General features: G+C 35.1%; 5 protein-coding genes, 1 long non-coding RNA gene and 2 pseudogenes across 7 annotated transcripts; 4 read left to right on the forward strand and 4 right to left on the reverse strand.

Annotated features, from left to right (window-relative positions):
- Positions 1-465: 465 nt before the first annotated feature.
- On the reverse strand, positions 466-15,022 carry LOC120206456 (homeobox protein knotted-1-like 6). Of its 2 annotated transcripts, none has more exons than XM_039206102.1 (5): positions 14,603-15,022; positions 14,030-14,149; positions 13,800-13,926; positions 862-1,091; positions 466-775 (listed from the first exon to the last, which is right to left on the reverse strand). In XM_039206102.1, exons 1-5 carry the CDS (start codon positions 14,894-14,896, stop codon positions 617-619), a joined length of 930 nt encoding a protein of 309 aa, XP_039062033.1. In that variant the 5' UTR covers positions 14,897-15,022; the 3' UTR covers positions 466-616. The 2 variants fall into 2 exon arrangements, with proteins under 2 accessions (XP_039062033.1, XP_039062032.1); XM_039206101.1 differs by having other exon boundaries at positions 468-775; positions 13,791-13,926; positions 14,603-15,020.
- An 11,082-nt stretch (positions 15,023-26,104) lies between these two features.
- On the forward strand, positions 26,105-49,144 carry LOC120206459. The gene is made up of 3 exons (XR_005524115.1): positions 26,105-26,115; positions 30,271-30,282; positions 48,926-49,144. It is a non-coding gene; the product is annotated as an uncharacterized LOC120206459 (long non-coding RNA).
- Positions 49,145-76,046: 26,902 nt separating this feature from the next.
- LOC120206464 lies at positions 76,047-80,488 on the reverse strand. The gene is made up of 7 exons (XM_039206108.1): positions 80,379-80,488; positions 77,032-77,386; positions 76,913-76,946; positions 76,654-76,833; positions 76,488-76,577; positions 76,332-76,400; positions 76,047-76,100 (listed from the first exon to the last, which is right to left on the reverse strand). The coding sequence occupies exons 2-7, from the start codon at positions 77,355-77,357 to the stop codon at positions 76,047-76,049; spliced, it is 753 nt and encodes a 250-aa protein (XP_039062039.1). The 5' UTR covers positions 77,358-77,386; positions 80,379-80,488.
- Positions 80,489-82,824: 2,336 nt separating this feature from the next.
- LOC120206489 (CRS2-associated factor 2, chloroplastic-like) lies at positions 82,825-87,142 on the reverse strand. The gene is made up of 6 exons (XM_039206126.1): positions 86,386-87,142; positions 86,167-86,294; positions 85,263-85,488; positions 85,047-85,174; positions 84,237-84,381; positions 82,825-83,444 (listed from the first exon to the last, which is right to left on the reverse strand). Exons 1-6 carry the CDS (start codon positions 87,029-87,031, stop codon positions 82,993-82,995), a joined length of 1,725 nt encoding a protein of 574 aa, XP_039062057.1. The 5' UTR covers positions 87,032-87,142; the 3' UTR covers positions 82,825-82,992.
- An 869-nt stretch (positions 87,143-88,011) lies between these two features.
- LOC120206465 lies at positions 88,012-90,037 on the forward strand (annotated as a pseudogene).
- A 267-nt stretch (positions 90,038-90,304) lies between these two features.
- LOC120206490 lies at positions 90,305-97,456 on the reverse strand (annotated as a pseudogene).
- Positions 97,457-104,544: 7,088 nt separating this feature from the next.
- Positions 104,545-105,120, forward strand: LOC120206466. The gene has a single exon (XM_039206110.1). The coding sequence runs from the start codon at positions 104,545-104,547 to the stop codon at positions 105,118-105,120; it is 576 nt and encodes a 191-aa protein (XP_039062041.1).
- Positions 105,121-121,227: 16,107 nt separating this feature from the next.
- LOC120206457 lies at positions 121,228-122,069 on the forward strand. Its single transcript, XM_039206103.1, has one exon. It carries the CDS (start codon positions 121,234-121,236, stop codon positions 122,044-122,046), a length of 813 nt encoding a protein of 270 aa, XP_039062034.1. The 5' UTR covers positions 121,228-121,233; the 3' UTR covers positions 122,047-122,069.
- The last annotated feature ends 12,713 nt before the right edge of the window (positions 122,070-134,782 follow it).

Raw genomic sequence — 134,782 nt, forward strand, 5'->3', positions numbered from 1 at the left:
ACGTAAAATCAATAAAAACCATTAATCAATGACTTAGCAATTAGCAACAACCCCAAAATTAAGGATGAAACAAGAAGGCAAGGAAGAGAATCACCCCTGAAATTTTAAAATTATAATATATTTTAAATTTTTTTATATTTTTTATTAAAAATTTATTTTCACTCACCAAGATTTTTATAAGTTTAATTTCACCCCCTAAAATTTTAAAAGTTAAATTTTACCCCCAACATAGAATCATGAGTCCATCCTGCCCAAAACTAAATATACGTAAATTGACCAAAAACATTAATATATGGCATTGCTTAGTTGTAGTAAAGATCTATCTCCTCAAGTTTGATATCAAGTTATCCCATATAAATTTCTTTAACCCTTAATTTTCGACTTCTGGATCGACTATGAGAGAACTTTGAACATAGTGTCTTCTTTAAACTTAACAAAAAGGAATAGAGATAATACAAATATTCAAAGTATTTTGAATTGCATGCGATGGAGAACGTGAAATTCTGAGTGAACATGGCATTGAAGGCGCATACGAAACAAAGCTGATCAACTTAAAACCATAATTAACTAACGATGTGGGATATACATTTGACTCGACACCGCCGGTCGCCTGACCTCAATCGTCGGTAAATAATTGTGCCGACAGGTTATCCATAACCGTGAATTGCATGCTCTCCGATGGTTTCCAGTGCCGCTTTCTTTGATTTATAAACCAGTTGTTTATTTGTTTCTGGTCTAGTCCCGTCGATTCAGCCAATGCTATCTTATCGGCTTCCTGCAGCCAAAATATGAAACATCTTCATATATTAGAAATACCGTATGTACTCGAATAGAGCACGAGGGAGTTTGGGATGAAATTACCGTTGGATATGGCCATTTGTAGTGAACATTCCACCATTCAAGCAGCATTTGTCGAGCCTCTCTTGGTAGTGTCCCTTTCTTCTTCTTCTTGGAGAACTCCAACTTCAAGCTACTTATATGACTGCCAAATCTCCGAAGCAGCCTATCTTTCAGACCCCATTCTTCGCTTCTTGCCTGCCCTTCTACCTCACCCACACCAACATCTTCATCCGATGATACTCCACCTTCATCTGCCAATCACAGGATAACACAAAAAAGTTCAATCGTTTTGCTTCATCAATCAAGATTTAAGAATAAACATTAACAAATCCAAGTGCCAAAACATACGTGTGCGTAAACGTATGGAAAGATTACATTGCCACGATAATATTTTCATTACAAGCCTAGGAATAGGTTTCCATGGCTCGAGGAACACAATCATACAAGCTGAATAAATGAAAGCTCGGAGAGTGCTATATGATCTTGTAGTTCTATTTTATGCTGTAAAATGCATTTTATGCACTTTAAGATTGAAGCAGATATATAATCTATTTAATTGAAAATGAAGCTATAGAAATTTAACCGACCCTTATTCTCATATGTAATGGAATACGGGGAAAGTAAGATAGTAGGCTGCCCCCATATATGAAATGCTCTCCGTGGGACTCGATCACATGACCTCAAGGTTAAGAACCTTGTGCTATACCAACAAAGCTATAACAACTGGCTTATTAAACTATATGGCTGAAAGTTATACAACTTGATGTTAACAAAACTCAAATTGACTCCAAAAAAATCAATTTTTTTTTTCAATTCTACTTGAGACTAAAATAATTCAACACGACTCATGATTTCACAAACTCGAGTAAAAAAAATTTGAAGTAAAATTTAAAGTATAATAAGACTTAAATAACTTAAAACTTTTAATAATTAATAAATTAATTTTTAAGCTCGAGCTAACTACCTCACCTATGCATAATAGTATATCATATATAAAAAATATAAATCACATATAGTTATAGAAAACAATTTAAACTAAAATCAATTAATACAATGACATTATATATATATTTACAATTTAAATTCAAACAAATCAACTCAACTTAATTTTCTTTTTTTTATTAATACTCTTCTTTTAAATAAAATTAAAGTTATATCACTCTAACTCAACGAAGTTTTTTATCTCAACTTGATGAAACACTCACCCCTACCGCTTACCGACGATTTTCTCCAAAAATCACCTTTTCGTTATATATTTACCTGTCAGACACGCTTTCATATATATTTCTCGATCTAAAACCCTTTGTAGAAAGGTGCGACCCATGCATCACGCCTTACGCTGATGTGGTGCCACGTGGGGTAAGGCACGGTGCATGGGTCGCGCCTTACTATCGTCTGACACACGCGATAGATAGGCGCGGTGCAAGGGTCGCGCCTTGTATAAATTATATCCGTATTTCTCGGCTTTTAAACTTTTCTCTCGACAATAAATATGCTCTCAACCCATAAACATTCACAACAATCCTCTCAACCCGAAAAATCATACAACAAACCTTTTAACCCGTAAATATCACACGACAATCCTTTTATCTTTTATTCAAAAGTTCGTTCAATCTTTCGTTGTAAGGTAATTTTTTTAATATATAATATTATTTATAATTATATATGATTATTTAAAAAAAATATTGTACTAATTATTTTCAATTAATTTTTTGTAGTTGTAAAATTAAAAAGCGAGAACATACGTCAAAATATTTTTGTCGATACGGTAATAATATAAAATTATATTATTTAAATTATTTACGTTTATGTGTAAAAAATTTATTGTGTTATATTCTAATTCATATATTATTTATTTAATAAGCTTGTTTCAGAGGGTTTATTTTCAGATATAAGATTATCTCCCCTTCAAACTCTAAAAATGACGCTAATTTCAACTATTTTTTATTATGATGGATAAATTCAAAAAGATTAAACTGGCGTTTTCGTATCAAATCATTATGTTAAAATATCCTTCAAGAGAAACATAACTCTTGAGGAGCTGATAACGAAGATTTCAAAGAATGTTCATGTTGGAAGTACTAGAAGAATGTCGTCGCTTCAGTACAGATTTCCAAAATCATTGTTTCTGTAAACTTATACAACGTTCGAACTATCGAACAATGATGATATTGAAATAATTGTTGATTCTCAAAATCATTATTCAGACATCGATATGGAGATATATGCAAAGTTTGTTGAAGTGTGTATTGTTCGAGGTCTGTCATTAAGCTCCCACTATGGGCTGGTTGAACAAGCTGACAGCCCAACTACAGTAATGTGTAATGATTTTAATGTCATAATAGGAAATTGCACCATAGTGTCATCTCATCAACTTTAATGGGGAGGCATTCATCATTAACTCCTTACGATCTGTACCGAGATAGGTCCACAAACAATATGTATGACAACATCGCGTCCAGTTCAAGGGGAAGTCATTCATCTACCAATTTCTTTAACCTAAATATGGAGATGCCCTCGACGCAACAATCTGTGCATTTTTCATTTGACAAGATGGCTTCAAGTTCCGGGAAGAGGCATTCTACTGCGAGCTTTTTCGATCTCAATGTCGAGATGCCTTCTAGTTCAAAGGGAATGTATGCAAGTAGTAAGTTCTTCGACTTAAATATGGAGAGCATGGAGGAACACTCATCTCCACCAGAAGAACCGCTTCGTGAGCCAAGTGCGGATGATGTTGAGACTATACAATTCATTCACCCAGAATCACCGCAGTTCAACTCCGATGATGATGATGTAGATGAAGTTCCCACAAATATGACACAAACTGAATATCCAACATAAATGTATAAAGCTGATTATAGTGCAATGCACGGGCCAGAATTTACGGATATGCCTAATCTCGGTGACTATGATTTAACTCATCATTAATTAATTGTGAGTTATATTTAGGTATAGAGTTTTCAAGCAAAGAAGAAACGATGATGACTATAAAATTTACAATATATGTAATTCTGTTCAGTCCAGAGTCGACCGCTCTACACCAGAAAAGTATGTTTGCCACTGTGTCTGACGTGAAAATGGATGAAAATAGATGGTTCGCGTATCGAAGAGGAATAGGAAAAACAATATATGAGAACTAATGGTATACAACGGTCATCACACATTTTGTACTGGAGGATCAATCAATATCATCTCAACTTGGACTCTGAAGTGATGTGTCAAGTCATCATGTCCATAGTAAAAACAAGCTCCCATATAGCTATTGTTGTGTTAATTTCAACTATATAATCGCAGTACGGGTATTCCGTCTCATACAAAAAAAACATGGAATGCAAGACAGAATGCGATTAAAAAATTTCACGGCGAATGAGATGCATCTTACAACAAACTTCCAAGTTAGTTTAAGATGGTGCGGAGGTTGAATCCTAGGACAATTGTGGATTTCAAAACTTGCAATACATACCATAATGATCGAGTTCTTCGCGATCGATGCAAATTCTACCAAGTTTTTGGACTTCCCCACACCGTATTAATGCTGTGAAATACTGCAAGCCTGTAGTCCAGATTGACTAGACTTTCTTGTATGAAAAATACAATACAAGCAAATTTTATTATTGACAATTGTCCAATATGGTAATCAAAATATTCTTCCAATTGCTTTTGCCCTTGTTAAATGAGAAGATACAGATTCTTGGGTTTTTTTCCTCCGAAAATTACGTTTACATATTATCACGAGGGAAAAAATCTGTCATTTCAGATCGCGAAGTTGGGATAAAAGCAATAATGGAATCTTTGGGTTCAATATGGCAACCATTCTTTGTCCAACATATGTAATGTATCCGACGCAGTGCTGTGAACTACCATGGAATGTTCAAGAAGAATTATGAACGCCAATTACTTGTGCGCATGAGTGCATCAAATGTATGTAACAAGTTTTTTTAGAACACATGAATTGTTTCGTGTCACAAAGATGCCGCGACCTTTTCAAGGGATTAAAGTTAACTTGTTAAGTGTAAATTTACGGGACAGATAGTGCGCCTGTGGGTTTTTTCAAGCTCTGAAGTATCCATGCTCTTATGTGATAACAGCTTGCTCGCATACTCGTCAAGACTATAACTGTTTTGTGAATCTCGTATACCTACTATCAGAAGTGTTTAAGATATACGAATTTGAGTTCTCCCCATAGGTAATGACAAAGACACTAATGAGGTTCAAAATTGGGTTCCGATTGTACCAAATTTCGACTTTATTGAGGGACTGTGGTAGGCCAAAATCGACTCGAATTCATTGTGATATGGATATTCGAGAAACATCTAGACAAGACAGAAGATGTTGCATTTTATAAACCCAAGACAAACTAGAAAATCATGTCACTTCTTTTTTCATCAAGTAACCATTGATGAGGATTTGATGTAGTTGTTTATCAAATAATAGTTCTTGTAATTTAATTTACATTTACTTAAAATTAATGTCATTTTATAACCATTGATACCCTCTGATACGCACGTTGAGAACATCAGCTATTTCCCAAAATACCCTAACAAGAAGCATAATCAATGGGTATTTAGGCATGGAACAAAAGTAAGCGGACCCATTAATTAAAATGAAGTAAAATAACGTGATTGATCCGCGCAAAGTGAAAATAGGTGGACATGAAGAAGATAAAAGAAAAATATTCAGCTTAGAGATGTTTATCGGATTTCAAACTCCACTCTTCGCCGAAATTTGGGATTCCATTTCTAGTCCGATCCTTAGATAAATGTGAATTAAATTATAAGAACTATTATTTGATAAACAACTACATCAGTTCCTCATCAATGATTACTCGATGACAAAAGAAGTGTACATGTTTTTCTAGTGTGTCATTGATTTCTACAATGTCCACATCTTTTATTTTGCCTAGATGTTTCTCGAATATTTATATCACAATAAATTCCAGTGAATTTTAACCGACCACATTCCCTCAATAAAGTCGGATATAGTACAATCGAAACCTAATTTTGAACCTCATTAGGGTTTTTATCATTAACTATGAGAGAAACTCAAATTCGTATACCTTAAACACTTCTGATAATATGTATACGGGATCCATAAAACGATTATAATCGTTACGGATATGCGAACAAGTTACTATCAAATGGGAGTATAGATACTTCAGAGCTTGAAAAAACTCACAATCGTATCATCTGTCTCGTAGATTTACTCTTAACGAGTTAACTTCAATCCCTTGATGAGATCGCGATATCTCTGTGACACGAAATAATTCTTGCGTTCTAGAGAAGCTTGTTACAGACATTCTATTTGATGCATCAATTTTTTTTGTAAATCTGTAACTAATCTAGGGTGATACACATGACTCCCTTATATCCATGTTGAGTTCGTCCCCCGAGCTTCGCAAATAGCCCCCAAACGAAAATATGTCATTTTTACCAAAATCACTACAGGTAAGTGGCGTACCCCCTTTAAGGTCGAATTGATTCCCTCAGCCAAGTTAGTTGTGATATGTCCATATTGATATTCATCATCATATGCATTTGTCCATATTTCTTTATTGATGAGACTAATGTAATTGTATCATTCCTCGTTCTTCGCCCGCAAATCTTGAAGCATATATTCAAATGTTTGATGTAATAGTTCGTAACCTGAACATAAAATGTATAACTTACTAACTTTGTTTCTTTAAAAAATGAAAATGATCGAAAGGAAAAAAAAAACTATAGCAGTTTCACTTACCCATACGCACAAGTAATTGGCGCTCATCATTTTTCTTGAACCTTCAATGATAGTTCGCAGTAATGTGTCGGATATAGTACCTATGTTGGACAAATAGTGGTTGCCACATTAGACCCAAAGACTCCATTGTTGCTTTGATCCTAGCTTCGCGATCTGAAATAACACATTTTTTCCCTCTTGATAACATTTGAATGTAATTTTCGAAAGAAAAAACCCAAGAATTTGTATCTTCTCATTCAACAAGAGCAAAAACAACTGGAAGATTATTTCGATTATTATCTTAGACAACTGTCAATAGTAAAACTTACTTATATTTTTCATATAAGAAAATCTCGTCGATCTGGACTACATGCTTGTAATATTTCACAGAATTGCTGCACTGTGGGTAAGTCTAAAAAACCCGGTAGAATTGACATCGATCGCGAAGAACTCGATCATTATGTATGCATGAGAAGTTTCGAAATTCACAATTGTCCTAAGATTCAACCTCCGCACTACTTTAAACTAACTTGGAAGTTCGTTGTAAAATGCAACCTATTCACCGTGAAGTTTTTTAATTGCATTTTTTCCATGCTTTTTTGTATGAAACAAAATACCCGTACTGCGATTATATAGCTGAAATCAACACATCAATAATTATATGGAAACTTGCTTTTACCATGAGCATGATGGCGTGACAGATCACTTCAGAGTCCAAGTTAAGATGATTTTGGTTGATTTCTCCAACACAAAATGTATGAGGATCGTTGTATACTGTTAGTTCTCATCTATTGTTTTTCCTCTTACTATTCGATACGCAAACCATCCAATTACATCCGTTTTCATGTCAGACACAGTGACAAATATACTTTTCTGGCGTAGAGCGGTTGACTCTAGACTGAACAGAATTACGGATATTATAATTTTTAATACCCGTCATCGTTTCTTCTTTACTTGAAAACTCCATGCCTAAATATAACTCACAACGAGATTAGACATATCCACAAATTCCAGCCCGTACATTACACCATAGTCAGTTTCATCATACATGTGTGATGGTGGTCCTTCTCGTAAAGATGAGGGTTCTTCCATACTCTCTACATTTAGGTCGAAAAATCTACTACTTGCATGTCTCTCCCTTGAACTAAAAGGCATCTTGATATTGAGATCGAAAAAACTCGCAGTAGAATGTCTCCCCTGAAGATTGAAGTCATCGTGTCAAATGGAAACTACACAGATTATTGCGTTGATGGCATCTCAATATTTAGGTCAAAGAAATTGACAGATAAATGTCTCCCCTTGAATTGGACGCGATGTTGCCATACAGATTGTTTGTAGACCCACCTCGGTACAGATCGTAAAAAATTACTGATGAATATTTCTCAATTGAAGTTGATTGAATGGTACCATGTTGCGGATTTTCTATTATGACATTAAAATCATTACATATTACTGTAGTTATGTTGTCAACTTGATCAGCTTATTCAGTCAACCCATATTGGGAGTTTAATGGTAGACCCCGAACAACACATACTTCAACAAACTTTGCATACATCTCCGTATCGACGTCTGAATAATGATTTTGAGAATCAACCATCATTTCAACATCATCATTGTTCGATAATTTTAACGTTGTATAAGTTAACGGAAACAATGATATTGTAAATCTGAATTAAAGAGACAACATTCTTCTAGTACTTCTAACATAAATCTTCCTTTAAATCTTCGTCATCAGCTCTTCAAAAGCTATGTTTCTCTTGAATGATATTTTAACATAATAATTTGATACGAAAACACCAATTTCATCTTTTCTAATTTCTCCATCATAATAAATAATGATTGAAATTCGTGTCATTTTTAGAGTTTGAAAGGAAGACAATCTTATATCTACAAAAAAATATGAAACAAGCCTAATTAAATAAATAATATATAAATTAAAATCAACAATAAAATTTTTACACATAAATGTACTGTATCGACAAAAATATTTTGACGTATGCTCTTACTTTCCAATTTTCCAACCACAAAAATTAATTGAAAATAATTAATACAATATTTTTTTTTCAAATAACCGTATATAATTATAAAAAGTATTATATATTGAAAAAATTACCTTAAAACGAAAGATCGAACGAACTTTTAAATAAAAGATAAGAAGATTGTCGGGTGATATTTACAGGTTGAAAGGTTTGTTGTGTGATTTTTTGGGTTTAGAGAATTGTTGTGAATGTTTACGGGTTGAGAGTGTATTTATAACCGAGAAATACGAATATAATTATATAAGGTAATGACGCCACATCAACGAAAGACGCAGTGCATGGGTTGCGCCTTACACCACGTGACGCCACATCAACATAAGACGTAGTGCATGGGTTACGTCTTTCTACAAAAGGTGTTAGATAAGAAAATATAACTTAAAAGATGTCTAACAAATAAATATATAACAAAAAATTGATTTTTTTTTTGAGAAAATCGCCACGCTTTCCAGCTATCAGGTGCCTAAAATTTGTTATTAAAGTATAATAAAGCAATAGATTTTCAATAAAAAATTGTGATGATCTTGTAGTTAAAGGAACTGAGAGAGCAGACTGAGAGCACTGCAAAAATTACAGACATTGCACAGTGAAAAACATGGAGACCCAAAACGCAAAGACGTGACGATTTGGGGAAAAGTACAAAAGAGATGACTGTGTGGTTATGTCCATTGTCAGTCACACTGGGAGTGGACATGACAGTACGGCCATCAAATCACATAATACATTTCCCAGAAAAGTCAAGGAGATAGAATGGAAACAATGGAAACCCATTGTTTTTCAGAAGCCTAAAACACCCCCTCCCCCGGAAAGCACTGCCCTCCAGTTATTAATGCCCACCAGATCCTCCCACTACTGACTCTAAATCGGGTATGGAGGGTCTTTACTTTTCCAATTTTTTCTCATCATTTTTTTAAAAGAAGACATTTTTAACACATTTTCATTTAATGAATTATTTGAGTGTTTAAGCATAAGCATGGAAGCGGTGTGGGTATGGAAAATGCCTAAACAAAAGGAAAGAATTGGGGGCCTAAAGGTGGAGCCCAGGTATCTGAGACATCATGCACACACGTGTGTTGCACGTTAATGAATGCAGAGAAAGAGTCACCAGGGAGGAAACAACAATATCCATTGGATATGACATGCACCAAACCAGAGCCAACAGAGTGGAAGATAAGGAAAAGAAAGCATTAGTCAATTAAATGAATCATTTTTTTCAATGAAAAAGTCTGATGCGTTCTCAGCAAAATTTACGGGAGTCATGTGAAAACTCCGACCACTTGAATCAAATCAGAGGCTTTTTCCCATAACAAAAAATTGTTCTTTTGAGGGACAACTATACCTTAATGGCCATTGGACGTTCAACACTTGAAGCATGGACGATGATACTTTTTGTAACTATCAACCATGTGTTTTGCTAATCTCAACTTATTATTCCTAGAATAAACAATAAATATATATTTATATCAACTCATCCCTCTAACTAAACATATTTTGTGCGCATAAGTCACTAGATATAATCATGGAACGTGAAGAACAAAATGATCAAAAGCAAGCAAAAATAGCTTACCGAGTCATGTGAACTTCAAAACTGAAAAAGAAAAAAAAACTAAAAAGGATTATATTGCAAAAAAGATGTTAGCTTGATCGAAGTACAAACCTAGTTGATAACGATATTGACAATAAAAATAATGCAATGGCAGAAATATTAACACAAACACCTAAAAAAAGGCTTATATTGCAAAAATAGATGTTAGGTTGATCAACACAATAGAAGAAAGATTTTCATGATAGTCTTCCTTTCCTTTTCAACTCTACTTTTCTTTGGATTATTACCACAGCAGAACGCTTAAAATTGTTATGTATGTCTAATCAGAAAGATGTTTAAAGTCTGAACCACAAGAACTTCACAAGATGTACAGCAAGAAAATATTCCACAAGGAAAAGGAACCAAAAAAAAGCTAAATCTACCATGTTGGATTATTGCAGCAATATATATATATATATATGTGTGCTAATGTTAATTTGGAAGAGTATTCTGTTAATTTGGAAAAAATTCAACAGCTGACCTTATGTGGAAGTTTTTTTTTAATTAAATAAAGGACAAAGTGGAAGATGATTCTATAAATAAGGGAAGATGTTACAAACAACATAGAATTTCAAATTGGCAGATAACATATCATACAGCAAGAGAACAGCCATGGCAGGTATTCATTTAAACACAAACCAAGCATGTGAATTTATACGAATAAAATCTTCATATCGATCATTATTGAAGACAACATTACAGTGGTTACATGTTTAACGAATTTTAGTTCTTCATATTTTTTTCTCTTTTTCGACCAGAGGATGGGTAAGTTAATACAGTTCTGGCATAAAGTAGCGTGCACAACCGACCAAAGCCAAAGAAAAATAAAAGCAAATGAAGTGATTAAAGATAATGATGATAGCATCATCAAAAAGGTAAATTGTACTTTGAAACAATTAACAATTATAGTTACATCAACAGCTTTTTTCATGATGGATTCCTAAGATTTCTAACCCCAACTCAATAAAGAAAGAATTTATTAAAGCAAAAGCAGTATCAATAACTTAGATCTTGCTCAAGTCTATCCAGTTTACAGCCATAATGACAAAAAAGCAACCTCAATTGGCAGTAAAATAATAGACATGGAAGAAACAAAAGGTGGTTGCAAGTCATAAACCTCAGTTCTAGTCCTTTATGGAAAGTCACCGTGATCTACATTCACATGATCTCAGAAAATTCTTGTGCAAATCAATGTTTGACAATGACAATTTGCAAGCATGAAAAAGATTAACTACATTAACTCAAATTTTCAGAGCTCAGCTATCCAAAACATCTTTCAAGAAGATATAGATGTTGAAAATATATATATTACATTAGCAACATATCAGTGAGGCTCAAAGTAGAAAATTCTTAAAATTCTAAACTTCCCACCATTCATAGGCATGACAACTAATGCTCTATTGGAACTTGGTACGCATTCAAAAGACCAGACCGCACATCATTACAGACCATTATCATTCCACTAAAATAAGGCAAAACATCTTATTTTAAAGAGGTGGATCGAAAGCATGCAAGACACGGAATATGAATAATAAGATTTACTCAATGTCATTGCATGTCTACACGTGTGGAACACAAATATGATATTCAAGGCACAAATAATGACCTTTGTACCCTCGAAACTATGTTATAAGATGAAGAACATGCAATCAGATAACTATGTTGTTAAACTACTAACCCACTGCTGCATCACAAACCTTTCTTGATTTAGTGTACAAAATTTTAACTTGCACTTTATTGCTTTTAATCGGTATTTCTTCTTCTTTATCCTTCTTAAATTCAGGTGTAAATACGAACCTTTTAATCCAAAAAATAATTAGATTATTTCCCAAAACCCAACAATCTATAATCAATCCTACCATAAAATCACGATTAACAATACCATAGCACTTTATACATTAATGCACGTCTATGTTACGCCAACTCCTAAAACACTTCTCAGAAACTTGACTGGCCACACAGGTACGCCAATAGGATCTTAAAAGAAAACGTATAATTTGTCAATAAACATGGCTTACTCGTATTTTTCATTCTATCATCAATCCCAGCAACAACGATGCCGCATCTGAAGCTGATCTTATATTAACAAAAATTAACAAGAGAATAGAAAACTCAATAGTCAACATATTCCAATAGAATATATATATATATATATATATATATATATGGATCTAACAGCTTCTTTATTCCAGGCATGATGGGTTTGATTGACTTGCATGTAACCTTATATAATGAAAAAGATTGTGTTGATAAGGTATAGCATGCACCAGGACCACAGTACGGTATAAGATTACAAAACACAATAGAATGCATTAACTAAGTCATCCTCAAAATCAATTCTTGTGCTTATACAGATTAGCTTTTTTATAAATTAGGGAAATAAGAGTAGTAGCACATTTTTAAATATGAACTTTTGGTGAACTAGATTGCTATTATCACATTTCAAGAAGGCTAGCTCATTAGTGGTGAATCTTGTGGACTCAAGTTCTCAACCAAACCAGACATGCATTTTCAAAAGGAAAATGTTATGGTAATTAGTAGGCAACTGGAGGGATACACTCATTGGACCAAATCCTCATGGTACATCAGAGTATCAGACCAAAACAGATTACTTTGAGAACCAAAAAAAAAGGTTAATCCTGACAATATACTTCCTAACTGGAGAGAAAGAAAAAGAAACTCTTTAGTCCAAACGTTCAATCAACTAAAACGAAGGGCTTTTGTTCTCTATACGTAGGTATTTCCATTATCTAAGGAATTGCATAAAAAAAATAACAGTTGAGAAGATATCATCATGTTCGAACTATCAAGCAAAGCAAATACTATTACGCATGGCACCACTGGACCCTGAAACGTCATTTCAAAATCTCTCAAAAACAAAAAAAGGAGTTTACATTTCAGGCTTCATTTCTCTATGACACGGCAAAAAGGAAGAAACAAGACAAAAATAAAAGATTATCAGCAGGCAAATGCAACCCCCATCCCGGATCATACATAATTACATATTATTATTCGTTTAAGACAATGCAGATAAAAATGGAAGAAAACATGAAGTCATCACTACAACAACATTAGTGGAAAACATAAAAATTCAGATTATAAACACAAGGGGAAGGTTTGGAAAGGAATGGCGGAGAGTAAAACAAGGACACGGGTCAATTTCATCTCTAGGGTTTTCCTTTGTTTGTTAGTGGTTAGAATTATTATTTGACATACTCGAAACTTTGGATTTATTCTACCGAGTTATTGTTTGTGGCCTCCATTAGTGGGTTCTTTTTCAGAAAAGGATAGCTGAGATCTATGATTTATGACTAGGAAAGGAATGGTTATTGCTCATGTTATCATATGCACCGGAAGCCTACAACACTACCGAGTTTCGCCTGCTATAGTTGCAGAGATGATTTCGTTGGGAAATTCATAAAGATTGAGTTTTTAGCTTGTTTAGGCGTTTGGGGGGTGAAAATTTTAAGTGGAGCAGATATTGCTGGTATGTAAAGACTGAGGACACAGATTTTGGAAAGAGCACAGAAACCAAGAACCCAGAAAAAAAAATAAACAAAGAATATAAAGGAATTTATATATATATATATATATTTCAGACAGAGAGGTGGGATGACCAGAAGGACCTCTAATGGAAGCACCGGTGCAGAGATTTCGAAACTGTATTTCAATCTTGTTTATAAAGGTGGTTGCTTCATCAAATGGCCTCGAGAGATCAGATTTGAATTTCAGTAACATATCGCAGTAAGTTTCCTGGAGAAAAACACAGAGAAAGAAAATACATCTATCAATTCATTACATATATAATGAAAATAGACAGAATAAAAAGAGAGCAAAAGAGAAAAAAAGATAAGACCATGAACTCGTCGAGCTCAGGATCGGCTTCCAAGCAGGTTGGGCCGACATCCCGCCTGTTAACGTCGTTCTCCCTCAGAATTTCATCTAGTATACTCGATATTTCCGGTGGCGCCCCGACCTAGAGTACAAAAACGCAAACAATTAAACTTACTTCTCATGAAAATTCCAACAAACACTTTAAAAGTGTTTTCCTGAAATCCATCACATATTTCCCATAAAATCATGGGAATTGATGTAGGAAGAAAAAGGGTTTGGATCCTGGAAACGAAAGGGTATACGAAGTATAGTAAAATAAAAAGCTTCAAGTTCCCAAACCAGTAATATTTCGAGCTAAAATGCTTTTGCGTCAACCTTTGAGAAAACCAAAGTAAACCCTCATTTATGGCGGAAAATTGAAACTCAACTAACAAAAGCAAATGTAGCGAAAGCTTTCTCCTTTATTTATTTTTTATTTTTTTATGAAACTTATGCTGAAGTGTTCTTGCACATATCACCTACACAGTTATATAACATCATAAATAGAAAAGACAAAAGGGGTTTGAATTGGGTGTGTTTAAATATTTCTTTTCACCTTCTGGCAATCAATATAAGCTTGAAGCAAGCGCGGGAAGGAAGGGTGGGAAGCGATTTTGGCTTTAACGACGCATGATATGTCCTCTTCTAGTCGAATTTCAGGGGTGATGGAAGCACCTTCCGATATGGCAGAGGCGGCGAAGATTAACTCGTCAGATCCAAACATCGGAACCCGACCCAACGAGCAAAGCCAAGCATGGTCATCTGATGGGAGGATCGTGTTTTCCGGTGACATCAACGCCTTGTCACCGTACTCTCCCGCGGTGGCGTTGAAACCGTACATTCCATCCATCAAAGCAAGACTCCTTCAACTTAATAAAACCGAGAAAATAAATTGAGGAATAAAGAGAAAGAAAGAAGCTTGGGAATATTAATTATTAATGGGATAAGATAAGTAAACAGGTCTCTCTTTTTTAAGTGGGTTTTTTCAAAGTAAACAGGTGTTTGTATAACAAAGAAGAAATAACATGAATTTCTGGGATTTTGCAACAACAATAATTATATAAAATGAAAGATCAGATTTGCTGGAATTAGAATGGCAGGGACGAACTGGCAGTGTTGTTGGAGATTGTATACTTTTAAACAAGAATCAAAAGAAAGCTCGTCTTTCATTTTTTTTCTTGTTTTATTTTTTATAAAATGAGTTTATATTTTTCTTATTTTTTACAATAACATAATTCTTAAACTAATAGTAGATCATTGTTTTTCTTCTCTTCCTTATAATCTAATTGTATTATTTTTTGATTAATTATTTTTATACGAACATAACATATCATTTTATTTGTTCTATAACATATTTTTATTTATTTTTATAATATATATTTTAATTTTAATTTGACATCATATTTCTAAATCCAGATAATATTCAATTATCATGTTGATTTATTATTATTTTAAATCATCGTATTAAATATTGATAGGCTTTTATAATTATTGAAAATAAATCGTGATTGAATTATAATAATATAAATTTGTCAATGAGATATCACTTTTATATGTATTTTATATTAGTCTTGTAGGTGTTTATCATTCACTACTTATATTTATAATTTGTTTGAGTTATTTCGCTGAGTTTTTAACTCTTAATTTTTTAAATGACTAGTTTGTGTACTTCATTAGGGTTGTTCATAGACTATTAACTGTACCGTTTAGCCTAAACGGTCAGTTAATCGTTATAACGATTACGAAATTTTTCTATTAGTAATCTAACTATTAAGAAATTATTAACTATTATTAACGATTTTATTATAGGTTAACATACGATTAACCTACAGTTAACCTATTACAATTATTTTTAAAAAGTAACACAACATGAAAGTTTTAAAGTTTTATAATTCATACTACAAAAAAAGTGTAGCATTTAATACATAATTTACACCAATGTAAGTGAATAAAATAAAAAAGTGCAACATTTAACACATACTTGCACCGATGTAAATGAATAAAATAAAAAAAAGTGTAACACTTAACACATACTTACATCGATGTAAGTATATATTGTCACAACCGCATTTCGGTTGGGCCCCAGGATTGGGCTTCGACTTGAAAAATGTAGATTGGGAGTCGCCACCGATCATTTATTTAAAAATAAATAGGTTGATCGGATACCCTTGAATCGCCCTTTCGGTACTAAGTAATTTTCCGTTGTCTTAATTAAGAAAATTGTAATTTTAAATTAAAAGGTAAAATTTGATAATAAATTACTTACCTCTGATTAATTGACGAAAATACCCTTAAAAAGTCATAAGATGTCAGAGGAAAAAAAATGAATAAATGAAAAAATGAAGAATAAAAATAAGTAAAAATAAATAAATGGAAAAATAAATAAATAAATAAATAAATATTAATATATATATATATATATAAATGAGTAAAATAGAAAAATAATAATCATAACAATAATAATAGTAATATGAAAATATAATATAATATAAAAAAAACCAAAAATAAAAATAAATAAATATATAAACCAAATATAAAAGTATACATATAATGATAATTGGCTTATAAATAAACTATTTAAAACATACATATATATGTATAATGATAAAGTAAAAAAAACTAAATAAAGATAATTACAATATATATATATATATAGTAATAATATGCTTATAAATAAAATATTTAAAAAAAAGTATATATATATAAAATAATAATAAATATAGTATTAAAAAATAACCAAATAAATATAAATAAATAAAAAATCAATTGAAAATCATTTAAAAGAACATACGTATATATATTTATATAATGACAATAATGTAAATAATAAATAAATAAAAATATCTATACAATAAATAAAAGGACTAATATAAAGAAAAAATAAAGATTCGGCCAAATTTGAAAGACGATTAACGTTGATATTACGCATTAGGGGGATAAAAAATGAACACGCCTCGAGGTAGATCTAGGTTCGAAACTTCGAAACCCCACCCATTTTTTGTCATCGGCGCAACCCACGTTTTGGGTTATTCGAACCAAATCTCAAAAAAAAATAACGTGCACATGCGAGAAATGAACGAATAAAAAAAATGCTACCTTTTATTTCCTTTTCGAATCATTTACAATAGCTTTGCCTTTGTATTTTCCGTGTTTTCCTCTGTATTTTGTCTGTAAATCGTCTACTACAATAGTGAGTTACAATGACTATTTATAGTGCTTATGGATCCTATCTTTAGGAGTTTAAATCATAGTAGAACTCTATCCTATTTTAAGGAGTTTGAATCCTAGCAAAATTCTATCATATTTTTAGGAGTTTGAATCCTAGTATGACGAAAAGGTGTGTTGACATATACATCTCATTATCTTGGTACCTAACAATAAACACATATTTCTTTATTTTCAAAGAAATTAAAAATTAAAATATATATATATATATTAAGTTATTTTTATACAAATTTTATTAAAAATATATAAACTATAAATAATAGAAAATTATATTAATTTATTTGTGTAAAAATATAATAAATTAAAAGCATAATTATAAATTTAATTTGTTAATGATTAACCGTTTGTCAAAATTCGTAATTGTAATCTTAACTGTTAACCATCATTTTTAGCGGTTCGATTAATCGAAATCGTTTAAAAATTCGGTTAACCGAAACTATTTAATGGTTAAGTTAATTAACATGTTAAATATAGGTAAAATTAGCCCCATTGGCCAAGCAGATAAATTAATTGACCCAATAGTCCATCCCCAAAATTATTTTGAGATCTACGACAAATGTTATTTATGAATAGTTTATAATTATGTATGAACTAAAGTGGAAGTTGAAAACAAGGATGTTTAAAATTCACAAACAAACATAAAAAAATACAATCCAAAAACATGAAATGAAAGATAAAAAATAGAGAAGTATATAAACGTAGTTAAAAAATGTACAACCAAAGACATGAACTAAACACAATTATGAAGATTTTATTGTATAGGTCGATATTTAGGAAGATGTGAACAATGCTTACTGTTGTGACCTTCATCTTTACAATGGACACAAAGCTTCGGTAGACCTTGTTCTCTTTAAGGATAATCCATATCAGTATGAATTCGACTAGATTCAAGTCGACCCTTCAACTTCTTACGCAATTCTAAATTTGGTAACCATTATTCAGAACTAGTTGGTTAAGCCAACAAACATCATTTGAGAGATAGTTAAACTCAAAGTTGTATATGTTACGTTAAAATCAAAATTGTATATGTTACTCATAGTGTGCATGATATAACAGTCATCAATATAAGAGTATGAGTCAACATTAGCATGCATACATGCAATGACAACGTGAGGACGTGAGAATCTAAAAGCTTGAAATCAATCGCAATCACACCATCTTCTGTTTAGATTACCAGTGTATGTGACAAAATTGTCACCCTCATATGGTCAAACAAGTGCTTGGAAAATGAAATTAGAATCAAGTTTGGTAAAAATATGAACAAACATTGATGTTGCATGGTTTTGACTTTTGTTCATTACATTTTCCAAATATGGAGCCCACTTTCTCTAATCATTGATTGAACGATCGTGGTATCTATTTGTGCATTTTTGTCTGCCCAAACCTGAAGTAAGTATCCCTAACAATACTTGCTAGATCTCCGACTCATAGTGTTACGATACACCACGTTTCCACTCCTTCAAAAAACAATACCAATAGTAATTGTTAGATCTCCGACTCATAATACAGAATCCAGTTACACTATAAACATCAATTAAGCTATAAACATTAGTAAAAAATTGATAAATAAATTCTCTTAATTTAAACTGGAATAATAGCAAAATTACCCCAATATTTGCACAAATGGTTAGGGGTGAGTGTTTGATCGAGTTGAGTCGAGTAAAAAAATTTTGAGTTATTCGAGTCAACGAGTCATATTTTTATAACTCGGAGTTGACATGGAATTTTTTCGAGTCGATTTTTCGAGTTTCTGTTTAAATTTGATTGTAAATATTTATAATATTATTTTATTTCAATTTATGTGACTTTCTATAACCATATATACAATACAAATATGTTTCTTCATATTTTTTCCATATGTGATATACATATATCATACAAAGTCCAATGACTCGACTCAAACTTGAAAATAAATCCACTAATTATTAAAAATTTTGAGTTATTCGAGTTATTTGAGTTGTATTTTACAACTCGATTTGAACTTGAATTTTTTTAGTCAAGTCGAGTTTATGAAATTTCAACTCGAAGTCAATTCAAGTCGAATCTAGTAGAAAAATTTGATTTTTCAAGTCGTGTCGAGTTTTGATCACCCCTATAAATGGTCATTTTGTCCTATCATTTTTTGGAGCATTTAGCCCCTTAATGTTTTATTTTAGAACTAAATGGCCTCTAGTTTGATGAAAATCATTAGTTGACGAACAATCAATGTTTCCTATTGATGTGATAGGTCCACATGTGATGTCACGTCAACAAAAATATTTTAAAAGTAAACTATAATTGTGATTAATTACATATACACTCATAAAAATAATTTAAAAATATTTTTTTTGACATTACATCATATGTGAACTTGTCATATCAATAGGAATCATTGATCGTTAGTTAACTAACGATTTCTATCTAACCAATGGGCATTTTGCTACAAAATAAAACATTAGGGGCTAAAATGATTTTAAAAAGGATATGGGGGCAAAGTGACAATTTATGCAAACATTAGGAGGTTATTTTTTATGCCATTTAAATTTTATTAAGATTTTTTTTTAATTTTTTTACCACATGCCTACTAGTGATATCGATCCTCGTCCATACATTAATTTTTGTTGCACCTGTGACGCCAGACAGAATAGTGATTATCCTACAAGCGCTCCAACAGATGATTCACAAGAGAAAATTCGCCCAAAAAAATCAAGAGAAAAAAGTCTCTAGGGTTTAATAAAATATTATCAAATAAAACAATGCCAAAATCAGTACACAAGCCGGACTGTTATAGCTAAAAATCGTCTTTATTCGAATTTTGCCAAAAATAGCAAAATCCCGAAAATCACTCTAAATTGAAATTCGAAATAAAATAAGCAATCTTCAAAAAAATCCGGCCTAAATCGGATTTAAATTGACTTCCTAATTGACAATCGAAATATTACCATAAATAGTAAAAAAATATCTAATTCTAGTGATTCAGAGAGGAAAACGGCATAATTTGAGGTTGAAAAAAAGGCCGCATGGAGCGTATCTCAATATAGAGAACGTGCGTGTCGAAAAGAGCTTTCCGGATTTGGGTCTTATGCGCGATTCTGACACCTGTAGCCAAAGTTATGGCCAAAAGACTGAAACATACTCAAAACGACCCCAATGAGGAACATGTCACAATCAATTCCCGCCTTTGCGCTGATCTGCCAATTCATGGTATCTCAGCGCCATCAAGGTGCAATCTGATAGCTCAGTATCATCTGTCTCGGATCCCCCTGCATCAGTCATCCTGGGTTGGAAAGAACTCGTCCTCGAGTTCAGAGTAGTGTCATCAGAATCCACAAAACAATGACTCAGGTGCTTCACATTAAAGACATCACAAGTCTTCAAGTGGCTGGGAAGGCGCAACCTGTAACCATTATCATTGATCTTCTGCACGACCTCACAAGGTCCAATCTTCCGATCCTTAAGCGTATTATACTCACCAACAGGAAAACGATCACGAGTTAATACAGCCCAAACAAAATCACCAACATCAAAAAGTACCTGACGACGATGATTGTCGACCCGAGTCTTGTACTTGGTATTGCTCTCATGAATGGTTTGTTTCACCTGCTCATGGATACCCCGAAGATACTTTGCCATCTCATCTGCTTTAGGACTGAAACGACCTATACGTGGAATAGGGGCTAAGTCCAACACCCCGGATGGGTTCTAACCATAGACAATCCCACTGCTTCGGCTTCGTTCCTGCCAAACACCTCAAGAGGTTTCCCAAACTTAGGTTCACCACCTCGGTCTGGTCATCCGTCTGGGGGTGGTAGGCGCTACTGAAATTCAACTTCGTTCCAGTTTCCCCCACAGGCTCTTCCAGAAATGACTGATGAACTTAGTATCACGATCTGAAATGATGGATCGAGGAACACCATATAAACGCACAATCTCCTTAAAATAGAGATGGGCAATCCGGTCAGCATCCATAGTCTTTCTACAAGCTACAAAATGAGCCATCTTGGAAAACCTATCAACCACAACAAAGATAGAATCTGAGGCCCTTTGGGTGCGGGGTAAGCCTAGTACAAAATCCATGCTGACATCGAACCAAGGAGCTTCAGGAACAGGTAAGGGAGTGTACAAGCCTGCATTGGTGATAACTCCCTTAGATCGCTGGCACACATAACAACGGTCCAAATAATGGGCCACATCACTAGTCAACTTGGGCCAATAAAAGTCAGAAGAGATAAGGGCCAAGGTCTTATCTCGGCCAAAGTGTCCCTCATTATGGAGTTCACTTATAATTTGATGCCTCAATGAACAATCTGGAATGCACAACTGTAATCCACGAAACAGATACCCATTATGCAAAACAAAATCATGACGGTGACCCTCAGTTACCTCTTGAAATATCATTCTAAAGGAAGGATCATCTGCATACATATCTGTGAACGTCTCAAAGCCTGCAACTTTAGTACTCATGGTGGTGAGAAGTAAGGTACGACGGCTCAGGGCATCTGCGACGTGGTTCAAACTCCCTGCTTGGTGCCTCAGCGTAAAAGTGAATTCTTGCAAGTATGCCACCCACTTGGCATGACGTCTACTCAGCTTGTGTTGTCCATTAATGTACTTCAAGGCCTCATGATCGGTAAACAGAATAAACTCCTTCTGTACTAGGTAGTGACGCCAATGCTTCAGGGACTGAACTATGGCATAGAACTCCAGATCATAAGTGGAATAATTTTTCTTTGATCCCGATAGTTTTTCACTGAAAAATGCAACCGGACGACCTGCCTGACTCAGAACACCACCAATGGCAGATGCATCACAATTTACCTCGAACACTTTGTCAAAATCTGGAAGTGCCAAAACTGGAGCCTCGGTCATCTTCTTCTTGACCAGTTGAAAACTGGCCTCTGCCTCCTCAGACCACTGGAAATCATGCCCCTTGAGGTACTCTGTGATAGGGGCGATCAGAGTACTGAAATTTCTAATGAATCAGCGGTAAAAAGACGCCAAGCCATGGAAACTTCGGATGTCATGTAAGGTCTTTGGTCTGGGCCACTCCAAGACTGCATCTACCTTTGACTGATATGCATGAACACCATCAGTAGACACAACAAAACCAAGAAAAGTCACAGAAGTAGTGAAGAAAGAACACTTCTTTTGATTGACAAACAAGCACTCTGTTTTCAGCATCTCAAAAACAGCACGGAGGTGATCGAAGTGTGAAGTCCATGTCGGACTATAAACGAGGATATCATCGAAGTAAACTACAATGAATTTCCCCATAAAAGGACGCAAGACCTGATGCATAAATCTCATGAACGTACTGGGCGCATTAGATAGCCCGAAAGGCATGACCATCCACTCATACAACCCTTGTAGCATTTTAAACGCCGTCTTCCACTCATCTCCAGGTCTTATTCTGATTTGGTGGTAACCACTCTTAAGGTCAATTTTTGAGAAGACCTTAGAACCAGATAGTTGATCCAACATATCATCTAGACGGGGAATTGGAAACCGGTACTTAACTGTAATTCTGTTGATCGCTCGGCTGTCAACACACATACGCCAAGAACCATCTTTCTTTGGCACTAGCATAGCAGGGACTGCACATGGGCTCATACTCTCTCGGATATAGCCCCTCTACAACAACTCTTCTACCTGTCGCTGCAACCCTTCAGCCTCTTTGGGACTGAGGCGATATGCTGGTCGATTTGGCAAACTTGACCCAGGAACAAGATCAATTTGATGCTGAATATCCCTCATAGGTGGTAGCCCAGGAGGAAGATCCTCTGGCATCAAGTTAGAGAATTCTGCTAGTAGCCGCTACACTTCTACTGGTAAATATGCATCCACGTCTACTGCATTGTTCTCGCAAGGTAGTAAGGCATAGACCACGTCGCCATGCTCAATCTCATCTAAAAACCTGGACATAGAAAGCAGAATAGTATTATGGGTTATTGGGGTAGGAGTGAGTCATTCCCGCCGGGGTGCCAACACAATCTTTTTTCCCTTGATGCTAAGGGAATATGTATTCTTCCGTCCATCATGAATGACAATGCGATCATACTGCCAGGGTCGACCCAACAATATATGGCACGCATCCATAGACACAACATCACACCAGGCATTATCAAAATATTTTCTACCAATTGAAAAAGACACGAGGCATCGCCTATCAATTTTTACCTCACTGCCTTTATTTAGCCATGACAGCTTGTATGGCTTAGGATGACGGTCCGTCTTCAACTGCAATTTCTGGACAACCTCCTCGGACACTACATTCTCACAACTGCCGCTGTCAATGATCATTTTGCAGACTTTATCTGCAATTGTGCAGGTCGTGTGGAAAATATTGGTTCTCAACCAATCGTCCCCTGAATCGCCCTTGGGAGTAAGTAGACTCTTGCGAATGACCAGAGTCTCATGACCATCTCCATACATCACATCATCAGTCTCATCATCGTCATACACAGGTTCGCCAATCTCCTCAGTCTCGTCTTTCGCGTTTTCCTAAATCAACAAATTTTTACCCTTTTGACTAGCAGGCTTCCTGCAATCAGTCGCCCTATGCCCTTGTTCACCACAACGAAAACATCTAATAATAGGGTTAGAATTACCCTGCGGTGGCTATTGAGCAGAACGAGAATCTTGAGGACGAACTGGTCGACTTTTGTGATTGTTCCTGATCACTGGTCTCCTGTTTTGCTGTTTTTCAACAGCAAGTGCACGCTGGTAAGCTTACGAAACACTCCACACTGAATGAAGGCTGAGGGCATCTTGTAAGGGTTGGCGTAAACCCCCCAAATATCGCGCCACCATTTGCTCCTCCGTCTCAGATAAATTGTTCCGGGCGACCAATTGGTAAAACTCCTCCGTGTAATCATCGACTGATCGTGCGCCCTGCCTCAACGCATGAAGTCGCTGAAACAATGTTTGCGTGTAGCCGAAGGGAAGGAAGTGACCCTTCATCTTCTTCTTCATCTTCTCTCAATCAATGATCTTGGCCTTGCCCTGTCTTTCTCGTGAATGTCGCAACTGTTCCCACCACGCAGATGCTCTGCCCTTGAGTTTGATGGCGATCAGTTTCACTTTCACACGATCAGGGACTTCCTTATATTCAAAACTACGCTCTACTTCATTAATCCAATCCACGAATCCCTCGGCCTGTAACGTACCAGAAAACTCAGGGAGATCGACCTGAAAACTGAGGTCTCCATGACGCTCTTCCCGACCACGGTGTTCCCGGAATAGAGCACGATTGTTATATGGGTTTTTGAAAGCGGAATTGGTATCGTGATCAGAGGCCTCACGATCCTCGAAATCCTGCGCCGCCAGGCGCTGGGTTAATTCTGTGACTTACTTCTGTAAATCCGTAATCATCACATCCTGAACGTTGCGATCACGGCGTTGGGCTTCCTCATTCGGAACCTGCTCACGACGACCACGACCTCCAGCCATTGAAACTGGTGAAATTTCCCAGGAAGATGTTGAAGCTCTGATACCAACTGACGCCAGACAGAATAGCGATTATCCTACAAGCGCTCCAACAGATGATTCACAAGAGAAAATTCGCCCAAAAAAATCCAGAGAAAAAAAGTCTCTAGGGTTTAATAAAATATTATCAAATCAAACAATGCCAAAATCAGTCCACAAGCCGGACTGTTATAGCTAAAAATCGTCTTTATTCGAATTTTGCCAAAAATAGCAAAATCCCGAAAATCACTCTAAATTGAAATTCGAAATAAAATAAGCAATCTCCAAAAAAATCCGGCCTAAATCGGATTTAAATTGACTTCCTAATTGACAATCGAAATATTACCATAAATAGTAAAAAATATCTAATTCTAGTGATTTGGAGGGGAAAACGGCAGAATTTGAGGTTGAAAAAAGGCCACATGGAGCAACTCCATATGGAGAGCGTGCGCGTCGAAAAGAGCTTTCCGGATTGGGGTCTTATGTGCGATTCTGACACCTGTAGCCAAAGTTATGGCCAAAAGACTGAAACATACTCAAAACGACCCCAATGAGGAACATGTCACAATCAATTCCCGCATTTGCGCTGATCTGCCAATTCATGGTATCTCAGCGCCATCAAGGTGCAATCTGACAGCTCAGCATCATCTGTCTCGGATCCCCCTGCATCAACCTGTCAACTTTGACTCGATAATTCTATATTGTCATCTAAACAATATAATAAATACCAATTTAAAATATTTAATAAAACACAAAATTTTACTAAATATAAATTTTAAAAATTACCTTACAACGAGATGAAACTTAATCAGAGCTGTTGTAATTGACATCAAAAATGAAAATCGGCACCATGCCTAAGATTGTAGTAAGACTATATAATCCGCTATATCTACCTTTTGACCCTTGTCATGATTGTATCCTTGCAAAGTTCTTGATATAAAAACACCAAAATCACTGAACCTAACTATATTTACGAAGCTCAATCAAATTATCCAATATCGAAAGATATTGTCTGTGTACCAAATTATTGAATTTATTCTATAATAATATCATTCCAATCAATTGGAGAAGATATGATCGGACTACAAATCTGTCATCATCCTTGATAGAGTGTTCATCCATTTTGAATTCACTCTCCAACCAAGTCATCCGTATTCGCAACCCTTCTACAACATCTGGTGATGGCCTCTTTCCTATACTTGCTCGTAAATCGTATCTAGATCGTAATTGTTGTGTCTTACTAATGTCGCACCATTTATCAGAATACCTAGTTAGTAAGCCACATCTTCCAAAGTAATTATCACTTCACAACTCAGAAAATGAAATGTATGAGTTTCGGGCCTCCAATGTTCAATCAGAGTCGAAATCAGTGCAAGATTCACCTTAAAACCACGAAGAAATGTGGTAGGATGCAACCCAGATTGTTGTAGATATATAATAGTCCGCTCATGTGTATCATCAGTTTTCATTCCTCACAAGCGAATGCCCCATTGTTCTGCCTACAATATAAATTTCAAACAATTAATTAAATTTTCAAAATAACAAAATTAATATTATAATTTGAACTTTTAAAAATATAAGAAAAAATTTTACACAGTGAGTTCAAGCGAGAAAATATGGACATCATCAAGACGTATCATTTATTCTCGAATAGACATTTTAAGAGAAATTCTTCAAAAAAACAAATATTTTTATTCTTAACAAATCACAATACAAACCTTAAATCAACGACTATAAATGGTTAGTATATTCTTAAATCTCATAAAACTCATCACGTTGACATGACGAGTTTTAAAGCGATTGTTACTTCTGCATGTTGCTTAATGGCTATAAACGGCTAGTGAATTTTTAAATCAAATAGAGCTCATCATGCCTACGTGATGAGTTCCAGTTTTTTAAAAAAATTATAATTAAAAAATAATATTTAAAATGATAAACAATATTATTTTAATGGAATCTGTACATGAACATGATAAGTTTCAAGAAATATATTAAAATATTAGACCCCACGGGATCCACAGACCTGAGTCCATTAAATATAATTTTTGGGCAAACTCATCAAGTCGATTACAGATTTTTTTTAACACCCTAACTTTGATGATCTTAGTAATGTTCGACTTTCATGATTAATTTCTTCTTACTTTTATAAATGATTTTTATAATTTTAATATATTTTTATTTTAATAAAACTAACCATAATCAAAAAGAAAATAAAGTTATTGTCGTGCATTTTATAGGAGATGAAATTATATTGCATGCCATACATGAAGAATATTTATTTTCAAGGGTAAATTGGATACTACTAAATTTTAAGTGTTGTATCGTTTATCCCACTGAACTTTTAATTTTGACAGTTATAATACTGAACTTTGATTTTCGTTTTAATTATACTATTAAATCGTTAACGATACGATGACGTGGTTGATGACTGCCTAAGTGACTTGTAACAACTTGAAAAATTGGATTTTTTTTAATTTAATTGTGTAAATTGGTAAAAATTTGAGGACTAAATTGAAAGTTTTTAAAATTTGTAATATGTTTTAGAGTTGAAAAAAATTCAGGGACTAAACCCTGAATTAACCCAAAAAATATCGACAGGCTTTCTCTTTAAAGGAAATGAATTGGTTTCTTCGTGAAAACACAGAAACCAATTCATAAAATCCCCTCCCATACGCCCAACTTCCAAGCTCGATTCCGACGCCGTCCGACTTCCGATCGTCGTTTTGAAAATACCATCGTGTTTGTTATCGAGTGAGGAACAATTCCCTTAAATTAATTGAAGCGAAACGCTGCCAAACGCCGGGAATTTCCAGTCAAAGTCTCGACGTTTTTTTAGCTCAATTGCCGAGAAAATCTTAAATTCATCGCCGATTGTTGCTCCGTTTACGACACCTCCCGCACCATCGTGTTCCTTGTGTCGTTCCGAATCCGCCGGTGCTATCCTCAGTCTCTGTCGACGGCAGCGCGTGGGGAGGTGAAGCGGTCAAAGTTTTTCGATTTGATGAAATCAAGCTCTCCGCCGTTCAAAATTTTGAATCGATCTTTGTAAGTATCTCGAAATCACTCAAAATAATTTTTAGAAAATTTTCCGTGAATTTTACGCAGCTAGAAGACACCTCACTGCGCGTTGGGAAGGTTGAAATGGCTGATTTAACCGGTTTTTAACCGGTTTGACCGGTTCCGACCCGACCCGTTGACCGTTCATCGATAACCGTTGATCGGGTGACATTTTGAGAATTAATTCGAAATAGGTGCTATTTTGGGAATTAATTCGAAAATGGTGCTATTTTGGGAATTAATTCGAAAATGGTGCTATTTTGGGAATTAATTCGAAATGGGTGCTATTTTGGGAATTTAATTCAAAAATGTACTATATTGGGAATTTAATTCAAAAATGTGTTATTTTAGGAATTTAATTCAAAAAAGGTGTTATTTTAGTAATTATTTTAAAAAGTGCGCAAAATAGTTGACAATTTGTTGACCTCCTTTGACCAGAATTTTGACCAACTTTGACCGGCCATTAAACAACCGTTAATCTTTTCCGAGAATACATATCCTGACATTTTTCGACATTCCGAATTTGTTTTTGGGGTCGGTTTCACAAAATTCAAACCCGAAAGTCTCTGAATCGTCAGTCAAACCCGTTGACTTTGATTTTGACCAAGAATTCAAATTTTCGGAAAGCCATACTTTATATTTTTCGACGTCTTGAATCTGATTCCGAAGTCCGTTTTGCCAAATTCTGACCCAAAATTCCCGAATCGAGCTTGTAAACCCAAAAGGCTTAATATTTTAATATTTTGATTATTTAATTGAGATTTGGTTAAGGAATTGATTCAATAAAAATATTTTATGAAGGTACTCGTGTTTCACCTGAGCAAGGATCAATTAGGTCCGGTGTTGTCCGTTCGTTAGATCAGCCTGAACCGCGTACTACGAGAATTACCCGTAGGTTTCTGTATATTATTTAAATAATATTTAGATTATTTATATTAGGTTTCCAATATGGATTTTTCCAATTCGTAAGATCTAGCGCTGCAGGAGAGCGTGATCGACAAAACCAGTAATAAGCTTCCCTATTTGATTTCTCAGACTGTTACAGGTGTGTTTCATGACAGTGTTATTTTACTGTTTTAAAAATATTGTTTGAATTGTTTTAGATTGGTGATAATTCATAATAATGTTATGACATGATACATGATACGTGATTCCTAAATATTGATTTCATGATATTTGATTTCTGTATTTCGGTATATGTTTTTTTAAACATGAATTATTCACCAATTTTACTTGAATACATACTTGTTTATTACTGACATTGGGGGGAAAATTGTTGGAGGAAGAATACTTGCAGGCTCCTCGGCTTTGTGCTCAGGGCCTTACTGGACGTGACGGGGTGTATGGTTCTGGGGAACCTACACATTTTGTTCGTGACGGATGGGGGTAGTGTTTATATTTTAAATAAAATAAACATGTTTGATGAAATGATTTTACTGAAATATTTTATTAAAATGTTTTTATACACTGTTTGAAGCACACTGGGCTTTTTAGCTCATTTTATAGTTTTTACCATTTTTCAGATAATAGCAGACCTTAAGCTATCAGATTTGGCATCAGGGGAGATCAACTACTTATTTTGTACGAACATATATCTTTACATGCTTTCCTTTGTATATGGTGACATGTATTTGCTATCGTTTTGGATATATTTGTATTATTAATATTTTGTTTTGTATTATATCTAATGTATTATAAGTTGTTTAAAAATAAATACCTCCGAATGGGATATGTGACCACTTAGGTTTGGGTTTAACTTACAGACGGGGTCTGGGGGGTTACATGACTGATGGCTGCCGAAGTGACTGATGGCTGTCGATGTAGACACCTCACCAAAAAGACATTATTTTTGATACGACTAGAAACGATTTAATGACCCAATGATATAATTAAAATGAATATCAAAATCCAGTGTTATCATTGACAAAACTGAAAGTACAATGTATAATTGATACAACGCCAAAAGTTAGAACTAAATTTAGAATTTATAAAAAATAATAATAATAATTTTATTATGTAATTGATTAATTTCAGTATATCATAATAAAATTTTGTTTATAGAATGATCTCTATTTCATTCATAATATTATAATTTAATATTAGATATTGTTTAACATATTTTAGTACAACTAATCGATTCAGATTAATATTAAGACCAATAAAGACTCTTCACGTCGAAATAAGTTAATCAAGGTTTATTGACAACAATTAAAATTATATATATAAATTTGAAATATTTTTAGTTCAATAAAAACAAAAATTTAAATTTTAAAAATGAAAATGAAATGATTTTCACCCTATTCAAAAAAATACACATTTAAATAAGTTCAAATAAATGTTTAAAAAAACTTTAAAATATAATAAAATGACGTGTGCTGACTTCATAATCATACTTATAAAATAAAAAAATTGAATTACATCATTTAGATTTATATTGAATCCCTAAATGACTCTTACCGTGTTTATTTAATTAATGTAATTAAAGAACCTCAGCCGGAGAATGGGATTTCTGTCTCCCCCACAAAGAAACAAAATGAGGGACCGAAGTGAAGATTAGGAGCATACTTTTGTTTGGCAACTAAGATTTGGGACATAACAAATCCTTGTGTGTTAACCTTGAAGCAATAGCAATATAAAAAAAAAATGAATGGACAATGTAGTCTAGTGTCAATGCTATGTATATAATTGATAACTACAATAAAGTTATCATTGAAATTAAAACAAAAAGCTGGTAATTTTACTTGTAACCCTCTCAGATTGATGCAGGTAACTCAATCCGATATGGAGTGTTACATTAGGGCCACCGGAGTGACCCACTGTAAAAATCTTTGAAAATTTAAAACTTTTATTAAAACATGTAACTCATAAAATGATTTATCAGTATGCAAAGATAAAACAAATTTTCAAACTCATATATATAAAACAAAATACAATTTCATGCCCCCTAATCACATGTACCATACTCTGCAAGTAACGTCGGAAGAACTCCCTTACTGATGTCGATAGATGCACTGGTACGATTCTTTTAACCTGAAAAGGTGAGTAACAGAGTGAACTTTGGAAAGCTCAATAATACAGAACTACCAGATGATGCTGAAGAATGTGCATATACAAATAGACATATATTTCCTTATTGATTCAGACATCTACAGATTTTTAGGATAAGCTGAGGTCCCACTGATATCTCATGTAGTAACAGACAATAAGATTTCAGTTCAGAGAAATATTTCGGATAATTGAGTTTAGGATATCAGAATAGGTTATCTAGTGTATTCCCGCAAAACCAATGAAAAGATACATATATTTTATTTTAAAACAGTAGAAGTTTAAAATATATTTTTATTCAAAAACCATATTAATCCCTCCAACTGAACACTCCATAATGTGTATGTTTCCCAGAACCATACACCCACCTACACACCAAGTAAGGACTTACCCTGAGCACAAAGCAGATGAACCTGCAGTAACGGTAACTTCCTCCAATAACACCCTCACATAAAACATTTATAAAAAACTATAGTAATTCCTCCAACCGAACACTCCATAATGTGTAGGTTCCCCAAAACCATACACCCACATGCACACCTAGTAAATTCCATAAACCAGGAACAATTCATATTTTCCAGTGAAAACAGGAAACCCGATAACACATTTCAGGTAACCATAATTCATAAACCAGTAAATTCTATGATTTCATAAATAATGAACAATTCATATTTTTCGATTAAAACCGTAATCGAATATCACATACCATGTTTCCATGATTTATAAACTAGTAAATCAATACTTTCGTTAAAACTCATTTCAAACATATAAAACCGTCATGTAGTACATGTGGAACACACTAGAGGATCAAAGTATTTATCAGATATTATTCAGAGATATTGGATAATCTTATTGGGCAGAGAAACATAGATCTTCAGTATACTGATAGAATATCGGAAGTTAGAATCACTATCGAAAGAGTTCATTAACTGGCAGATTCATTAGTTATTTAGAATGTGATTTGAACTAATAAGGAAGAAATGAAGGTTCAGAATATTTACAATCTGTGTCGATCTATCGGATTATCGAAATAACTCAAGCTGAATAACTCCCAGAACTAATGCATGTTGACTGGTCCATTCGTTGCCCTTCCATGTATTCACTCTTTAATACCAACAATTCTTGTACATAAATCATCTTCTGAGTCATCGCTGAATGGATCTTAAAAAGACGAACAAATATTCTAATGATCTTTATTTCATTTCCATGTTTCAACTATATCAGGAAATTCTGACGTACTTGATTTATGGTTCATAACCCATAAGGATGATACATCATGTAAGTTCAACTGAGTTTCCAGACTTATCCCAATCACTTACTTAATCCTCAATCATTGAGGTTACTTAGTTCATTTAGTAGTCAAGTCTATCTCGGTTATTCCAGAGTTTTTCAAAGTAATTTGGACGTTTCTGAATTTCGGATACATATTGTACTTCCATTTAGTTCAATTTGGTATTTGTGGTTGATTTGTCTAACGAATATCCATTTCTTAGTAGCAAATGCGCTCTAGAGTTGAGCTAAACTGAGTACTTCCAGAATTATCATCGATCCAAACTTGAGGAGACGAACAAGGATTCAAGTGGTATTTATAATATTCAGGAACTGACTTAGCATTAGCGTTGGTCAACTCACTTAAGCTGAGTTCCATAACTTTTAAGGGTAGTACAACACACATGTTTATTTAGATTCCTTAATTAATCCAAGACATTTACTTAGTCTAGTCCATAAGTGTATTTTGGTCATTTTGGTGCTTAATGTTAATTCCGTCATTTTAGAGTTTGAATATATCCAATAATTTCTGGGATTGGTGATATTATTGATTCATTTCCATTCCAGGGGTATTTTGGTCATTTTACAAATCCAAGGTTTTTCAATAATTTCCTTCCGTCCAATCTTATTATTTAATTCAAACTTATCATCTATTTTAGTCATTTCGAACAATTCTGATAAAAGAGTACCCTCAAAAAATTATTCTTCAGGTATTTACTCATAACTCGGAGATTTCCAGGTCAAGTGTCTTCTCAGATGTTACTAATGAATTATCAGGAATTTTCTATACACAAGTAGGATCTCAACAATTAAATCAGTAATTTATCAGTTTAAGTACAAATTCTCAGGTTATTTTCTCATTCAGAGTCAACTCGAACTATTTTTACCTCTCAATGGCATTTTTGTAATTCCATAATTTCACCTAACTGAAATATTCTCATCCAAGTACCTTTGGCATTTAACCTTTAAATGATATAAATTATAATTTACATATCCAGTACTGATTCATTTGTCACTTAATCCAGAACTTATAATTTAATTCCAATTGTCCTCAAATTTCTTATATTAGTCATCTGAGCCATATTCAGTTACCGAATTTTTACTGTATTCGGATCGAGTGTAGAAAATAATTAGCTACACAGATGAGACCAAACATTATCTTATTCATGCATTTACCAATATCAACATGTTCCATAAAGCATAAAGAGGTAGTAATGTATTACCTTGATTTTTGTGTCATACTGATCGACCATTTAAACTCCATTCGAACGCCCTCAATCTTGAAATCAATGTCCAATAATTTCTCAGATACATAACAACATAAATTTCATTAGAAACGGAGCTTAATTGCGAAAAATGGATCGAATCAGTTGGTAAATCAGTGAAAAATAGTTTACCGAGTTCGAATTTGGCAAAACGGACTTCGGAATCGGACTCATGACGTCGAAAAACATTAAAATTTGACTTTTCGAAAATTTTGACTTTTTGGCCAAATTCAAAGTCAACGGTCAACGAGTTAACTTGGTCAAAGTCAATGGTCAACGGGTTGACTCGGTCAAAGTTAATGAGTTTACCCAATGAGGCGACTCAGTCGAGTTAACTCAACGCGGGTTGACTCAGTCGGGTCAAGCGGGTCGGGCAGGCCCATTCCAAGCAGTCTACCAGGCAGTGGACTTTTCCCACTCTCAGGGGTGGTGCGTGGGGGCTCGTGCAGGGCCGTATAGGGTTGGAAAATTTTCACAAAAAATTCTAAAATTATTTTAAGGGATTTTGAGACACTTACCAAGCTCGGTTCACAATTTTGAATAGCGAAGAGCTCGATTTTAAAAAGTCGTAAACTAACTTCCTCACACCTCACACGCTGGCGACGACAGAGACAAGAAGGACATTGATGGACTCGGAACGATTCAAGGAACACGATGGTGCAGGAGGTGTCGAAAACGGAGCAACGATCATCGACGATTTTCACGGTGGTGGAGTTTAAAAACTTCGAAACTTTGAGTTGAATTTTACATCGAACGACGACGATTCACGACGAGAAGTTTGAGGGGTTTTGTTTACTGGTCGACAACGAACACGATGGTGGTTTCAGATCGACGAATGGTGGCCAGACGGTGGAGAAATTGGAGCTCAAAGGAGTTCACGTAGGAGAGGAAATGAGAAAGAGTTTAAAAGTCAATACATAAGAAAAATAGGTAAATTTATGATTGGATCCCTGAATTTCCTATACTTCCTAAAATGGTCTGTCAGCTTTGCGATTTTATATTTTAATATTTATTTTCTTTCAAAATACCATTTAAATTTAATATTTTATGATTTCTAAAATTTAACCCCTAAATTGGAGTGTGACGTTACCGCCACAAAGTAGGATACAAGGATGTCCTAACTTTTAAATTTTATATAATGTATTACTCGAATTTTTTTATTAAATTAAAGATTAAAATTTGTTGGTAAAGAAATTAATATATATATATATATATTCGGATGTAAATATGCAAATGTGATTTTATTTTTGGAGCAAAAGAGCGACCAACCAATATTATTAAAACAACTACATAAAGGAAAAGAACAAAAGCTGTTCAAGTGGAACGCGCCATTGCACAGAAACCAAAACTGAAATTAAAGATGCAATAAATAAATTAGAAAACAAAAGAAAACGAACGACCTAAACTAAGAAAACAAGCAGACGGCTAGTTCTTCACACTCGTTGCTATCGTTGCTAGAGAAGAGAAAAAGAGAGCACAAAGCAAGGAAAAAACAGAGGTAGAATCGATCATCACCACCACCCGCTCTCACGGGAAATGAAGCTAAGGGGGTCAATCCATCATCTATCTCCGGATGCCTTCATCTCCACCTGGTAAGGAGCCTCATCCACCCAAAATCTGTCATCCTCATCGAGATCTGAAGCCGCCAAGTGCGCAACCTCGTTTCCCTATCCTGGAGTGAACCGAATTGTACATGCATGGAAATTTTCAGCTCTCCTTTGAGCGTCCCAGATCAGTGCACTAAATTCTGATAAATCTTGAATCAAGGAGGAAAACTTCTCCATCACACTACTCGCGTTGCTTTTGTCGTGACCGGTTTTCGTTTGGGTACGAAATATTTATTTGGCTGGAAAAGTGATGTGAATAAATAATTTTTAAAATAATTTGGGAGTCGCCATCGACTCTTTGAATCAGGTAGGTCGAATACATAAAAATTATATTTTAAAAGAGTTTTTAAGAAAACATCAGTTAAAAGATGAATTGATCTGCGTTTATAACCAAAAATTCGTTCTTTTTAATAATAAAAATGGATTCGTAGTCGGTTACGTTTAGGGAAGGATTAGCACCCCTACAACGTCTAAAATTGGTACTTTTTAATTATATATTGTCTCTATTATTAGAAATTTAAGAATTCAAATATATATTTATAATCCTATTTAATTTAAATTTATTACTATAATTTTAAGTAAATTTATTAATTTATATAAATAAGATATTTATTTATTTAGAAATATCAGAAAAGAGCTTCTAGGTGTTTTAAGACAGCTATTTCCTTTAATATTAAAAAATAAATAAATATTAAAACATTTATCTAAAAAAATAGATTAATATATACAATTTATAAAAGTAAAATATTTATTTATTTAAAAATATCAGAAAACAGACATCTAGTTGCTTTAAGACTGTCCCTTTCTTTGATATTAAAAAATAAATAAATATTATTATAAAATTTTTATAAAATTAATCAAATAATATATATTAATATGATTAAAATAATAATAATAATTATTAATTTAAATATATAACAATAAAATAAAATTGCAATGTAATAAAATTAAAATTATATGATCAAAATATAAAGTATTGAAAATAAAAGATCAAATTCGAAATATTAAGAAATCTATATCCTAATATTTTAATTTAACCTTAATTATTTATTTAGGGCTAAAATAAAATTTATAAAACTATGAGGGACTAAATGCGATATTTATCCTAAATATATTATTTAATATAAAGGACTAAAATAAATAAAATTAAAATTAAAGAACCGAATTATAAAGATCTAAAATTGGGTTCAGTGACTAAAATATAAAGTTATAAAATTATAATGGTTACGGAAAGGGTTTTACCCTTATCAAATTACACACAGGTCCTCCCTTAAACGACGCCGTTTAAAAGAGGGTATAAATACCCTATGATGGCTGGCCTGAAGGGCCAGCATCTCATTTATCTCTTTTCTCTTCTCTCTCTAACTGAGAGAGAAATTTTCTCTCGCTTCTCTCTAGGTTTCCCTCACCGGAGGGAAACCAGACATCGGCCGGCAGGCACACGCCGCCGCCAACCCCGCCGCCGGCCACCGTCGTCGGTGGTCGGAAATTATGAAATTTTCCCAAACGATAGATCGGGACGATCTAAACCCAAACCTAACCTTTGCTTAGCCTAAAAATCCATGGATTTTCGCAGATCTTAAAGAAATACCTTCGGTATTTCTGTTTTTATGGTGGTTCGTGAAGGTGCGTGGAGTCTCCGGTGGTTCTGCTTCCTCGGTAAGGGTTTCTCCTATCTTTTCTCTCAATTTTTGGTCTCAATTGCTGTTGATGTGTTTGTTGCTGTTGTGTGTTCGTCTCTCCCGTTTCTTGTTCGTATCTCCCTCTGGTCCCCCCTTTTTTTTGCAGGTTTGGAGGTGGCTTTTATAGCCACCACAATGTCCTTCCTCGGACCGGATAATAGAGGGTAAAGTTTGGTGAGTCACCGAACTTCCAGTGGTGACACACCTCTAGAGCAGCGACGTGTATGACCTCGGAATGCTTCTGGAGCATTCTGGTGAGGTGGTGTCAAGCCAGCAAGGCGTCGACAGCTGCTGGTTGGGTCACCTGGCATTGAAGGTGTCGGCTGGCTGACGAACGGCGGCCATGTGGCCCTAGGGTATCATAACCCTAGGGTTTCTGCTGGGACCATCTAAAACGTTGGATCAATGCTAGATCCAACGGTGGAGAAGCAAAGCGGCGGCAACACTAGGACAGAAAACCCTAATTGGGTTTTAGGGTTTTTGATGGGTTTGGGCCAGTTTGGGTCATCTGGATCCATTTGTAATTGGGCTCCGGTTTATGTAATTTGGGTCTGTAATATAATAAAATTAATAACAAATAATAATAATAATAAATAATAATAATAAATAATAAAAAACCAAATGTAAAAAAAATTAGTGTCTTCAGCTGCCCCTCTTTGCTCATCCTTGTGTTAACAAGAATAGAGCAAAGACGAAAAGACAATAAGTTTTTTTTTCATTTGACTTTATTTGGAAATGTTGAACAAGTTTTTCTTTGGGATTAGTTCTTCTCATTATGAACTTTTCCACTGGGGATGACAATTTATCTCATTCTGTGATGTAATCTAGCAAAAAGTTGAACAAGCTCTTCTCATTATGAACTTCTTCTTCTTCAGATGAGTTCTTCTTATTATGAACTCCTTCTGGAAATGCTGATGATGATATATCTCCTTCTGTGATAGAGTTATGCAAAAGGTTGAACAAGCTCTTCTCATTATGAACTTCTTCTTCTTCTTCTTCAGATAAGTTCTTCTCATTATGAACTTTCTCTGGAAAAGTTGATCCATCGAGTGATGAATTCAAACAAAAAGTTAAACAAATTCTTCTCATTATGAATTTCTTCTTCTTCAGATGACAAGTTCTTCTCATTATGAACTCTACCTGGCAATGTTGATCCATCAAATGATGAATTTAAACAAAAGGTTGAACAAGCTCTTCTCATTATGAACTTCTTCTTCCTTCTTCAGATAAGTTCTTCTCATTATGAACTTTCTCTGGAAAAGCTGATCCATCGAGTGATGGATTTGAGCAAAAGGTTGAACAAGCTCTTTTCATTATGAACTTCTTCTTCTTTCTTCAGATGAGTTCTTCTCATTATGAACTTTCTCTGGAAATGATTATCCATAGAATGATGAATTCAAACAAAAAAGTTGAACAAGTTCTTCTCATTATGAACTTCTTCTTCTTCTTCAGATAAGTTCTTCTCATTATGAACTTGACCTGGCAATGCTGATCCATCGGGTGATGAATTAAAGTAAAAGGTTGAACAAGTTCTTCTTATTATGAACTTCTTCTTCCTTCTTCAGATGAGTTCTTCTCATTATGAACTTGACCTGGCAATGCTGATCCATCGGGTGATGAATTAAAGTAAAAGGTTGAACAAGTTCTTCTTATTATAAACTTCTTCTTCCTTCTTCAGATGAGTTCTTCTCATTATGAACTATACCTGGTAATGCTGATGACCCGAAGGTTTTGAAAACATCAAAAAGCTCCTGAAGGCTTTTTGGAAACATCATGCACTATAGGACTTACAGATGACCCTAAGGCTTTGAAAACATCAAAAATCTCCCGAAGGCTTTTTGGAAACATCATGCACTGCAGGACTTACAGATGTGGGAAATAGTTTACTAAGTAAAAAAACTAAGGAAATCGTTTTCTTACTTTTCAATAATTTCATTTTAAAAAAGATTGAATGAGAAACTATGGAAATCGTTTTCTCATATTGTTTTTTTGAAATAACATGTTGATTGGGTAACATGCCCAAATCTCAAGATAATGCTCATTTTTGTAGATTGCGTCCATCTCTTCTTCAGATGTTTGCATGATTCCTGTATTCGAGGTTTTGATTTCTACATTCTTCTTAAAAGGTATTTCTTACCATGAATCTTCTTGTTCTTCCGAAGATCTGTAAAACTTCATGTTTGAATGCACTCAGATGTATCAATGTAATGCATTGTCTATTGTGCAAATGATGTCTTATAAATGCATGAATATTGATGCAATCTTCATTTGACTTCAAAGTGGTGAACTTTGTCTTCCTTCACTTCATCATTTATTGCCAGGGTTACCTCTGGATATCAGTGTAGAAACTTATGCTATCAAGCTTGCATTTCTGCAGAATCATCTGATCAACTTGTATCTTGGTGCCTTCTTTGCTTCATTTAAATCTCAGAAGAAATGTTTCATTTGTGGAACTCTTGCTGTAATCAGAACTATGAGTTTGATGCCCTATTTTGTCTTGGATAAAACCAACTTTCTTTGTCGGGACTTGTGTAGAAATTCAATAAAGCTTTCATCTTTGAAAAGAGAATCTATCATCTTTTAAAAAGAGAATATATCATCTTTGAAGAGAAAATCTATCATCTTTGAAGAATGTAGATATAGATATGTCTGACTCAGTAGGGATTAATTAGGAGAGTAGAGTCTGTTCTAATTTGACTCTTTGAAACACATTACAAGGAAGATTTATCCCAATTCCTTTCATGTATCCATATATAATCAGATCTTGAATAAGGCAACTTGGACCATATCATGTCGAGATGTTTAACAACAACCTGTCGTTCAACCTTAATAGGCGCCACTAGTTTCTTGTTTAAAATTTCAGTTCTCCTTCTGTGGAAAGAAATCTTCATCATATTTCATTTCTAATCTTAGGGTTCAAGAAGACAAACTTCATCTTGTATCAATAAAGGAAAACCATATGATAACAACATTGGTTTAATACCATAATCACGGGTTCATAACATTTGACAACACATTCTTCATCTCCTGTGGCTTCTGCTCGAATTGCTGGTCAATGAAGCTCTTTGCATGGTGTTCAAAGTTTTTGTATGATGTCACAAGACCACTTGAGAACAAAACTCAATGGGAATATAAGTGAAATACTGGTATGACCAAAAAAAGTTGGTCAAATTCACAAAATGTGCTGGTGTCGAATTGAATAGGAGACACTAATTGCTCTTGATATCATCTCAGGAAAGGGCAAGTGTGATACTGATCACGTTTTCTTCTGTAATGAGCATTGTAGAAAGTAGAAACACTTCAGCTATAAGATCCATGTACAGAAAGATATCGGTGGAATTCTTGACGCTGGGGATGAAACGCACATGATAAACCAAATAGATGGAAACTCAGTTCCGTCTAGCTGGCAATGATAACCCCAGTAACATCGGGAAAGAGCAATATATATGAGCTTCTCTCTTCAATGTCATCAAGTAAACAAAACTGATGTGAAAAACAGCTTCGTAACCTCAACAGTATGGTTGAAACTAACTGACAGGAATCTCAAAGAAATATTTTCAATTATCACCGACACACAAAAGGCCAAATTTAGAGTTCGAGGTCTCGAGGAACTGAACCCTAGATCGAGTAGTTTGCCTGGGGACCATTTTTGTATTCATGCAACTGATGTAGCTTAACAAAGACCACACTATCATGTGACACATGGTTAAGAAGATTTGGTATCTGAAACCATACTTGCTGAGTAGATATTTGTTCAACAACATGATCATAATGTAACTGCCTGATGAACGAAGCAATTATGTATAGTCAGCTCGACTGTCACTGTTTCATCATTTTCATTCTTCATATCTTTATGTCTCATTGGAAATATTTGTTCGAGTCAATGATCTTGACACAGGATAATATGGGCTTTCAACATGCCCCAGTATTTGCTAATACAAATATTCAAAAATGCATCAACAAATCCTAATTCTGATTAAAATGAGCTTTCAGTCTGCCCTATCATTTGCTTCTTGCTGATCTGAGCCTTCAAAATGCCCCAACATTTGCTGATACAGATGTTAAAAGTGTGTTCACATTATTTCTTGTTGAGATGAGCCTCCAAGAATGCCCAAATATTCATATTGCTGTGAGCCTTCAAAATTCCTCAATATTCTATTTCTGGTTGAAATGGGCCCTCAAGATATCCCTTTAGATCTATCTGAATTGGGCTTTCGATATGCCTCAATTTTCTATTTCTGGTTTAAATGGGCCCTCAAGATGTCCCTCTAGATATGTCTGATTCACTCTCAATGTTTGTTTGACTGAAATGTCATGATCCCCACAAGGTCCAATTTTGACAATGAACTGTTGTAGGTACTTGTAGCTTTATTCGTGCCCCAAATTTGTTTATTTTGAATACTCTCATTCTGGTGTCACTAAACAATAGTATTGTCAAGTAATTAGAGAAATTCTCTTCATGTTGTCACAAACTTAAGAAGTACTCAATCATTATGACAGAAATGTCTGAGATATGTGTATTCTGAATGAGGTGACCATTTTCTGTATCTTGCAGGATTTAGTCAGACAGAGCAGTAAAAATAGCTTGGTAATCCATTCCAGGCTGACACAGTGGCTTATCATCTTTCAATGAAGGCCATCTCTGAAATATACTTTTCCGTATGAGAGAAACCAATTTATGCAAACAGTAATCTGATGCACTGGCAAGACTACATATACAATGCTCTTGAAAAATCCACACCCATGCAACATGTTGATTCTGATAACAACTCATCTGATTATGAAGCGATCTTTCAGGATGATTTCACAGATATTGATAGTTCTTCTGATACCGAGAAAATCATGAATTCTGATTCTGATGAGGAGAATAAACTGTTATACTTGACAAAAACAAGATATTCAGAGGTTGAGGCTTCAATAGCCATGGAGAGATGTGGTCTGGATTCATCAATTGTAGAGTTGACAGATTTTATATGTGCTGATCAAATGGCTAAGGTTGCTGACACACTTCTTCCGGTAGAAGATAGAAAGCCATTATGCAATGATCCCAATTACAGGAAAAGGTGAAACTCGGGCAATGATTTGTGGAAAAGGAAGAAGCAGAGGAAGCTTGAAAAGAAGCTTCTTAATGAAGACGATCGTGCAGTTCATCTTTTAATTCCAATAATTAGTTATGGGGTTTCTACCGAACCAGATCAGATAACTCAAAGAACACTTCCAGAAGATGCTATTGGGTCTCCTTATTTCTACTATGAGCAAATTCATCTTTCAAATCTAATGATTGGTTTTGGGGTTCATACCAAATCAGATCAGATAACTCAAAGAACACTTCCAGAAGATGCTATTGGGTCTCCTTATTTCTACTACGAGAACGTGGCACTTGCTCCAGATAATGTTTGGACTGGAATATCAAAGTACTTATTCGATGTAGAGCCAGAATTTGTAGATTCGAAGCATTTTCATGCTGCTACACTGAAAAGGGGCTATATTCATAATCTGCCAATTGAGAACATATTTCCTCTTATCTTGTTTTCTCCACGCACTATACATGATATTTTTCCATTGACAAAGAAATGATGGCCTTCCTGGGATCCAAGAACAAAGTTGAACTGTTTACAAACATGTACAAGAAGTGACAAATTGACAGAAAGGATCTGTAAGGCTCTTGAAGCTTATGACGATGAGCCACCTTCGAGTATCCAGAAGTATGTTCTTGATGAGTGTTGAAAATGGAATCTGGTATGGGTTGGAAGGAATAAAATTGTTCCACTTGAACCTAATGAGGTGGAAATGCTTCGAGGTTTCCCTAAAAACCATACACGAGGAGCTGCTAGAGACACGTTTTCCGGTGGTATCCATGTCCTGTTTTTTTTTTCTAGGATCAGTGATGTAGGGGTTACCTTCTACTGTCTTGGCATATCTTTGAAAACTGATGTGCAAGAACTGAATGATGATCGGTTGGAGCAATTGATGAGTAGATTTGTAGAATTCGACCTTGTTGTCGGTGGCATCCAGCATAACAACCTTACTGGAAGAAATAAACATCATCGTGATGGGCTTGAAGATTTTTGTTGGTGCATTTACTTGCAATGACTGCTACAACGACTGTCTCTTTTGCTACTCCAAGATATATCATACTTTTACTGAACCATGGAAAAGTTTAATTGACGGTAAAACTGATTATCTTCAACTTTTGGAATCTTGTTACCAATGTTACCCTATATAAAAGACCTATAAGGGTAGATTCTGTTCCAATGTCTTATTATGTGCCATAAGTCCTCAAATTCAAATTCAGCAATCTTCTGAAGGACATAATGGATATCATCTTGTCAAAGAAAATGATCGGCATAGAAGAAGTAGCAATGATGTATCAAGACTTGAGCTAACATCACGGTATAACCAGAGTGTAGGTAGTGACTTGTTCATGGCTCTATGATATAATCTTCTAGAGAACACGAATTGATGGTTGGGGAAAATAATCTATCTGGTGATGCTTATCGCCCTCAGCATGAGATAAACGATAATCTTTCTTGATGAATTGCTAATGATGTCATAGGAGAGTGTCACAAGTTCAATTCTTCAGACTTTCTGGCTTCTTGGACCACTTGCCTTCAAAAATGTGAAGTGCTTCATTATTCTGGCCTCATTTTTCTACAATAGAGGTAGATTAGGCAACAACTTGCTTCAAGGACCTTCTCCATTTGAGACTGTCCTGTTTGAAAATGTTTTTCCTCCTTTCTTTATTGAAGAATGAAAGAATTTTGTAGAATGTTGCCTATCATAGGTTCACAATAAAATCAAATCATAAGCATGAATTCAAAGAATATCAAAAGAATCAACAACTCTGTAATGCTTGAGAATTATAATTATTTGACAAGTATCAAGATTTGGTTTGGTTTCAGGATGGCCTTCCTATTTTCTATGGTTACATCTATTTAAGATGTCACTCATCTCTCGCTCTTTGTGAACTTTTTCACATGTCTCACTTTGAGGACTTGGTATTTTAACCGGATGCGTACAAAATGACGCAACTAGGACTTCCATTTCAATTCTCTATAATCTTTCATTTAGACTCATCTAATCAAAGTAGTACAAAAATATCAGTCTAAAAATGAAATTTCTGAGTGCTTGTGTGAAGTTGACTATAACATGTGTTTCGTAACTCCCTTAGTCTATTTGTTAAGACATTTGCCATTTTGGCTAGCTGAATTCAGCTTTATTGTATATAATAATATAATCACCTTTATCAGGTTAACTGAAACTTATCCATAAAGCCAGAGCTATTAACCAATTGCTCTAGAGGGACAGTTTTATTGCATATAATAGTATAATAGGCTAGCTGAATATTATCCATAAAGCCAGGGCGATTAACCAATTGTTCTAGAGGGACAACTCAAGCTTTATTGTATCACATGGGTATCCAATTCCAATTTCTTAAGCTTGTTAAGAAGAACCTGTTATAGTCTAGGTATTTTGGTGGAATTCAGAAAATCTCTTTGTTAGAGTTCAATTCTCAAGCAACTGATTTAAACTAGATTTACCTATTTGTAAAAATTATGTTCATCATCGAATGTCATCAATAGAAAAATACTCTAGTCAGTTTTGTAATGTAATATACCAATGATGCCCATGTTGTACGCTCATATATATAAATACCAAGCCTTTTTGTAATTCCTTTCAATAGGAGTAGGCTATCTCATATTTGTAATAGGATAGTGTTTGGGTGTATTTCTTCTGAGGTAAGGTCAATGGTCCTTGTTTTTCTGGTTTTCAATCCTGATATTCTGTCAAAGATTATAACTCTAATCATGAAGAACTTTTTAATCCAGTTGATATTCAAAAAACTGCAAGATTGCAAAATTGACTCAATGCTCATAACCTTAATAAGCAACACAAATTTATTTATTGCACAAAAGGCGGAGAAAGGAACAAAAAACAAGTTCAAACAAGATGCTGAAAATAGAAAAGTACTACAGTGGTATATAACACTTCCACTTGTTTATGCATCATGCCTCATTATTCCTATAATGTTGGGTATGTAATAGGATCAGGGTTCTTTTTTTCATTCGCCCCCCATTTCTTGATCATTTCTTGTGTCAAAACCCCTTTGTCAACAAGCATCTCAATTTCTTTTAGCAGTGGCCTACAATTGCCTGTAGAATGCCCCTTTACCCCCAGGTGAAAATTACAAACACTATCTTGATCATAGCTATGAGCAGAAGGGTTTGATGTCACTTTAGTTGGTCTTGGTGTGTTGTATTGACCTTTAACCAAATGAGGATACAAGTCTGAAATGGAAGTTTGGAACACTTCCAAAGTTTTTCTTGATCGTATGACTTTCTTTGGTCGATCCGAACAGTTACTCGCTCTTTTTCTTTTGTAATTGCGAGGACTCTGGATGCGACATTCATTCACATGATCAGCTTTTGCTTTTTGATCCATTGGGCTCCTGGATGTGACTTTTGAGTTTTCTTCATTGATTACATTCTCAATTAAATCTCCACTTGTCACAAGATTCTCGAATTCCTTTGTCGGATTTGCCTGCATTAACTCGAAGAAAGGCGATGGAAGGGAATCACAAAACATACGTGATATTTCTTCTTCTAATATGGGAGGTTGAACTTGTGCTGCCAATCCTCTCCATCTTAAGGCATATTCTTGAAATCTTTCATTAGTTTCCTTCTTTACTCTTCGAAGATCCATACGTGTTAGAGTTAAGCCTTTAACATACCGATATTGTCCCAAAAATGCATCAGCTAGATCAACCCATCTCTTGATCTGTTCTTGTGTCAACTGATTATACCAGACTATTGTTAGGCCAACAAGACTATCATGGAAAGAGTGAATTAACAGATCATCAGAACTTAAATATCCTTCCATTTTTCTGCAAAACATTCTCAAATGGATTAAGGGACAACTGGTGCCATCATATTTCTCAAAATTAGGCATTTTGAATTCATGGGGAATAACCAAATATGGAACCAAACTGAGCTCTCTTGCTTCTAGTTCTTTGTGGGAAGTATCAACACATTTCATATTTTTGATTGCTTCATCCATCCTCTTGAATATTTCCTCATATTGTGAATAATGAACGAGGCTATTATTTGGGTTCAATTGGGATACCCCAGGGTATGTTATCTTTCTTGACTCTTCATTCTGATAGCATGGTTACTCTTTAGCAATTATCACTTCTTTATCAGATGCCATTCCCTGAATAATTTGATTTGATCCATCTGGTACTGAATCTGATGCTTCTTTCCTGGTATCCTGAGGTAACCCTGTCAATGGTTCTAGTCACTGATCTTGTAGTCCCTCATAAGATTGCTCCATTGTTTTCATGATGATGGTAAAATAATATGAATGAATGATCTTGGTTTTACTGTTACAAAACCTTTCATGAATTATTTATATGTTTTTATAATTAATGTATTTAACAATACTTAAAATAACAAATGTAAATATGAAAATGCAATAAATGCAAAAATAAGAATGCAAACTGTGTAATACAAAGATCTAAAAAGTAAGAATACAAAATGGAAATGCACAGATACAAAAATGTAAATGCATGTATGAAAAGGTGTTACTCAAGAGTGATCATCTTAGAACATATTTCATTGAACACAAAAGTTTCGGTACATCAAACAAAACTTTACATGTAGGGGATAGCTTTCACTCCTAACTTCTCTATTTCCCTTAAAAGCCAAACTAACTTCCACTCATGCTCTGGTGTGGAGTTCTCAATCTGCTTTAATTCTCTTGCGAAGCCAGCTATGTCCACCAGCTTATGAGCCATATTGTTTGCTTGAACAACAACATCCTTCATGACAGTGTCTTTTTCCTTCATCTTCTGTGTCAATTCCCGGAGTTGTAGGCAATGTTGCTCATTTTCCCTTGTAATGGAATCTTTATGGTTACAGAGTTCTCGTACAAGATATCTATAATCATCTAAACATTTTTTTTAATGTCTTGTTATTGTCTATATTGGCTTTTAATTCAGTATCAATCTCATGCTGATGGATCTGATATGATGTTTCCCTATTGGTCATAGCACTATTCAACCTTTGATTGTTGACTTGATATTTTCTCAATTCCATGACAGTTGTATTGAGTCTTTCTTCTGCAACTTGTAAATCATGAGAAAACTTCTTGGCTCGTCCTTTATTTATATTGCAATTCTTTTTCAGTTTGGTGACCCCTGTTATCCACTCTTCTGGGGTGTTTCCTATGCCAGCATTTTGAAAGGCTTGACTGACCTTCTGGAAATCTTCATGTATTGTTTCCATTTTGGTGCTCAATTTATCATTTTCAATCTTCAAATGACATATTTGAGCTTCAAACCTCAGCAAATCTTCTTCTCTCTGGGCGCCCCTACTGATACTCTTACATTTGAAGACTTTTGGTATTAATCTAGCAGGACCTTCGGTTACCAAACTAGGTCGATCATTTACCATAAATTGTAAGGTTCCATGATCCAAAAGACTTTGGACTCGACGTTTGAAGGCAAGACAATTCTCGATGGTATGTCCTTGAGCTTCGGCATGATATTCACAATGAATGTTGATGTCATACCAATTTAGATACGGAGGTTGGAATGGTTTTATGTAATATGGAGCCACTTCTCGTGCTTCAAGTAACTTTTCATACAACTCTTTATATGATATAGGTATAGCATCAACATGAGAACCGCCTTTTGTCTTGGATTGAACCTGAGTTTTAGATGCCAGGAGCAGACTAAACTTCGATGATTTCAAGTTACATGATTTTTTCTCTTCTCTGGGAGCTTTTACAGTTGTCATCATTTCTTTGGTATCTCCAGATGACTTGTGAATACGAATGATGACTGTCTGTAATTTCTCAAGTTGGTTAAGATCCGAAGTCCCTTGCGTGTCTGACATTGCAGGGTTAAGTTCATTGAGCTCTCTCTCTTTCTGTGCAAGAATCTCTTCTCTTTTGGCCAAAACAGATATTCTATCCATCATCTTGGACATATGCTCTCTTATTTCTCGTATCTCCTCTTGCTCCTTAATGGACACATGATCTCTAGGTGCATATCACTCTTCTATCCTCGGGGTTCCCTCGGGATACGATTCCTTGGCCGCGTCATATTTTGTTTGATCATAAAACTTTTTGTCCATTTACGATTTCTTTCCAATTTGATGAACAATCTTTTAAGTCAACACCTTTTGATTATTCCATGATCGTGCAATGCAAACAAAAGAAATCAATATAAACAAGTTTAGAGCAATTTAACATGTATGAAAAAATAAGAAAAATAGAATAGTTAGTACCAACTAATGGGAAAAAATCTATCAAGGTATAAATCTTAACCTCATGCTTTCTAGTTCCATGCTTTGTTTGGAAAATTTAACCTAACCGCATGATTTCTAGTTCACATGTATTTATTCATAGAGGAAAATAATAATTTAAAAGCTAAAGCTTATTTCTCCTTTGTGTACACTTACAGACAGAGGTTCAGTATTGTCTTAGATCAGGAGAATTTCTAGAATTCATTATATGCAGGGTTTTGATTCTAAGAGTAAAGGTACTCGAACTTTCCTTGTTGATGCCCCCTTGGGCTGTCAAACCCTCAATCCTAGTCCATTACAGACTTAAGTGGATCGAGTTCAATTCGAGGGGATACATTTCCCTATGCCTGGCACGGAGAATAAATTCTCACAATGACATAGAGCATATGAACCCCGAAAGTTACTTGCTAGGTCTGACACGGAGAATAAATTCTCACGAAGACGTCGCTTTCACTCCCACTTAAAAGGGACAAGCTTGATTAGAAAGCTTATGTTATGCAATGCAAGTGTTGTGTGTGAGGAGAAATGTTCAAACCTCTAACAGAAAAATAAATAACAAAATAAAATACTTGCAAATAAAATGAAATATTAATAATATATATAAATACTATGAAAATAATATGTATATATATAAAAAAGAATTATAAATTAAATATAAGAATTTTTAATTTATGATTAATAGAGACAATTTATAATTGATTTTAAAAGCTTGAAAGTCCCCAGCGGAGTCGCCAAGCTGTCGTAACCAGTTTTCGTCCGGGCACAAAATATTTATTTGGCGGGAAAAGTGATGTGAATAAATGGTTTTTAAAATAATTTGGGAGTCGCCATCGGCCCTTTGAGTCAGGTAGGTCGAATACCTAAAAATTATCTTTTAAAAGAGTTTTTAAGAAAACATTAGTTAAAAGATGAATTGATCTGCGTTTATAACCAAAAGTTCATTCTTTTTAATAATAAAAATGGATTCGTGGTAAATAAAGTGATTTCTAGAAATCGAAAAGAATTTTCAGAAATTCACTTGCAATGTAATAAGAGTTGAGTTTTTCATTACAAAAAAAATTCTTTCATACCAACAATTATATATTATGGCGGACTCTAATCTAAATAGGGTTCTTCGGCGAAAAAGGGTCAGAATGAGGAAATGGGATGATCCAGATTTATCATGGCTATCCAAGAATTTCCATCTTTGAATTAAGGGTTACGTTTAGGGAAGGATTAACACCCCTACAACGCCCAAAATTGGTACTTTTTAATTATATATTGTCTCTATTATTAGAAATTTAAGAATTCAAAGATATATTTATAATCCTATTTAATTTAAATTTATTACTATAATTTTAAGTAAATTTATTAATTTATATAAATAAGATATTTATTTATTTAGAAATATCAGAAAAGAGCTTCTAGGTGCTTTAAGACAACTCTTTCATTTGATATTAAAAAATAAATATTAAAACATTTATCTAAAAATAATTAAAAAAAATAGATTAATATATACAATTTATAAAAGTAAAATATTTATTTATTTAAAAATATCAGAAAACAGACATCTAGTTGCTTTAAGACTGCCCCTTTCTTTGATATTAAAAAATAAATAAATATTATTATAAAATATTTATAAAATTAATCAAATAATATATATTAATATGATTAAAATAATAATAATAATTATTAATTTAAATATATAACAATAAAATAAAATTGCAATGTAATAAAATTAAAATTATATGATCAAAATATAAAGTATTGAAAATAAAAGATCAAATTCGAAATATTAAGAAATCTATATCCTAATATTTTAATTTAACCTTAATTATTTATCCAGGGCTAAAATAAAATTTATAAAACTATGAGGGACTAAATGCGATATTTATCCTAAATATATTATTTAATATAAAGGACTAAAATAAATAAAATTAAAATTAAAGAACCGAATTATAAAGATCTAAAATTGGGTTCAGTGACTAAAATATAAAGTTATAAAATTATAATGGCTGCGGAAAGGGTTTTACCCTTATCAAATTACACACAGGTCCTCCCTTAAACGATGTCGTTTAAGAGAGGGTATAATACCCTATGATGTCTGGCCCGAAGGGCCAGCATCTCATTTCTCTCTTTTCTCTTCTCTATCTAACTGAGAGAGAAATTTTCTCTCGCTTCTCTCTAGGTTTCCCTCACCGGAGGGAAACCAGACATCGGTCGGCAGGCACACGCCGCCGCCAACCCCACCGTCGCCGGTGGTCGAAAATTATGAAATTTTCCCAAACGATAGATCGAGACGATCTAAACCCAAACCTAACCTTTGTTTAGCCTAAAAATCCATGGATTTTCGCAGATCTTAAAGAAATACCTTCGGTATTTCTGTTTTTATGGTGGTTCGTGAAGGTGCGTGGAGTCTCCGGTAGTTTTGCTTCCTCGGTAAGGGTTTCTCCTCTCTTTTCTCTCGATTTTTGGTCTCAGTTGCTGTTGATGTGTTTGTTGCTGTTGTGTGTTCGTCTCTCCCGTTTCTTGTTCGTATCTCCCTCTGGTCCCCCCTTTTTTTGCAGGTTTGGCGGTGGCTTTTATAGCCACCACAATGTCCTTCCTCGGATCGGATAATAGAGGGTAAAGTTTGGTGAGTCACCGAACTTCCAGTGGTGACTCACCTCTAGAGCAGCGACGTGTATGACCTCGGAATGCTTCTGGAGCATTCTGGTGAGGTGGTGTCAAGGCAGCAAGGCGTCGGCAGCTGCTGGTTGGGTCACCTGGCATTGAAGGTGTCGGTTGGCTGACGAACGGCGACCATGTGGCCCTAGGGTATCATAACCCTAGGGTTTCTGCTGGGACAATCTGAAACGTTGGATCAATGCTAGATCCAACGGTGGAGAAGCAAAGCGGCGGCATCACTAGGACAGAAAACCCTAATTGAGTTTTAGGGTTTTTGATGGGTTTGGGCCAATTTGGGTCATCTGGATCCATTTGTAATTGGACTCCGGTTTATGTAATTTGGGCCTGTAATATAATAAAATTAATAATATTAATAATAATAATAATAATAAATAATAGAAAACCAAATGTAAAAAAAATTAGTGTCTTCACCTTCGATGATAACATCTCTTCGAGATCAAGGGTTTGTGAAGATCAATTTTAATAGCCATACGAGCAAACCTTCCTCGGCGACCACTATCGGTTTGGTAGTCGATGCGAATAACTGGACCAATGCACTCGCCAATTTCCTGAATAATACTCCGTTTGTAAAGTGTCACCGGCAATCCTGGAAGACGGATCCAAGCAATAACTTTACGTGGGTATGGCTGGGAGGTCGAGAATTCAGTCGACCACGGTTCATTGGTGAGATAGTGCCCGTAGATTAGCCATGGCCCTTCAAATATAACCTTCAAAAAGTCTGATCGTGTCCGAAAAGAAACCAAAAAGTAATCGTTTTCAATATCCATCAACCGGAAAGGTTGGGTCGGTTTCCACAAGTCATACAACTTGCTTTTTAGAGTGTTATACCCGATGTGCTTGCCCAGCAATTTGACCACCATAGCATCAGTTTTTTTTTTTCATTAGAGCATCGGTTTTTTTTTATATAGACCATCATAACATCAGTTTTTTATTTTAAAGAATACGACGAATACTACAGTAGAATTAAAATTCATCGTTTTAAGGTGACGAATTCTAATAATTTTTTTATCGAAACTCATCACCTACAGCTCCATTTATGCGTTAGATCTTTATTATTAGAAATTTTAAGAGGTGATTATAAGTTTTATCAAAGATAACATTTATGCTAATTATAAGTTTTCTTATTTCGGGACACCATAATTATATTCCTCAACACTAGTTTTATATCTAAGAAAAACAAACTTAATGGATCTCAACTCTTATTTACTATTATTAATATAAGCATAGGCCAAACAACCATAAATCTTCAAATCAAAATACCTATCAAGTTCATCGGATCAAACCTTTTACAGTCTTTTTTTCAATATCAGAAGAAGATCAGCTGATCATTAAACATGTTGTAGAAACTATTTCAACCCACAACGACTTCGGTAATTTGGTATTAGATAACATGCATCGAACATTTTCAACCCGACCCGAGAATCCAAACCTTAAATACTCATTCCCAATAGTGTTTTCAATACTATGTGGAATTGAGCATTACCAACACTTTTCGATTATAGCCTTTCAATCTTTAAACATTGGCAACACTTCATTTTTCTGCTTTAAGAAAAGTCGAAACTTTTTTGAAGATATCATTCATGATCGTCAACATGCAATAAGTGTCTTCTCTAAAAGATATTCTAGGCGGTCTCCAAATATTAGAGTGTATATAACTCGATGATCCCTTGGTATTATGTATCCCTTTATTGAATTTAACTCTAACTGTTTCTCAAATAACTGTAATTAAGTTTGATAGATATGTTTATTTAGTAAGAGTTCTTATTGAATAAGGAATATTGTGATCAAGTATTTGATTTTATGAATAGAGAGTATGTGTTACTCTTTAGAATTATGAGAGAGAATTACTTTGAAGTGATAATCCTTTTGTAGTCATTGGCACTTTTAGGGTTTACGTTGCATAGATAATTTTGCGATGATATTGTGAGAGATACACCAAATTTTGGTATAAATACTATTTTTTGAGATATATGAAATATAATGTATCTGTATTCTCCATGATATCTATATTTATAGTGAATTATTGTTCTTATCATATGTAGAGGTAGACAAGATCGAACTACTTTAAATTTCACTTCTTATGCACGTAATCTTTTATACGTTGATATCGTTTTATTATTTTTCTACTTATAAATTTCTAACACTATTTTTAGATTTTTTTAAATTACCGTTAAGAAAAATGAAAAGAAATATTCAATTAATAATTTAATTAACGACAAATAATAATTAAATAATTAAAATACTTTTTAAACAAGTTTAGCAATTACTTTATAATTTTTTTAAAAATAAGATTAATACAAAAGAAGCTTATAGCTCAATGACTAAACATGTAATTCACGTCATAAATTAATATAACTCATAATATTTGGATTACATAGTTTGGAAAGAAAGATCTATATTAGTTTTTATATAGATTTTTATAAGTATGTTTCAAAAGATACATAATAATATTTTAAAAATTAGATTAAATCTTTTATGTAAATGAACATTAAATGACATTGGTGATAAGAGAGTATTATTTTTCTTAAAGTTTTAAGTTTTAACAGTTACAACTACGTGACAATAGGTATATAAGAATTTTCAAAATTCTAAAATATGATGGTATCATATGTATGATTTCATATCATAGTTTGATTATATATAAAAATAACATTTTCCCAATATTTATCGACAGCAGCCACAAGCTCAACTTGGCTCGGCTCTTCCGTGACAAAAAGCTTTCATTTGTTTTTCCTTTCTTTTTACAGATGGATACAAGAACTTAACTATCACCATTTCAACAGCAATCACATTTTTCTTTTTGGCAATTCATAACGCTACGATTGAGTAAGCATCGAAGGTTGAAGATGGCATCCATTACCTTGGACCAGAAAGCTCCATGGCTTCCACCACGAGCGAAGATTCCTCTACAAAGTCGGAGTATCTTTGCGGAGGGGGTTATCACATGATCGGGACCTTGGCGTCTCAACCGTTTGTGAGGCCTCCGATTTGTCCGCCAGACCGTCACCTTCAAGCATCCTTAATACTTCAGACATCCTTGGACGGTGTAGAGGGTTGAAAATTGAGTGCCTCAATCCTGTCAAAATTGTCTTTTAGACCCTTATCCACCAGCAAGCTTAGTTTACCTTCCTGATGTAGCTTGTTTCCCTGCAAGACAAGTTAGCCAATTTATCGAACAAAAGATAAAAAAGTACAAGGATCTACGGTACTATTGTTCGGATATTTGTAAAGACAATATGTGTGTGCTAAGGGGGAACCGAATTCGGTGGAATTCGGTGCCATAAATGATTTGTTAATTTTTTTGGGGTAATTGCAATTTTAGTCATTGTATTTTTAGGATATTTACAAGATTATTCCTTAAGTTTCAACTATAAATACCCTAGTTCATTTAACTTCAAAATCATCCCAAAAATCATTTCTTTCTCCCAATATTAGAGAGCTTTCTTGTGAGTAGTGAGTGTTTTGTAAAACCTGCAAATTTTCTTTCTTAGTAAAAGATCTGCAGTAGTCCGGAGACGTAAGCAAATTGGCTGAACTCCGTTATCAATTTCGGATATTATTTTTCCGCTTTTATTTCGCATTCGCACTAATCTGGTTATAGGAAAATTACTTGTTACTCGTTTATTTCCCAACAACTGGTAATCAGAGCTTTTAGCTGTGAATTTTGTCAATTTTTTTGCGAGATCACTATTCATTACTATTCACATGAATAGTTACTTTCGTGAATAGTAAAAATTTTGTCGGCGATAGGAATTTGTCGACGGAGGTGTTCTAATACACGGTGGTTCGCAAGAATTGTCAGAAACGATCCAAACGAAGCCAAATTCGAGTGGGAGCGATGGCTGCAGACGAAGGGAATGTGAAAATTGAAAAGTTCGATGGTGCAGACTTTGGCTTTTGGAAGATGCAGATTGAAGATTTTTTGTACCAGAAAAATTTATATCAACCTCTCTTAGGAAAGCAACCAGAGGGCATGAAGAATGAAGACTGTTCTCTTCTCGACAGACAAGTCCTCGGAGTTATCCGACTGATGTTATCTCGCAATGTTGCTTTCAACATAGCAAAGGAAAATACCACGGCGGGTCTTATGGCGACTCTCTCCAGTATGTATGAGAAGTCATCGGCTTCAAACAAAATTCATTTGATGAGGCGATTATTCAATTTGCGGATGACGGAAGGGGCATCAGTGGCTCAACACCTAAATGAACTCAACACAATCACAACCCGATTGAGTTCCGTGGAAATTGAATTCGATGATGAAGTTCGAGCTTTAATTCTCTTATCATCTCTACTAGACAGTTGGAATGCTACTGTTACAGCAGTCAGCAGCTCTTCGGGAAACAACAGATTAAAATTCAACGATGTTCGGGATTTGGTATTGAGCGAAGAAATTCGACTGAGAGAATCGGGTGAAGCATCAACCTCCTCAGTCTTGCACACGGAGTCTAGAGGGATAACTTCAGAAAAAATTCAAATCGTGGCAGATCCAATTCTAGAAGGGGAAAATCAAGAACGTGAAAGAAATATTTTACCTGTTATAACTGCGGCAAGAAAAGTCACTTTAAAAGAGATTGCCGAGCACCGAAGAAAAATATCGGCGCACAAGAATCTGCCAACGTGACAGAGTAGACAGGTGATATCATGATTCTAAGCATCAACAGTCTGATTGAATCATGGATCTTGGATTCAGGGGCATCTTTCCACTCCACCCCATGCCGAGAAATCATGGAGAACTATGTCAGTGGTGATTTTGGGAAGGTTCATCTTGCTGATGATGAAACCTTGAAGATCATCAGAAGAGGAGACATCCGACTAAAGTTGCCAAACCAGACCACCTGGACACTGAAAGGTGTGAGACATATTCCTAGTCTCAAAAGAAATTTGATTTCTGTTGGACAGCTTGATGGAGAAGGATATAGCACAACCTTTTCAGGTTGTAAATGAAAGATTACCAAAGGAGAACTCGTCATTGCTCGTGGTAAGAAGACTGGTACTCTCTATGTAACATCAAATTTAGAGAATATCATTGCAGCCGCAGATGCTGATGGAAAATCAAACCTATGGCACCTAAGGCTTGGCCATATGAGCAAGAAAGGGATGAAGACGCTTTTGTCAAAAGGGAAGCTGTCGGATCTAAAGAATGTAGATGTCGGACTATGTGAGGATTGCATCTTTGGCAAACAAAAGAAAGTCAGTTTTGCAAAGATTGACAAGACGCCCAAGGCAGAAAAGTTAGAGTTTGTTCATACTGATGTATGGGAACCATCTCAAGTTCCATCTCTTGCAGGCTCACTATATTATGTCACCTTCATCGATGATTCTACAAGGAATGTGTGGGTTTATTTTCTGAAGAATAAATCAGAAGTCTTTGATACATTCAGAAAATGGAAGATCATGGTGGAAAATGAGACTGGTTTGAAAGTTAAGCGGTTGATGTCTGACAATGGAGGAGAGTACATAAACAGTAGATTCAGAGATTTCTGCGCAAATAATGGGATCAAGATGGAGACAACAGTTCCCATGACACCGCAGCAGAATGGTGTAGCATAGCGCATGAACAAAACTCTGAATGAACGTGCCAGAAGCATGAGGATACATGTCGGATTGCCCAAATTTCTATGGGCTGAAGCTATCAACACTGCAGCTTACCTGAACAACTGTAGGCCCTCAGTTCCTTTGGATGGTGGAATACCAGAGGAAGCTTGGAGCAAGAAAGAAATAAACCTTTCACACTTAAGAGTGTTTGGTTATATTTCTTATGTACACATAAATTCTACTGAAAGAAGCAAACTTGATGCCAAGTCCAACAAATGCGTCTTTGTTGGTTATGGTGGTGATGAGTTCGGTTACCGATTTTGGGACTATGAAAATTAGAAGATCATCATAAGCAAATACGTCATTTTCAATGAGAATGTGATGTACAAAGACAGATCAACCATAGAATCAAGTAGCTCCAATACCGAAGCTGAAACAAAGGAATTTGCTGAGTTTGAGGAGATTTCTGGAAATGATGTTCAGATCAATCCTGAAGCAGTTAAAGAAGAACCAGGCACACCAGAACTGAGACGCTCCTCCAGAATTCCTAAACCAACCCAGCGTTATTCGCCTTTTTTGCACTACTTGTTGCTGACTGACAATGGTGAACCAGAGTGCTATGATGAAGCAATGCAAGTGGAGGATTCAGTCAAGTGAGAGTCTTCCATGAAAGATGAGATGGACTCGCTTATGTCAAATCAGACATGGGAATTAGCTGAATTATCACCAGGCAAGAAAGCCATCCACAATAAGTGGATTTACAGGATCAAAGAAGAGCACGATGGGAGCAAACGCTACAAAGCAAGATTGGTTGTCAAAGGTTTTCAGCAAAAAGAAGATATTGACTACAATGAAATTTTCTCTCCAGTCGTGAAACTGTCTACAATCAGACTGGTGTTGAAAATTGTAGCTTCAGAGAATTTACATCTTGAGCAATTAGATGTAAAGACAGCTTTCCTTCATGGTGATTTGGAGGAAGAAATCTATATGAGGCAGCTAGAAGGCTTCATAGAGGCATCTAGAAGGTTTAACCGCTTGATATGTCCAAAAAAAAGGGGGGGGGAACATGTAAGAAATAGCTCTACTAGAAAGAAACTCGACAGGCAAATGAAAATGCAAAACCGGGAAAAACTATCGGCACTTACAAATAGTTAAGGCTTTTCAAGTCTCCCAAGGAAGTCGGTATTTCACCATCGGGGACGGAGCTACCTTAGCGCCAAGGGTCCTGACTCTCGTTAAAATTTATATATTTAATATAATTTTGATTTAATATTATTTTAATTCATATAAAAATAAATATTTAAATTAAAAAAATATAAAAAATTATTAAATGTTTAATTAAGTAGAGGTCAAACTAAAGAATGATAAGTTTGTGTTCTCAAAATTTTGATCTAATTATAATTAAAGTCATTGTAAATTTAAATATTAGAAAATTAGAAGTTGTCTTTTGAGTTTTGAGTTTTTTTTTTAATTTAGGGTGAATACAAAGTAATATATGTACAAAGAATTTCAACTATTTGACAATGAACGCTTACACCCCTACATACGTGCTTGTACTCGGGATCTCAAGGATAACAACAATCCCTTAATCACTAAGATCGCTTGGTTCATGCTGAATTTTAAATTTAAATACCTAATAAGTCTTTATATATTTTTTAAACAATCTAATATTTTGACCCCTGCTAATATTTAATTATGGCTCTATCCCTGTTGACCATGGAAAGAATTGTTGGAGAGATCAAGTGTATGCAGCTTCTCTAACTTCCCAATGGTAGCTGGAACTGGACCTGAAATGACATTATTCGAAGCAACCTACACGTGAAAAAGGAAGAAACAAGTAATCACTTAACAAAAATGCAGGAAATTTGAGTCATAAAATAAGGAAACCCCGATGAAAAGATTGGTTAAATTTATATGCAATCTAGTCAACATAGGCAATAACTTACACCGACTGCAGCTCACTAAGGTTCCCAATCAATGGAGACAAAGTACCAGACAAATTTTGACTAGGAAGTCCCCTGTTCAAGGAGGAAATACAAAGAGTTAACACAAATACTGGGTTTATTTTCCTATACCAGTGTGTGTTAGAAATAGGCAAAGATGTGAAGAGAAAAAGAAGACTTACAAAGCAGAAACATAGCCATCTGGAGAGCAAGTACCCATCCTCCATCTACATGGATCCACAGAATTTGAATCCCAATTCTCCAGAACATTATACGGGTCGTTTAGATAAGATTTAATGGCCATTAAAGCAACCACTGCTAAAAAATTATCATATATGCACAAGGAAAATAAGTGAATTGAAAAAAAGGCTAATGCGTCAGTACTTAATTATGATCGTGGCCGTCCAGACAGACATTCGAAGCATTTACTCTTAAAAAAAAACAAAAAGAATATATGAACCTAGAAACTATCAATTCTACAAAAAAGAACAGTAATTTACCAATTCCACTGCACTGTGCGGGAAACGGGTAGTTTTGCGGTACGAGGCCTAAAAAACAGTTAATATACGGTGTGACCGGTTAAATAAGTGACTGGTTAAAATTTAGACCGGTTATGTTATATTATTTAACCGGAAATATTATAAAGTATAATAACATACTATGTAACGCTTATATAATGTAATAGGTAGCGCTTATATTGACCTATTTTATAAGTAAACTGGTATATTTATATCGATAGCATTGCAAATTTACCTATTACATTATAATATGTTGAAAGTGTCTATACTTTTTTATAAAAAAGATCGATACTTTTTTTAAAGTTATGTAATTTATGTTTCTATTTTTTAATAGTGTTTCATGTTTTCCACCTACAATATTAATTTAATAATTTCATTTACACAAAAAATTATTTGATTGTTTTGATATTTTATAAAATAATATTTAGAATTTAAATTTAACAATATTAACCAAAGATAATAATAAATATGTAATAAATATGTTTATTGTTTTTAATTTAATAATAATATATATCGTAACGTAAAAAATAAATCATTAGACGCCTATAATTACTAAATTAATATCTTAAAACTCACTCAAAAGATAACCTTAAATTAATGTTTTTCCAGTGAAAAAAGTATGGACATTTTTATAAAAAGGATAGATACTTTACAATATAAACACTACCTATTACATTATATAAACGCTACCTATTACATTATATAAACGCTACCTATTACATCATATTTTTACCTATTATATTGAAAGTGTCCATACTTTTTATAAAAAGGATCGATACTTTTTTTAAAGTTATGTAATTTATGTTTCAATTTTTTTTAATAGTGTTTCATGTTTTCCACCTACAATATTAATTTAATAATTTCATTTACACAAAAAATTATTTGATTGTTTTGATATTTTATAAAATAATATTTAGAATTTAAATTTAACAATATTAACCAAAGATAATAATAAATATGTAATATATATGTTTATTGTTTTTAATTTAATAATTATATATACTGTAACGTAAAAAATAAATCATTAGACGCCTATAATTACTAAATTAATATCTTAAAACTCACTCAAAAGATAACCTTAAATTAATGTTATCAAAGTGAAAAAAGTATGAACACTTTTATAAAAAAAGATAAATACTTTACAATATAAGCACTACCTATTACATTATATAAACGCTACCTATTACATTATATAAGCGCTACCTATTACATCATATTTTTACCTATTATATTGAAAGTGTTCATACTTTTTATAAAAATGATCGATACTTTTTTTAAAGTTATGTAATTTATGTTTCAATTTTTTTTAATAGTGTTTCATGTTTTTCACCTACAATATTAATTTAATAATTTCATTTGCACAAAAAATTATTTGATTGTTTTGATATTTTATAAAATAATATTTAGAATTTAAATTTAACAATATTAACCAAAGATAATAATAAATATGTAATATACATGTTTATTGTTTTTAATTTAATAATAATATATACCGTAACGTAAAAAATAAATCATTAGACGCTTATAATTACTAAATTAATATCTTAAAACTCACTCAAAAGATAACCTTAAATTAATGTTTTCCAAAGTGAGAAAAGTATGGACACTTTTATAAAAAGGATAGATACTTTACAATATAAGCACTACCTATTACATTATATAAACGCTACCTATTACATTATATAAGCGTTACCTATTACATCATATTTTTACCTATTATATTGAAAGTGTCAATACTTTTTATAAAAAGGATCGATACTTTTTTTAAAGTTATATAATTTATGTTTTAATTTTTTTAATAGTGTTTCATGTTTTCCACCTACAATATTAATTTATTGAAAGTGTCCATACTTTTTATAAAAAGGATCGATACTTTTTTTAAAGTTATGTAATTTATGTTTCAATTTTTTTAATAGTGTTTCATGTTTTCCACCTACAATATTAATTTAATAATTTCCACAAAATTATTTGATTGTTTTGATATTTTATAAAATATTATTTAGTATTTAAATTTAACAATATTAACCAAAGATAATAATAAATATGTAATATATATGTTTATTGTTTTTAATTTAATAATAATATATATCGTAACGTAAAAAATAAATCATTAGACTCCTATAATTACTAAATTAATATCTTAAAACTCACTCAAAATATGTACATACCTAAATATGTAGTTATTGTACATACCTAAATATATAGTTATTATACATACCTAAATTTAATGATAATATATACTTATAGTTATTGTACATACCTAAATATGTACTGCGAATTTAATGTTGTACCCACCCTTTAACTACCACTGCCAATACCACATCTTATTGAAAGCAGCACGACTGAAACATGTTCAAAATGAACCTTTGCTTACATCTCCATCAACTCCTGGACCACTGAACTTGCACAACAAAATTTTTGCCATGGATAATACTGATGTAGACAATGTTAAGCCAACCGAGGAATGCCATGAAGTACATAATGTTGATGAATCTGACAGATTGGTTGGTCAGCTCTTCTGTTCACGTGATCAAGCTTGATACTTTTACAAGGGATTCGCACGGGAACATGGGTTTAGTGCACGTAAGGGAACAACACGGCTTGACGTGGAAGGGAATGTGAAGACACAAGAATTTTGTTGTTTCAAAAAAGGGTTTCGAGTGTCAAAAGTCAATACTGTTGATCGTCAACGTGCTCATACGCCAGTCACAAGAACAGGATGTAAGGCTAGAGTCGTAGTTACAGCAACAAATACAAACGATCAGTGGGTTATAAGTAACTCTGATCAGAAACATAATCATGCATTGTGCACACCTGCTATGACACCATTTATGCGTTCTAATAGAGCTGTAAGTAAGGCTGATATCGATGAGGCAACAACATTGAAAGAGGTCGGTGTTGGCACGTCACAAGTAATGAACTATTTAACGCAGCAGGCAGGGGGCTATCATAATGTTGGATTTACACATAAAGACCTCTACAATGCACTTCAAAGAGGTAAAGCAAAGGAAATCGTCGATGGGGATATGAATGCGCTTATTACCTACTTTGATTATAAGAAACATGATGATCCCGGGTTTTTTATGACATACTCGGTAGATGAATCGAGGGCATTGTATAATCTTATTTGGTCAGATTCTACATCGAGATCGGATTACACATGCTTCGGTGATATAATTGCGTTCGACACAACGTACAAAGATAATTTGTATGGTCGACCAATTATGCCTATTGTTGGTGTCAATCATCACCATAACACAATTGTGTTTGCCACTGCCATAATCGCTGACGAGACGTCTCAATCTTTCGAGTGGGTGCTACAGAATTTTTTAGAAGCCATGATGAATAAATCACCTATTTCAGTTGTCACCGATGGGGATAGGGCAATGCAGAGGGCTATCAAATATGTTATCCCTTATACTAAGCACAGATTATGTTCTTGGCATCTTTCTCGCAATGCACAAGCTAACATTGGTGACCCAAAGTTTACAGCAGCATTCTCAAAATGCATGGCTTCCTGGTGGACAACTAAGGAATTTGATATTCAATGGCGTTCGGTTGTTTCAGAATTCAACGTCCAAAAGCATCCATGGGTGATTGAGAAGGGAAATACACGACACTTATGGGCATAAGCATATCTAAGCGGTCATTTCTTTGCCAATATTCGCTCAACACAAAGGTGCGAGTCTATGAATGCTTCACTAGCTATTGCACTGAAACACAAGAAGACATATTTAGATGTTATTCGTGCAATTGAAGATGGAATTAGTAGAATGCGTATGAACGAGTTGAAAGCGGATTACTTAAGTTCCCATACGAAGCCCTTCCAGATCACAAAACTGGTCGACCTTTAAAGCCATGCCGCTGCGATTTTTACCCGCGAATCTTTTCGTGTGTTCCAAGATGAACTTATACGGGAGACATTGTACCGGATTGAGGCAGAGATTAAGTCCTTATCAGATGAATGTCAACATTATATTTTGTCAAAGTACGCAGAAAAAAATAGGAAATTTGAAATTAGTTTTGATTCTCGTACGAAAACTCTAATTTGCTCATGTAAAAAATTCAAGACCGTTGGACTTCCGTGTCGCCATCAACTTCACATTTTGAAGCACTTGGACTACACATATTTGCCCGGGACTTTGATTCAAAGTAGGTGGACTAATGATGCGAAGGCTTCTGCACCCAGTTATGTTGATTTGAATGTGTCTCCAGAAGTGATGCAAATGGCAAGGTTCGCTGCTCTACGTTCAACGTCAAGTAGGTTATGCTACATTGCATCAAAGACAGACGAGTCTTTCAAAACCGCAAGAGATGAGATGAAAAAACTAATAGAAGAATTAGAAAACTCGTTTGGTTTGAATGATTCAGTCAACCAGAGCATTGTAGTAAACAACGTTCGTGACCCTCAACGAAAACAACGCAAGCGAAAAGAAGTGCCGAAGAACAAGGTCGAGAAGAAAATTAGGCGATGTGGGTACTGCAACGGTGAGGGACATAACAAACTAACATGTCCTCAAGTCAAGCTCAGTTTGAGTACAAGCACACAGCCTACATCAACTGATTTTTTCGAAGACGGAATGAAATGACAATGATCTCCATATATCGTAAGTATCAACATGACTCCTATTGTGTATAAGAAACATGTACATATAAATATTTTGAATGAAGGAAGAAAAACTGTGTTACTTAAAATTAGCGACACAATATTAAAAAGTGTCGATATAGGTTGTAGACCTATTCACTCATAAAACCGGTATATTTATACCGGTTATATTACAAAATTATCTATTACATTATAATTTTGGGTTCCGATGTGTAAATGTCGACACTTTTTGACAAGGTATCGACACATTTTTCTTCCATTATGGACATAAAGTACCGACACAATATTAAAAAGTGTCGATATAGGTTGTAGACCTATTCGCTCATAAAACCGGTATATTTATACCGGTTATATTACAAAATTATCTATTACATTATAATTCTGGGTTCCGATGTGTAAATGTCGACACTTTTTGACAAGGTATCGACACATTTTTCTTCCATTCTGGACATAAAGTACCGACACAATATTAAAAAGTGTTGATATAGGTTGTAGACCTATTCGCTCATAAAACCGGTATATTTATACCGGTTATATTACAAAATTATCTATTACATTATAATTCTGGGTTCCGATGTGTAAATGTCGACACTTTTTGACAAGGTATCGACACATTTTTCTTCCATTATAGACATAAAGTACCGACACAATATTAAAAAGTGTCGATATAGGTTGTAGACCTATTCGCTCATAAAACCGGTATATTTATACCGGTTATATTACAAAATTATCTATTACATTATAATTCTGGGTTCCGATGTGTAAATGTCGACACTTTTTGACAAGGTATCGACACATTTTTCTTCCAATCTGGACATAAAGTACCGACACAATATTAAAAAGTGTCGATATAGGTTGTAGACATATTCGCTCATAAAACCGGTATATTTATACCGGTTATATTACAAAATTATCTATTACATTATAATTCTGGGTTCCGATGTGTAAATGTCGACACTTTTTGACAAGGTATCGACACATTTTTCTTCCATTTTAGACATAAAGTACCGACACAATATTAAAAAGTGTCGATATAGGTTGTAGACATATTCGCTCATAAAACCGATATATTTATACCAGTTATATTACAAAATTATCTATTACATTATAATTCTGGGTTCCGATGTGTAAATGTCGACACTTTTTGACAAGGTATCGACACATTTTTCTTCCAATCTGGACATAAAGTACCGACACAATGTTAAAAAGTGTTGATATAGGTTGTAGACCTATTCGCTCATAAAACCGGTATATTTATACCGGTTATATTACAAAATTATCTATTACGTTATAATTCTAGGTTCCGATGTGTAAATGTCGACACTTTTTGATAAGGTATCGACACATTTTTCTTCCATTCTAGACATAAAGTACCAACACAATATTAAAAAGTGTGAAAACTTTGTTGTGGATATCATGAAAAACAACGATATAGTAATGTGTTTCGATACATTTGCAAGCAGATGTAAAATACATTAATAACTAGTATTGATATTTCAACAATCCTCAAATGTATATGTATATAGAGAAGCAAATATGGAATAATTAATGAAAATATACACACAATATAATCACACCAAAATATACATACACAAGAATGTTCAAATAATGTACCGACAAACGAAATTAATCCGATGAAAAACGGTTATTTATAACGAAGTTCGGAACATTAGAGGCCTTCAACAAATTTTCCAAATACTCTCGTATGTTTCCGCCTTTTTCTGAGGACATACATAAATAATTTCAATTATCAAACTAATGAGGTGCAATTTTACTAACAATAAACTAAATTCGCATAAGCATGAATAAATTTGTGTCATACCTAGAGCATTGTCGTTCGAATGGGAAGCAGCGTCAAAGGTATGTGGACATATGTAATTGTATTTCTATATAAACACATAAGTTGTTAAAATAATCAATGTCTGGACACATGTTCAACTGGAAAAACATATTGCATAAATGCAAATTACCGGATTATAAATCATTTTTTCCGCTGAATCATCGACCAAAAGTGTATTTAACTCGTTAAAATCTGGACATGCGTTCCAAACATCATTGAGATCTTTACAGTAGGTAACATTATCGTATGTTTTGCATTTTTCTTGATCTTGTTCACAAACAGTCGAACATAAATATGTAGGAATCATAGACAACGAAAAGTCAACAAACTGTATGACATTCATCTTACCCACACGAATAGAAAATGCTCAGAAAATAAAGGTAGTTTCTCAAGTACACGGTCGACGTTATGCCTGAGATTGTAATCAAGTTTGAATGTTAACATTCAAATGTATATTAACGATTTTGACTACAGTAATTCAATTGCTCCAAACATGTTCTAACCTCATCTTTGAATACCAAAGGGCAACAACAAAATTGTCGACACAAAATTGCATAAATTCAAATAATCCTGTTCTGAGGACAACATCTACAACATGAAGAAAATGAGATTAAAGTTCTACGTTTATATGTTAAAATAATGGATACAAAAGAATAGAATTAAAACCTGCAGGCAGTCTTGGGATGTAGGCAAGGACACCATTGAGATCAAAAATTAAAAGTTTTCTTGAAGGCGGCGTTGCAGACACGATATACTTATTTGGATCATCATCATCATTATCATCGTCATCGTCATCTTCATCGTCATCTTCATCGTCAGCTTCATCTTCATTGACCGCTTGGTTGTCCACATCTGTTAAAAGAAAATAAAATACAGTTCAGAACGTGTAAATGTTTAGAAACATAAATAATGAATTACCTAACTCGTTTGATGTCGTTGACGTAATTCGTCACGCAACATGGAGACTTCATGTTGCAATGATGAAATATCGGATCGCATTCCACTCACAAGGGAATCAATATGCTCCCAAAAATTGACCATGTATTCCATCGCGGTCTTAATTGTGACATCCTCTGCAACTGGAGCTTCTTCCATCATTGCGTCTCCACTTGGTTGCTCTTCTTCATGGCCAACGGGGTCCATTTCCTCCCTCTCTTGATCTAATCTGACCTCCTTGACACGCTTCCAACCGAGTTTTTCAACAAAATCATATCCCGCTTTTTTAATAAATACCAAGTCAATCTTGCGGGTTAATCGAACAGGGGCGTCATGCGAAAAATCAACTTCCTTCTTATTCAACAGATGGGTGATGACACATCCATATGGTAGTGTAGTTGAAATTGTTGCTCACTTTGTGACCATATATACAATTGTATTAAATATGAGTTTTGCAATGTTTGGAGCCGTTTTGGATTTGGATTTATACTTTGCTATCCACCAATAATCGCTGTCTCGAAGCGTTGAATGTTTTCCCCCACTAGGCCGGATATACCATGTGAGCATTTTGTGAAACACTCTCGACTCTACATCGAGGTGAATTGGGCTATTTCTAGCAACCCGTTTAATTGTAGACCAATCTACATCATTTTCATCTGAATCCCCTTTATTCGCTACACCTAAACCCTCCGCAATAGTTTCCGGAGATATATATATATATCCTTCCCCATGACATGTGTATTAATTCCTATTATATTAGTCTTATTAGGCTCGTGCTGTAAGGAAGCATTGTTATAGAAGACTCTAACTAGGTTGGGATAATATCTTGGTTCTACACCAAGGAATTCAAGCCAACCCCAAGATGTAAATGTGGATTTAAAACTAAATGCATATTTATCATCAAACAAGAAACCCAGGTCAATGACACGTTCGGGATGAATCTTCTTTACTTTAAAACTCGTATGCCATCTTTGTTTCTCCATATCGGATCTAAAGTTCAGAGTTTCGAAGGACCTGATTTTCTCAGAAGAATTGTTTGTTTCAGAAGGAGGTTGTGGTTGAGAAGAACTGGGTTGAGAAGAGCTTTGAGAAAGACCGCGCTTCTGACGCTGACGTTTTGGAGCCATTTTGGTTGGATGCTATTACAATGGAACACAAACACATTCAGGAAAAAAACTCCAATATAGAAATCAATCAAACCCATAAAATATCAATAAATTTACCTGAATATCTGATCGTCACTGTTATGATAACACTAGTATTCTTCGGAGAGGAAGAGTTATCTTCTGCCTGCTTGCCTTTATGTTTAGGGTTTTTCGATTTATGGTACTATATATAATGAACGGTGGAAAAACACTTGATATTTAAATTAGTATCGACAAAACATTAAACAGTGTCGATACATATTATATACCAATTCTCTCATAAAACCGGTATACTTGTACCGGTTATATTGAAAAATTACATATTACATTATACTTATGGGTTTCGATGTTTATGGGATAGACACTTTTTATATATGGATCGAAACTTTATTGTTGCACCCTGTTTGCCATTCATTCTGGACCAAAAATATCGACACAAACTAAAAAGTGTCGACACATTATTTAGACCTATTCTCTCATAAAACCGGTATACTTGTACCGGTTAGATTGAAAAATTACCTATTACATTATACTTATGGGTTTCGATGTTTATGGGATCGACACTTTTTATATATGGATCGACACTTTATTGTTGCACCCTGTTTGCCATTCATTCTGGACCAAAAATATCGACACAAACTACAAAAGTGTCGACACATTATTTAGACCTATTCTCTTATAAAACCGGTATACTTGTACCAGTTAGATTGAAAAATTACATATTACATTATACTTTTGGGTTTCGATGTTTATGGGATCGACACTTTTTATATATGGATTGACACTTTATAGTTGCACCCTATTTGCCATTCATTCTGGACCAAAAATATCGACACAAACTACAAAAGTGTCGACACATTATTTAGACCTATTCTCTCATAAAACCGGTATACTTGTACCGGTTAAATTGAAAAATTACATATTACATTATACTTTTGGGTTTCGATGTTTATGGGATCGACACTTTTTATATATGGATCGACACTTTATGGTTGCACCATGTTTGCCATTCATTCTGGACCAAAAATATCGACACAAACTACAAAAGTGTCGATACATTATTTAGACCTATTCTCTCATAAAACCGGTATACTTGTACCGATTAGATTGAAAAATTACATATTACATTATACTTTTGGGTTTCGATGTTTATGGGATCGACATTTTTTATATATGGATCGACACTTTATGGTTGCACCCTGTTTGCCATATTGTAAATTTGCCTTTTACTTTAAAGTGAATTTTGTAGTTATTGTACATACCCTCAATATATATGGAATGGCCATTCATTCTCGCACATGATGACAATTATGATGACATTTGGTATAATACAGACAACAATCTCCATATATCGTAAGTATCAACATGACCCTTAATGTGTATAAGAAACATGTACAACAACATACTGCTAACTTTTCTCATCTCATTCATAATTATATTCACATACAAAATTATAAATCGTATACAAAATTATAAATCTTATACAAAATTAACTCTACATTTACATCATTGCATCCTTTTGTTATTCTTATGTATCATGGCAGCTTTTGTTATCTCCTGTCTTCGTTGATTTTGATTGTGGCTTACGAGATCGTTTAATATTCGCGATCGATCCCACTCTCCAACAACCTATATTCAAATTGTCAGAACGTTAAGTATTGTAAACTACAGCATTCAATCTACGACTTTTAACAATTTTACCACAAACGAATTTTTCTTTCCACTTACAAAATCACCAGTTGCCCCTGTAGAACCGATCGATTCCATCCACATCATCACATACATGCCGCAATCATGTCTGTTACAAAATTTGAAAACCACACATGTCAATTATGATGAATACTGCATAAATTAAGCTTTATATTTGTGATAACATCTCATACCCATTCAATTGCTTATTCTTCTTATGCTCCACAAATTTGAAATTTTTCAAGGGATACTTTCCTAGAGATCCACAGGATTCAACCCAAATGCATTTCTTATTATAAAAATCTAATATTTTAATCTGCATTAAAATAGAAGAAGTTATGATCCAAAAAAATTATGCATTATAATTTACATAATGTCCTTTCATACATACATACATACATACATATATACATACATACATACCAATCTCTTAGCATCCTTCACTCTCTGTTTAGCTGCTTCAGTTGTAAACATACTATCATATATTGTTGCAACACGATCTACCATATCCAACACCAACAAATACCAATGTGAATTATGGTAGTTTATTGTGATCATGATCTGCAACAAATTTCACACCCAATTTGACAAAATTCAACATTCTATATCCGAAAACATCATTTGCAATTGGTATGGTGTCTTACCTTCTCACAGTCGGTGAATTTCACATAGTTATTCAGTATGAGACCCCAGAAGGTAGCAATACTCTCAACACTTTCTTTGCTGTTGGCATCCAACGCCTGCTGCTGCAATTACGCAACAAACATTATTAATTTATCGTCTATAACACTACTTATCTCCATTTATTAATTTAACTCACCGCTAAGTGGTATGGAAGGTAGCCAATCCTCCGGAGTGACTTCTGAGAATCGTAGCATACTGTCCAGGCGAGCAAATCAATAACCTAACAAAATTAATTACACAATCAGAATATATTCAATAAGTTTTAACATTTTCTACTTTCTACTTACCACACCGCCAACCCATTCCGTAGGCTTCAACGTTGCAACGTCGTATACACTAGCGAATTGATTTCCCATTGAGATTACAGAATATCTGTATGAATCATTAGGATTAATATGTTGTCATGAAATATTTAAATATAACTCACAAAGCAATATATTTCACTTACTCCGATTCTAACTCACTATTCCATAAATAATCACAAATTGCAGCTTCGATGTCATCAATTCCGCTTGGAATATCCGCTTTTTCAACCTACAATTTTGCATACAAATTTTTGTCACAACAACATAATAAAAATCAAATTAAGTTTTCTTTTATTCAACTTACCTTCTGCTTCTTCTTCTGGGGTGCAGGATATTCTGAATCCAAATCTGCTGCTATAACACTACTGCTATAACACTCTCCGGTGTATAAATGACATCGACTTCCTTCCTCCTCATTTCTTCCATCTCTTCTTCTTCCTCCTCCCTCTTTTCTTCTTCATATTTTTTCAGTTCATCGTATTTTTTTTCTACATAGCTCTTCATCTCTTTTATTTCACCCTTCAATTGATCCCCTTCATCCAAGTATTTATCAACCACCCCCTTCACCCCCGTAATTTCACTCCTCAATTCCACAACCTCCTTCACCACTCCCTTAAATTTTTCACCGGTCACCATCTTAATATCACCCCTTAACACCCCAACTTCTTTCACCACTTCACCCCTCAACACCTCTACTTCTTTCACCACTCCATCTATTTTTCCTTCCACTACCCCCTTATGCCTCTCAAGTGTATCTTCGACTCTCTCAAGTTTCTCTTCGACTCTATCAAGTTTTTCTTCGACTCTTGATTGTCTTTGCATGATATCAAATTGGATTTTTTTGATATCAGCCAATTCAGACATCAAAATGTCGAAGTTACTATGTTTTCCCTCACCGTCGTCCCACTCACCGTCATCCCTCAATACAACCATCTCTCCTTTCTTCTCCTCTGCCTCCACTGCCTCCTCTACATCCTTGCCAATAACCTTCAAAATTAAATTACAATATTAAGACATTGATTATATTCTTAATATTATTTAATTACATTTATTACCCTTTCTTGCTTCTTCGCTCTATCCAACTTCAACTTCACCATCACTCTAACCACCTCTTCCTTCCCCCATGCACGGATGCGTGCCACTCCGGTTCTTTCATAAGCCGGCACTGCCTCACAGCCCGACCAAAAATCGAACAGTGCAACCTGCATTTATAATAAAATTTATATTTTTATATAAAAACACAAAAAAGTTCTTCAACTCATTTACCTCTAAGATTGCTATGCACCCTTTGAGGTATCTCTGGTTGCCCTTTTTAAAGGTGATTATTGATTCAAACAATCTCGAATGGATATATTCAGCCCAATTGAATTCACCCTTCAAGCCTTCATCGTAAATGAGCTTCATATGTTCCTTGTTCGTTGACGTATGACCCGTTGGACAAAGAAAGATACCGACAAGGTATAATAGAACTCTGGCCTTCAGCTCATCCCCAACGTAAGATCCACTTTTTATTTCCTCTTAAATTTCAGCATATGTCACCTTCTGCTTCAAACCATATTTGGAGGCAAGTGATTTCCAGTCCTTACTCTTACAGACTTCTACAACACTTTTGCCTTCATTTTCTACCCCCAATACGGCTGCAGCACATGGGATCCCGAGAGGAAATGAAAAATCACCATACTTAGTAATACATTGTCTGACATCAAATTCCGCCATCAAGGATCGACACAATTCCCTCCGAATAGGTCGATCCCTTACTCCTACCAACGATTCAAAACCTATTTCTCCCAGCACATTCAACTGACCCTTCTCCTTAAGGTGTTTAATTAATGAATTTACCCTTTTAATGTTGCATCTTGTCGACACTTCCTACATTTTTTAACAATATATAATGTTATAGTTCTTATATATTTTGTATCAACGTATTTACAAGTTTAATGAATACCTTATTTTCATGTGTTTTCCTCCGTTCTTTGTATTCTTTACTATCATTCATTGACTGTGTGATGTATGGTTCATTTTCAGCATCACTCATTGAATTCCATTTGGACCTCACATCTTTTGTCACCTAATATTAAACATAAACATTTCTTAATCAATACATTAACACTAAATACTACTCAATGTCAATTTCATTTTACATATCGAACCGCTCTGTGTGCCATATTCCTTCATCCTTTTGCTTTCAACCATACTGTCAACATTTAAAATTTGTAATCAATTTAAAGTTTATCGATATTTTAATCCAATTACCATTTCAACAATAATAACAAAAAGACATTGATACTTACTAGAAGTACATATATCCACCCTTTGGTTGCTTTCGAGTCTCGGCCTCAATTTTAAAGTCATATGCGCCACCAACAATTTTCCAACCCATTGACTCCATTTTTCCTTCATATATCAGTTTACGCAAATCAAATTATTTTGTTACATACACTTTATTCAATATACAAATATAGATAACTACTCTTGTGGTAAAACGGTTTTCTTCAAAAGAATTTGAATGGCCACTACAAAATGTGTCGGCATATTTATACAACCTATAATATTTAATAAAAGTATCGACATTTATATTTTACCTTCAATATCACTTTCTACCTGCAATCAGTCTCAAATGCTTCTTTACTCCAAAACCCCAAACAACACATAAAAACTCTATTCGCGATTACTACAATAATAAAAAACTAGGGTTTCGACAACATACTTTTCGATTCGACTGCATCAACAACAAACAAACTTCGCTTTAGAAACGCCTTCTGAAATGCAGCAACAATTACGCTTCGATTTCAAAAACTCGTCCGTTCTATCGATTTTCAGAGGATATTTAGATATGGCCTTTATATTTTCATCGGATATGTTATTTATATTTAATCGATACAAATACAAAAGTGTCGATACTTTTATGTCAGGTGTCGATACTTTCGAAAGGATAATTACCTATTTCTTTGAAAGTGTCGATAATTTATTACACGTACTTACGAAAGTATCGACACTTTCAATATATCCGGTATCATTTTACCGGTTTTATCATTTTGATACCGGATTTATCATATTTTTACCTGTTATATCGTTGTGGATCGATATTTTTTTTTAAAGTATCGACACATTATAAGCGCTAAAACTGCTTCTCTTTTAAATTCACAAAGTGTCGATCCTTATATAAAGTATCGACACTTTCAATATATCCGGTAACGTTTTACCGGTTTTATCATTTTGTTACCGGTTTTATCATATTTTTACCTGGTATATCGTTTTGGATCGATACATTTTTTAAAAGTATCGACACTTTATAGGATTTAAAACTGCTTCTCTTTTAAATTCACGAAGTGTCGATCCTTATATTAAAGTACATACACTTTAAATGTATTCGGTAGCGCTTTACCGGTTTTATCATTTCCATACCGGTTTTGTCATAGTTTTACCTGTTATATCGTTTTGGATCGACACATTTTTAATTTGGATCGACACGAATCGACAAGTTAAGTTTGTCGGTTGCATAATTTTTTAATATTTCTTCATGACTTAGACCTACTACATTATTATTAGTCAACATTTTTGGTAGCGCTAAACCAAATTTGTTAAATATCTTTTAATGTATCCGGTAACGCCGTATATTAACCTGCATTTCCTGAGACAATCCCGTGGGAAACAACAGAAACAAGCCTTTTTTTTCCAAGACTATGAACTTGGAAACTACAAAAAGGGGAACTCCCCATCAATGCCAAAAACAGTGAGCCCAGACTAAACAGCATCAAACTCTTCATCTCCATCTGCTAAAAAATTACAATCTCTCACCTCATTCATATTCTACTTTCTCTGGAAAACCAATTATCATCTGATCAACAAAACCATGACCATCCATCATTCACATGAAGTTGAAGTCTCTGTCTTCGCCTTATCCAAGCACACACTGTCATGTCCTTTTCATAATCAGAACCACATAAGCTGAACCCACCATTACCCTTTAAAGTAACTTCCCTTTTTTAACCTTTGCACTTAAAATAAAAGTTTCTCAAAACTGGTTCTTGATTAATACTCAGAATGCTAAGAAGACTGTTAGCTAGAAGAGAGAATATGAATCAAAGGTTAAGTAATAGAATGAGCACCGAATGAGCAAAGACAAAGAACTTAGAGAGAATTTTCACAAGAAACAAGCAGCCATATTTTTTCCCTGAATTTCTGAGATCCTAGAGATCTGGGAATACTGGCATTGAACTACTAAATATTTTGGATGATCCCCACAAATTCCATGTAGTTTTGCTCTTGGTTTCTAGCTCTCCCTTGCTTTTCACAACTGATTCCACCACCTTTATCCTTCAGCAACCTTTTTTCTATTGCTTTCACCATTTCAATTTACCTTTAAACCCAAAAAGAAATTGAAATCAATCAAAGGAAGAAAGAACCAAACAAGCAGAGGCCAAAACGTAAGGCCAAGGTGGACACATAAACAGATGCAACAGACACCGTAATAGAAAACACTGTTTTTTCAGTTTTCTTTTTTCATCCCTTTTCCTTTCAGAACAGTGAAAATGAAAAACTATTTAAATTACAAAAGGTTTATAAATCTTGGGCCTTTTAAAAATAAAAAATAAAAACACCCAAATATTATAAGCGCTTTTGCTTAGGTGGATTAAAGGTGCGTCTTATTAAATACTTCTTTTAATGATAATATTGACATGACATAATATGAGAAGATACGTTAGGAGTACATTTTTTTTAAGTTTTCTTATCACATCAGATTTTAAAAACATTTAAAAATATATAATTTAAAAAATTTAAAAAATTATAGGGACTAATAATTTAATACATATCAATTCTATGAGTTGAAAATTATAACGAGATTAGTTTATATACACATATTAAAGTGTTTAAGTTATATTTCTTGACAATGAGGGATTAAAGTTAAAAGTGTATTCTTTAACTTTTTTATATTTATATCTAATGAATCTATTTATACACATATTAGTAAGGTTTATTAATTAAGATTAGAAATTGTTAGAATTCGATGGAGCTCAAATTTATCAACTGAATAATTTGTCAAGAGTGAGTGAATTGACTTTTTGGGTTTAAGGATTAAGAAGTATAAAGATGAAACAAATTGCACAAGAATTTATAGTGGTTCGACTTCTCAACCAAGTCTATATCACCTTTGAGGTGGCTTTAATGGCGCTGAGATGAAATCAAAGCGCCCCTTTCTAGTGGTTTTATTCTTCGAATTTATGGGTGTTGGCGATGTAATTGGTGAGATTAGATGATTTGGGGTTTGAGAAGATTATTCCAATATTTGCTATTTTTAGGGTTTGTAATGTAATTCAAAAATATTAAAAGGTTTTAGATAAAGATCTGTGACTTTGCTTTGTTTAAAAGAGAGAGAGACTGATGTTTTCGTTTGTATTATCAGAGAAGATGGTGATTTGGAGAATATAATATTAATATATTAATAACATGAAAAAAATTGATTATATAATTTTTTAATTAATCATATAATAAGGCTGAAAAGGTTCATACAATAATTTCTCCTAAAACACAATTTTTGAGATTATGTGTACCTAACCTCTAGGTGATCTGGTGGTTTGAAATTTGAATTGATTTTGTCCATCATCCAATAATTTCTTCGACCGAGATCAAAGAAATGGAGATATGGCACGTAGATCTACTGCAGATGCATGAATAAAATCTATTTACTTGATTTAATTTACTGATACTCTGCTTGCCTTGGGGATTTCTTTTCACGTTGGCATAGCTGAGGGAAGAACATTCACGCCTCACACACAGATTTCTCCCGTAGATAACACCGAAGAACCTCAAGAACATACTGTTTTTAAGTTACTGTACAAATTAAATCCTGGTATTTGATAAAACTGCCTACCGGGGATTCTACAGCTTCCAATTTCATGAACACTAAGTTTTTGTACTCTTCCTGCTAGCTAATTGAGCACAGTTGCCGTCGGCGTTAGCCCGGAATTTTGACACCGATGATCTCCTCTCTTTTAAGTGAGTCTCCGGTATGACTCAGGGAACAACCTTGAGAAAGATGATTCTTTGAATTTAACTACAAAAGCAAATGCGCCATAGGCCGGTAAGTGCATCGTTCCGACTAAAAGGTACCTGTTCGGACCAACATATATAGCAACGGAGACGGAAACAAGGTTAGGAGTGTACATTGGAAACATACGTGTGTGCATGAAGATTAAAATGTGTACCAGATCGGAGCATAAAACGGTGTCAAGTCAAGGAATGGATATGGCCACCTGCAAAGAGACAGATGCCACAATGTGAGAATCCTTTTACAACACAGATAAAATAGAAAAACAGGTATGGAACTATACCAAAGGTTATAATAAGCATGGACGAGCCATTGGAATATAACGAAGATGCTGGTCCATAAGAAAAAATACGCAATTCGGAAAAATGGGAACCGCTGCAACGGAAAACGGTAAGATCAGCTTCGCAATCGATCGAAAGATTCTCGAAATGAGATGCTGGTATGAGTATTAAACAAAAGTAAAACTCACCATGCAATTCAAAATTGAGTCACAGAGTAGGAAAGCAGCATTGACAGAGTGCATAGAGATAATAAGCATCTGCAGTAAGAAATGGTTTCAGTCATATGCACAGCAACACCAGTTCCGAAGACTCCGGAAAATTAGAGTTAGCGGCCTCATACTTACCAAATCGACACCGTATGGTATCGACTTCAGAAATGGAAACAGAATGATCCAAAATACCAAATCAGTGAGCATTGATGCACCGGCAGAAGCCTATCAAAGGCAGTTAAGATGATGCTTAGCTATTTTGCACAACTTTTTAGAAACTGATTAGAGAAAGAAAACATACTTGATACATAATTTGAAAGGCATAAATCCATCGACCGTCTATTTCGCGGTCATCCGAAAGTTCAGACTCATTGGATTCATGGGTGTCCTGCTCGGTATCTGAACTCACACGATCGGCGCTATCGCAACGAGCTTGTGCCCAGTGTTTTTGACATCCGTAAATGGAGATTACACATCCAAGCTGCAATAAAAATAGAGAAGATCAGCAATCAAGAACCGATGAACTATCGTACTTCGGAATGAACATATCAGAGACATACCATAAAGTATGTCGTGACCAAAGTAAAAGTCCACCTGTTGAGGAACATACAGAGAATAAATCGTCAGGCCCGTCCACAATGGTAGAACTAGAACCAATGCAGAATGATATATCACTCACTGAGTATAAAAGAAGAAGATGCTGAATCCGTCGATGACGACATTGAGCACTAGCAACGTTAAGAGCGTGATGAAAGCCAACATTCGAAAACCGAGCAGCCAAGCGGGATGAATGCTTTTGAGACTTGTATTCCAAGCTTCCTCCTTATATACCTCCCCGGGACTCACCGTCTGGTTTCCTGCACCCCGACGATTCGATCTTTTCCGGCCTTCGAATTTGGAAATTAAAATTGTGGCCACCACCAAGTAGAACAAGACGAAAAGTGCACAAACAAAGAACCGCCAATTCAACCAGTAGCTTGAGGTGGCGGTGCTTTCGGCAGTCATGATGGGCTGCCAAAAATGTGTTGAGGATCCTGTACAACAAAGCTCATGAAATTTAATCCTACTTGCTACCTTGGTTGTATCATGTTAACTTTTAATATACTTTCTTTATTATCAAAGAGAGGTACTGAATATAAGGAAATGGCAGACTATATAAGAAAAAGCAACCCACACACCACCAAACAGGTGCTAGTTAAGGGCCCCATTTAATAACAAAATACCCAACAATCTTCGACAAACTGTACACGACACCATCGTGCATAAAACGTGAACCTAACACCATGCAGTAACCCATGCACAAATATGCATGCATCATGTATACGATAACATTCACCCTGCTTTATCCCATTTCAACATTCAAACAACTAAACACAGTAAGGTTTTGACGAAACTGAAGGAACCTAGGTTTAGAAAGAGGCTTCGTGAGGCCATCCGCAACCTGATGCAAAGCAGGAACATAACAGAGACATAAATCTCCAGAAGCCACTTTCTCCCTCACGAAATGGACATCCAACTCAACATGCTTAGAATGAGCATGAAACACAGGACTTGCACTCATGGCAACTGCAATCGTATTATCGCTCCAAACAATAGGAATATCGACACATACCACTCCCATTTCACGAAATAAACCACTCGACCAAGTCACCTCAGAAACCGTATCAGCGACACCACGATATCCAGCCTCAGTTGATCGTGACACTGATTTTTGTTTATGAGAACACCAAGAGACGAGATTGCCACCAAGAAAGATACAATAACCAGAAACAGAACGTCGATCATCCTAGTTACTTCCCCAATCAGCATTCGAAAAGTACGTAACCGAAGATCAGAAGATGATGCATGAAAAATCAAACCATAATCCATAGTGCCACTTAAACAATAAAGAATCCATTTAACTGCTAATCAGTGCTGATCACAAGGACGATGCATGTATTGAGCAACCCGTCCAACACTAAATGAAATATCTGGCCAAGTATGACTCAAATAAAGAAGCGCACCCACCTCACTTTGATAAAATTGAGAGTCATCAAGAGGCCGACCAACATCTTGAACCAACTTAGACGTAGATACCATGGGAGTGGGAACCGAACGTGCACCAGCCATATCAACAAGTTCAAGCAACTCCCGAATATATTTCCTCTGACTCAAAAACAAAACACCATCTGCTCGAGTAACCTCAAGACCAAGAAAGTAACCCAACTCCCCCAAGATCTTTCAATGAAAACTCACGACCAAGAGAAGATACAACTTCTTCAATCATCTCAACCGAATCACCAGTCACAACAATATCATCAACATATACTAGAATATATAGACAATGTCCATCATCCCTCCGAATAAACAAAGATGCATTGGCCTGAGTTCATGTGAAACCAAGAGACAAAAGAAAATCCGGAAGCTTAGAATGCCAATTACGAGACGCCTGTTTCAATCCATACAACACCTTTTCCAATTTGCACACAAGTTTACCACCATCGGAGGACTCTTGTTCAAAGCCAGGCAGTTGAACCATATACACCTCCTCAAAAAGATCACCATTGAGAAAAACATTATTGACATCAACTTGACGAAGCTTCCAACCATTCTGAACTGCTAAAGATAAAATCCCATTAACAGTGGAAGACTTCACAACCGGGCTAAACGTTTCTCAAAAATCATGACCTGAAACATGAGAAAAACCCTTCGCAACAAATCGAGCCTTATACCGAGCAACCGAACAATCCGTATTCTTTTTAATACAAAACAACCACTTACAACAGATGGGAACACGATTATCAGGTAAGGAGACCAATTTTCACGTACCATTTCGAACAAGAGTTTCGTATTCATCATGAATGGCTTGCCTCCAACGAGGAGAAGCCAAAGCTTGTCGAACCGTAGAAGGTTCTACTTCACCTGCATTTAAGCTCTCCACGTGAAACAACTTGGGTTTAAAAATCCCAAGTTTACTTCTAGTAGTCATGGGATGTTGATTTGTAAGAGAGGATGGCCCACGCATATCAACAATATGACTACCACTCACACCTCCTCTATAGTAAAATGTAGACCATCATCACCAATTGTCCTTTAAACAGGTAAGGACTCACCCATCAAATCACCACCAAGACGGTTGTGCACAAGACCCGAAGTACCAACTGCCAACCCATCTTCACATAGATTTGGACCAAGAAAACTATCAAGAACACGATCTTGGGATGAGCATAGCATAGGAGTACTGCCAGAAATAGTTTGACTAGAATCGGTACACATCCAAAGCACCAGCAAGTAACGACATTTAACCCACATGTGCAGCATCAGATGGACCAGCAGTCTCAGTCCGAGGGTCACCGAGAGGCTCAGACCCTGAATCAGGAGACAACGCCACACTATCATCAGAACCAACGGTTTCACGAACATCAGGAACCGCAACACAACCATGTCCAATTGGATCAGCCCCAAGAACAACAAAAAGGTCTTCATAGGAGCGTGTTAACTTGTCAACAGAGGCCTCAGAGCAAGACTCAAAAGAAAAAAACCCTCTCATCAAAAACAACATGCCGAGAAATATAGACTTTACCGTCTGATGTCATACAAAACTAACCCTTGTGCTGTCCCACTATAACCAAGAAACTATAAGGTTTAGACCGAAATTCAAACTTTCGGGTGTTGAACAGACGTAAACATGAAAAACATTGACATCCAAACACTCATAAGAAATCATATAGAGGAGATCGAGCGAAGAGCTTTTTCAAATGGAGACACATCACCCAATACCTTAGTAGGCAACCGATTTATCAAATGAGCAGCCGAAATCACCGTATACGACCAAAATTTCAACAGTAAAGATGCTTGAGCTAATAAGGTAAGAATATACATTCTTTATTATATAATAATTTAATCAAAGAATATAGATGAAAACAAATATAACGTCCCTGTCAGACATATATTATCAAAATCCAGAAGACTGTTATAGAATGTTACAATGAACTATGAAGAAATACCAGAAAAAAGAAGAAAAATTACAGAACGCTTTCAATTTACCTTTGACCGGAGGGAATTATTTTATGAAGCCGGCTGGGGCAGAGGGAAGGCCACGGCAGGGTACGTGATCGGTGTGCCGACGGAACAGTAGCAGTGGTGCCGGTGAGCTTCAGAATTTCTTCAAATTCCAGAAAACTGCAATGACAATCGCAACGACAATGGTAATGACAACAACAACGATAAAGATGATGACAATGGTTATATATATTGTTTTTTTGAATTGAATTTTTGTTATTTGTTGTTGAATTTTAGAAGAAAGTTTTATTCTCGAGAAACAAAGATTTTATCCAAAAAACCAGACAAATGAATTGTCAACCATGATACAAGGATGTTCTCGAGAATCGTCGTCTCCACTTAAGATTGAATTATATATACATATATAAAAAAAGATTTAATAATAAATAAATAAACTATATAACAATCTTTGTTATCATTCAGACAAGTTTCAACATCGTTATGCAAAAACAAATTTGTAATTATCCGTTATTCGCTAAAATAATTTTTTTATATAACTGTAAAAACAATGTAAAATTTAATTTAGTATAGGTTGATCTTATAGTTATATTTCAATTCCTCTTTTGTACTTTATACAAAAAATATTATAGGGATTGCACGAACCAACTTAACTCAGTGGATAAAGAAATCATTATTCCTAGAGGTCACGGGTTCGAGCACCAGCGATTGTAGCATGGTGAGTAAACGTTTATTGTCAAATGGTTGAGGGCATTTAAAACAATACTACTTTGTAATCACTTTAGTTTAATAAAAAAATATTATAGGGACTATGATAGTAATTTATTACTAAAGAACTATTTTATAATTTTTTGTTTTATAAATGTGTTGTACTATTTTGAGTAAAGTACATAAATGGTCCATCAACTATAGGATATTGTTTAGCTAAGTCTCCAACTATTAAAAGTTATAAAATGATCTCCGATTATAGGGCAATGCTTTGTTGAGTCCTTCGACTGTTAAGAATTATAAAATGTCACATGACTATTCATATGTCTTAAACTCGTTATTTTCCGTTAAAAAATTAGCGACCGTCTGAGCTTAGCGCTAACATGTTGACTATGATATAATAAAAACTTATCACATAACTATTTGAGATGTATTTTGTGGAATGACTCCTTTTACATTATGTCGTTGAGCTAGTGTTTGAAACATTATTTTGTCGAGTCAGTGCTGGAAAGCAACTGTGGTGTTGGTAGACATCATTAAAATATGATTTTATCATATCTCAATTAACAATTTAACATCCAACTCGGACGTTAAATTTTAATGGTAAAGAATGAATTTGGAACATATGAATAATTTAGTGAGCATTTTGTAATCTTCAATAGTCGGATGACTCAACAAAACAATACCCTATAGTCGGAGATCATTTTATAGCTTTTAATAATTGAGGGACTCAAAAAAAACAACGCTATATAGTCAGGGACTATTTTACACATTCTTCCATTTTACAAGTTTCTCATCAGATCAGAAGACATAGAATACCAGCTAATCCTTCCAAAGAAAATCTTAAACATAGTTGGTTAATCCTATTAAGAACTGTCCACACCAGTAGTTTTGGACACTAAAATTCACTTACTGAATTCCCTGCATGCTTACGAGACCAGCTATGAAGGCCAGCAGTAATTCTATCAATGAGAGGGGTACAATCCTTCACACTAAGCCCCTGTGGATGTTACATTAATGTCAAAGACGTCCATACTTGAACTTGAATCCAACGAAATTATTATTTCTTGTTGATAATTTTGCTCTATTTCTTTTATATTTTTAGGATCAAATTAAAAGAAGGTTACAAGTACAAGAATTAAAATGATTTTTTAATGAAAAATAGGTTATATAATAAAATAAAATGATGAATCTAAAGAGAATATACACGTTATATTGATGTTTGTTTTGAACTATAAGTATAAAAAATTAAAATTATAGAGATCAAAATAAAAAAATCAAAAAGTGTAAAACTATGTGTTTAATTTAAAAAAATTGTTGGAATTTATTAATAATTTTAAATCTTTAACCTTGTTCCTTTTTTTAATCGTGATATTATTAGGTCGGCGGCAGCTACCGACAATTTTAGTTTGATTACGATTTTTGTTTGTACCACATGACCAAATTGAAAAGGAAAATAAATTACAAAGATCAAAATAAAAATCTCACACATTTTATTATAAAAGTACTCGTACAATTTTTTAAAAATAATGGTATATTTTCATAAAAAATAATTTTTTAAGTTAAAAATCTAAAATCAAAGATTTAAAACTATGGATAAAAATAAAAAAATTCGAAACTAAAGAGATTCAAAATGAAAGGGATAAACAAAAACGGATGAATTTCCTTGATTGCGTGTAGTAATCTCACGATGAAGGGAATAAAAATAATTGAAGTATTTAATATATAATGCTTCAAACAGTAGATTTTAGATTTATGAGAAATTGAGGTACTCACATGGGATATACATTTAATCTGCAGCTATGCAATAGGAGCAGAAGCCAGCCGCTTAGAGACATGTACAACAATCAGCTCTCGTAATGGTGAAAACGATCTCAGTAGGTTAAGATAACCACATAAATTGTAGTTCAGCAGACTGACCTACTGATCTTGGCTAATGATCTGCCCTTTTCGACTTCATTTTCGATTCCCTTCGGAGCCTTTCCGCAATCTTGTCAACAGGTAATGACCCTTGCGGGATAGGTGAATCGACCTCTTCAACCTCTTCGTCATCATAATATTCATCATCAACAATGTCATCATCGCTGTAAAGATCATTTTCATCGCCAAAATCCTCCCTGTAAGAACCACCTTCAAACTCTGCCGAGAAACTTCTGGAAGAACCATCTTCACCGGACAAGACTAATGCTTCACAGGAATGCTCCGTGGCCAGAGAAAAGCCTTCAAATTCCTCTACCTTTTCCAGAAGAGCATCTGGGCCCAGAGCAATCTCTTCCAACAACAATGCCTTGCTTGACTCAATTGCACGCCTCCAGAGGGACATCATTTTTGGACTAGATACAACCGTTTTGGCATCCGCTGTACCACTATCATCGTTAGACTTGGCTGCAACACATAAGCAATTGTCAATGTAATCTGCATTGTTAAAAAAGATTTTTAAAGCAGCAAACATCAACACAACAGAACAGAACAATCATCAAGTTATCCAGGGAAACTAGAAACGGCGGCCAGCACCTTCTCCATGCAGTAAAAGATAACTGTGCCCACATCAATCTCAAAATTTAAGAAGATCGAGTATTACAGCCCAAGAACCTGGAAAACCTGCAATGCCCAACACTAAACGTAGAAGGAGCAGCTTTTCCAAATTCTTCTTGACTGAAAACTCGTGCATATAATACAGACCAGTGTAGAATACCAAATTCTGGGATTGCGTACTCATACATTACAGCCTTTACCCAGAATCCAAACGAACTGTCATCTGGTCAGTTAAACTGTCTACATTACTTGAATGCTTTTAGAGTCATGCTGCCCTGATTTGTAATGGCCAGAAGAAACTTCCTTGAATTTGATTGAAATAAATAAATAATAAAACAACTAGAAATGAGTTGCAACAAATATTCTTTACAAATTGAACATTCGGTCCCTGACACTGTTTGTGATAGGCCATGCTTGTAAGCCTATGGCATATCCCACCACATCATTGTATTTCATCCCAATATCTTAATTTTTCCACAAAATAACCAATAGAATCCATTGGGAACTTCTAACAGTCACAAAAATCATTTGGGACAATCCTCAGGGCATCCATCTCTGTTATGCTTTTCCAAAAAAAAAAAAACAAAGCAATGCAATGCAATGCAATGCAAAAGTTACCCTAATACTCTTTATAATGCATACCTGAATTAACTATACCACTTGAAATGTCAGCATTAGCAGGAAGAAAAGTTGAAGAAGTGTCCCCATACATTGATTTCCATTCTCGTCCCCTCCACATCAAAATTTGTTCATCATCAAAAGATAACAAAACGCAAGGAACCAATTCCTGATAAATAAGAAAGGTCAGGCCACAATTATAAGGAAACCCATAATTTCTTTATTAGAATGACCAAAATTAACCGATAGTATTCTGAACTCTATCTTGTCTGTGCACCTCATGTTCAGCTAAGCACCAAATATGGGAGTGTTTGGTCTTTACATTTTTGAAGTGGCTTTTGAGGTTGATAATATTGCATCGGACTATGATAGTTTCTTGCATTTGATATGCTTTTATACAGGGTCATGTTGATTTTTGAGTATGGATTAAGCGCCTGTCAATAATCAGGAAGATGAAGAATAATTTCTAAATCAATCCAAGAAGCATAATACGCATCACACTTGAAGCTACAATTAAGAAAAAGTTCTTTGTAGCATGCATATGGTTTAGCATAAAAATTATCTAATTCAAAATACAAAGAGTTTAATTCACTAGTCCCTCCATTATCATTAAATATAGTCATTTGAGCTCAAACCTCCAAAGAACGAATTCAAGAGCCTTGTTATCTCACATTTTTTTCATAAAAGAAATGTTAAACCAGTGCTGCAAGTTTTTATATCCTCTTGGTTTCCGTAAATGAATCTTGAACAAGTCTTCAAGAATTTCAAACCAATTTAGGCATTAAAATAAAGAAAATTATAAAGCCCGTGAAATGGTTAAAGAATGTTACAGACCTTCAGTTTAGCACCTATCTTCTTGTAGTCACTTGCATGCATCCCTTTGCAGTCAATCTTCACCAAAGGGCTTCCTTCAAAAGCATCTCTAACATCTTTCACTAGGGAAGCATACACACCATTTTTTGCTGCAACATTAATGAAAAAAAGGTTACTAACTTCTGGAAAAGGCAAACCATGATTGCCAACAATGCAAACCATGATTGAATCAATTACCTAATTTAAATATGGGCAGAAGTGATTTCCCTTTCTTCCGAAACTGATCCGCTTCAGCTTTTGTCAATCCTTCTGGAGCTTCTTGGATAAGTTTCGGATAGACTGGAGTAGCTGGTTTCCAAAGCATCACTGGGTACTGTGGACGAGTACGATAGTTGTAGTTTCGTCCCCGGAAAAGATAAACAACACCACCAACTCGGTGAATGATTTTCCCCCCAGTTTTTTCCTGACGTAAGAATAAACTTGAGAGAGAAGGAAATAAGAGCTTTGTCTATTTTCCTATGTAAGAAAAGGCAATTTTTTTTAAAAGGACACATAAACAGGTTGAATAAAAATTGCACTTAAATGCTACAGTCATATAAACACATCTTGTAACAACAGTCGGATGCCAACTTACTTCCTGAGAGCTTTGTTTGTTGAAGTGAATACCAGATCTGGGGATATAAGAAACTAACTGGCTAACAGAACATGTTTCTCCTTCAACAGCGCAATCAATCAAAATATACTGAATCTACATTTTCAAAGGAGAAAGCGTGGGGCGTGCACCCTCTAAAATCACAGAAAGAGAGTAATTCAACTTCTAAACCAATTCATTAGGGGTCTTACACTTCACAAAACTAATGTTTTTCTAACAAAGTATGCAAGAAATATTATCTTGGGTTCAAATAAATAGACGAACCTACTACTTGATACCGAAAAAAGTGCGATTGCATGTGTTGTCAAGGGCGTAAGGTATACTCTAAGCGCCAGTTCCATCATTATTATCAAAATTAAGACGAGTATGCATATAAACCCAAAGGGCAGTGCTCTACTGTAAACAAAAATACGAACAGGAAACATGGTTCTGACTTCTGAAGGAACATAAACAATTGAAAGCAGAAAGAGTGTTAAAAGAGGCATTTACTTCAATATGACGACAAACGTTATCCATGTCGACGGTGGGAACTCCTTTGCACTTAACTTTGCAAACACGACGCCGTTTCCAATGCGTGTGTATCAAATCCAGCATGTTATGCGTCAATCCATCCCTCCCTGAGTCCACAAAAAGCAGAATTAATTAGAACACTAATCTCCAAATCAAAACACCTTTGTTTTTTTAACACGTATAGTATCGAGAACTCACCGAGATTAACCTGACGGTTATCGGATAACATTGGTTTAACCAGCATCTTAACCTCCCATTTCTTCAACGGTTCCCCTAATATCTCCTCCCTCGTTCTCCCTTCCTTAGGATACTTCCCGAACGGAAACGGCCCGGGCATTTCCACGAATTTCACGCCCTTTTGACCAGGGGGAGGAGGGTTAAACGAATCGAAAAGCGGGATCTTCTTCTTCGATTTCTTCAACGGAGCCTTCCCGGTCCACGGCCGCGGCATCGTCGGCGGCGCGAAAGGGAAATGAGCCGGCTCCCTGATGGCTATGGGCTCGGCGTTGGGGGTCTCGGAGTAACTGTACTGGAACTCGAAAGGAGCGCCGGGGAGCTTGTAGGAGACGCCGTTTTCGCCGACGATAACGCATCGGTCACCGTCGGATTGGATGACTCCCTTCTTGACGGGTTTCCGGTAGTTGGTGCGGCGGTGAGGGAAGGAGAGGGCGGGGTTGGAAGGAGGAGGGGTAGTTTGGGGATTTCGGAGGCGGGGAGGAGGATATTTGGGGACGGGGATCGGAGGGGAGGGAGGAGGAGTGGATGAAGCGGTGTCGTTTTGGCGTGGGTTTGAAGGAAGGGAAGAGAAGAGATTGAGGCCAGGGAGTGACGCTAGAATTTGCATTGAAAATTAAAAATGTTGAATTTGTTTCCGTTTCAGTTTGAAGAGAGAGTGAAGTAGATAATTTCTTCCACTTCTTCCGATTTTCAACGAAGAAGCTGAGATAACCAACCCGACCAAGTAGAACTAGATTTTTTTAAGTAAAGGATAAAGCATACAAATAGTCCCCAAACCTTTACGAATATTGCATTTTGGTCACCTAACGTTTAGAACTTGCAATACAATCATCAAAATTTTAATTCGTTTTCATTTTGGTCCCTAGTGTTACCTGACGTGGCTGCTTCTTCCTCCTCCTCCTCTTCCTTCTTTCTTCTTCTTCAACAAAGCAATCATCTTCAGCTTCAAAACCCGATTCCAAAACCAACCCAACACGCCAAGAGGGATGGGAGATAGCAATTACCAAGCTGCAAAGACGTCGAGGTTGGGTTTGAAGCACGGCGGGGGCAAGATCGTTGAAGGTGGCATCTTCTTCTTCTTCCACATTCGGCTTTTTTGCTGTGATAATTACCTGAGTATTTGATTTATCTCCCATGAAAAGGTGTTTTAGGTAGTGCAATTTCTTTAGTAGTTTGATAAATTTGTTATTCTTATGGATGGTTAAATTGAGTAATTAGATAAACTCTCAACCTTTTGATACTGTATATTTATATGTTGGTATGTGCAAATTTAAGTCTCCTTTGTTCCCCTTTTTAAAGTCCCCTTCTAAGATAGTTTGCCTTTTAACCTCGAACTATCTTCAAGCCAATCATTTCTTTTATCCTTTGTTATATGTATGTGTTTTATTCCTTTTAACTTCTCATAAATTTATGCTTGTTGCTTATCTTTTAATTCATTTTGGCTTTAACTAGACGGAAGATCATGTGATTAAAGGAGAATTTGTCATAATCTATCTTATTCATTAGCCTATCTAACTTGTCACTATTAGCTTCTGATGGTATTGGGAGCTTTTGTGTGAGTGAGACAATTGAAAGATATCCGCACTTATGGATGTACCTGTAAGATGATAGGAACACAGTCATTTTAAAAAGTATTCAAGCTAAAATCCTAAAATAATGAAGGGAACTGCAAATCATGAAATATGAATATTTAGAACAAGCTTTAATTTTTTTTCCTTAGTTGAAATCTGCTTCTTGTTTCCAGGAAATATGATGAAACATAGGGCATCAAATGAATAGTTGAACCTTCTTGGGAGAGGTCCCCACCTTTCGTGCCCGACAATACCTCGGAGGATTAGTGTCAGCCAAAGCCTGGGGACACCTTGGGATACCAAAAAAAAATGAATAGTTGAACCGAGTTTTTGATTTTAAGATGCAAAATGAGCAGTGGTAGCTGTTCATATATTCTGTTCAATTTTCAGTTTGAGATTCTATGTGCTTACTTATTATCTACCTGCTTATTGTTCTTTGAGTAGGCAGTCCACAAAGAAGCTTTTACATACTTGGATGGTCAGAAGGATTTTGTTCAGATTGATAATAATGACCTGTATGCTTATCTTCTTGTTAACATCGGGTCTGGTGTGAGCATGATCAAGGTATTCTTCTCATCTTCATTACTTTGGGAATATATGAGGCTTTCAATATCTATAACCAATTGTCACTCTCGTGGATATATAGGTGGATGGAGATGGCAAGTTTGAGCGAGTTAGTGGGACTAACCTTGGAGGTAGCACATTTTGGGGGTTGTGAAGGCTTTTGACAAAGTGTAAAAAGTAATAACGTTCTAGGTGTCTAGTATAATCTTAAGTTTACCTATCAAAAAGAGTTTCGCAACCAATATGGTTTTTTTTTTCATCTCAGATTTGACTAGTTGCTGGAATTGAGTCATCAGGGAAATAATCAGGCTGTAGATATGCTTGTTGGTGATATCTATGGTGGAGCAGGTTATTCAAAGGTAAAAGATGTCTTTATCGTAACTTGGAGTGTCATATAATAGGACCGCTTACTTCGATTTAACATTGCAAAAATCTGTACTTTTCCGTATTTGATTTTCTGTCATAAAACAACTAACTGCTTCACAACTATTTCACGAATGACAGATTGGTCTCTCTGCAACAACCATTGCTTCTAGCTTTGGCAAGGCCATTTCTAACTGTAAAGAGCTCGAAGATTACAAACCTGAAGACATCTCCCGCTCTCTTTTACGAATGATTTCAAATAATAATGGTCAGGTTAGGTGCTGATGTTTTTCTGGCATATAGAACTTCAAACCTTGGATCTTACTAAAATGGAAAAATTGGAACCTGGCATTTTTTTAGTTGTGGCCTCAATGCTGATAGCTATTGCTTCTCATGCGTGGTCAATACCTTATTTTGGATATCTTTTCATGTATTATGAACTCCCCTGGGTTGGAGAGCCAAAAAAAAAATCTTTTTGGTTCAAAACGTTGTTTTCTCAATTCAAAAAGAAAAATTCATTTCTTGACTTCTCCCATGGCAGTATGTTGCATGCATCATCATGTTTTAGTATATTAGAGCAAAAGAAATTTAATACTAATAGCTGTTCTGTTGGGCATTTTTCTTTACTTTTGTGCCCAGATTTCTTACTTGAATGCAGTTCAATTTGGGCTTAAGCAGATATTTTTTGCCGGTTTTTTCATTCGGGGTCATTCCTATACTATGGACACTATATCTGTTGCTGTTCATTTCTGGTAACTATTAGGGTGCTTTTCTTCTTTTCCACTCATCATAATTGAATTAATTGTGCTTGCTCTCTTCCCTGGAATGCATGTTAGAGGTCCAAAGGTGAGACTAAAGCTATGTTTCTGCGGCACGAAGGCTTTCTCGGGGCAGTGGGAGTATTGATGAGCAAGAAAAGCAGAGTCTTGGTGGCTCGATGGTCCATAAAAAGCAACAAATGTTTCCTATCAGCACGTTCTCCTTCGAAAGAAAGCTATCTTGCTCACAAAGCAGCGATTCTAATGATAACGAGGTTATCGAGTGTGCTTTTATGTATTGTAGCATCTACAACCACTTCCTTCACAATTGAATACATCTCAACCGGAGACATATAATGGACATTTTATTATATAGCAAATATATGATCCTACCAGCAACAGCAGGAAATATACATAAAACAGAGTCTTGGCGGCTCGATGGTCCATAAAATGCAACAAATGTTTCTTATCAGCGCATTCTCTGTCGGAAGAAAGCTATCTTGCTCGCAAAACAGCGATTCTAATGATAACGAGGGTACCGAGTGTGCTGTTTATGTATTGTAACATCTACAACCACTTCCTTCACAATTGAATACATTACAACCGGAGACATATAATGGACATTTTATTATATAGCAAATATACGATCCTACCAGCAACAGCAGGAAATATATATATATATATATATATATAGGACATAATTCATCAAGCTCTAGTGCACACCTCCCCATAACAGACCAGACCTTTTTTATTTCCTTCTTGCTTCGTATCAGATTTGGTTTCTTTATCTTTATCCAGGGCACACTTGGGATGCAGATCGAAGTCATTTTCTGCAGTAGAACGATCAGACTTCTCCTGGTTCTTTGCACCCATCGCAGACGAACGAACGTTAAGCGAGTGAGCTTCAGCTCATGCTCCTCGTGCAGTTTGTGTTTCAGTTTCTGTGGCCACCCCTTTGCCATCTCCTCATACTACCTCGATCTCCTTCAACCGTTCCTCGGTGAAAGAATAAGCATCAGCAAATTCAAGGTTCAAAGCATCCCCAAAGGGAAGAGCCAACCAAGGCATTCCTGAATAATATGCCTCAAAGGAGATTCGGTCCCTGTCACTAGAAATAAAAATCACTTCAGATGCTTCATCCTTTGCCTTTATCTTCCTGTATACTTCGACAAGGTTGGGCGTGAAAGCACGGCATGGTGGTCACCGATGGACCGAGAAGTACAAAAGAACAGTCTTTCCCACCAAGTCGGTCACCTTGACCTGAAATAGTAGATCGATCCATCACTCATCAGAAATAAGGAAACTCAGTTTATAGCATCGCTGCTAAACAATGCATGACTGGTGATTACACCCAACAGTTCGAATGAACTAAAAAAAAGCGGGAAACAACTCGGCAAAAGGTTAAACCATTCCGGTCAAGCCACAATTTGAGGTTAACATGATCTTGCAATTGCCAGAGCGTCTAAGGAAACCAAACAATCATACCTTATCCCCATCCTTCCCAATGACATAATCCAGATTCCCTGAAACCAGAATCGATTCGAGAGTTTGTGCTGCCTCTTTTGACTTCTCTATTTCTTCAAGCTCCGCAAATTTTTCCGGGGTAAAAGGGTAGGCCTCGACCCCATGTTCTTCAATAGCGTCAGCAGCTTTGGGATGTAGAGTTTTTCGGTCTGACCCGATAATAACGACAGTCTGAAGGATCGAGAGCTCAAAGTACGTAGCCAATTTCTTACAGCTCTTGTCTTTGAAAGGCAATGCCAACCACGGTGATGCAAAGCTTTGCTTGAAGGATTCCTCGTCGTAATTGAGAGATATCATAACCACCTCAAAATTCTCCCCCTTCACTTTCAGCTTCTTATAAACCTCGGTGAGTTTAGGAGTAAAATCAGCATATGGCTTGAACGATGAGATCGAGAAACATAGACCGACAGTCTTTCTCTCAAGCTCAGACACCGGTACCTAGAATATAAATCAAGAACAGATTATGGATTAAGATAGTACCGATGTATGCAAACCCGTTTTAACCAGTCAATCCATTCATCAAGGTTACCTTATTCCCATCAGATGTAACTACAAAGTCACGTGATGGGGAAACCAAGAGAGTTTTGATGGACTGATCCTTCCTGGCCTTTTCTTCCATGTCTTTTAATTCTCGGATCTTTTCGGAGGTGAAAGGGTACCCTTCCTCTCCATACTTTCGAATGATCTCAACCCCCTCATCAGTCAAGACTTTACCATTTTCATCCAAGAGCACAAGATGAGGTATTCCCGTCACCTTGAACGACTCGTCTAAGTGCTTGTGGGTCTCTAAATCGGAGAAAGGGACCTCAGTCCATGGCATCTTGGAGAAGTAACTGTTGAAGGACTCTTCATTTTTGTTCGCTGAGACAAAAACGACTTCGAAATCGCCTTTCTGAGATAGCTCATAGTACACTTGGATCAAAACCGGGGTGAATCTTCGACATGGACCACACCATGATGCTGAGAAATACAATCCAAGTTTCTTCCCCTTCAAGCTATCGATTTTAACCTATTAAATCGATATTTCAGGCTTCAATTAACCGTAATCCCAATTAATTAAAGGGAATAATTGTTAGAGAAAAGTCAAAGAAAGGGGCTGAGGAGGGAGCATCGAATTCCACCGAATTCGGTGCAATAAATGTTGTTTGAATTTTTGAAATGGGTTTATTACACTTTAGTCATTGGACTTTAGGGTATTTTCAAAAATTAGTCCCTAAGCTTCAACTATAAATACCCTATCTCATTTAGCTTCAAAATCATCCCAAAATCTTCTAGTTCTCTCTCAAGTGTGTTTTGTAAACACCTGTAAATTTTCTCTTTAGTAAAAGATCTGCAACAGTCCGGAGACGTAAGCACAATTGGCTGAACTCCGTTATCAATTTTTCGGGTATTATTTTTCCGCTTTTATTTCGCATTCTCACTAATCTGGTTATAGGGAAATTACTTGTTACTTGTTTATTTCCCAACAACTGGTAATCAGAGCTTTTGGTTGTGAATTTTGTCAATTTTTTGCGAGGTTACTATTCATTACTGTTCACGTGAATAGTAAATTTTGTGAATAGTGAAAATTTGTCGGCGATACGAATTCGTCGACAGAGGTGTTCTAATACACAATGGTTCGCAAGAATTGTCAGAAACGATCCAAATGAATCCATATTCGAGTGGGAGCGATGGCTGCAGACGAAGGGAAGGTGAAAATTCAAAAGTTCGATGGTGCGGACTTTGGCTTTTGGAAGATGCAGATTGAAGATCTTCTGTACCAGAAAAATCTATATCAACCTCTCTTAGGAAACAACCAGATGGCATGAAGAATGAAGATTGGGCTCTTCTCGACAGACAAGCCCTCGGAGTTATCCGACTGACGTTATCCCGCAATGTTGCTTTCAACATAGCAAAGGAAAAGACCACGGCGGGTCTTATGGTGGCTCTCTCCAGTATGTATGAGAAGCCATCAGCCTCAAACAAAGTTCATTTGATGAGGCGATTATTCAATTTGCGGATAACGGAAGGGGCATTAGTGGCTCAACACCTGAATGAACTCAACACAATCACAACCCAGTTGAGTTCCGTGGAAATTGAATTCGATGATGAAGTTCGAGCTTTAATTCTCTTATCATCTCTACCAGAAAGCTGGAATGCTACTGTTACAGCAGTTAGCAGCTCGTCGGGAAATAGTAAATTGAAATTCGACGATGTTTGGGATCTGGTACTGAGCGAAGAAATTCGACGGAGAGAATCGGGTGAAGCATCAACCTCCTCAGCCTTGCACACGGAGTCCAGAGGGAGAACTTCAGAAAGAAATTCAAATCGTGGCAGATCGAAATCCAGATGGGGAAATCAAGAACGGGAAAGAAAGATTTTACCTGTTATAATTGTGGCAAGAAGGGTCACTTTAAAAGGGATTGCCGAGCACTGAAGAAAGATACCGGCGCACAGGAATCTATAAACATGACAGAGGAGACAGGTGATGCCATGATTCTAAGTGTCAACAGTCCGATTGAATCATGGATCTTGGATTCAGGGGCATATTTCCACTCAACCCCATGCCAAGAAATCATGGAGAACTATGTCAGTGGTGATTTTGGGAAGGTTCATCTAGCTGATGATGAAACTTTGAAGATCGTCGGAAAAGGAGACATCCAACTAAAGCTGCCAAACCAGACCACCTGGAAGCTGACAGGAGTGAGATATATTCCTGGCCTCAAAAGAAATCTGATTTCTGTAGGACAGCTTGATGGAGAAGGTTATAGTACAACCTTTTCAGGTTGTGAATGGAAGATTACCAAAGGAGCACTCGTCATTGCTCGTGGTAAGAAGACTTATACTCTCTATGTAACTTCAAATTTAGAGAATATCATTGCAGCCGCAGATGCTGATGGAAAATCAAACCTATGGCACCAAAGGCTTGGCCATATGAGTGAGAAAGGGATGAAGACACTTTTGTCAAAAGGGAAGCTGTCGGATCTAAAGAATGTAGATGTCAGACTATGTGAGGATTGTATCTTTGGCAAACAAAAGAAAGTCAGCTTTGCAAAGATTGGTAAGACACCCAAGGCTGAAAAATTAGAGTTGGTTCATTCTGACGTATGGGGACCATCTCCAGTTCCATCTCTTGCAGGCTCATTATATTATGTCACCTTCATCGATGATTCTACAAGGAAGGTGTGGGTTTATTTTCTGAAGAAGAAATCAGAAGTCTTTGATACCTTCAGAAAATGGAAGGCCATGGTGCAAAATGAGACTGGTTTGAAAGTCAAGCGGTTAAGGTCTGACAATGGAGGAGAGTACAAAAATAGAAGATTCAGAGATTTCTGCGCAAACAATGGGATCAAGATGGAGACAACAGTTCCCATGACACCACAGTAGAATGGCGTAGCAGAGCGCATGAACATAACTCTGAATGAACGTGCCAGAAGCATGAGGATACATGTCGGATTACCCAAATTTCTATGGGCTGAAGCTATCTACACTGCAGCTTACCTGATCAACCGTGGGCCCTCAGTTCCTTTGGATGGCAGAATACCAGAGGAAGTTTGGAGCAAGAAAGAAATAAACCTTTCACACCTAAGAGTGTTTGGTTGTATTTCTTATGTACACATAGACTCTGCTGAAAGAAGTAAACTTGATGCTAAATCCAACAAATGTGCCTTTGTTGGTTATGGCGGTGATGAGTTCGGTTACCGGTTTTGGGACTACGAAAATCGAAAGATCATCAGAAGCAGATATGTCATTTTCAATGAGAATGTGATGTACAAAGACAGATCAACTGTAGAATCAAGTAGCTCTAATACCGAAGCTGAAACAAAAGAATTTGCTGAGTTCGAGGAGATTTCTGGAAATGATGTTCAGATCAGTCCTGAAGCAGTTCAAGAAGAACCAGGCACACTGGAACTAAGACGCTCCTCCAGAATTCCTAAACCAACCCAACGGTATTCTCCTTCTTTACACTACTTGTTGCTGACTGACAATGGTGAACCAGAGTGCTATGATGAAGCTATGCAAGTGGAGGATTCAGTCAAGTGGGAGTCTTCCATGAAAGATGAGATGGACTCGCTTATGTCAAATCAGACATGGTAATTAGCTGAATTACCACCAGGTAAGAAAGCGCTCCATAACAAGTGGATCTACAGGATCAAAGAAGAGCACGATGGGAGCAAACGCTACAAAGCAAGATTGGTTGTCAAAGGTTTTCAGCAAAAGGAAGGTATTGACTACAATGAAATTTTCTCTCCAGTTGTAAAATTGTCTACAATCAGACTGGTGTTGAAAATTGTAGCTGTAGAAAATTTACATCTTGAGCAGTTAGATGTAAAGACAGCTTTCCTTCATGGTGATTTGGAGGAAGAAATCTATATGAGGCAACCAGAATGCTTCATAGATACAGGCAAGAAAAACCTGGTATGCACGTTGAAGAAGAGCTTGTATGGTTTAAAACAAGCTCCTAGACAGTGGTACAAGAAGTTCGATAGCTTCATGAGTAGCAGTGGTTTTACCAGATGCCAAATAGATCATTGTTGCTACATCAAGAGGTTCGACAATAGCTTCATTATTTTATTGTTGTACGTTGATGACATGCTCGTTGCAGGCTCAGACATGCAAGATATTATAAACTTGAAGCAAAAATTGTCGAAGCAGTTTGCAATGAAAGATCTGGGTGCAGCAAAGCAGATTCTTGGGATGAGGATCAAGAGAGACACAAAGTCGGGGACTTTGATGTTATCACAGGCTGAGTACATCAACAAAGTACTCTCCAGGTTCAACATACAAGATGCTAAACCAGTACACCTTTAGGTGTTCATTTTAGACTCGCCAAGAACAGTCACCAAGACGGGGAAGAAACGTGCACACATGGTGAAGGTGTCGTATGCCTCACAATTGGAAGTCTAATGTATGCCATGGTTCGTACCAGACCAGATATTGCTCATGCAGTGGGAGCTGTTAGCAGGTACATGATATGAGGTACTACAGTGAGTTGGGCTTCTCAACTACATAAGATAGTTGCTCTCTCCACAACTGAAGCAGAATATGTCGCTGTTACGGAAGCCAGCAAGGAGATGGTTTGGCTCCAAAGTTTCTTGGAAGAGTTAGGCAAGAAACAAGAAAGCAATGTCTTATATTGCGACAGTCAAAGTGCTATCCATCTAGCAAAGAATCCGTCTTTTCATTCCAGGACGAAGAACATACAATTGAGATATCATTTTATCCGGTCTCTTCTGGAAGATGGGATTTTGAAACTTGAAAAAATTAGTGGAGCTCAAAATCTGGCAGACATGTTGACAAAGACGGTGACCACGAACAAACTGAAGTTGTGTTCAGCTTCAGTTGGCATGCTAGAGTAACAAGACCAGAAATACTACTGCATTGATCGAGGTGTGAAGACAGATTAAAATCAATCTTCAAGTGGGAGATTGTTAGAGAAAAGTCAAAGAAAGGGGCTGAGGAGGGGGCACCGAATTCCACCGAATTCGGTGCAATAAATGTTGTTTGAATTTTTGAAATGGGTTTATTACACTTTAGTCATTAGACTTTAGGGTATTTTCAAAAATTAGTCCCAAAGCTTCAACTATAAATACCCTATCTCATTTAGCTTCGAAATTATCCCAAAATCTTCTAGTTCTCTCTCAAGTGTGTTTTGTAAACACCTGTAAATTTTCTCTTTAGTAAAAGATCTGCAGCAGTCCGGAGACGTAAGCACAATTGGCTGAACTCCGTTATCAATTTTTCGGGTATTATTTTTCCGCTTTTATTTCGCATTCTCACTAATCTGGTTATAGGGAAATTACTTGTTAATCGTTTATTTCCCAACAATAATACCTAACAAACAGCAAGTTCATATACATTAAACTAACATTTCATATCATACTATAAATACAAACTCAAAAACGAGTTCAGAAAACATCCTAGTAATCTTAAAAGAAGGAAAAGAAAAAAAAAAGCTAGTAATTTTACACCATTAACTTCTAAAAAAAGGAAATCCCAGCCTCAACTATTCTCCTTTTCACATATATACAAATATATAACCCTTTTAAGTTTAAACAAAAGGTTGATAAAAATAACATATAAAAAAGAGAGAATAGACAAGAAAAGGTGATCAAAGGGAGATAATTGTCTGATCAGAGTCGTTGCTTACGAGAAAATCCCTGTCTGAAGAAGAGAGAAGGGAATTAAAATCATGGCAATCGCCGTTGATCGTCTCGACAACGTCGTTTGCTGCCTCTGCCATTGTTGAAACTGCAATGTGTTTTGGTTTGTAGTTTTTGGATTGTAAGTGAAACTTCGGCCCTCTGTAGCGTATTTGTAGCGTAATGACTAATGAGTAATAGCTTCATGGGACGGAGATTTCCATTTTTCTCTCAAGGCACCATGGAGCCATGTCGTCAACCACCATGTCGCGACGTAGTTTTTTTAATAGACAAATAGTGTGGTATTTCTTTGAGGTTTCCTTTAAGATTTTAAATAAATCTATCGCTCGCACTTTAATTTTTTTATTTTTTATAAGAATTAAGAAATTATCTTTTTCTTTTGATTTATCAAAACTTATTCATCGTAGTATTTTATAAAAATTGAGAAGTTAATCCAATTAAATAATATTATCAAATTTTATTGTTAAATTACACCCTTGAAAATAGCAGTCAATAAAAGAAAATTACATGTAAAAAACTAAATTTCGTAATAAAATCTATTTAATAAAATAATCTTACATTCCGTTAATCATTTATTTAATAAAATCTATTTATTTAATATATATAATATACTAAATACTCACACATTTGATTGTCTTATTATAAAAATAATCTTACATTTTATAAATAAAACACCTAAAATAAATACATTCTATGAATAATCTAGATTTATAATATATTTTATGTTTATATATAATTCAACAAGCTTAATATATAAGATTTCTTTTGTTTAAAATCCGATGTTGTATGAAGAATTATACATACAATTATAAAAACTAATAAGTGCATACAAGGCATTGGACTTGATCTGTCGGCTATCATGAATTTATGATGTTTTGGAGCTGCTTCAAAATTGTGTTTTTTACTGCTTTGTTGTTCCTTGTATGTTCTGTACTGCCCCTCAAATTATTGAGCAGTGTTAAGAGTTACTTGTCTTAAGATTAATTTGTTGGTTCTACTATGGTGGATTCATTGCTAGTGGTTTGAATATTTAGTTTTATGGCGGAGAGAATTATATTTAGTTTGGAGGGAAGATACAAAGGAGATTCTTTGGTTTGAGGCGAGGGTTGAAGAAGAAGAAGAGTCAAAGGCGTCCTAGGTTCCTGCATGGTCAAACGTTTAACGCGTCACGTCAAGATTTTGTTACTGTTGTAATGACTATTAACGGTGAGTAATCGATTTGTTATAAATCGATAACGTCAGTGACCAATTTGTTACTTTTGAAGCTTCAGTAGAGAAGACAAAAACATACTCAAACATTAGCGATTGTTTGTGTAATTTACCCTTTATTATTTAGTTGTATTCAATCATAATGCCTTTCGTATTGTTGGTTTGCACCTTTAGAGTGCGTTTGGTTCATAAAATGTAAGATTATCAGTGGGAATGTAAGATTACCAGGGAATAGGATTACTGTGAATGTTGTATTTTGTGTTTGGTTGGCTGAGCATGAATGTAAGAATACCGTGTTTGGTTAAAGGAATAAAAGATTATTGAAATGTATATTTGACCAAATTGTCCTTATTATATATTTATTTTTTTAACAAGTTGGAAAATATTTATATATTTTCTTTAAAAAATTTAAATTCATAAAATTTATGTAATTGTTTTTACAAAATTGAAAATATAAAAGGTTTAATGAAATGGTAAAATTTTATTTTAAACTCTGAACTTCATATAAAATTTTAATTATAGATTTTTTTTTGTAAATAAATGAATAAAAGATTATTGGAATGTATATTTGACCAAATTGTCCTTATTATATATTTGTTTTTTTAACAAGTTGAAAAATATTTATATATTTTCTTTAAAAAATTTAAATTCATAAAATTTATATAATTTTTTTTACAAAATTGAAAATATAAAAATATTTAATGAAAGGGTAAAATTTTATTTTAACCCCTGAACTTCATATAAAATTTTAATTATAGATTTTTTTTGTAAATCAAAAATAGTTTAAGGATAAATTTGTAATTTAACCTTCGTAGGGGGCGTTTGGATGGGAGAATGTGGGATTCCCATGGGAATGGAATCCACATTCCCCCGTTTGGTTAGCCCAGAAATCATATTCTCTGGTAATCTTACATTCCCACTGGTATGGGAGAATGTGGGATTCCCATGGGAATGGAATCCACATTCCCCCGTTTGGTTAGCCCAGAAATCATATTCTCTGGTAATCTTACATTCCCACTGGTAATATTACATTCTCACTGGTAATCTTACATTCCCACTGATAATCTTACATTCTGTGAACCAAACGCACCCTTAGGTGTTAAATAGTTTTTACCCATTGTTGTTACTAATTTTTTCTTCTTCTTGGAATTAATCGTCATATTTGGAAAAAAAAGAAATATGCATTTCAAGGAGCTACACAAAATTAAACACAAAAAATTTATTACTTTTTAGGAGTCTTTTCATATTTGAGAAGTTGAAATGTTTGTTCAAATATTTAAATAGTGAAAAGCATTATTTACAAATAACATAACTTGAAATTAATCTCAATCGACGTTCATTGAAGAATATTAGAGTATTATAAGATTAGATTCTTATGAATTTTATTGCTTTTAAATAAGTTTCATAAAAATCAACCCTAAAAAAGAATGAAATTCAAACGTTTTAATATCATCTGTTGATATACATATTTATATTTGACATGTACTCTTCAATTAAGATATTTCCCCCAAAATTAACCTATAAAACTAAACATGATTTCATATATATATATATATATATATATTTATATATATATATATATAGAGAGAGAGAGAGAGAGAGTTAAGATTAAGGATGGGCATGGGAACCAAATCCGATGGGTTCCGACTCGACCCAATCGTATAGGATCGAGTTTTTTTAAATATATTTGGGTTTGCGTCAAGTCGGGTTTTTAAAGGTGATGTTCGGGTCGGGTTGGATTCAGGTTTAGGGTGAAAAATACCCGACCCAAAAAAATGATTTTACCTTATATAGTTATGAATAATTACAATAATACTCCTATATATATATATTTTCAATTAAATCATTGTTTTTATTGAATAAAAACAATATTTTTATTATTTTGGGTCGGGACGGATCGGGTTCGGATTTTATCTCAACAATCGAGTCGGGTGGAGGGTATATATTTTTCAGGTCGGGTCGGGTCAGGTGAAGGATGTAAAATTTTTGGGTCTGATCGGAATTGGTCGAAACCCAATCCAAACTCGACCCATGCTCATCCCTAGTTAGGATCCACTTACACAATGTAACTTGTAACATCTCAAAATTAGGGCTAGTGACTAAAATAGAAGTTTTGAAACTTTGAGGTCTAATTTCAAAAAAAAGTTTAGGGACTTGATTGGGAATATTTTGTGAACGATTGTTTAGTAAATATTTGATGGAGTAAGGGGTAAACTGGTCTTTTCACATGAAATATTTTTATTATCCCTTTATAAAGGATATAAAAACGTGAAAACAGAGGGAAAAGAAAGAAAGAAAGGTCTGGAGACTTGGTTCTCTTCTTCATCATCGTGGCCATGAGCTTCATTTCAAAGGTGAGTATTGGTAAGTTGATCATTTCTTGAGTTTTAAGCTTAGTTTTGATTCTTTGAGCATTAAGAAAGCTTAATGGGAGATTAAGGTGTGTTGAAACTCCAAGGTGAATAAGTTATGAAAGATTAAATATTAAGAGTTTTTAAGTGAATTGATGAGGAATAAGTTATAAATGGATTTTTAAGTCATATTTGACTTGTCAATGATCTAATTAAGAAGTTAGAAACAATAGAAATGAATTAAGAACATGTTGAATAATTGGTAAGATTTTTAAATTCAAGGGTTCTAATGAGATATTGGATGATTTGATGAGTTAAAGTGATATAAGATGGTTTGAGTAAGTATAGTTGAGTTTGATGAAGCAAAAGAAGTTAATAGATTAGAAATTTAATAAGTTATGGAAAATTTTCGGGTGAAACAAGTAAATTTTGGGCTAGGGGTATCGGTACTGTTCATTCAGTACTGATACTTCAAAGAGAAAAGAAGTAGTATTTGAGGAAGGGGTATCGATACTGGTTGAATGAGTATCGATACCCTAAGGTAAAAATTCATATAATTGTTCATAGAGTATCAATATCAATGAGGAGGTATCAGTACCATGGTATAGTAGTATCGATACCATGTTAAGGGTATCGATACCAGGAAACATCGAATGTAAAAATGGTATCAGTACCGAGGAGGGGTATCGATACCATATAAGAGTAGTATCGGTACTATATGGGTAGTACCAATACTATAGAGTATAAAATGATAAGTTAAGTGTTTGTTTCAGTTTATGTTTTATTGATTGGTTATAACGATATTTATAGAAGTCGTATAATTGTGTAGATGTTAAACGGAAGCAAGTATCTGATAAGTCAAGGAGATGAGATCGAGCAAGGAAGAGATAAGTGCACGACTTGGACTAGTGGGGCTAAGGTGAGTGCATATTAGATAGTATATGATGTTTAATGGAAATAAGACTTGCGATAAGTCTATTTCCTATAGTAGAATGCATGAATTCATTAATATGAGCATATGTTTGACATGATATATGTGTGTTATTAGTTATTGCATATGTTATATGATATTACGTGAGTACATGTCACTGTAATTGTGAATGAGTATAAATGATATATATGTGATGATATAAGAATATGTTATAAGATATATGATATGAACATAAGAGATCATATGAACATGAGATATGTGGTTATGAATGAAATTATATGAGTTATACGAAAATAAGTAATGTACTTACATGATCACAAGATATAAGACATGACACGAGATATATGAGAGAAAGTATATGTGATAAGCTATGTGATATGTGAAAGTGAACCATATGTCTATATGGATATGAGAAATGATATAAAAGAAAATGCCCATGTTATGTGAAATGAGAGCTAGAGATATAGTTGGCATGCCAAGAGTCGAGGATTACCTATGTCCTTCGGGACATATGGACAGGTACCTATGTCCTTCGGGACATATGGATAGGTCCTTCGGGACATAGATTTCACATGCCACTCAGTGGATTCTTATACGAGCTGTGGTGACAGTATATGTGCACAATCTCAATGTACTCACATATCTTTAGTTCTCACATGTGTACATGGGCTAATAAAAAGATAATATAAAGAAATTCGGTATGATTATATGTTTGTTTCATTGTGGATTGATATATGTGATATGATAGTGTGTATATGGTTTGGTTAAGAATGTTAGATACAAGAGCATATGACTAAGAAATAATAATGAAATAATGCTATTAATGATAAGAATAATAATAAAGATAGATAATGAAATGATATGTATATATGTTTGTACTTATGTTTCGATGCATAATGTATTTTATAGGTGAATATGATTACATGAAGTGTGCACAGTAGGAATTAGTAATGAGATGTTATATGTATTTATGCCTCACTAAGTCATCGACTTAGCGTGTGAATGTTCCACACGTAGGTTTCGAGAAGGTTAAGGAGCAAAGAGGAGCAAGACATGTCAGTTTCTCCTTACCGAAGGTCAGATCAGAAAAGAAATGGACATGATTATGTATTTTAGTATATTGAATATAGTTGGCATGTACTAAGAAAATTGAGTTGAAAATGCTCTAATATGTTTTGTAGAACCAATTGATTTTTAATTAATGTAAAGTAATCATTTTCTTGAATGTGAATTTAAATTTTAACCATTTGTAAGGAAAATCGTTTGAAAAGTCAATGTGACACATTGGGACTCAGATCCGGGTCGGATATGGGTTGAGGGTGTTACACAAACTCTTTAGTTTTACAAAGATTTAGGACTGTTGGATGAGTGAAAATATATGGTTGAGATTGACTCTTTTTTCCCCCAGTAAATATCTTCTTATTTCTTACTGTTAATCTCAGTCATATATTTTCACTCATCCAATAGTCTTAAACCTGTGTAAAACTAAAAGAGTTTTACATTGTGTAACATGATCTTATCCCTTATATACACACACATATGTAGGGACGAACTATATAGAGAGTAGGAGGGACTCTTGCCCCTCCCAAATTTTTTTTTAATATCATTTTAGATTTTTATTAGTTTAAATTTAAGTAAAATTAGACTTTTACCTCCCAAATTTTTTAGATTAAATACATAACAAGTCCTTATTATTTTAAAATTAAATACCTTCCTCTTCTAATATTTAAGCATAAATATCATCAAAAGGTAATAAACATATCCTATCATTATTATTTTAATCATGTAATTATTAATTTTATTCTACGATCTCATCTTCAAGAAGAAGAAAAAAAACAAGGTCTTAAAAATACCTTTTACATATTTAAGATCACAATTATTTAATAAACACTTCAAAGTCAAAAAAGTTATATTGCTGCTACCTATACATGTACACACAAAAGATTCACGTAGCAAAAAGAGTGGTTTAGGCATGTTCAATGAACCGAACCATACGTTATGTGATTAACTTTTCCGTGATGCATGGCAAAATGCAAAAGATGTAGACAGATATTTATTAATGATTTTGTGTTAGAAGATAAATTAAGAAAAAATTAGGGGTACAAATAAATTATTAATAGAAATATAAAAGAATAATTAAATTATATAAGAATTTAAAATTTTCAAGAAACCCATGATCTTAATGTATCCCTTTCAATGTATCTCGGATGCATGCATTACTTCGATGAAAAACATGAGTAGGGGCGGATGCACTAAGCTCTCGCCAAGTTTAATATGTTAAAATTTAGGAAAAATAGTTAAAATTTAGTTTAATATGTTAAATGTAAAATTAAAAAAATAAAAGAATTTACATACCCATTAATATTTTAAAAAAAAATTAACATTTTAGACTTGTTTCCGCCGCTCAACGTGAGTCTTCCCTTTTCATATGGCCGCTGAAATCGAACTTTCACTCTTTTACAAAAGCAAATGCAAGTTCCTCCTCTTCTTAATTCAGCACCAACGAGAATATATGCCTCTAGGCTCTAGTTGTCTCTTTAATAAAGCAAGTTCTTCCTTTGTCTATTGCATAGAAAAAAAAAACAGTACAAGTTTCGAAAACCATTACAGATTTATACACAACCCTCTTACCATACACAAACATTGTTCTTCGTTTCAAGATTGTTTTTTACCCAAAAGCCACCCGTTGTCTGTCAAATTCAAAGAATGTCGACTCAAGCAGAACAGCAGCAGCAGCAGCAGCAACCCGTCGTCGTTTACCCGAGCAGTGTGACATTTCAAACAGCGCCCGCGTCTCATTCAGATCCATCCGGGGGATCATTTGTGGCAGTTTTCATAGTGGTGGCAATAATCATTGTTACATCAGCTATCTCTTGCTTCCTCGGCAGATTCTGCAGTCGGCAGATGAGTCGAAAGAAGCCGGCCAAGGTTGAGCAAAGGCAATCTGATTTATGTCCCGGAGAAGCCAATATCGAGTTTGGCTCCGATGGGAGGATTAATCCTGGTGACCGTGGTGAAACCGACAAAGGGTTGGATTTCAAAATGCCTGGAAATGGAGATCACAGGGAGTTCAGGGTAAGGGAGCATGTGGAGCCAGCTGAATTCGGAGTTCCTGGAAATGGATATCCAGAGTTGAGAATGCCTGAAAATGGGGATTATGTACGATTTAGAATACCTGGAAATGCTGATCCCGTAGGATTCAGAATGCCAGGGCATGGAGACTTTAATGGTGAAACTAAGCCTGTTGATGATGGTAGTGAAGCTTTAAAGGCCGGTGCTTGATATGGAACAAAATGAAGTTCCTTTCGGCTTTTGTGTGATTTTATTTTGATTTTACAAAATTTTCAGCCTTTTGCAGTTCCTTATGATCTTGTTCATGTATTTATTTTCTTAGGCCTTGAAAGGAAAAATTCCGGCGCTAAGAAAGAAATTTTTCTAGAAAAATCTATTCCTCGCCTAAATTCCCATTTTTTTTTAAGAAAACATTAAAATATTTAAATTTCAAATTATACAACAAACAAAACAAGTTTAAAAAATCCTGTTCATGATTTACTTTACGTTATTAGCAATACTAGCAACGAAACGGAGAATTGAAACAATTCCCTGAAAAGGAGGAAAGAAAATTAGGGAAATAAAATTTATTAGACTATACTTAAAAAGAATGTTTTTGTTTTTTTAAAAGTATTGAATTCGATCAACTATATTTATTATATGTGTATGAAACAATGAATCTAAAAATATTTTTCAGTGTAGACACGTGTATATGAATAACCCTAATTAATGGGACTCGAAGAAATTTAGCATCAAGAGAGGTCATAGACAAGGTTGTCCAGAATCCCCGTTGTTATTCAAGTTGGTCGGGGAAGCTTTGAGCGTCCTAAATCACCAAGCTATTACAGTGGGTCTGGTAAAAGGAGTCTCAATCGGAGCTAATGAAATGCGAATCTCACATCTACAATTCGCAAACGATCTAATTATCTTCACGGAGGCGTCGGAAGAGTGTGTCCGCAATACTAAACGCTTCCTATGGTTATTCGAGCTAGCAGTTGAGCTTAAGCTAAATGTTAGGAAAACAAAGCTATATGGTGTGAATGTGGAAATTTCGAGGGTCCGAGCTTGGACAGCCTCTATCAAATGTACTGTCGATCAATTACCTACTTCCTACCTGGGTCTCCCTCTCGGTTATCTACGCAATTCTCCCGCCTTATGGAAACTTGTAATTGACAAATTTCAGAGTAGGCTTCATCGGTGGAAGGGTAAAATGTCGTCGCTCGGTGGCATAATCACCTTGGTGAAGTCGGTTCTCTCGAACCTGTCGATATATTTCCTTCTCTCTTTCGGATGCCTATTTCAGTTGCAAGCACCCGAAACAAACTAATTGTTAGGTTCATTTGGGGTTCCGTCAATCGTAAATCCATTCATTGGATCAAATGGGATCAATTGTGTTTGCCAAAATGCCAATGGGGTTAGGTCTGTTCGACCTTAAGCTGAGGAATACATCACTTTTAAATAATTGGTTATGGCGATTTGGGGTCGAGTCAAATAGCCTATGAAAAAATGTCATATTTGAAAAGTATTGCTCGAATCTATGCTCTTTAATTCTTCGGTCGTCAAGTGTTAAACGTCCGTCTTGGATATGGAAAAACATCACACGACAGTTATCGTTCACTGAAGGCAAGTTTATTGGTGAAGTTAGGTGCGTTCTTGGTGATGGGAGTCTTACAGACTTTTGACTAATTTTTGGACCAATGTTAGTTCTCTCCGGTGTTTTGAAAACCGGACTGGACCGGCCGATTCAACCGGTTCAACCAGGAATCGCTGTCTAGTCCGGTTCAATCCACACCGGTTGAACCGCTACTAGTGAACCGGCCGAAACCGTTGAACCGTTCAAGTCGGAACGGCTAAAAATCGGAAAAACCGGAAAAAACCACCAATTTTATTTTTTTTTAAAAATTAAACAAACGACGTCGTTTGTTAAACGAGCCAAGTCGAACTCGAGTATTACTAAGCTCGACTCGAACTTGAAAATTTTAAAAGTAAGCTCAACTCGACTCAAACTCACGAGCTAAAAATTATCAAGTTCAACTTGAACTCAAAATATAATATTAAAACTTGAACTCGAAAAGGTTTGAACTCAAAAAAAATTTAAAAACTTTATTGAAGCCTAAAATTCGAGCTTGATTGAAGTGAAAGAATAATTCACTCAATGCTCACTAAAAGGCTCCATATTTTGAATGTCAAATTACCTCTATTATTTATAGAAGTTAGTTGAGATGTTCTTCTATGTTTCTTAGCCATGTGAGATTGTTTTGTTCTTATATTTTTACTCTTTAGACTTTTGGGATGTTCTTCTATGTTTCTTAGTCATGTGAGATTGTTTTTAAAAAAAAATAAACCAAACAATATCATTTTGTTATGATTTTTTTAGCCCCAAATTTATTTTTTGATTATAGTTATATAATTATATTTATTATTTAATATGTTTTACCTTAAATATTATGTTGTAGTTAATTTGAATCATTTTGTTTCACTTGATTTTATGGTTTTTAACTTATATATGTTATGTTATGACTTGCTTTGAATATGACTTGTGATATAAAAAATTATTTTTTATTAAATATTTTTGATATTTTTATTTAATTTTTTAAATAATTATGACATAGTATGGTTCTTCCGACCGGTCGGACCGGTTCAACCGGCTGAACCAATAAATCGGTAGTATGATCGGTTCGCTAACCGGTCCGGTTCTGAAAACCATGGTTCTCTCAAGGAGGCTTTCCCGCGTAATTTTGCAGTGGCGGTAAACAAGTCGGGGGAAGTCGCCGACTTCGTGGAGAAGGTGGGCGATACTTGGGTGTGGAATATCGCCATTTGGATGGCACTATTTGATTAGAAAATCCCTATTTGGGAAGGTTTTTTGGACACACTAAACAATGATCTCATCTGAAACCCAGTGGATGGAGTGTTGTGGGTAGGCTCTACTAACGGTATTTATCAACCAAGACCTTTTTGTGAATTTGTTTCATCGATCGGGCATGAGAAGGATTCGATTTGGAAGCTTGTTTGGGTTAACCTTGCCCCTCCAAAAGTAAAGGCGTTTGTTTGGAGGCTAGTGCATGGGAGAATTCCAACCTTTGTTGAACTAGCTAAACAGGGGGTGAGGCCCTTTGATTTCAACCTGTGCATCCTATGCAATTCGGATATTGAAACTCCGAACTACTTATTTTGCCGCTGCCATTTTACATGGTCTATATGGGTAAAATGGTAGAGCTTGTTAACTTGCTTTGTGTTGCGCCCAGAGTCATCTGACCTTTATTGAATCCTGGGACAGCTTCCCTGTTAAGAACGCTGCGAAACCGCGGTGAAAGTTGTCCCTTTTTGGGTTCCTTTGGACTATATGGTTAAGTAGAAACGAAAGCATCTTTAATGATAAGAAATTCACATCTGATCAAAATTTTGACCTTGCTGTCCTAAGAATCGTTTCCGGGCAAAATGCAAATGGTCGTCATCTATCTCTTCTATCAATGATTTTATTCGATTTCCTCATTTAGCAAATATAGATAGGCCTAAGCATAGATCTTTCTGACGAGTTCACAAGCTATCTGATGGGTATAGCCTTATTTGTGTTCGGTTTCGTTGTTGTTCAGAACTTATGCTAAGCAAGGTTGTAAAGAAGGCAAAGTTCCTATGACTACGGTTTCTAATGTTGTTCTGCCTTGGTTTACATTGACTGTTGGAGCTCAGTCTCGGTTTTGTTAGTTTAGTACTAGCCTGATGTTTCAGTTTGCCTGAAGCCATAAGCCATTAACGGGGTAGATTCTCCCATTTCTTCAACCGTTCTAGATGGGAGGGATGCTGATATACGCTCGTCACTATATGGTTTCATTCGTTGATTCCTGCTTGCTGTAGGGGGTTTGTTTTGGAGGTTGCGAATTTGCCAGCAGGTTTGTTTCAGCTTACTTCTCGCAAAGGTAATCCTGATCAATGATCATGTTAGTTATATTGGCGTGTTGATGGTGCTCGTTTGGTTAGTCATTTCCTTGAGCGGTTTTGGTTCGGGGTTTGTTCTGAATAATACGTTATCTTAATCTTTCAATAAGGTATTATCTCGATACTCTTTTTCTTTCACATAGGATTAAAAAGTTTTTTTAATTAGGCTCATGGTCATGTCATGATCAAATTTTGATCTATCTGTCCATTACAAAACACCCTTTTCAAAAAAAATAATGGTTAAATTGATAGATTTACAATATCAAATTTATTAAACTACTGAAAACAATATCATATTAATAAAATATATAAAGATTAAAGATTAAATGTATTATTATACTGATGTAAAAACGATTATGTCAATGTGGTTTGTAACTTAGATTTAAAGTTCCTTTGTGATATAAATTGGAAAATTTAAATGTATGTATTATAAATAAATTAGTTAAAATTAATTCTACGTTGTATTTGAAAAATATAAAAAAATTAAATTTATCAAACTCATAAAGTCCTTTAAGAATTTGAAATCCACACTTAAATATTAACAAAATAACCAATATTCCCATTGATACGAGAAACAATAATAAATATGACATTTGCATTATTTTTAAAATCCAGCTTTACATTTAAAATCTAAGTTGGCAAACTTATGGAAGACTGAACCAAGTAGAATTAAAAATCAATTTTTTTTCTGCCAAGAAAAACCTAATTTCTAGTTGTCCAAACACAGTAGAATTAGGACATCAACTTGGTTTAATGAATTTAAAAGGCAATAATAACGCAAATGGTCCTACTTGGCATGTGCCCACCTTGACCTTGACCTTGAATTTATTACAAGCAACCCAACTCCAAACATCGAATGTTCCGAACTCAATTGACCTCGTCAACTTATTGCCTTTATTTTGTTTCAACGCCATCAGCACTTGTAGATGAGCTCCTTGAATCCCTGGTAAAAACCTTATCCAATCATTGTGTCATTAAAAATTATAAAATGTTTAGTAGGACCTTAATGTATTATTATTATGTAGGACCTTAATGTATTAATTATTATGTAGGGTACGTTTGGTGATATTTTTTTAAAATGCCTTTAGCTTTAAAAAAATTTATCTTGACCGTAAAATCAATGTCAAACGAGTAAAAAATAAATAAATAAAATGATTATGGAAACGGTAGCTTCAAATCAACCACAAAAATTAGAATTTCTAGCTTTTTCATTTTCAATTTCTATTTTTTTTCATTTTCAGCTTTTTATTTGAATATAAATTATAATTTTACACTTACTAATGCATGGATTACACTCAATTATATATTTACATTTTATTTTAATAATTTAATACTAACAACTAACATCCTTAAAAATAGTTTATTAGTTTTAATAATTTATTTTAATTATTTTAAAAAAATAAGTTTGGGAAAAGATCAAATAGAGAAAACTAATGAGGATAAAAATATTTTCTAGAAAACCACATGAGCGAATTGACTTTCAAATATATGTTTCTAGAACTCTTGTTGCTCAAGGTTAAAAAATAAGTCGTGGGCATAATAAATACGCTTATCATTTCTTAAAAAATCTGTTATATTTCTTAATAAATTATTTATTAATGATTTAATTTTAATATTTTTAATATTTTATAATTTTATTTAAAAGTATATTTTTTTTAAAAAAATTACGGTTTTCATCATTAATTCACTAGTTTCTCTTATTTACACATGTTATCGAACAATTTAACTTTTGAACTTTTAAATTTATTAACTTACCTAATTATTTTGTTAAATGTATTTTAAAAAAAGGTTAACTACATAGATGATCACTTTTATGTTTATTTTATCCACTTTTGATCATTAATTTCAAAAAGAGAAAATAATCTCAGTGACCGAAAATGTCTTATAATATACGATTTTAACCAACTTTTTTTGGATTTGCGAAAATGACCAACAAATTCGCAACGCGAACTCCAATTTCGCAACTCAGTTTCCAAATTAGCAACGCGAATACGTGAATCGCATTGCGATTTTCTAAATTCGCGTTGCGATTTTCCAAATTCGCAACGCAATCGCAACGCGAATATGTTAATCGCAACGCGAATTTAGAAAATTGCAACAAAGAAGTCAAATTCGCAACACATAAGTCAAATTCGCAACACTAAATTTCAAATTCGCAACTGAATTTCAAATTCGCAACTGAATTTCAAATTCGCAACTCGATTTTCGAATTCGCAACACGAATTTAATTTCGCAACAGTTTTTAGTTTCGCAACACAAATCTTTAGGGTATATAACAACGCAGCAGTAGCAACTCATAACCTAAATCCCTAAATCGCAACTCATTCCATCTCCATCTATCACTCTCTCCGGCGACATCCGTTCCTATATCCAACGACATCCTTCCCCATCTCTAATTTTTTTTTCATAATTTTTTTCTATATAATTTTCAATGATTTCTCTCCCAAATTATCAACTATCAACTTAATAAATGTATGTTTTTCTCTAAGTTAGTGATGATATCTAGTTTATAGCTCGTTTGTTTAGTAAATTAATTTACAATTTGTAGAATGAAATCATCTAATGTTGATCATGTTTGGATATATTTGTGTTTTGGAGGGTCATGGTGTTTTACAATATGTGCCTTTATCCATGAATCTTCAACTAAAACTGTCATTAAAAAAGTTAACTTATGAAACTCTAATAGAAATTGAATTTAGAGCCTCTAAGTGGATTTAAGCTATCTTATCAGAGAAAAGGTAAAGTTTATTTGTTAACCGACAATGAAGATGTTGAACGATTCATTGCTTACATTAGTGTTTCGCAAGAAGATGATGTTACATTATATGTTGTTGAACCTAGAAGTAGTGAAGTTGGGTCAGTAGCGGGTAGTAATCAACTAAGTTCTTCAACCCCAGTTTATGGTGCTCACAATGTACAACGTTGTTATCAACCTCAAAATTAATGGTTCCACCACAATTTCATCACCAAGAAAATTTTGTTTCACCACATTTCCAGTATCAAACACAATCTCAAAACCCACAACCTTTTCCTAATCCAAATCCCAATCAACTTTCAGAACCAAATTTTGGTTTTCGTATTGACCAGTTAGACGATTATGAGCCAACAGAAAAAAATGTGAGTACTAGTCAGTATTCGAAATTTGATCTTGGTCAATACCCGGGCTTTGATCTTGGTCAATACTTGGATTTTGATAATGTTTCAGAAGAAGAAATAGACCATGCGTGTAATGATTTTGATATTGGTCAATACCCGAATTTTGATGATGAAACAACCGTTGCCGAGGAAGATGTTGTTGATGATAATGAGGAGGAAGTTACGACTGTAAATGAACATGTTGAACATCCATTCTGTAATTCATATAACCCTGAAGAAGAAAAAGAAGAAGAAGAAGTCCCCGAAGAAAAGAAAAAGAAGAAAATGCCACGGGAGTATAACTGGAATATGCCAGAATTACTTCAGATACCGGAAGAAGAGTTGGTAAAGATAGCAGTTGATTGTTACAAAAAAGTTATTCGTATCAAGAAATATGATTGTTTTGATACAAAGGAAGACTTGAAGATAACTTTGTATACGAAATATGTGGAAGATGGCTATCAACTAAAAGTTAACAAATCAAGCAAAGATTGTTTCGAAACAAAGTGTATGATTGACAAAAACTGTACGCGGCGTATGATTGTAAAGAGGATAAAAGATTGTGAAATGTTTCAAGTTAGGACTTTTATTGATAAACATACATGTTCAAGAACCCAAGTTTTTCATCACCATAGACAGGCAAACAAAAAGGTGTTGGGTGGTTTTCTAGCTGAGTTAATGTTTTTGAATGGCAGAGTATATCGGGGACATGAAATTATGACTAACATGAATGCTCGGTTCAAGATTAGTATCTCATATTCTCAAGCTTGGAGAGCCAAATGTTATTCCTTGGAATTGTTGAGGGGGTCTCTAGAAGCATCGTTTGCCTAACTGCCGGCTTATTGTCACAATTTAAAGCTGAAAAATCCTGGGTCGGTAACTCATATCAAAACAGATAGAGATGGACGCTTTGAGTTGCTGTTTATCGCCATTGGTGCTGCGATTAGTAAATCAATATAATTTTGTTGACTCATTTTTGTTAGTTACATGCATTTCACATTTAAATGATTATATGTCTTGTGTATATTATTTTGTAGATTCGTTCGTTTATTACTTGCATGCGCCCAGTTATTATAGTTGACGGAGCACATTTGAAAGATCGATACCTTGGAGTAAACTTATTAGCAGTAGCCATGGATGCTAATAATGAGATACTTCTAATAGCTTACGGGGTTGGCAAATCTGAAACCTCTGATTCATGGACATGGTTTATGGGGCATCTTAGGGATTGCATAGGTCCTATTAGCAATCTGACAATCATATCCGATAGGGCAAACTCAATTGACAACGCTGTTAGAAGGTGTTTCTCAGATGCTTTTCATGGACTTTGTGGTGTTTATTTGTACAGAAATCTAAAATTAAGGTCTGCTAGTATAAAAAAATCACAAATGGACATACTGGAAGGCTGTAAAAGCTTATCGGGAAGTGGATTTTAATAAGCATATAAATTGTTTAAGACGTGTTTTGCCTCAATGTGCTCAAACACTATAAGATGTCGGGTTTGAAAGATGGTCAAGAGTACATCAACTTGGAGCAAGATATGGTTTCATGAAGTCTAATAGTGCAGAATCAATCAACGGTCTAAGTCGTCATTCCCGAAAATTACCCATTACTATGTTAATGGAGTTTTTTCGAGCCTCTATTCAACAGTGGCACTACAAGAAAAGAAACCATGCATGTATTATTTCTTTAAATTCGTAACTTATCATATTTATATATTTTACTAAGTATTATTTATTTAAATTTACAGGAACATTGGAACGTCGTGTTACACCATGGACTGAAAAAAAGATAACAAAACATGCTGTGAAGTTAACGTCATGGAGAGTTGAACCATGTTCAAACACTTTGTTTGAAGTATTGGATAATAACTTAAATGGGCTTGTTGATCTAAATGCAAAGACGTGTAGTTGTATGAAATGGCAAACATATGGTTATCCGTGTGGCCATGTTATAAAAGTTGCTCTTCATATAAACCAAGATGATTCAACCGTATACGCTATAGATTGCTACACTACATAAGTATATCGACAGACTTATGCCGAGATTGTATACCCTATTCCACATCCTTCTGAGTGGGACATACCAGATGACTTACAAACAGTTTTACCACCAGTCATGGACAACAGGCTACCTGGCCGACCAAAAAATCATGATCGTATACCGTCTAAGGGTAAAGAGAAGAGGATATCGACATGTAGTCGATGCAAGGAAAGTAGCCATACAAGGTTGACCTGTGGATCACCAATGCTATCACAATCATCTTTTCCTCTACCAAAATATGGATCCTCATTAAAATCCAAAGCTCATATGGTGCCAAGCAAAAGGAAATCAAAATCGCAATCAAAATCAAAATCCCAATCACAACCGGCTTCACCTTTTGGGACTTATTAACTTAGGTGATTTTTAAATGCAAACGTTGTATTATGTGTATTTTATGTATGAATGCATATATTTTCAGTTAGACATTCATTAGTAACTTGAGTTTGAATATTGCTATGATCTGTTCAGTTGTTATCACTTATCAGATTTTTGTCTGTTATTTTTTTTTAAGATGTTTTCCTTGAATTCGCAACGCAAAAGTCAAATTCACGTTGCGATTTTTTGTTGCGATTGATGCGAAAGTTAAATTCGCAACGCGAAAGTTAAATTTGCAATGCAAAGTCAAATTCGTATTGCGTTTTTTGCGTTGCGATAGTCAAATTCGCAACACGATTATCGCGTTGCGATTATTGCGAAAGTCGAATTCCAAACGCGAAATCGCAAACCGAAAATCACAATGCGAATTTGACTTTCGCATTGCGAAAGTGTACCTTCAACATGTCTTTTTTGCCTTCAACATAATGCAGATTGAATAAACAACAAATCAACTTTTACAAATCAATTAAACAAACAAAAAATAATTCTTATTTACACATCAATTAAACAAATAAACTTTTACAAATCAATTAAACAAGCAAAAAAATAATTCTTATTTCCTCATCAATTAAACAAATCAACTTTTACGAATCAATGTAAAATTCAATTAAACAAGCAAAAAAAATTGTACCCCAGACAGTTGTTTATGCACAAATACATTAATTTCATGCAGCTCACTTCAGGATTAACCTGCAGAAACCAAACATTTGCTCAAACAACACTTTCTACACATCTAAAACCAATAAACAACAAATTATTGAATTCTAGGTACTTAACCAAACATTTTCAAACCAAGAAAGAGTATATATGTTAACAACACTTGCTCAAACTTACCAATTGTTTATGCACACTTTCAGCACGCGGATGCAGGTAGGCAGCGTCTCGCATATATCGCTCTAGCCATAAAATGTCGAAACCACAAGCCTACTGCACCTCTATCTCTATCTGTGGGAGGTAGAAACTGTTTACTTCCTATCGTCAAACGTTCCAAGCACATGCATACAAGAGGACCACAATCCCCTCTGGCTCCCTCCGTTTGTTGTGGCGTGGTATCGTCTCTGATCATTGTAACTTTGAACTTTTTTGGCTTCTTGTTTCTAGAATTAGTCCAATAATCAATTGCATTCAAGTATTTCGCCAAATGAGCACTTTATCCCTTACAAATAATATCTCTCAAATCAGACAATGGTATATAAATTTAACATGTTGTCATATACTATTGTCTCAAAGTAGATACCTCACCACATAGCGCACCATTGTCATCGCGAAAAACATCCACCTCACCACGTAAAGACCGTACCCCATCACGTAGCGCACCATTGTCTTCACGTAAAGTACCGACCTCATGACGCAAAACACCGACCTCATCACGTAACTCCCCTAACTCATCCCGTGGAGGTGGAGAAGAGGGAGATAAATGTCGTGGCCTCTTTTTCGGTTGCCTATCATGAGGTGATGGTGGAAAAGAGGCTTGATGATGTGATTGAATAAGTGATGGTGGAGGTGGAGAAGAGGCTCGATCAGGTGATGGCTCCGGGTGTCGAGCTGTAGAATCGGTTCGATCAGGTGATGGCTCTCGAAGTAGGGGGTGCTCATCATCCGTCCCATCAAAAAATCGCTTACTAGCTTTCCACCAATCAGTGGCAAGCTCAGCCTCTGTGGGTATCAGCCTCTGTAATGGATAGTTGGCCTCCTAATAATATAAAAGCTCAAACAAAGTTAAACGTGTACTAGTAATAACTTGTTTATATATGGTAGTATTTATGTGTTAACTTACATCATTCATCATCGTATATGGGAGTAACTCTTCCCAATCCAATAGGCGGATCCTCCTCCAGGTAATAGCTCTAGGAATATCATTTGAATTTTTTATCGCATATGTCCGCATACTGGGGAAAGCCTCAAATATCTAAATCTACAAACAATATAATACACAAACATCAATAATTGTTAAATAATTAATTATAAATTTGGAAACATTATATATAAATTCTTACCTTAAAGGCCCAAATAAAACCTGCCAAAGTGTATTTAGAACTGTCGCCCCGTAAACTTTTTTGGTCCTCAAAGGCAAACGACAACTTCTTCCAGGTAGCTTTCCATAGATATGAACCCCACGGAAACATGTTCCATGCATTTAGGTCCTCTACCAATAATATTAGGTCCTCAAAAATAGGTTGTCTGCCCTCTTTGCCTAAAAATCTAGCATGCAAAAGTAATAAATGGCATACTTGAACAACATCAAAGTCATCTATCCGAGTAAAACCATCTTTAACAAATAATCTCTTCAAGTCGTCGACGTGTAAACTCGGCTTCGACTTTGCCAGCTCAAGAAAAACCCGAGATAACCATGATGGGCGGGAGATATGACTAGTGTACCGGGTTACTTCATCGTGTCCGAAGCGTAGACCAGTGATTAAGCAAAACTCATCCCGCCCAAAACAAGTACGCGCCGGAGAAAAATGAAATTATATCTCTTCATCACCACGTTGTATCCTCTCGGGTAGATCGTTAGTCATGGTCTGAAGAAACAAATGTGTCAACATAGCATCTCCACCCGGATGTTGTACTTTCATCCATGGCCCGAAGCAAGTATCCTCAAACAATTTTCTTTATAGAGGTATAAGCGTCGACACAATTTTAGTGGCTAGGCTTAATTTATTCCTTAAGGTTAATTGAGCCGAAAAAAAATTCTACAAAAACAATAAATATACCAAGTTAGATATACCAAAAACTACAAATTATACATTATAAATATACATGATATTAAACAGTGAAAACAAAGCCAAATATAATTCAAACTAGCACGGTATTCACCCAAGTCATTATCCATCATAGTTCACAAAATGCAACAGATAACATTCCAGAAGTAAGCACTTATAAAACATTTAAAAGGACAACATATATGTTTAGTGCAGGTTCAAGGACAACATAAAGAGTAGTAGTTTATTCTTGAAACTTAAATTCGCAACACTGTGAAGTTAGTATTTGTCTTTGTTTTTTAGTTGAAGTAATGCAATTCATTTAAGTTTCAATTTGCAGAAGAAGAGTAGTTTCTGAAACTTAAATTCGCAATGCGAAATGAAAATCGCAACGCGAACATGAAAATCGCAACGTGAAACTAAATTCACGTTGCGATTTTTGTGTTGCGATTTTCATTTTCGTGTTGCGAATTTAAGTTTCAAAAACTATTCTTCTGCAAATTGAAACTTGAATGAATTGCATTACTTCAACCAAAAGACAAATACTAACTTCACCGGGTTAAAGACTAAACAGTTTAGCAGTATTGGCAGCAACCGAATGAATCTACTAAGCAATCTAAGTGAAATGATTAATCTATATATTGAAATTACCAGTAAATTTATCATCAATATAAGAAAAATCTAATAATAATACAAAATTTTCAAAATAAAAATAAGAGATTAAAAAAGCTAACCCTCGGTGGTAGATTTTCCATTTCTGACCGTGAATGGTTGTGAGGGTTGCTATGAGAGATGGAGATAGACGGATTTCTTCGGAGATGGGGATAGATTTTGTCGGAGATGGGGACGGATGTCGTCGTAGAGAGTGAAAGATGGAGATGAGACTGAGTTGTGATTTAGGGTTTTAGGTCATGATTTGCGATAATATTGTTTACATTTGTGTTGTGAAATTAATATTGTGAAAATAAATGCGCTTTGACTTCTGTGTTGCGAAATTTGACTTCTGTGTTGCGATTTTTTAAATTCGCGTTGCAAATTTGGAAACTGGGTTGCGAAATTGGAGTTCGCGTTGCGGATTTGTTGGTCATTTTCGCAAATCAAAAAAAAGTTTGTTAAAATCGTATATTATAAGGCATTTTCGGTCACTGAGATTATTTTCTCTTTCAAAAAACATAAGATATGATCACTTTTGTTTTTATTTAATTAAGATGTGGTCATTCCAAGTTAACTTTCGTTAACAGTAGTTAAATATTTTGATATAATCACACATTTGATCCTTGTTATTTATATATTCTCTTAATTTAGGGGCTGTTTGTTTGCCTCTTAATAGAACCATTCAGTGTTGAATACTGAATCGTTCAGCATTCAGCGCGTTTGTTTCGCACCTCTGAATGATTTACTGCTGACTGATTCAGCAAAACAGTGCTGAATGATTCAACACAGAAGTACATTCTGAATGTTTCACAGCCATGATCAAAAAACATGTCACATTCAGAGTTAATTTATACAGAGCCTCTGAATCATTCAACATTTGAATCATTCAGCGCTTAATCATTCTGAAGTAAACAAATAACCCCTTAGTCATACTTTTAATAAATTATATTTTTTTAAATGGAAATAAAAATATTTTTAAATTAAGTTAATAATAAAATATATTTAATAATTTAATATAAAAATATTTTTAAATTAATATATATATATATATATATATATAATATATTATACATAATCTGAGTCACGGGTACCCGGTTCATAATTTTTTTTTATTTAAATTTTATTATTTTAAAAAAGTATATAGAAAAAATCTAAAATTTAAAAGTCTATAATATATATAATCTACACATAAATTTTAAAAAATCAAATTATATAATTTTAAAAAATCAAATTATATAATTTAAAAAATATTAAAAATTAAAATAAACAAATATAATTAAATTTCAAATGTTTTGAAGTAAAAATAAATATTTTAAAAGATAATTTAAGAAATTAAGAATTTAGAACATTATGGTGTCAAAAATTAAGAAATTAGGATTTTAGAATGTTATAGTGAAATAATTTGAGAATTATGAATAAAAATATATATAATAAATCGGGTATCAGGTTGGTGTGTACCCGATTAACCAACATTTTGTGACCCAGACCCAACCTAGTAACCTACCCGACTCAATAAATCAGGTATTTTTATTATAAAAGTTGGTATTTTTAATTGGTTCTGTGGGTCGACGAGTCGGGTCAATCTGATTGGGTATTTTTAACACCCCTACGTGACATGACATGTGACATCATTCGATTGGAGGATTAAATTAATTTAATTTATTAAAAGTATGACTAAATTGAGAGAATATGTAAATAATAGGGAGCAAATGTGTGATTATATCAAAATATTTAATTATTGTTAACGACAGTTAATTTGGGGTGACCATATCTTAATTAAATAAAAACAAAATTGATCATTTCTTATATTTATTGAAATCAATGACCAAAAGTGGTCAAAACACAAATATAACTGACTATCCATGTAGTTAACCCTTAAAAAAACATTAAAATTAAACAAATCTTGATAGTTTGGGTTAACAAGGAGCAGGTCAACCAGCATAAAAGATTACGGGCTTATTTCTGTTCCAGAAGTCTCACAACGACATATAACCAGCAGAGACCAATTTGCTGTGCTTGCTACGGATGGAGTATGCACATACACATATATACAAAAGCTTTGATCGATGCCTATGAAATGACAATGCTTTTGATTTGTGAATGAATCGTCTTCAACACCGGGCAAGGGTAAACTACTCCAATGACCAATTAATTATGAAATTGATGTGGATATGACAATCATACTTTTAATTTTAACAATATAACTATATAATTATTTAAGTGATTTTAATATAATCGCACGTTTTTATAAAACAAACAACATAATTGATGTGATTGTTATTGAATAACAATGAGTCAGATGTCCACATCAGCTATGTTGTTTATTTTATAGCAATAAGTGACAACATTAAAATCACTTAAATAGTTATGTGATTATATTGTCAAAATAAAAACTATAATGGTTATATCGACATCAACCCTATAATTAAATGGTTATTTGAGTACTTTACCCAAACAAACTACAACGATGACCTGACGCCAGCAAATTTATCAACACGTGTTACTTCTCCATCAACCACCTACTCCGCCTTTCTACATTTGTTTTCCAATCATTTCACTTTTGTCTATTTATGATTTATATTTGATAAATTAAATAAAATCTTGATATGAGAATAATTTTTAATTAATTTATTTTATTTATAGTTAAAATTTTAAATATTATCTAAAAGTAATATATAATTACACTAAATAAATAAATAAAATTATAAGTGGTCGATAATATAAATGATCAAAATATAATAATTAAAAGTTGAGTGTCCAAAATTAGAAGAATGAAACAAACGTGACATGTACAATAATTTACCCTAAATGAAATTTTCCAGAAAAGGAAAAAAATAAAAGAAAATCTCCAATTGTTTTGTCTTGATTAAGCTGTCTCTCTTTTTGTTCATTTCTTTGCAAGTAGGGGTGTTCACTGTCAGTTAAAACTTCATTAATCGATCGAATCGAAATTTTGATTGATTAATCGGTCAGTTAATTTTAGATTTGATCGGTTAACAGTTAATATTTTTTAATTTTCAATTTCAATTAATTCGGTTTGAAATTAATTAATTAATCGAATTAACCGACCAAATTAATAAAATAAACTAAAAAATATTAAATATATAATATATATTATTTATAAATTTCAGTTAATTCGATTAACAGATAAATTAACCGAATTTAGTTCGATTATTTATTTTAGAAAAAAGCCAATTCAATTAACGGTTAATGAAAAAAAATCGATCAATAAAATTTGAGTAATTTGGTTCGATAAGTTAACCGAATTATGACGGGTTACTTGCAAGTATGCTTATAAAATATTTTAATGTTATTAATTAATTAAAAACAGAAAAGAAAAAGGAGTGGGAAGTTTCAACTTTCAACCAACCACCTCTATTTAAAGCCCAACAAGCTCAAACAGACTTCTTAAATTCATTTTTTATCTTCTTTATGTATTTATATCTGCAGCATAATCAAAGTTTTCATTCTTGAGCTGCTCCTTTTGGTTTTGCTGATGCAAGTCATGAGTTCCTCACCGTTTTTATCTCCCACCTTCAATAACGACGTCGCCGGAAACTTCACTCACGATTTCGGAGTTAAACTACGGCTTGAAGACGAGGAGCCTAATAAGGAAGGAGAGAAAATAATCAGTCAGCCGGGAATGGAAGATGAAAAAGAAGAAGAAGAAGAAGAGGAAGAGTTTTCATTTGTTTGTTTAAATCCCGATGGATCCCCGATTTCTGCTGACGACTTGTTCCAAGACGGTCAGATCCGTCCGGTTTTTCCGTTATTCAACCGAGATCTCCTCTTCGCCGATGAAAACGGAACAGTTTTGAGGACCAAGGAGGGTGACGTCGCTCTACCTCCTCGGGTGAGGAAGCTTCTCGTGGAAGATTTATCGGACAAGACGTCATCGTCGTCTAGCACGTCGGAAACGGCGGGGCCGTACTGCGAGTGGAGAGGCGGGAGGACCGCGGTGGAAGTCTCACCGGACACGTGTCGGAAGAGCAACTCGACGGGTTTCTCCAAGCTTTGGAGGTTCAGAGATTTGAAGCTACGATGTAGTAGCGATGGAAAAGACGCGTTCGTCTTCTTAAACCAGCCTCCGCCTTCTTCTTCGATAAAAACCGAAAAGAAAAACGAAAAAGAAGAGAAACCGAAGGCAAAGAAGAGAGGTAAAACGGCATCGCCTTCGGCTCACGAACAGCTTTACGTTAAAAACAGAGCACAAAGGGAAGGAGTTAAACGGCGGTCGTATTTGCCGTATAAGCAGATCGGATTTTTCACTAACGTCAGCAGCTTGAGCAGAAATGTTCATCCATATTAGGTTTCTAATTAATTAAATAATTAAAATAAAAATTAATCTTAACTTTATTAAAAAAATTCTTTGTAAATCTTGAGAGTACAGTATTTTATGGTATTGTAATTTTTTATATGTGAAAAGTTCCTTATTGGAGCAGTCCAACATTTTAACGATTTATTGGACTATGATAAGCTATTATCCATCTTCCTTTTATTTAAATTTGTATGTTCGGGTGAACAATATTCATAAAAAATATATTATACTCTCTAAAGATTCTAATTTTAAGTATTTAAGTCGACAAGTGTATAATTTTTTTAATAAGTATTATTTTGTAACACTTTGAACTGTTAAACGAATTAAATGTGTTAAAGTTTGTAACCACCTAAATTGTTCAAACGGGTCAGTTTAAAAATATATTTATACCCTATTTGTTAATTGTTTTGTTACGTATTTATACAGTTGGTTCAAGTGATAAGTAGTTTAATATCGTTTAAGGTTTTTAATTTGAGTTATTATGTATGTAAAAAATTTCGTTTGAAGACTCGTCTATCAAAATTAAGTATATGATCTAAGTCGATCTAGATTAAATAAAAAAAGAGAAAATAACCTCAGTGACCAAAAATCCCATATAATATACGATTTTAACCAACTTTTTCCGGATTTGCCAAAATGACCAACAAAATCGCAATGCGATCGCTAATTCGCAACGCGATCTCCATTATCGCAAATTCGCGTTGCATTTTCGCAATGCGATAGTTGAAAATCGCGTTGCGATGGTCTACAGTATCGTTGCGATTTTCCCAATTCGCAATGCGAATAAGTAAATCGCAACGCGAATTGGGAAATTCGCAATGCGAATAAGTAAATCGCAACGCGAATTGGGAAAATCGCAATGTGATACTGACTATCGCAATGCGATAATAAAAAATCGCAACGAGATACTTACTTTCGCAACGCGATACTGACTTTCGAAACGCGATTTACTTAGCGCCATTCGTATTAACGCGTATTTTTTTTTTTCAAATTCCAAACACGTATTTTTTCTTAATAAATCGGAAAATGAACCGTCCACAGTAATCGCACGCAACTCATAACCTCAAACCCAAAAACACAATACTCAGTCCCATCTCCATCTCTCACTCTCTACGGCGAAATCCGTCCCCATCTCCGAAGATTTCCGTCCCCATCGCCGGCGAAATCCCTCACAACCATTCACAGTCAAAAATCCCTCACAATCATTCAAAAATGGAAAATCAACCTCCGAGGGTTAGTTTTTTTTATTTTTATTTTGAAATTTTTGCATTATTTTAGGTTTTTCATATTGAGATTGATGATAAGTTTACTGGTAATTTCAATAATAGATTAACCATTTCACTTAGATTTCTTATTAAATTCATTCGATTGCTGCCAATACTGCTAAACTGTTTAGCCTGTGAAGTTAGTATTTGTCTTTGCTTTGTCTTTTGGTTGAAGTAATGCAGAAGAAGAATAGTTTCGAGAATGAGAATCGCAACGCGAAAATGACTATCGCAACGCGAAATAAAAATCGCAACGCGAAACCAAAATCGCATTGCGATTTTCATTTCGCGTTGCGATTTTCATTTCGCGTTGCGATTTTAATTTCGCGGTTGCGATTTTCATTTCGCGTTGCGATTGTCTGGTCGCGATAGTCATTTCGCGTTGCGATTCTCTCGTTGCGATAGTCATTTCCGCGTTGCGATTCTCATTATCTCGTTGCGATTTTCATTTCAACCAAAAGACAGAAACAGTGTTGCAAATTTTAGTTTCAAGAATAAACTACTATTTATGTTTATTGTTTTGTTTTTGGTATATCTTGACAGTGTAATTTTTGGTATATCTAACTTGGTATGTTTATTGTTTTTTTGTAGAAATTTTTTTCAGCTTCATTGACATTAAGGAATAAAGTTAGCTTAGCCACTATAATTGCTTCGAAGCTTTCACCTGCACAAAGAAAATTGTTTGAAGAAACCTGCTTCGGGCCATGGCTGAGAGTACAGCATCCGGGTGGAGATGCTAGTTTGACCCATTTGTGGCTTCAGACCATGACTAGCGATCTACCTGACAGTATACAACGTGGTGAGGAAGAGATATGGTTTCATTTTCCACCGGCGTATACTTGTTTTGGGCGGAAGGAGTTCTGCTTAATCACTGGTCTACGATTCGGACACGATGATGTAGGTCGGTACACTCGTCATATCACCCGCCCATCATGGTTATCCAGGGTTTTTCCTGATGAGTCAATAGAGAAGCCGAACTTACACGTCGACGACATGAAGAAATTGTTTAATAAGAAAGATGGTTTTACTCGGATGAATGACGTCGATGTTGTCCGAGTATGCCTTCTACTACTTTTGTATGCCGGCTTTCTAGGCAGAGAGGCCAGACAACCTATTCCTCAGGAGCTAATATTATTGGTAGAGGACCTAAATGCATGGAATCTGTTTCCGTGGGGTTCGTATATATGGAAAGCTACCTGGACTAAGTTGTCGCCTGCCTTTGATGACCGCAAAAGTTTGCGGGGCGATGGGTCGAAATACACTTTGTCAGGCTTTGTTTGGGCCTTTAAGGTAAGAATTTCTATATAATGTTTTCAAAATTATAATTAATTATTTAACAATTACTAATGTTTGTTATTATATTGTTTGTAGATTTGGATATTCGAGGCTTTCCCCAGCATGCGGACATATGCATTAAAATCCTCAGATGATATTCCTAGGGCTATTTCCTGGAAGAGGAAACGTATGTTGGATTGGGAAGACTTAATACCATATGCGACAATAAATAATGTAAGTTAACACAAATACTATCATATATAAACAAGTTATTAATAGTAGACGTTTAACTTTGTTTTAGTTTTTATATTATTAGGAGGCCAACACTCCATTAATGAGACTGACACCCACGGAGGCTGAGCTTGCCACTGATTGGTGGCAAGCTAGTCAGCGTTTTTTTGATGGCACGAATGATGAGCAGCCTCCACTTCCTCCACTTCGAGAGCCATCACCTCACCCAGAGCCATCACCTGATCGACCTGACTATACACCTCTACAACGAGAGTCATCACCTATCCCGTCACATTATCGAGTCTCTTCTCCACCATCACCTCATGATAGGCGACCGACAAAGATGCCACGACTTCTATCTCCCTGTTCTCCACCTCCACGGGATGAGTCAAGGGAGTTACGTGATGAGGTCAATGCCTTGCGTGAGGAGATCGGTACTCTACGCGATAACGATGGTGCATGGCGTGTGGAGGTGTCTACTTTACGTGGTGAGGTTGCCGCTCTACGTGAGATGGTAGTATCGTTGCAGAATGAGGTTCATACTCTACGCAACGAGGTAAGTTTAAGATTTTCCATATTTAACTTGATGATAAATTTACTCGTAATTTCACTTAAATTAACCATTTCACTTAGATTGCTTGGTAAATTTATTCGGTTGCTGCCAAAACTGCTAAACTTTTTACTTTAACATTGTGAAGTTAGTATTTGTCTTTGTTTTGTCTTTCGGTTGAAAGTTTGAAATATATTTATCTTTGTTTTCACTGTTTAAATATCATGTCTGTTTATTTACTGATATTTGTATTTTTATTTAGCGGACCGATAAGGTGGATGCTTTACGTCGGGTTTTTCTTGCACGACAGAGTTCACGCATCAGACGGCGTGCACGTGCTATTAAGTCTTCGTATACCCCAATAGTGCGAAGACACCGCAAGAAGAAGCCCGACTCGCCTATCATCCCTCAAGAGTCCACTCCTATCGTTGAAGAGGCCCCTATCATTCCTCGAGAGTCCCCTCCCACCGTTCAAGAGGCCACTGTCATCGTTGAAGAGGTCCCTCCCACCATTCAAGAGCCCGATTTACATGGCGTCATATGTAGGATTCTTGAGAAACCCTCTGACGTGCCGGACATGATGGATTCAAGTTGGCTCTCGTATGAGTTACCGGCCAGTACCATACCGGTATCTGAAGAGGAGAGGAAACAACTACCGGACACAATTCTGGATAACACCCTTTGGGCTAAGACCGCAGTTGATTTTTATCTACACGAGCGAAGCCAGGGGTGTTTCACTGACATATGCAAGCTCAATGATGATATCTATTTGTTGCTTGATCGGTCTTGGTGGGGCGTATTATTAGGGTCGAAGACAATGGCTATTTCGATGGAGGGGTAAGTCTTATATTTTTCTTATATTTTCATTTGATTAATTTGTTTAAAAATTAATGTAATTCACTAATATATGTATTTTTTTGTAAAACAGCATATCGATGCGTGGGTGTCACGTCTACTAATAATTAGGAAACTTAAGGAAAATAAAAGAAATACACGGTATACAATAATGCCGACGGCTTTTAACGCAGTTCACTTGAAGAATCAACGAGATGAATCATTTGCGTTGGGCAATGGACAAGCTAAACTTTATCCTGCATGGTGGGAGGTCGATAAGGTTAGTGTTTATTTTAGATTGAGTTTAAAGGTATTCATAAATAAGTGCGCAAATGAATGAATTATTACTTATGATTGCAGGTGTTTATCCCTGTTTTGGAACGTAACCATTGGCTTCTCGTCGAGCTTCAGATCCCATCCCTTAAGGCAATAGTATATGACAGCATGATAAATTACATATCATTGGCTGATTTAAGAGATATTATTAAGGGATGGAGCTCTTATTTGGCTAAATACTTGGATGCGATAATTATTGGACTCGTTCTGGAAACAAGAAGCCAAAGAAGTTCAATATTACAGTTAGCAGAGATGAGACCGCACCACAACAAACGAAAGGACCCAGAGGGGATTGTGGTCCTCTCGTATGCTTGGCGTTGGACCGTTTGATCACAGGAAGTATAAAGTATCTACCTCCCACCGATATAGATAGAGCTGCAGTAGGCTTGTGGTTTCGACATTATATGGCTAGATCGATATATACGAGACGCTGCCTACCTGCATCCGCGTTATAAAAATGTCCATAAACAATTGGTATGTTTATAGGCTTGTGGTTTGAAAATGTTTGGTTAAGTACCTAGAATTCAATAATTTGCTGTTTGTAGGTTTTAGATGTGTAGAAAGTGTTGTTTGAGCAAATGTTTGGTTTATGCAGGTTAATCTCAGAAGTGAGCTGCGTGAAAATGATGTATGGCTGCAAAAGTTGATTCAATAGTAGAAGTGTTATTTTCTCTAATAATTATTGCTTATTTTTTGATTGTTTAATTGATTTGTAAAAGGTGATTTGTAAAAGTTGATTTGTTTAATTGATGTTAACATAATTCTTATTTGTGCTTGTTTAATTGATTGAAATGTAATTGTTGATTTTGTTGATTTCAATATGCATTATGTTGAAGGCAAAAAGTACTATCGCAATGCGAAATGAAAATCGCAACGAGAGAATCGCAACGCGAAAATGAAAATCGCAACGCGAAATTAAATTCGCGTTGCGATTTTCATTTCGCATTGCGATTCCCTCGTTGCGATTTTCATTTCGCATTGCGATTCTCTCGTTGCGATTTTCATTTCGCATTGCGATAGTAATTTCCGCGTTGCGATGGACATTAAGATGATTGCCTATTAAGTGATAACAACTGGAACAGATCATAGCAATTTTCAAACTCAAGTTACTAATACATGCCTAACTGAAAATGTTAACAGTTCACACAAAATCTACATAATACAACGTTTGCAATTAAAAATCACCTAAGTTAACAGACCCAAAAGGTGAAGCCAGTTGTGATTGGGATTTTAAAGATGATTGCGATTTTGATTGCCTTTTTCTTGACACCATATGAGCTTTGGATTTTGATGATGATCCATATTTTGGTAGAGGAAAAGATGATTGTGATGGCACTGGTGATCCACATGTCAACCTTGTATGACCACTTTCCTTGCACCGGCTACATGTCGATCTCTTCTTCTCTTCACCCTTAGACGGTATACGATCGTGACTTTTTGGTCGGCCAGGTAGCCTTCTGTCCATGGTTGGTGGCAAAACTGTTTGTAAGTCATCTGGTATGTCCCACTCAGAAGGATGTGAAATAGGGTAGACAATCTCGGCATAAGTCTGTCGATATACTTCTGTAGTGTAGCAATCCATAGCGTATGTGCTTGAATCATATTGGTTTAGATGAAGAGCAACTTTTATAACATGGCCACATGGATAACCAGATGTTTGCCATTTCATACAACTACACGTCCTTGCATTTAGATCGACAAGCCCATTTAAGTTATTATCCAGTACTTCAAACAAAGTGTTTGAACATGGTTCAACTCTCCATGACGTTGACTTCACAACACGTTTCGTTATCTTTTTTTCAGTCCATGGTGTAACACGATGTTCCAATGTTCCTGTAAATTTAAATAAATAATACTTAGTAAAATATATCCCAATGTTCCTGTAAATTCAAAGAAATAATACCTGCATGGTTTCTTTTCTTGTAGTACCACTGTTGAATAGAGGCTCGAAAAAACTCCATTAACATAGTAATGGGTAATTTCCGGGAATGACGACTCAGAGCGTTAATTGATTCTGCACTATTAGACGTCATGAAACCATATCTTGCTCCAAGTTGATGTACTCTTGACCATCTTTCAAACCTGACATCTTCTAGTGTTTGAGCACACTGAGGCAAAACACGTCTTAAACAGTTTATATGCTTATTGAAATCCACTTCCCGATAAGCCTTTACAGCCTTCCAGTATGTCCATTTGTGCTTTTTTATACCAGCAGACCTTGATTTTAGATTTCTATACAAATGAACACCACAAAGTCCATGAAAAGCATCTGGGAAACACCTTCTAACAGCGTTGTCAATTGAGTTTTCCCTATCGGATATGATTGTCAGATTGCTAATAGGACCTATGCAATCCCTAAGATGCCCCATAAACCATGTCCATGAATCAGAGGTTTCAGATTTGCCAACCCCGTAAGCTATTGGCAATATCCCATTGTTAGCATCCATGGCTACTGCTAATAAGTTTACTCCAAGGTATCGACCTTTCAAATGTGCTCCGTCAACTATAATAACTGGGCGCATGCAAGTAATAAGCGAACGAATCTACAAAATAATATACACAAGAAATATAATCATTTAAATTTTAAATGCATGTAACTAACAGAAATGAGTCAACAGAATTATATTGATTTACTAACCGCAGCACCAATGGCGATAAACAGCAACTCAAAGCGTCCATCTCTATCTGTTTTGATATGAGTTACCGACCCAGGATTTTTCAGCTTTAAATTATGACAATAAGCCGGCAGTTGGGCAAACGATGCTTCTGGCGACCCCCTCAACAATTCCAAGGCATAACATTTGGCTCTCCAAGCTTGAGAATATGATATACTAATCTTGAACCGAGCATTCATGTCAGTCATAATTTCATGTCCCCGATATACCCTGCCATTCAAAAACATTAACTCAGCCAGAAAACCACCCAACACTTTTTTGTTTGCCTGTCTATGGTGAGGAAAAACTTGGGTTCTTGAACATGTATGTTTATCAATAAAGGTCCTAACTTGAAACATTGCGCAATCTTTTATCCTCTTTGCAATCATACGCCACGTACAGTTTTTGTCAATCGTACACCTTGTTTCGAAACGATCTTTGCTTGATTTGTTAACTTTTAGTTGATAGCCATCTTCCACACATTTCGTATACAAAGCTATCTTCAAGTCTTCCTTTGTATCAAAACAATCATCTTTCTTGATACGAATAACTTTCGTGTAACAATCAACTGCTTTCTTTGCCAACTCTTCTTCCGGTAACTGAAGTAATTCTGGCATATTCCAGTTATACTCCCGTGGCATTTTCTTTTCTTCGGGGACTTTTTCTTCTTCTTTTTCTTCTTCAGGATTATATGAATTACAGAATGGATGTTCAACATGTTCATTCACAGTCGTAACTTCCTCCTCATTATCATCAACAACATCTTCCTCGACAACGGGTGTTTCATCATCAAAATTCGGGTATTGACCAATATCAAAATCATTACACGCAGGGTCTGTTTCTTCTTCTGAAACATCATCAAAATTCGTGTATTGACTAATATCAAAGTCCGGGTATTGACCAAGATCAAATTTCGAATACTGACTAGTACTCACAATTTTTTCTCTTGGCTCATCATCGTCTAATTGGTCAATACGAAAACCGGAATTTGGTGCTGAAAGTTGATTTGGATTTGGATTAGAGAAAGGCTGTGGGTTTTGAGACCCACTTAGTTGATTACTACCCGCTACTGACCCAACAATACTACTTCTAGGTTCAACAACATACAATGTAACATCATCACTTGAAACATTAATGTAAGCAATGAATCGTTCAACATCTTCATTGTCGGTTAACAAATAAACTTTACCATTTCTCTGATAAGATAACCTAAATCCACTTAGGGGCTCTAAATTCAATTTTTTTGAAACACGTAACATTAGGGTTTCATAAGTTAACTTCTTTAATGACAGTTTTAGTTGAAGATTCATGGGTAAAGGCATATATTGTAAAACACCATGAACATTCTCCCATGACCCTCCAAAACACAAATCTATCCAAACATGATCAACATTAGATGATTTCATGGTTGTAACTAAACAAACGAGATGCGAAACTAAGACCTGTTGCCGGATGTGGAAGGATGTCGTTGGATATTGGAACGGATGTCGCCGGAGAGAGTGATAGATGGAGATGGAATGAGTTGTGATTTAGGGATTTAGGTTATGAGTTGTTGCTGCTGCGTATATATACATACACAAAAAATTTGGCTTGCGAAACTAAAACCTGTTGCGAACTTTGAAACTCGCATTGCGATTCTGTATTATCTCGTTGCGAAAGTCAGAATCGCGTTGCGAAAGGCAATCATTTGACCATCGCAATGCGAACTGCAAATCGCAACGATAGAATCGCAATGCGAAATGAAAAAGGCAACGAGGATTAACATGCATAAACTTTTAACAATTATTATTGAATTCTAGGTACTTAACCAAACATTTTCAAACCAAAAGGAGTATATATGTTAACAAAACTTGCATTATGTGTATTTTATGTGTGCACTTTTAACATTTTCAGTTAGGCATGTATTAGTAACTTGAGTTTGAACATTGCTATGATCTGTTCAGTTGTCATCACTTATTAGACATTCATTTGACTATCGCAATGCGAAAATGGTTATCGCAACGAGAAAATCGCAATGCGAAATTTCATTTCGCATTGCGATTTTCTCGTTGCGATAGCCATTTCGCGTTGCGATAGTCTGTTTTGCCTTCAACATAAAGCAGATTGAAAATCAACAAATCAACTATTACATTTCAACACAAATTATGTACACATTAATTAAACAAATCAACATTTACAAATCATCTTTTACAAATCAATTAAACAATCAAAAAATAATAATAATTCTTATTTCTTCATCAATTATTGAATCAAGAATCAACAACTTTGTGACCCCGTACATCTATTTCACGCAGCTCACTTAAGGATTAACCTGCAGAAACCAAACATTTTCTCAAACAAGACTTCCTACACATCTAAAACCTACAAACAGCAAATTATTGAATTCTAGGTACTTAACCAAACATTTTCAAACCAAAAGGAGTATATATGTTAACAAAACTTGCATTATGTGTATTTTATGTGTGCACTTTTAACATTTTCAGTTAGGCATGTATTAGTAACTTGAGTTTGAACATTGCTATCACTTATTAGACATTCATTTTACTATCGCAACGTGAAAATGGCTATCGCAACGTGAAAATGGTTATCGCAACGCGAAATGATAATCGCATTGCGATTTTCTCGTTGCGATTTTCATTTCGCATTGCGATTTTCTCGTTGCGATAGCCATTTCGCGTTGCGATAGTCTGTTTTGCCTTCAACATAAAGCAGATTGAAAATCAACAAATCAACTATTACATTTCAACACAAATTATGTACACATCAATTAAACAAATCAACATTTACAAATCATCTTTTACAAATCAATTAAACAATCAAAAAATAATAATAATTCTTATTTCTTCATCAATTATTGAATCAAGAATCAACAACTTTGTGACCCCGTACATCCATTTCACGCAGCTCACTTAAGGATTAACCTGCAGAAACCAAACATTTGCTCAAACAAGACTTCCTACACATCTAAAACCTACAAACAACAAATTATTGAATTCTAGGTACTTAACCAAACATTTTCAAACCAAAAGGAGTATATATGTTAACAAAACTTGCATTTGACTTACCAATTAACAATGGACACTTTCATAACGCGGATGCAGGTAGGCAGCGTCTCGAATATATTGCTCTAGCCATATAATGCCGAAACCACAAGCCTACTGCAGCTCTATCTCTATCGGTGGGAGGTAAAAACTCTGTGCTTCCCGTCGTCAAACACGCCAAGCAAAGGCATACGAGAGGACCACAATCCCCTCTGGCTCCCGGCGATTGCTGTGGCGCGGTCTCGTCTCTGACAACTGTGACAATGAACTTCTTTGGCTTCTTGTGTCCAGAATGACTCCAATACTTAATCCCATCCAAGAATTTAGCCAAATGAGAGCTCCATCCCTTGAAAATATCTCTCAAATCAGACAGTGATATGTAATTGATCATGCTGTCATACACTATTATCTTCAGGGATGGGAGCTGAAGTTGGACGAGAAGCCAGTGACGACGTTCCAAAACAGGGATAAACACCTGCGATCATAAGTAATAATTCATTTATTTGCGCACTTATTATTTATTAACACCTTTAAAAAATTTAAAAAATAAACACTAACCGTATCGACCTCCCACCATGCAGGATAAAGTTTAGCTTGTCCATTGCCCAACAAAAATGATTCATCTCGTTGATTCTTCAAGTGAACTGCGTGAAAAGCCGTCGGCATTATTGTATATAGCGAATTTTTTTTATTTTTCCTAAGCTTCCTTATTATTAGTAGACGTAACACCCATGCATCGATATGCTGTTTTACAAAAAAATACATATATTAGTGAATTACATTAATTTTTAAACAAATTAATCAAAATCATATATAAGACAAATATAGTCTTACCTCCCCATCCAAATAGCCACTGTCTTCAACCCCTAATAGCACACCCCACCAAGACCGATCAAGCAACAAAAACATTTTATCGTTGAGTTTGTTGATGTCAGTGTAACACCCTTGGCTCCGCTCATGTAGATAAAAATCAACTGCGGTCTTAGCCCAAAGGGTATTATCCACAATTGTTTCCGGTAGTTGTCTCCTCTGCACTTCAGATACCGGAAGGGTACTAGCCGGTAACTCATACGAGAGCCAACTCTCATCCATCATGTCCGGAACCGGTGGGGGTTTCTCAATACTTCGATATATTACCCCATGTGAATCGGGCTCTGGAATGGTGGGAGGGACCTCTTCAACGATGACAGTGGCCTCTTGAACGGTGGGGGGGGATCTTGAGGGAGAATAGGGGCCTCTTGAACGATTGGAGGGGACTCTTGAGGGATGACCGGTGAGTCGGGCTTCTTCTTGCGGAGTCTTCGTACCATTGGGGTGAACGGAGACGTAATAGCACGTCCACGCCGTCTGATGCGTGAACTCCGTCGTGCAAGGAAAACCCGACGTAAAGCATCCACCTTATCGGGCCGCTAAAAAAAATTAATACATAAATCAGTAAATAAACAGACATGATATTAAACAAAGACAAATATGTTTCAAACTAGCATTGTATTCACCTAAATCATTATTCTATCATAGTTCACAAAATGCTCAGATAACATTCCAGAAGTAAGCACTTATATAAACATTTAAAAGGACAACATATATAAACATTCCAGAAGAAGAATAGTTTACTTTCGCAACACGAAACTTAAATTCGCAACGCGAAATGACTATCGCAACGCGGAAATGGCTATCGCAATGCGAAATGAAAATCGCAACGACAAAATCGCAACGCGAAATGAAATCGCAACGACAAAATCGCAACGCGAAACACAAATCGCATTGCGATTTTCATTTCGCGTTGCGATTTTGTCGTTGCGATTTTCATTTCGCATTGCGATAGCCATTTCCGCGTTGCGATAGTCATTTTCGTGTTGCGAAAGTAAACTATTCTTCTTCTGCAAATTGAAACTTGAATGGATTGCATTACTTCAACCAAAAGACAAAAACAAACCAAAAACAAATACTAACAAAAACAGATTGGCAGCAACCGAATGAATTACGAGTATGAAAAATCTTAAACTTACCTCGTTGCGTAGAGTATGAACCTCATTCTGCAACGATGCTACCATCTCACGTAGAGCGGCTACCTCACCGCGTAATGTAGACACCTCAACACGCCATGCACCATCGTCTTTGCGTAAAGTACCGACCTCCTCACGCAAGGCATTGACCTCATCACGTAACTCCCCTAACTCATCCCGTTGAGGTGGAGGTGGAGAACAGGGAGATAAACGTCGTGACATCTTTGCCGGTCGCCTATCTTGCGGTGATGGTGGAGAAGAGGCTCGATGATGTGAAAGAATAGGTGATGGCTGTCGTTGTGGAGGTGTATAGCCGGGTCGATCAGATGATGGCTCTAGGTGAGGTGATAGCTCTGGGCGAGGTGATGGCTCCCGAAGTGGAGGCTGCTCATCAACCGTTCCATCAAAAAAATGCTTACTAGCTTGCCACCAATCAGTGGCAAGCTCAGCTTCCGTGGGTGTCAGCCTCTGTAGAGGAGTGTTGGCCTCCTAATAATATAAAAGCTTAAACAAAGTTAAATGTGTACTAGTAATA

The sequence above is a fragment of the Hibiscus syriacus genome, unplaced genomic scaffold (assembly GCF_006381635.1).
Source record: "Hibiscus syriacus cultivar Baekdansim isolate YM2019G1 unplaced genomic scaffold, ASM638163v2 tig00013808_pilon, whole genome shotgun sequence".
NCBI classification, from domain to species: Eukaryota; Viridiplantae; Streptophyta; class Magnoliopsida; order Malvales; family Malvaceae; genus Hibiscus; species Hibiscus syriacus.

What these genes read in the sequence shown, in the direction of transcription:
- LOC120206456 (XM_039206101.1), bottom strand. Translation starts at nt 14,896, where the DNA reads ATGGATGGAATGTACGGTTTCAACGCCACCGCGGGAGAGTACGGTGAC. An exon ending in CTTATATTGATTGCCAGAAG is followed by an intron (nt 14,150 to 14,602) that starts GTGAAAAGAAAT and finishes TTTGTACTCTAG; the next exon opens with GTCGGGGCGCCACCGGAAAT. An exon ending in TTCCATTAGAGGTCCTTCTG is followed by an intron (nt 1,092 to 13,790) that starts GTCATCCCACCT and finishes TGTGATTGGCAG; the next exon opens with ATGAAGGTGGAGTATCATCG.
- LOC120206464 (XM_039206108.1), bottom strand. Translation starts at nt 77,357, where the DNA reads ATGACTGCCGAAAGCACCGCCACCTCAAGCTACTGGTTGAATTGGCGG. An exon ending in CCTTTCAAATTATGTATCAA is followed by an intron (nt 76,578 to 76,653) that starts GTATGTTTTCTT and finishes TGCCTTTGATAG; the next exon opens with GCTTCTGCCGGTGCATCAAT. An exon ending in ACTCAATTTTGAATTGCATG is followed by an intron (nt 76,101 to 76,331) that starts GTGAGTTTTACT and finishes GTGTTGTAAAAG; the next exon opens with GATTCTCACATTGTGGCATC.
- LOC120206489 (XM_039206126.1), bottom strand. Translation starts at nt 87,031, where the DNA reads ATGCAAATTCTAGCGTCACTCCCTGGCCTCAATCTCTTCTCTTCCCTT. An exon ending in ACGTTTGTCGTCATATTGAA is followed by an intron (nt 85,489 to 86,166) that starts GTAAATGCCTCT and finishes TTCTTACGTCAG; the next exon opens with GAAAAAACTGGGGGGAAAAT. An exon ending in AAGTGGTATAGTTAATTCAG is followed by an intron (nt 83,445 to 84,236) that starts GTATGCATTATA and finishes TATGTGTTGCAG; the next exon opens with CCAAGTCTAACGATGATAGT.
- LOC120206466 (XM_039206110.1), top strand. Translation starts at nt 104,545, where the DNA reads ATGTCGACTCAAGCAGAACAGCAGCAGCAGCAGCAGCAACCCGTCGTC.
- LOC120206457 (XM_039206103.1), top strand. Translation starts at nt 121,234, where the DNA reads ATGCAAGTCATGAGTTCCTCACCGTTTTTATCTCCCACCTTCAATAAC.